Raw genomic sequence first — 137,603 nt, forward strand, 5'->3', positions numbered from 1 at the left:
TCATGGTGATGGGAGGTGAGGTCATGGTGACTGGTGGTGAGGTCATGGTGACTGGAGGCGAGATTATGGTTACTGGTGGTGAGGTCATGCTTACTGGTAGTGAGGTCAGGGTGACTGGTGGTGACGTCATGGTGACAAGTGGTGAGTTCATGGTGACGGGAGGTGAGGTCATGGTTACTGGAGGTGAGGTCCTGGTTACTGGTGGCGAGGTCATGCTAACTGGTAGAGAGGTCATGGTTACTGGTGGTGAGGTCATGGTGACTGGAGGTGAGGTCATGGTGACTGGTGGTGAGGTAATGGTGACAGGTGGTGGTGATGTCATGGTGACTGGTGGTGACGTCTTGGTGACAAGTGGTGAGGTCATGGTGATGGGAGGTGAGGTCATGGTTACTGGAGGTGAGGTCCTGGTTACTGGTGTTGAGGTCATGCTAACTGGTAGAGAGGTCTTGGTGACTGGTGGTGAGGTCATGGTGACTGGAGGTGAGGTCATGGTGACTGGAGGTGAAGTCATGGTGACTGGTGGTGAGGTAATGGTGACAGGTGGTGGTGATGTCATGGTGACTGGTGGTGAGGTCATGGTGACAGGTGGTGAGGTCATGGTGACTGGTGGTGAGGAAATGGTGACTGAGGGTGAGGTCATGGTGACGGGAGGTGAGGTAGTGGTGACTGGTGGTGAGGTCATGATTGGTGGAGATGTCATGTTGACTGGTGGTGAGGTCATGTTGACTTGTGGTGGTGACGTCATATTAATTGGTGGTGATGTTATGGTGTCTGGTGGTGAGGTCATGGTGACTGGTGGTGATGTCATGGTGACTGGATGTGAGGTCATGGTTACTGGTGATGAGCTCATGCTAACTGGTGGTGACGTCATGGTGACTGGTGATGAGGTCATGGTGACTTGTGATGAGGTCATGGTGACTGGTGGTGATGTCATGGTGACTGGATGTGAGGTCATGATGACTTGTGATGAGGTCATGGTTCCAGGTGGTGGTGATGTCATGGTGACTGGTGGTGAGGTCATGGTGACTGGTGGTGAGGTCATAGTGACTGGTGGTGAGGTCATGGTGACTGGTGGTGATGTCATGGTGACTGGATGTGAGGTCATGGTGACTTGTGATGAGGTCATGGTTCCAGGTGGTGGTGATGTCATGGTGACTGGTGGTGACGTCATGGTGACAAGTGGTGAGGTCATGGTGACGGGAGGTGAGGTCATGGTAACTGGAGGTGACGTCATGGTGACTGGTGGTGAGGTCATGGTGACTGGAGGTGAAGTCATGGTGACTGGTGATGAGGTCATTGTTTCAGGTGGTGGTGATGACATGGTGACTGGTGGTGAGGTCTTGGTGACAGGTGGTGAGGACATGGTGACTGGTGGTGAGGTCATGGTGACTAGTGGTGAGGTTATAGTGACTGGTGGTGAGGTCATGGTTTCGGGTGGTGTTGATGTCATGGTGACTGGTGGTGAGGTCTTGGTGACAGGTGGTGAGGACATGGTGACTGGTGGTGAGGTCATGGTGACTAGTGGTGAGGTTATAGTGACTGGTGGTGAGGTCATGGTTTCGGGTGGTGGTGATGTCATGGTCACTGGTGGTGAGGTCATGGTGACTGGTGGTGAGGTCATGGTGACTGGTGGTGAGGTCGTGGTGACTTGTGATGAGGTCATGGTTTCAGGTGGTGGTGATGTAATGGTGACTGGTGGTGAGGTCATGGTGACTGGTGGTGAGGTCATAGTGACTGGTGGTGAGGTCATGGTGACTGGTGGTGATGTCATGGTGACTGGATGTGAGGTCATGGTGACTTGTAATGAGGTCATGGTTCCAGGTGGTGGTGATGTCATGGTGACTGTTGGTGAGGTCATGGTGACGGGAGGTGAGGTCATGGTGACTGGAGGTGAGGTCATGGTGACTGGAGGTGAGGTCATGGTGACTGGTGACGTGGTCATGATAACTGGTAGTGAGGTCTTGGTAACTTGTGGTGAGGTCATGGTGACTGGAGGTGAGGTCATTGTGACTGGTGGTGAGGTCCTGGTTACTGGTGGTGAGGTCATGCTAACTGGTAGAGAGGTCATGGTGACTGGTGGTGAGGTCATGGTGACTGGAGGTGAGGTCATGGTGACTGGAGGTGAGGTCATGGTGACTGGTGGTGAGGTAATGGTGACAGGTGGTGGTGATGTCATGGTGACTGGTGGTGACGTCTTGGTGACAGGTGACGAGGTCATGATTGGTGGAGATGTCATGTTGACTGGTGGTGAGGTCATGTTAACTTGTGGTGGTGACGTCATATTACCTGGTGGTGATGTTATGGTGACTGGTAGTGAGGTCTTGGTGACAGGTGGTGAGGACATGGTGACTGTTGGTGAGGTCATGGTGACGGGAGGTGAGGTCATGGTGACTCGAGGTGAGGTCATGGTGACTGGAGGTGAGGTCATGGTGACTGGTGACGAGGTCACGCTAACTGGTAATGAGGTCTTGGTAACTTGTGGTGAGGTCATGGTGACTGGAGGTGAGGTCATTGTGGCTGGTGGTGAGGTCCTGGTTACTGGTGGTGAGGTCATGCTAACTGGTAGAGAGGTCATGGTGACTGGTGGTGAGGTCATGGTGACTGGAGTTGAGGTCATGGTGACTGGAGGTGAGGTAATGGTGACTGGTGGTGAGGTAATGGTGACAGGTGGTGGTGATGTCATGGTGACTGGTGGTGACGTCTTGGTGACAAGTGGTGAGGTCATGGTGATGGGAGGTGAGGTCATGGTTACTGGAGGTGAGGTCCTTTTTACTGGTGGTGAGGTCATGCTAACTGGTAGAGAGGTCTTGGTGACTGGTGGTGAGGTCATGGTGACTGGAGGCGAGGTCATGGTGACTGGAGGTGAGGTCATGGTGACTGGTGGTGAGGTCATGGTGACAGGTGGTGAGGTCATGGTGACTGGTGGTGAGGAAATGGTGACTGAGGGTGAGGTCATGGTGACGGGAGGTGAGGTAGTGGTGACTGGTGGTGAGGTCATGATTGGTGGAGATGTCATGTTGACTGGTGGTGAGGTCATGTTGACTTGTGGTGGTGACGTCATATTAATTGGTGGTGATGTTATGGTGTCTGGTGGTGAGATCATGGTGACTGGTGGTGATGTCATGGTGACTGGATGTGAGGTCATGGTTACTGGTGATGAGCTCATGCTAACTGGTGGTGAGGTCATGGTGACTGGTGGTGAGGTCGTTGTGACTTGTGATGAGGTCATGGTTTCAGGTGGTGGTGATGTAATGGTGACTGGTGGTGAGGTCATGGTGACTGGTGGTGAGGTCATAGTGACTGGTGGTGAGGTCATGGTGACTGGTGGTGATGTCATGGTGACTGGATGTGAGGTCATGGTGACTTGTGATGAGGTCATGGTTCCAGGTGGTGGTGATGTCATGGTGACTGTTGGTGAGGTCATGGTGACAGGTGGTGGTGATGTCATGGTGACTGGTGGTGACGTCTTGGTGACAAGTGGTGAGGTCATGGTGATGGGAGGTGAGGTCATGGTTACTGGAGGTGAGGTCCTTTTTACTGGTGGTGAGGTCATGCTAACTGGTAGAGAGGTCTTGGTGACTGGTGGTGAGGTCATGGTGACTGGAGGCGAGGTCATGGTGACTGGAGGTGAGGTCATGGTGACTGGTGGTGAGGTAATGGTGACAGGTGGTGAGGTCATGGTGACTGGTGGTGAGGAAATGGTGACTGAGGGTGAGGTCATGGTGACGGGAGGTGAGGTAGTGGTGTCTGGTGGTGAGGTCATGGTGACTGGTGGTGAGGTCATAGTGACTGGTGGTGAGGTCATGGTGACTGGTGGTGATGTCATGGTGACTGGATGTGAGGTCATGGTGACTTGTGATGAGGTCATGGTTCCAGATGGTGGTGATGTCATGGTGACTGTTGGTGAGGTCATGGTGACGGGAGGTGAGGTCATGGTGACTGGAGGTGAGGTCATGGTGACTGGAGGTGAGGTCATGGTGACTGGTGACGTGGTCATGCTAACTGGTAGTGAGGTCTTGGTAACTTGTGGTGAGGTCATGGTGACTGGAGGTGAGGTCATTGTGACTGGTGGTGAGGTCCTGGTTACTGGTGGTGAGGTCATGCTAACTGGTAGAGAGGTCATGGTGACTGGTGGTGAGGTCATGGTGACTGGAGGTGAGGTCATGGTGACTGGAGGTGAGGTCATGGTGACTGGTGGTGAGGTAATGGTGACAGGTGGTGGTGATGTCATGGTGACTGGTGGTGACGTCTTGGTGACAAGTGGTGAGGTCATGGTGATGGGAGGTGAGGTCATGGTTACTGGAGGTGAGGTCCTGGTTACTGGTGGTGAGGTCATGCTAACTGGTAGAGAGGTCTTGGTGACTGGTGGTGAGGTCATGGTGACTGGAGGTGAGTTCATGGTGACTGGTGGTGATGTCATGGTGACTGGTGGTGAGGTCATGGTGACTGGTGGTGAGGAAATGGTGACTGAGGGTGAGGTCATGGTGACGGGAGGTGAGGTAGTGGTGACTGGTGGTGAGGTCATGATTGGTGGAGATGTCATGTTGACTGGTGGTGAGGTCATGTTGACTTGTGGTGGTGACGTCATATTAATTGGTGGTGATGTCATGGTGACTGGTGGTGAGGTCATGGTGACTGGTGGTGAGGTAATGGTGACAGGTGGTGGTGATGTCATGGTGACTGGTGGTGACGTCTTGGTGACAAGTGGTGAGGTCATGGTGATGGGAGGTGAGGTCATGGTTACTGGAGGTGAGGTCCTGGTTACTGGTGGTGAGGTCATGCTAACTGGTAGAGAGGTCTTGGTGACTGGTGGTGAGGTCATGTTGACTTGTGGTGGTGACGTCATATTAATTGGTGGTGATGTCATGGTAACTGGATGTGAGGTCATGGTTACTGGTGATGAGCTCATGCTAACAGGTGGTGAGGTCATGGTGATTGGTGGTGAGGTCATGGTGACTTGTGATGAGGTCATCGTTTCAGGTGGTGGTGATGTAATGGTGACTGGTGGTGAGGTCATGGTGACTGGTGGTGAGGTCAAAGTGACTGGTGTTGAGGTCATGGTGACTGGTGGTGATGTCATGGTGACTGGATGTGAGGTCATGGTGACTTGTGATGAGGTCATGGTTCCAGGTGGTGGTGATGTCATGGTGACTGTTGGTGAGGTCATGGTGACGGGAGGTGAGGTCATGGTGACTGGAGGTGAGGTCATGGTGACTGGTGGTGAGGTCCTGGTTACTGGTGGTGAGGTCATGCTAACTGGTAGAGAGGTCATGGTGACTGGTGGTGAGGTCATGGTGACTGGAGGTGAGGTCATGGTGACTGGAGGTGAGGTCATGGTGACTGGTGGTGAGGTAATGGTGACAGGTGGTGGTGATGTCATGGTGACTGGTGGTGACGTCTTGGTGACAAGTGGTGAGGTCATGGTGATGGGAGGTGAGGTCATGGTTACTGGAGGTGAGGTCCTGGTTACTGGTGGTGAGGTCATGCTAACTGGTAGAGAGGTCTTGGTGACTGGTGGTGAGGTCTTGGTGACTGGAGGTGAGGTCATGGTGACTGGTGGTGAGGTCATGGTGACTGGAGGTGAGGTCATGGTGACTGGTAGAGAGGTCATGGTGACTGGTGGTGAGGTCATGGTGACTGGAGGTGAGGTCATGGTGACTGGAGGTGAGGTCATGGTGACTGGAGGTGAGGTCATGGTGACTGGAGGTGAGGTCATGGTGACTGGTGACGTGGTCATGATAACTGGTAGTGAGGTCTTGGTAACTTGTGGTGAGGTCATGGTGACTGGAGGTGAGGTCATTGTGACTGGTGGTGAGGTCCTGGTTACTGGTGGTGAGGTCATGCTAACTGGTAGAGAGGTCATGGTGACTGGTGGTGAGGTCATGGTGACTGGAGGTGAGGTCATGGTGACTGGAGGTGAGGTCATGGTGACTGGTGGTGAGGTAATGGTGACAGGTGGTGGTGATGTCATGGTGACTGGTGGTGACGTCTTGGTGACAGGTGACGAGGTCATGATTGGTGGAGATGTCATGTTGACTGGTGGTGAGGTCATGTTAACTTGTGGTGGTGACGTCATATTACCTGGTGGTGATGTTATGGTGACTGGTAGTGAGGTCTTGGTGACAGGTGGTGAGGACATGGTGACTGTTGGTGAGGTCATGGTGACGGGAGGTGAGGTCATGGTGACTCGAGGTGAGGTCATGGTGACTGGAGGTGAGGTCATGGTGACTGGTGACGAGGTCACGCTAACTGGTAATGAGGTCTTGGTAACTTGTGGTGAGGTCATGGTGACTGGAGGTGAGGTCATTGTGGCTGGTGGTGAGGTCCTGGTGACTGGTGACGTGGTCATGCTAACTGGTAGTGAGGTCTTGGTAACTTGTGGTGAGGTCATGGTGACTGGAGGTGAGGTCATTGTGACTGGTGGTGAGGTCCTGGTTACTGGTGGTGAGGTCATGCTAACTGGTAGAGAGGTCATGGTGACTGGTGGTGAGGTCATGGTGACTGGAGGTGAGGTCATGGTGACTGGAGGTGAGGTCATGGTGACTGGTGGTGAGGTAATGGTGACAGGTGGTGGTGATGTCATGGTGACTGGTGGTGACGTCATGGTGACGGGAGGTGAGGTCATGGTGACTGGAGGTGAGGTCATGGTGACTGGAGGTGAGGTCATGGTGACTGGTGACGTGGTCATGCTAACTGGTAGTGAGGTCTTGGTAACTTGTGGTGAGGTCATGGTGACTGGAGGTGAGGTCATTGTGACTGGTGGTGAGGTCCTGGTTACTGGTGGTGAGGTCATGCTAACTGGTAGAGAGGTCATGGTGACTGGTGGTGAGGTCATGGTGACTGGAGGTGAGGTCATGGTGACTGGAGGTGAGGTCATGGTGACTGGTGGTGAGGTAATGGTGACAGGTGGTGGTGATGTCATGGTGACTGGTGGTGACGTCTTGGTGAAAAGTGGTGAGGTCATGGTGATGGGAGGTGAGGTCATGGTTACTGGAGGTGAGGTCCTGGTTACTGGTGGTGAGGTCATGCTAACTGGCAGAGAGGTCTTGGTGACTGGTGGTGAGGTCATGGTGACTGGAGGTGAGTTCATGGTGACTGGTGGTGATGTCATGGTGACTGGTGGTGAGGTCATGGTGACTGGTGGTGAGGAAATGGTGACTGAGGGTGAGGTCATGGTGACGGGAGGTGAGGTAGTGGTGACTGGTGGTGAGGTCATGATTGGTGGAGATGTCATGTTGACTGGTGGTGAGGTCATGTTGACTTGTGGTGGTGACGTCATATTAATTGGTGGTGATGTCATGGTGACTGGTGGTGAGGTCATGGTGACTGGTGGTGAGGTAATGGTGACAGGTGGTGGTGATGTCATGGTGACTGGTGGTGACGTCTTGGTGACAAGTGGTGAGGTCATGGTGATGGGAGGTGAGGTCATGGTTACTGGAGGTGAGGTCCTGGTTACTGGTGGTGAGGTCATGCTAACTGGTAGAGAGGTCTTGGTGACTGGTGGTGAGGTCATGTTGACTTGTGGTGGTGACGTCATATTAATTGGTGGTGATGTCATGGTAACTGGATGTGAGGTCATAGTTACTGGTGATGAGCTCATGCTAACAGGTGGTGAGGTCATGGTGACTGGTGGTGAGGTCATGGTGACTTGTGATGAGGTCATCGTTTCAGGTGGTGGTGATGTAATGGTGACTGGTGGTGAGGTCATGCTGACTGGTGGTGAGGTCAAAGTGACTGGTGTTGAGGTCATGGTGACTGGTGGTGATGTCATGGTGACTGGATGTGAGGTCATGGTGACTTGTGATGAGGTCATGGTTCCAGGTGGTGGTGATGTCATGGTGACTGTTGGTGAGGTCATGGTGACGGGAGGTGAGGTCATGGTGACTGGAGGTGAGGTCATGGTGACTGGTGGTGAGGTCCTGGTTACTGGTGGTGAGGTCATGCTAACTGGTAGAGAGGTCATGGTGACTGGTGGTGAGGTCATGGTGACTGGAGGTGAGGTCATGGTGACTGGAGGTGAGGTCATGGTGACTGGTGGTGAGGTAATGGTGACAGGTGGTGGTGATGTCATGGTGACTGGTGGTGACGTCTTGGTGACTGGTGGTGAGGTCTTGGTGACTGGAGGTGAGGTCATGGTGACTGGTGGTGAGGTCATGGTGACTGGAGGTGAGGTCATGGTGACTGGTGGTGAGGTCATGGTGACTGGTGGTGATGTCATGGTGACTTTTGGTGAGGTCACAGTGACAGGTGGTGAGGTCATGGTGATGGGAGGTGAGGTCATGGTGACTGGTGGTGAGGTCATGGTGACTGGTGGTGAGGTCATGGTTACTGGTGGTGAGGTCATGGTGACTGGAGGTGAGGTCATGGTGACTGGTGGTGAGGTTATGGTGACAGTTGGTGGTGATGTCATGGTGACTGGTGGTGACGTCTTGGTGACAAGTGGTGAGGTCATGGTGATGGGAGGTGAGGTCATGGTTACTGGAGGTGAGGTCCTGGTTACTGGTGGTGAGGTCATGCTAACTGGTAGAGAGGTCTTGGTGACTGGTGGTGAGGTCATGGTGACTGGTGGTGAGGTAATGGTGACAGGTGGTGGTGATGTCATGGTGACTGGTGGTGAGGTCATGGTGACAGGTGGTGAGGTCATGGTGACTGGTGGTGAGGAAATGGTGACTGAGGGTGAGGTCATGGTGACGGGAGGTGAGGTAGTGGTGACTGGTGGTGAGGTCATGATTGGTGGAGATGTCATGTTGACTGGTGTTGAGGTCATGGTGACTGGATGTGAGGTCATGGTTACTGGTGATGAGCTCATGCTAACTGGTCGTGACGTCATGGTGACTGGTGGTGAGGTCATGGTGACTTGTGATGAGGTCATGGTGACTGGTGGTGATGTCATGGTGACTGGATGTGAGGTCATGGTGACTTGTGATGAGGTCATGGTTCCAGGTGGTGGTGATGTCATGGTGACTGGTGGTGAGGTCATGGTGACTGGTGGTGAGGTCATAGTGACTGGTGGTGATGTCATGGTGACTGGTGGTGATGTCATGGTGACTGGATGTGAGGTCATGGTGACTTGTGATGAGGTCATGGTTCCAGGTGGTGGTGATGTCATGGTGACTGGTGGTGAGGTCATGGTGACTGGTGGTGAGGTCATAGTGACTGGATGTGAGGTCATGGTTACTGGTGATGAGCTCATGCTAACTGGTCGTGACGTCATGGTGACTGGTGGTGAGGTCATGGTGACTTGTGATGAGGTCATGGTGACTGGTGGTGATGTCATGGTGACTGGCAGTGAGGTCATGGTGACTTGTGATGAGGTCATGGTTCCAGGTGGTGGTGATGTCATGGTGACTGGTGGTGAGGTCATGGTGACTGGTGGTGAGGTCATAGTGACTGGTGGTGATGTCATGGTAACTGGAGGTGACGTCATGGTGACTGGTGGTGAAGTCATGGTGACTGGTGATGAGGTCATTGTTTCAGGTGGTGGTGATGACATGGTGACTGGTGGTGAGGTCTTGGTGACAGGTGGTGAGGACATGGTGACTGGTGGTGAGGTCATGTTGACTAGTGGTGAGGTTATAGTGACTGGTGGTGAGGTCATGGTTTCGGGTGGTGTTGATGTCATGGTGACTGGTGGTGAGGTCTTGGTGACAGGTGGTGAGGACATGGTGACTGGTGGTGAGGTCATGGTGACTAGTGGTGAGGTTATAGTGACTGGTGGTGAGGTCATGGTTTCGGGTGGTGGTGATGTCATGGTGACTGGTGGTGAGGTCATGGTGACTGGTGGTGAGGTAATGGTGACTGATGGTGAGGTAATGGTGACTGGTGGTGAGGTAATGGTGAAAGGTGGTGAGGTCATGATTGGTGGAGATGTCATGTTGACTGGTGGTGACGTCATGGTGACAAGTGGTGAGTTCATGGTGACGGGAGGTGAGGTCATGGTTACTGGAGGTGAGGTCCTGGTTACTGGTGGCGAGGTCATGCTAACTGGTAGAGAGGTCATGGTTACTGGTGGTGAGGTCATGGTGACTGGAGGTGAGGTCATTGTGACTGGTGGTGAGGTCCTGGTTACTGGTGGCGAGGTCATGCTAACTGGTAGAGAGGTCATGGTGACTGGTGGTGAGGTCATGGTGACTGGAGGTGAGGTCATGGTGACTGGAGGTGAGGTCATGGTGACTGGTGGTGAGGTAAGGGTGACAGGTGGTGGTGATGTCATGGTGACTGGTGGTGACGTCTTGGTGACAAGTTGTGAGGTCATGGTGATGGGAGGTGAGGTAATGGTGACTGAGGGTGAGTTCATGGTGACGGGAGGTGAGGTAGTGGTGACTGGTGGTGAGGTCATGATTGGTGGAGATGTCATGTTGACTGGTGGTGAGGTCATGTTGACTTGTGGTGGTGACGTCATATTAATTGGTGGTGATGTTATGGTGTCTGGTGGTGAGGTCATGGTGACTGGTGGTGATGTCATGGTGACTGGATGTGAGGTCATGGTTACTGGTGATGAGCTCATGCTAACTGGTGGTGAGGTCATGGTGACTGGTGGTGAGGTCATGGTGACTTGTGATGAGGTCATGGCTTCAGGTGGTGGTGATGTCATGGTGACTGGTGGTGAGGTCATGGAGACTGGTGGTGAGGTAGTGGTGACTGGTGGTGAGGTCATGATTGGTGGAGATGTCATGTTGACTGGTGGTGAGGTCATGTTGACTTGTGGTGGTGAAGTCATATTAATTGGTGGTGATGTTATGGTGTCTGGTGGTGAGGTCATGGTGACTGGTGGTGATGTCATGGTGACTGGATGTGAGGTCATGGTTACTGGTGATGAGCTCATGCTAACTGGTGGTGAGGTCATGGTGACTGGTGGTGAGGTCATGGTGACTTGTGATGAGGTCATGGTTTCAGGTGGTGGTGATGTCATGGTGACTGGTGGTGAGGTCATGGAGACTGGTGGTGAGGTCATAGTGACTGCTGGTGAGGTCATGGTGACTGGTGGTGATGTCATGGTGACTGGATGTGAGGTCATGGTGACTTGTGATGAGGTCATGGTTCCAGGTGGTGGTGATGTCATGGTGACTGGTGGTGAGGTCATGCTAACTGGTGGTGAGGTCATGGTGACTGGTGGTGAGGTCATGGTGACTTGTGATGAGGTCATGGTTTCAGGTGGTGGTGATGTCAAGGTGACTGGTGGTGAGGTCATGGTGACTGGTGGTGAGGTCATAGTGACTGGAGGTGAGGTCATGGTGACAGGTGGTGAGGTCATGGTGACTGGTGGTGAGGATATGGTGACTGAGGGTGAAGTCATGGTGATGGGAGGTGAGGTAGTGGTGACTGGTGGTGAGGTCATGGTGACGGAAGGTGAGGTCATGGTGATTGGAGGTGAGGTCATGCTATCTGGAAGAGAGGTCATGGTGACTGGTGGTGAGGTCATGGTGACAAGTGGTGAGTTCATGGTGACGGGAGGTGAGGTCATGGTTACTGGAGGTGAGGTCCTGGTTACTGGTGGCGAGGTCATGCTAACTGGTAGAGAGGTCATGGTTACTGGTGGTGAGGTCATTGTGACTGGTGGTGAGGTCCTGGTTACTGGTGGTGAGGTCATGCTAACTGGTAGAGAGGTCATGGTGACTGGTGGTGACGTCTTGGTGACAAGTGGTGAGGTCATGGTGATGGGAGGTGAGGTAATGGTTACTGGAGGTGAGGTCATTGTTTCAGGTGGTGGTGATGACATGGTGACTGGTGGTGAGGTCTTGGTGACAGGTGGTGAGGACATGGTGACTGGTGGTGAGGTCATGGTGACTGAAGGTGTGGTCATGGTGACTGGTGATGAGGTCAATGTTTCAGGTGGTGGTGATGACATGGTGACTGGAGGCGAGATCATGGTTACTGGTGGTGAGGTCATGCTTACTGGTGGTAAGGTCATGGTGACGGAAGGTGAGGTCATGGTGATTAGAGGTGAGGTCATGGTGACTGGTGGTGAGGTCATGGTGACTGGAGGCGAGATCATGGTTACTGGTGGTGAGGTCATGCTTACTGGTAGTGAGGTCATGGTGACTGGTGGTGACGTCATGGTGACAAGTGGTGAGGTCATGGTGACGGGAGGTGAGGTCATGGTAACTGGAGGTGAGGTCATTGTTTCAGGTGGTCGTGATGACATGGTGACTGGTGGTGAGGTCTTGGTGACAGGTGGTGAGGTCATGATGACTGATGGTGAGGTCATTGTGACTGGTGGTGAGGTAATGGTGACAGGTGGTGAGGTCATGATTGGTGGAGATGTCATGTCGACTGGTGGTGAGGTCATGTTGACTTGTGGTGGTGACGTCATATTTACTGGTGGTGATGTTATGGTGACTGGAGAGGATGTATAGGTGACTGGTGGTGAGGTAATGGTGACAGGTGGTGAGGTAATGGTGACAGGTGGTGGTGATGTCATGGTGACTGGTGGTGAGGTCATGGTGACAGGTGGTGAGGTCATGGTGACTGGTGGTAAGGAAATGATGACTGAGGGTGAGGTCATGGTTTCAGGTGGTGGTGATGTCATGGTGACTGGTGGTGACGTCATGGTGACAAGTGGTGAGGTCATGGTGACGGGAGGTGAGGTCATGGTAACTGGAGGTGAGGTCATGGTTACTGGTGGTGAGGTCATGCTAACTGGTAGAGAGGTCATGGTGACTTGTGTTGAGGTCATGTTGACTGGAGGTGAGGTCATGGTGACTGGTGATGAGGTCATTGTTTCAGGTGGTGGTGATGACATGGTGACTGGTAGTGAGGTCTTGGTGACAGGTGGTGAGGACATGGTGACTGGTGGTGAGGTCATGGTGACTAGTGGTGAGGTTATAGTGACTGGTGCAGAGGTCATGGTTTTGGGTGGTGGTGATGTCATGGTGACTGGTGGTGAGGTCATGGTGACAGGTGGTGATGTCATGGTGACTGTAGGTGAGGTCATGGTGACTGGTGGTGAGGTAATGGTGACTGATGGTGAGGTAATGTTGACTGGTGGTGAGGTCATGTTGACTAGAGGTGAGGTCATAGTGACTGGTGGTGAGGTCATGGTTTCGGGTGGTGGTGATGTCATGGTGACTGGTGGTGAGGTCATGGTGACAGGTGGTGATGTCATGGTGACTGTAGGTGAGGTCATGGTGACTGGTGGTGAGGTCATGGTGACTGATGGTGAGGTAATGGTGACTGGTGGTGAGGTAATGGTGACAGGTGGTGAGGTCATGATTGGTGGTGAGGTCATGTTGACTTGTGGTGGTGACGTCATATTACCTGGTGGTGATTTTATGGTGACTGGTGGTGAGGTCTTGGTGACAGGTGTTGAGGACATGGTGACTGTTGGTGAGGTCATGGTGACGGGAGGTGAGGTCATGGTGACTGGAGGTGAGGTCATGGTGACTGGTGACGAGGTCATGCTAACTGGTAGTGAGGTCTTGGTAACTTGTAGTGAGGTCATGGTGACTGGAGGTGAGGTCATTGTGACTGGTGGTGAGGTCCTGGTTACTGGTGGTGAGGTCATGCTAACTGGTAGAGAGGTCATGGTGACTGGTGGTGACGTCTTGGTGACAAGTGGTGAGGTCATGGTGATGGGAGGTGAGGTAATGGTTACTGGAGGTGAGGTCCTGGTTACTGGTGGTGAGGTCATGGTAACTGCTAGAGAGGTCTTGGTGACTGGTGGTGAGGTCATGGTGACTGGAGGTGAGGTCATGGTGATGGGAGGTAAGGTCATGTTGACTGGCGGTGAGGTCATGGTGACTGGTGGTGATGTCATGGTGACTTTTGGTGAGGTCACATTGACAGGTGGTGAGGTCATGGTGATGGGAGGTGAGGTCATGGTGACTGGTGGCGAGGTCATGCTAACTGGTAGAGAGGTCATGGTTACTGGTGGTGAGGTCATGGTGACTGGAGGTGAGGTTATGGTTTCAGTAGGTGGTGATGTCTTGGTGACTGGTGGTATGGTCATGGTGACAGTTGGTGAGGTCATGATGACTGATGGTGAGGTCATTGTGACTGGTGGTGAGGTAATGGTGACAGGTGGTGAGGTCATGGTGACTGGAGGTGAGGTATAGGTGACTGGTGGTGAGGTAATGGTGACAGGTGGTGATGTCATGGTGACTGTAGGTGAGGTCATGGTGATTGGAGGTGAGGTATAGGTGACTGGTGGTGAGGTAATGGTGACAGGTGGTGAGGTAATGGTGACAGGTGGTGGTGATATCATGGTGACTGGTGGTGAGGAAATGGTGACTGAGGGTGAGGTCATGGTTTCAGGTGGTGGTGATGTCATGGTGACTGGTGGTGAGGTCATGCTAACTGGTAGAGAGGTCATGGTGACTGGAGGTGAGGTCATGGTGACTGGTGATGAGGTCATTGTTTCAGGTGGTGGTGATGACATGGTGACTGGTGGTGAGGTCATGGTGACAGGTGGTGAGGTTATAGTGACTGGTGGTGAGGTCATGGTTTCGGGTGGTGGTGATGTCATGGTGACTGGTGGTGAGGTCATGGTGACAGGTGGTGATGTCATGGTGACTGTAGGTGAGGTCATGGTGACTGGTGGTGAGGTAATGGTGACTGATGGTGAGGTAATGTTGACTGGTGGTGAGGTCATGTTGACTAGTGGTGAGGTCATAGTGACTGGTGCTGAGGTCATGGTTTCGGGTGGTGGTGATGTCATGGTGACTGGTGGTGAGGTCATGGTGACAGGTGGTGATGTCATGGTGATTGTAGGTGATGTCATGGTGATTGATGGTGAGGTAATGGTGACTGATGGTGAGGTAATGGTGACTGATGGTGAGGTAATGGTGACAGGTGGTGAGGTCATGATTGGTGGAGATGTCATGTTGACTGGTGGTGAGGTCATGTTGACTTGTGGTGGTGATGTTATGGTGACTGGTGATGAGGTCTTGGTGACAGGTGGGGAGGACATGGTGACTGTTGGTGAGGTCATGGTGACGGGAGGTGAGGTCATGGTGACTGGAGGTGAGGTCATGGTGACTGGAGGTGAGGTCATGGTGACTGGTGACGAGGTCATGCTAACTGGTAGTGAGGTCTTGGTAACTTGTGGTGAGGTCATGGTGACTGGAGGTGAGGTCATTGTGACTGGTGGTGAGGTCCTGGTTACTGGTGGTGAGGTCATGCTAACTGGTAGAGAGGTCATGGTGACTGGTGGTGAGGTCATGGTGACTGGAGGTGAGGTCATGGTGACTGGAGGTGAGGTCATATTCATACCTGTAGAGCCAGTTGGAACATTGGTTGCAGCAGTTGTAGCAACTGTGACATTGGCCGCTGAAGTGATAGGCACAGTTGTAACAGTTGCTGGGCTTGTTGTTGTTGTAGCAATTTCTGTAACAACCAAAAGGATATTGTTATAGTGGTTTCAGGATCTTTTGAAGCAGTACAAAATTGTCTCTACATTGTAAAAGTAAACACGGTGACACTACACATGCGCAAAAATGACACCTTGTATTTCCAATCTTCCCTATATGGGAGGTTTCGTCTTCTTAGCTCTTAGCTTGGTCACCCCTAAAGTTCACCATAAAACATGGTCTTTATCAGAATGCAGTCTATAGGAGAGTTGCATGTAGTGCAGACAAACTCTTCTAAATAGTGGTAATTTTTGTCAAAACCAATTTGTCGTTTTCAAATCATCTAGTTTATCACGTTTCCAGCTGTAATCATCCTCAAGATTGGCCTTTTTCATCAAAAGGAACATGCCAATACAAACTTAGCACAGTTCTTTCAACGAAATATCCATATATCTTTGACAACATGATATTATGCATCTAAGATATCGAGTATATTAACACATTCAAGTAAACAATAATACTTTACACTTCAGAGAAATTGTATACTTTTAGTCAATGTCTGTATTATGTAGTGCTAGCAACAAAACCTACTATACAATGCTTACTTGATACAACAATGCTTGATGTGTTAACTGGAAGGGAGAAGTTGGAACTGTTTGCTGCCTCCACCAGAACATTTGCCACATCAATAGTTTCTGGCACTGAGCTGGTATTTTTGAACAGAAGCTCAACATGTACCACTACTGATCCTGGACTGTAAGAAAAAAAAATCATCATTAGGGTTATTTATGACCAGTTACTGTACTAACATGGGTGATACGTCTCTATTTGCCACTACTGTCGCAAAATATAAATATAAGATTAAAAGGGGCTGCCATCCTATGTTGGTGATGTCATTTGGAGCCTGAGATTGTGAAGTAGTAGTTAACACCCAACCAATACACCCAACCAATCACAAGTCAATATCAGCTGCAAATTATAACCCACGGAATTTTATTTACATAAACAAACTAATTTAAACCAGAATTTTGAGCACTTGATATACATTTTATTTATAAGGATTACCTAAAATGTCCGAAATCCTCTTTGGGAAAAATTGATTTGTCCTTTTTATATTTTTTTGTCCAATATGTTAACATGGAAGGGACAGAGCTTATGACCATTACTGTAGTAAGCCACTAGCATTTGATTCAAATATTTGACATCAATTTTGGTAGCTGTCATGTTGACCTTGATTTAGAGTCACTATTTTTGACAAATACATAAAATCTAAATATACTACAGATATATATTAAAGCCCAAATGTCTAATCAACACCCAATTCCATATGGATAGGGATACATACATTGTTTAAAGGTTTGAGCATAATTACTACAGTTCCATGCAAACAGCTTTAGGGACACACTTACTATCTTCTTCTACAGATGTAAGATGATGTGTTTTGTCATTTACCTGAAAGAGATGATCTTAGCTCCGATGAATCTGTCTCCGTATTGTTCAGAATAGACAGCATCAAGCTGGGGAAAAGAAATTGACAAACAGTAAGAGTAATATCCCAAAACAGGATAAGAGATGAAAACGGTTGCAAATACATAACCACGGTCTCATTTTTGTCACTCATTCTCCATTTTTATTTCAAAGCTGCATCATCTATGTCTCCAATGTCCATTTGTAGGATCATGAGTAATGTATCCAAAAATGTACTGATCTGCCCAAAAAATTTCTAGTCATCCCAGCTTTCTTCCTTTACAACCTACTCATTAGTGTAACAAACTCAGAAGTAGTGCATAAGTGGTTCTTGTTCGAGATCTGCCATAACTTACCTTCCTCTATGAAAATGCATCACCACTGGAACTAATTGAGATCAAAAGTTTTTTTTTTGTGATGGATGAAGCTTTAACAACAGAGTTATGATGTTGAAGGGGCGGTGGGGCGGTGTGGCCTAGGTTGCCGGTTCAAACCCCACTCTCTCCCATCTGCATGCCGAAGTGTACATGGCAAGACACTGAACCCCTAAATGGCCCCTCATAAATGTTGAGTGTACTAATTGTAAGTCGCTTTGGACAAAAGCGTAAGCCAAATGACATGTAATGTAATGAATGTGCCATAATAACATATGCCAAAACATTTATCTTGCTGGGATAAAATCTTGAACTTAAATGTTTTCTTCAATAATTCACAATGATAAAGTACAGTATTTTAGTCATTATGTGTCCAAATGATATAGTCATTTTATTGTACTTACCAATGATGTTTTGTAACTTTCTAATGCCTTGTAATCTTCAGAGGATTTGTTTTTAAGTTGTGGTTTGAAGGGTTGCATCAACGCAAATGTCATCATAAGATTTATTTCTTCCTTTGCTGCAGCTGTTGGGACAGCAGGTTGTGCTGATGTTCCAGATGTAGGCGGGGAGGTTTCATTACCTAGAAATATATTCAATATGCGTTTTAATACTTAACGAATTTATATGCCACATTTTGTAATGATGTTATTTGACAAAAACAAGGTTTCTTGACTGAGAAGCATGAACCTGTAGAAATATTGACAGAGCAAATACCAATACCAGGAGGTGACATAGTGGAGATTGGTGGTGAGGTCATGTTGAATGGTGATGAAGAAAAAAAATATTTTTATTTCCGCGGCTCAGACTTAATCACTCCCCCATATCATTACACAGGAATGATGGGATAGATTAGCAAATACTTGTATTGGATGATTAGAGCAGCGCAGCTCGAGATGGCTGCCTGTACTATCTCGCAGGAGTCCCTCCATATATTTAATCTTAAGATTGTAATGCTATTAATGCTATTAATATTTATCACGAACTTATAATGCTCTCAAAGGATTTCCCATGACAAAGATCCAATGAATGTGCAATCTTTAAAAAATAAAATAATGTTATTTCCATCTCCTTCAGATTGGATACATCATAGTAACCTGATAACAACAAACTTTCAGGATTTTAAATCGTCACCCGTCATGCCTGTTTACGTTACCTGGTGTTTTGTCATTTTGTGCTGATGCTCCCAAAATCCCTGTAGGGAAAATGTCACAAATATGAATATTAATTATATCTATTAAAGACATTATATTATTATATAATATTAAAGATGTACACACATACAGAAAGAGAGAAAGAGAGAGAGAGAGAGAGAGAGAGAGAGAGAGAAGAGAAGAGGATCACTTGTGACTAAATGAACACATACCTGCAAATAGAAGGAGTGTGAGAGGATCCATCACCCCCATTTATTGTTCTTTCCTGTGAAATATAAGTTGGTATAAATACATTTGAATACACTTTAGAATGCAGAGAAGTTTCAACAGACTCCAAATGTTATCATCTTTGATTATGTTGGACTTATTGCAGGACTGTTGTACTAGCTAGACTGACAACTTATAACATAGCAACTCAAATGTGATGAGTAATTTTGACTCCCTTCTGAATTCATGCTTACATCTGAAACAAAACAACTATAAGTGTATGCTTTGGAAATCCTTTGTGTTAATAGTGACCAGTTTGGAAGGCCTACTTTTGTGCAGTCTTTTAAAGATTCGATTCATACGGTTTGTTCAATACTTGGAGAAATGATGGAGAAAATGATCCTTTAACTATTTGACTGGTTCGTACCGGCTTGACCCCAACAAAATGCAGTTTTTGTTGCCTTAATGGGAATCAATTAAAGGACATACAAAAGATAAGCCACCAGCTAAACCTATGTATTCAAATTATTTTTTAAATATATATAAACTGGAATTGGAAGAACATAGTCTGGTGAGTTTCAAGCAGATACCTGATGTGTGATGTCAAGCTGATGAACAGCTCGGTGATGAATAAACGAAATAAAATTTGTTTTTAGGTTGGTTCTTCGGATATTATCAAGACCCAAGAATATTATAAATACATTTTATTCTGTCTTATTTGTATTGCCGCTTGCACTCTGCCACTTCTGTACAACTGCATTTTATTATTACCTTATAATGATTCAGTTATCATGATCACTGATATCAGGCAAAAAGAATCATCCTCAATCCTCCTCGCCCCAAGCAATCCTTTAAACTTTCAGTGAGAGATTCTCAAAAAACTGACATAATAAACTTTTAGCAATATGTAACAGAATGTATATTACCCTATATATTTTCTCCAGTTAGAAGCCTACTTTATATAAAGATTGTTATCAGACAAAACAATGTGCTACAGAACAAGAACATTCACTATACCCAGCTGACAGAGCTATATACGATAATAACTATATTTGCATAGCAAGTTTCAATACTTCACACAGTTCTTTACAACCAACAACATACAATTCACAAACAATCAGAGTAGAGAAATAATAATAATAAAATGTATAAACATCATACAAAAGCTTTTTTGTCGAAGTTTCACTTGAATGAGAGATAAAACAGGTAATCTGGTAGTCTGTTAGTCTAATCTCTTCTGGCAGATTGTTCCAAAGAGTAGGGGCCCTCACCGCAATGGGCTGGATCTCTTTGGTTTTCAGCCTCGACTTTTGAATGGCTAGCAACTCTTTACCAGAGGATCTCAGGCTGCGTCCTTGCTCATAGGGAGGTGAAAGGTCTGAAATATTGTATTAAATTCTAAATCAATACTAAAATAAACTGACAGCCAGTGCCAGGATGCTTTACCAGGGGTTGTATGGCTACATTTTTTCGAAAGCCGAGCAGCAGCATTCTGGAATAATTATAGAGGGTTGACTGATTTCTGGGGAAGACCGCAATACAGGGAGTTACAGTAGTCAAGTCTGGGTAGATGAGGGCCCTGAATGATTTTTTATCTGGTCTGTTTGAGAGATAATAGATTTAACCTTTGCTATGATATCTTGAAAATATGCTCATATAGCAGCCACACACTAACAAGCCAAGCAGTGAAGTCCACCAAATAAGATATATACCGTATTTGTAACAATTACCGTCTTCGCAATAATCTTCATAGCATAATAATACAATGAAAAAAAAAAATTCACTATAAGTAGCACACTTGTAAGAAACAAAGCATAGATTGCAGAAATTATTTTTGGACTCTAATGGAAATCCTTCAAAAATAAAACAACTCAGTTTCCATACAACATTTTCTACATCAAAACCCCATAACCCTATTTTTTTTATGTAAATTGACAGACACAGAGAAGATGAAGGTGATGCAAAAGTGATTTCTAAGGGGTTTTACTTCAAGTACTAAATTTTATGTTCAGTTATTCAGCAATGCTAATAAAGAAATGTGCTCTCTTACCTCCGCAGAGTCCCTAATCCAACCTCTTCTATTTGAGGTTGCTGTTTAGTCGATGGTTTAAGTCGACACTAAGATAGCACCTGCTACTTTCTCTCCTCTGCTTGGAAATGGAAGTGAAAAGGTGACTGAGGTTTTTGTAAACACAAGAAATTCTTGTGACATAAGTTGCAGGACTTGTTTTTGTTCACCCTTTCCATTTAAAAAAGGATGAAGAGCTAAAGGCACAACCTAAAATATGGGGCATGTGTGGGAGGGAATGTCCTTGGTACGTAATGAAAACATTCTAGCTATTGCAGACATATGTAACGTGCTAAAATATAATCTGAGCCACTCGTGTCAATAATCAACTGTGTTTGCATATGGTGCTGAAACTGCTGTTATGAAATATACATCATTGTGAGAAAAATAATTTGAGAATCTAAATTTACTATAAATGATCATATAAAATGTATTTACTGTTCTAAACCTTGATCATAACTCAAAAGGAACACTTTCCTGGTTTATATCCCGTTGGGAGTGTAAATAGCCTGCCACCAATCACTGCACTCTTATCATGATTGATTTACAGGTGTAGTAGGTTGTCTGGTTATTCGTAGGATACACCCAAACAGAAAGGGAAAGATTCCCAATTTCCAAGTTAAACTGGTGTGTATGTTTGCTTTTCCTCCAATTTTCTCGAGGAACAATCGTCCGATCGACTTCAAACTTGGCGGGTCTGTCGCTGAGGATCTGAATAATGATCCGCATGAGCCCTTGATAATTCCTGAATTTGGACTGCCATCTAAGAAGACATAGAATACATACAGCATATGTAACTTTGGAGTTACTTTGGAGGTGTCCATCCTACATTGTACCTCGTTTTCTTAATCCTCCAGTTTCTAAATGATATGACACTTGTTCCAGATGATGATCAAACTCAATTTGATCCAGTTACCCAGCATCTGGTCATCATATTAATCAGTCTTTATCATAATTTAATATTTGATGTTAACTATTGTTCATCCTTTGGTAGCTTAATTGCGCTTGTATAGTTGTCACTGTGTATGTGGTTTCTTAGAAAAAGGAAACAAAATGATAAAGCCTCATCAAAACTATGATCATTATGTGGCAAACTAAATAAACTAATCTATATTGGTATGAAGGCTAACCAAATAATCTAAAAGCAGTACTGCTGCTACTACTACCACTACTAGTACTAGGACTCACTAGTTTACTCTATAGTGGTAAAGACACTTGTGAACCCTCACTGTTCTGCAGTGGTGTAGTTCCTTCCGCTTAGAGGTGATGCAGACATGTGATGCAGATATGTGATGCAGACAAGTGTGTCAGTTGATTTACATCAGTGACACTCGGTTGATAATTAAAAGGCTTGAACAAAGCTCCTCTGTGAATCAGGGAAAATCCATTGGCCAAAGTAAATCAACACAAACCTGCTGACTGGGCTGTTTATCCAAGCAAGTGATATGCTACGCTACACTACACGTTCAGTAGTACCAGTAAAGAAGTAACAAAGTAATCAAGAAATTAATAAATACAAGGCGATATAAAATGAATAGTAATAGTATAGAAAGTATAGAAAGAAAATGTCCGTGGGAACAAGATTGCAACATATAAGATTTATAAGAAATTTAAGACAGATATAGAAACTCCACGGATACTAAATTATTTTGCATATGTAAGTGAAGTTACATGTGAGTGCAGACCTAGACATTGGTGCATTTGGTCTCCTGGGAGTGGTGCTGGTTGTACAACAGCCGGAAAGAATGACTTGTGTTAAAGCTTCTTGAGACACTTTGAGTGAATCAGTTTGTCACAGGAGGAGCTGCCCAGGGCTGTCATAAATACTTTAAAAATATTATCGATGCACCTTACAAATAACATCCAAATTCATGCAAAGAAAATGCTTTTATTCAAAAACAAATATCGATGTTTGGTCTGACGTTAATACAAAACTAACAGTCCTTGTGCCATTTGTCCCTTTTTGTCTCAAAACAGGCATCGCTATGGTCTCAAAGCAGGGTGTTCTGGAGAGGTAGAGTAAGATCCAATGTTAGTTTATTCTATTTGCGCAAACGAAAATCACATATGTGAGAGTTCTACAATCCGTAACATCTTCGAAATCACAACTGAAAAGGGAACACAAGAGAAAAGCCAAGAATGAGCCAAATCTCTCTTCTTGGTCAGACAAACACACAATTCGCATTAGGGATCGCACATAGAGAATATACTTATTCGAAATATTATGTAAATTTTGTATGTATCATTGTCAATATGTGAAGTCAATGTTAATCAATCAAGATGAGGAAGAAACCACAAATTCTTGAATGCATCACTTCTTCTGTATGCGACCCCAGACAATCTTGTGCTCTTCGGTAAGCAGCTGCACATAGTAAAGGGACGTAAGACAAACCATCACTGAATCAGGCTCACCAACATTCTGTAAATGCTAATTTATTTAAAACACCTTCAGGGACATTTGAGCATTCCAAGTTAGGGTTGACTTCGAAGTAGCGTTCTGACTATCACTTATCACCAAATTTATTTTCCATTCCGTAAGCTCAGCAGTTGTCTCATCAAATGCACTGAACCTGTCACACAATATGTTTATGTATGAGTTTAAATAATCAATACTTCTATTTAAGTCAGACAACACATGTTCGAACATTTATTGCAGCATTACCACAGATTTATTGTTTGGCGTCTAGGCTCCAACTTAATCACTTCCCCATATGATTACACAGGAATGATGGGAGTGATGAGAAAATACTTGTAACCCCCCCGTTGGAGCCTACAGGTGGATGCTGGGGTGGTGGAGGGGCTGAAGCAACTCGTGGCAATACTGCAGTAGCAGTGTGGGCGAGAGGAGTCGATGGGAAATGTCTCTCTGGTTAAATAGACCACCAGATAAGGTGGGTGTGTATAGATGGTTGTGGAGAGTGAGGTATGTCACATGATGCATGGCACATGATTGGCACAGCGCAGCTCGATTGCCTGCCAGAACTAGCTCACAGGCGTCGCCACATTTCTGTGGCTATAGGATAAAAAAAAAGCTCTCTAGTCCGTTTGAAGAATCAACCCCCATTTTCTCAATTGTAGTCAATTGTGTCAGTGACAGGTAAATACAACCAATGGTTATATAAAATGACATTGCAAAATGATGTTTACGAGCATTCTAAAACGACTCCTCTTTCAAATTTGAACTAGACCTGCTTAGCAAATATTAAATCACCATCTTTTTGCTTTTAACATTTAGGAAAATAGATATGCAAGCACAACACATACAATACAAATCAATACACAAATACAAAGATTGAAGAGGGTTTATTCAGAGAATAGCCATTTAATACAATGCATATCCATGAAAAATATAAACAGACCAAAAAGTTTCAAAGAGACACTCACTATGTTCTCAGCTGTCACATGGTGACCAAATCGACTGCAGTACAAGTTTGGAGCTAATGCAGATGGATATTCCGAGCATCCGTCTGGTTGACATGAGCTCAATGCTCTAGCGAGGAGGGAATCCCCTGTGTGGCCCTCCTCTTCCCCTAAACCCTCCCCTGTCCCCACGGAAATTTGGTCGATTTCTTTCCCGGCCTCTGTCTCCCCCTCTTCCTGCATTCGGCCCACCTCTTCCGCCTCTGGCTGCTCCGCCACCGCGGTCTGACTTCATCTTGGCAGGGGGAGATTTGGGCCGCAGTCTCTCTATTTCCTCGGTGCATCCAGAAAGGCTTGAATTGGGCAAGCCGAAATGTGAGGCGTAGGCCTCAGAGTTAAAGTTACTATTTGTCAAAGTGGGACCCACTGTCAACCAGCCTAGAGACAGAAGACACCAAGACGAGTTAGCAACAGCAGAAAAATGAACAGAACATACTAATGACAGTGTTAGTGACCTAAATTAAAAACCCTTTTGGGAGAGTGCATGTGTCCATCTCACCTGGTCTGATGGTTGAATCTCGCCCAAACAGGTGCAACCTTCTGCGGCCCAAACAGAAGTGCTCGATGATGTGGAAGATCTCGACAGGCTTCTCTACATTTCCCATCTCAGGCTCCTCAGTGATGATCAAGTCAATGTCCACGTTGGCGTGGATAAAGTCTCCATCAGTGCTCCTGCGCACGGTTCCTTTGATTCCCATCAGGCAGTGTTCCTAGAAGCAATGTGTTGCACATGTCTTTGTTCAGTTCAATATACTGTAGCATCTACACCAGTTTAAGTTTTAACGCATTCTTTGTAGATGGGTCTTGAAAACTTTCATTTGAATATCCAATATCCACAGAGAAAATTAAAGTTCACAGAAAATAAATAAGTATGTATATATAAATATATATACAGTGCATAATATTCACAGTACTATGAACTTGTATTAGGTGGGTATGCGTGTGTGAATATGGTACCTTGGTCCTCTGGAACACTGCTTTTGGGTCCAGTGCCTTGGTCTTTCCTGGTTTGTTCTTATTAGTCTTGATCCAACAGATATCCTCACACCGCCTAAAGCCCCACTTCCTCAAACACTGAAATGGGCGTAATAAAGATAATTGACAGGTTATCACTTCCGCCAAGGAGGTTTTGTTGTTGTCCCTGTCCTTTGTTTTTTTTTAGCTGTTTTGATTGTAAGTAGGATTATGCAAAAACAAGGGTTATATCAAATAGCAAATCATAAATAACGTAAATTATGGGGGGGGGGGTTAAATGATCCGTACTTTTGATAATGGCGTTAGTGTAAAAAAAATCCATAGGAAATTAAAGCAGTCAAACATTTAATCTACTTTTCTACAAATAGCAGACAATGGAAAAAAATGTAACCAGTCAGAGAAAACCTAAATTGTTGTGGAAAAAACAATCATACCAACTCCTGTTTTTTTTAACACCCAGACTTTTAAATTTTGTTAATGACAAGCTCAAAGAGGAGAAACGTCAGAATACCATTTATCAAGAACATAGTACTGTTGGTATGAACAGGAGAGTTTCCGAAGGACTCAAGGAATGCTGTTCTTGTCAACAAGTTGTAAAAATGACACGCACACTTACAATTGTGAAACATAATGACAGCGGTACAGAATATGACGAAAAAGTTTCCTATAACTGAATGTGTGCTTTTAACTTTAATGTGAGCGATCGGATTACCATTCTGCCCAAGTCCAATCCTTCACCAGAGCCGCACCACAGAAAGACGAAAGAGCGCAGAGCCGATATCTCCTCAATTTCAAGTTTCATGATCTACAGCAGCAGGACAGAGGGGAGTGGGTGAAAGTGATGCCAAAAGCATAAACCATACAGAATGAATATACCTTTCACTTATCTCTTCATTTCCCTTGGGCTGAGTGCTTAAGCTGCTTGGTTTGATTACTGTCGGTACATTGGCAGGGTCATGGTGGATGCAACCCCAGTTAGGAGAGTTGAGTTTTCCGTTTATCATATTCAAAACATTATTCAAAACACTTAAAATTCTCATCCTGGGGATCAATATGGTGTTCTCTTGAGGCCAAGAAGGTTTGGGTACCGAACTCTACTTGGAGTTAACCAACATCGCTCTACCAGATACCCGAGTGCCAGTCCTCACTACAAACCAAGATTCATTCATTTGAACTTCTTCTTTATTTCCATATGTTTCTGACACTGACTTCCACTCCTCGCTGTATTTGTCATTGTTACTAACTTTACTTAATTTCTCTTTGTAAATATGAAAAGGGACAGTTCACCCAAAAAACGAAAAATTCACTCACTATCTACTCACTACTTTGGCGATGGAGAAGGAAGTGTTTGAGACCACAAGCCACTTTTTGAGTTTCAGAGGTTTGACTCGTAACGGCATTATTTACACTACGTTTTGAGCCTAAATATCCTCCGTGTTCGTGCTCAGATTACAGAGGACATTAAGGCTTAACACATGATGTAAATGACGTTGTTTCGAGTCCAATTTGAATGTCGGGGCTTACTGACACTTGGATAACACCACAGGAGCAGAATGAAGGCATTTACTGTTTGTTAAAAGTTGTTTTTATGTTTGAAGATTTGGTCACCATTAACTTCAATTTTATTGGATTTGGCTGCAACACTGTTTATCCCTGAGACTCCAAAAGTGTTTTGTGGACTAAAACATGTCACCCAACCCTCCATCCTTATAGTGATGAGTAGATAATGAGCCAGTCACAGCAGTGCTCTGTACCTATTCACATACTTTATCAACATAAATTGCTTAATGCTAAACACTCAAAGATGCATACATACATCATCCCAGTTCCAGCAACGTTCAGTATTGCTGATGCCTGATTCTCTGTAGTATTCCTCCAAGGGAGGTTCAAGCAGAATAACATCGAACTTGCACTGTAAGTCCTGCAGGTCAAAGTGCTCTGGGTCAGCCTGGAGGTACCTGAACATACAGATACACACACACAACTTTAATATGTTTTTTTGTTCTTTTAAACAGTGGATACCAGCATAACATGAGTGTTTTCTTATTGAAAGATATGTGGTCTTCCATTCACACAACCATTGTACATACATAGGAGGGGTGTTAGTGGTGGAGATGAGCTCATCCTTGAGTCTGATCAACTCTCGAAGCTTAGGGTATTCTTCAAATCGATCAGCCAAGCCTTAAGCAGATAGGACATAGAGGTCAGAACCACATATGAGCTTGCACGTGTGCATTAACACAAGTGATAGAAAGCCATTATAAGATAATTGACATCATGATAACACTGTGCAGGGCTCAAAAGGCTGATAAAGAAAACATGTCTGCAGACGCAGCAGCAGATCTCAGTGTCCGATTACTTATGAACATTAAAAAATGTAATCAAAGTATAGATCATAGGTCTCACTGCTCACTCAACTGAAAACCCCAAAAGGTTGACTGCTAATTAACACTCATGTGCAAATACTCACCGACATCTCTGATGAAGTTTTGTGGCCTGTGACCTGTGTCCACAAAGTGCTGACAGTAGTCATTGTGAGGGTTTAAACTCTGAGTTCCCTGAAAATGAACAAATGAATGAGGATTAACAAGATTAGCAGGGTAATCAAGAAAAAATATTTGCATTGAGACATAAATTAGAAATTTAGTATCCATGTATTTTGCACTTTCAATACTTTTCCAGTCTCCAAACAAAAATTCAAACTCTTATGAGGAATAAATTCGGACAAAATCTCGATGTCACATCAACATCGGGAATCCTCCTACTTCAATTAATAAAAACATATAAATATCGCTGATTTTGTAACACTTCACTCATTTTTACATGTTTTACTTCAACTACAATAGAGCATTAGTTTTTTTTGTGAACTTAAAAGCTGAAGCATTCAGTAAGCCAAGGCTATAAATAGTTACACTCAAACACTTTGCTCTTTGTCCTCTTAAACTGGTTCTCACCTGTATTTACAGGCGGTGTTACTAACCAGCTGCACTGACTGATGTCACAGGGTCATGGGAACATGCGTCAAATTGTCTCCATTACTTAAAACAGGAGTGTCTGAAAGTATCTGTATATCTTCTGTATAATAACTGCTGAATTCATATTTATTTTGCTGGTTAAACAGGGCGTAGCTTTGTCTGTAACATTTATGTTTAATATCAGCGCTATGTCATTATCTGTGGGAGGAATGCCTGTCTGCAGGAGTGTGTATGTGTGTGTGTGTGTGTTAAAGTGTAAAGTGAGCGCAGGTCAGAGGGGGAGTGAGGAGGACGCAGACTCCCACAGAGACTCTGACACAACATAACTGGACTTTTAATTAGAGTCTGTCCTAAAGCAACGGTGTTATAATTATTTAACAGTGGAAACCCGCTGTACCAATGAACGTAGCAGAAAACATGAGTCGATTATGTTTTTCTCTCCCTGCATTGGTTCGGTGCTTCGCTCTTCTCATTATCATTGGATGTTCGTGTTAAAACATGGACCGGATGAGTTCTATCGACGTATTTTAAATCTGTATGTTTATCGCCCAGCCCTAAATTACATAATAATAATAATAATTTTGATTGTTACTATTATTATTGTACCATGGCTCGGTTGAATTTCTTATTGTGATGCGTTCTTTAGAACTTGGAAAAACTGTAGACACTGAGTCCACTGGGTGAAAAGGTTCCCACCCCAAATGGAAATAGGTCTGAAAAGTATCAGTAAGTTAAATGATCCGGCCAGTCAGGTCAGACAGGGTCTCCTTCGGTTTGGCTTCTGTTTCAGACAGCTTCTTCAGTGTCCTGAGAAGGCAGGCTGAACAACTCGGTGCTGTAGTAAACTACCTACCAGTGAGATTTATAAGGTTCCTCTTCCATCTGCAATCCTACACATTTCACATATTCCTAGATCTTGATCTGGCACATTGAGGGGATGATTTATCTGAGTGTGTGAATTTGGTGCAGCTTGATAGACTTTAAGGGTATGAGCTCTAATCAGTTCCATTATAGTCATATAAGCAATCTATATAACTCATTGCTATATTATAGATGGCTACTACATTTAATTGGTCTTGGCTAAGAACTTGTAACATATAAACTATGTAAAGTAGAAAATACACGTTGTGTGTGTAAAACCAAAAACAGCAATATACCTTAAGGAAAGTACTGGAATCCTTGTACACCTCCTCGTATGGGTTGCCTTCATCCAGTTGCTGCACTTCCACTTCCTCCTAAAACATACACGCAAACACAAAAACAAACATATCCCTTATCTGCATGTGAGCAACACAATGATTGCAATTAAAAATAACTTTAAACTGAAGAAATTAAAACATGAATGAAATCACAATCAATTGTTTGTAGTTACTAAAGTGACAAACCTATGATAATAACATCTATGGAAATGGAAATAAAAAACCTTGGATGCGCTGCATTATTTGACGTATAAATCAAAAGCACACAGCTTCAGGCTGCTAGAAGTGGTCTGTAGGCAACTCTGCCTGGATGCTTTGTTATTAGAGGAGCAGTTAAGTTGAGAAATATGCGGGATCAATCAAGTGCATTGTGTGTCTTCAAGGGGGGGGGGGGGTATGCGAGATGAAATTATGTCAAAATACAGGATTATCATGCAAAATAAAATAAAATTAAGGTTGTTGCCAAACAGATGACCAAAATACATTGAACCGATATGGAACTAAGATACTACAATTATTATGGTAGTTTTTAAATCCTTATTAATGGAGAAGATTCTATATATGTGGGACTCTCTCGCATCTTGACAATGACTCACAAGGCATTCGGGACAATCTCATGGCCCTCGGTTTTAAATGAGAGTCTGAAAAATCTTCACTTGAACCTTCCACTCCAGGAAGGGGACTCACTGTGCCGACACACGATTGCGCAAAACAGAGGTGCAGGGCTGAGGGGTAGGGAGGAGCTTTTAGTGCCCAGAGGCTCTGGAAAAACCTGCCTGAGAACATGCAGCTTTTTATTTGCATGTTACATGTTTTAAAACACTCCCCCACACGCACTTACACAAGCTGTATATCACTGTAAACTGAGATCAGAAAAGTGCAGTTTACATCAGGTTTACCTACCCTGACATGTAACAGGGCAGAGGCATGTTGAACCAACGCAGATTGATAAGAGTAGCACGTGAATACACTCACCTTCTGTTCTTCCACATCTTCCTCTGTGTCCTCTCCCTCCACTTTCCTCTTAGAGGGTGGCGCTGAACTGTCAAATGAAGCCCTGCACAAATACAAACACCATGATATCATTTCTACATCTGAGTGGGAGTGAAAGGGGGGGGGGGGGGCTATGCAATGTAGAAACGTCAGAAGGGTCATACACATGCTCAGCATATTACAATCAGCCACTGGTTTGCTTTTATTGTTGTACCTTAATAGTACTTTCCCCTCTGCTGGCTGTGGGACTAAACCACCTCTCACCTGCATGTTTCTCTCGTCTCCTCGATCTCCTTGAGTTCGTCTTTACTGTTGAGGACTGCTCCGATGCTATCTGCACTCTCAGCTCCCAGCTGTGGACACACACACACACACACACACAGTCGTTAGTCCATCAGCCTCTGGTATATTCTCTCTCCACTAATCTGAAGCACGAGCCAGTCCTGACTATTTATTCAACCTTACACAGCAGATGCGTTTCATCATGAGTATTTGTCTTTTATGCACATCCTTTGATTACACTTGAACTCATCACTTATCAAATGGGCTAAACCAGCGTCAGCATGGGCAACTCATTCATTTGCATTTACACTGGAGTGATTTGCGTGTACGAGGCTGCACATGGTCCAATCAGCTCCATCAGCTCACTTTCTCTCCATCATTGTCCAGCTTCTCTGTCCTTTCAACCACTGGGTCGGAAGATGCGTTTCCCACTCAGCGCTAACTCTTGCTTGAGTTGTGAGATTAGCTTGCATGCTAACAACATCACCACTGTGTACTTGCCTGTTGAGCTAAAAGCTGCCGCCTAAGCTTCTGTCGCTGGCGAATCTCCTGCAGTCGACTATTCATGTCGCCCCCTTATAAATCTGTGATTAGTTTAAACCCCTGGTCGAGAGATATTACAAAAACCTTCGATACACGTTCAGACGGACTAGCTAAACAACAAGCGACTAATATGTAGCATATATGTTAGCAGCAGCCGCTCAAAAACCAAATGGGTGCACTCGTTTACTACACCGGGGCGGTCAGTATGGATGTACGTCCCTGCTGTGAATGAAGTAAGCTATTAAATTAGAGTTGTGGACACATGACAGCGGCTGTATTACATATGTGACCTGTTACATGTATGATATGTACATCTGTGATTTGTATTATATGTAAATATGTGATGTTTCATGTATAATATGTAAAGATGTGATTTATTACATGTATAATATTTACACATGTGATCTGTTACATGTATGATATTTACACATGTGATCTGTTACATGTATGATATTTACACATGTGATCTATTACATGTATGATATGTTCATATGTGACAATTTAGCAGCCTGATCGGCCCGGAGCGGGTCGTCCCTCACCGCCCATCTCGGCGAGTTTCGGTGTACGCGGTCTTCAAAACAAAGAGGATTGTGTTTTTCGGGACGCTGAGTCATGATGTCACCAAGAAGGGCGCTTGAGTCGGACGTTTACTCATGCCTCGTCCAATCAGAGACCACTATATTGTCGGCACCTATGGTAGACACTAATAGGGCTGTAAATAAAACAAAAAATAATAACAATAATAAGGACATTTTTAAACATGTTTTATAATAATAACAACATTAAAGTCTGTAATAAAACCATCAGGATACAATTTAAACTGACCTTTATTAAAAACAGTTAAAACAAAACTGACTATTATAAAGAACAGTAAAAATAAAACTGACTATTATTAATATCATCAGCTAAAAATAAAACGCGATAATAAGACTAGTGAGAAAATCATCGTCTTCTCTGATGTGGCTCAAAAGGCAGGACTCCGTTACAGTGGTCACCCATAATAATAAACATTTTAAATGAATCCATATACGAACGTGACCAGATTAGATTATATTAGATCAGATTGGATCAGTGTAGATTATACCTCGAAAAATAAGCATGTTGGCTAATTCTCAAAGTTTCTGTACATGAATCATATACATGACTATTTATCAAATAGTAAAACCTCATGGTGGGTTCTGGTCCTCTCTGTATTCATCATATACTTTTACGCGGTTGGCTTTAAACAATAAAAGGGTACTAAGCGCCGTATTGGGAGGTGGGGTGGTGTTGGTGTGTTGTGGTCTGGTGAAGCTCCACGCTGACTCTCATCGATCCGCCTCGGTTTATCCTCACTCTTCGTCCCAACGGTTGTGGGGGCGATGCCGCTGCCTGGTCTCCTCAGCGGATGAGAGGATCGGATGAATCTCCTGCCTTCACCATGAATCTGACGGTCCTGGCTCTCGCTGTGAGAGTCGCGCTTCTGGCTGTGATCTGCGGCTCCAGCAGCGTGCCTTCAATCATCCTGCCGTTCACCAACTGCGTGCGGAGCCGCGGGAAGGACGGCTTCTACCGGGGGGCGATAGACGTCACCGAGTCCGGCAGCCGGTGCATGAACTGGACCGAAGTGGCCGGCTTCAGGGAGCGCTACCCGGGTAAAGGGATCGGAGAGCACAACCACTGCCGCAACCCGGACGGCAGGATCCGACCCTGGTGCTTTTTCCGGAACCAAAGAGGCAGAGTGGACTGGGGTTACTGCGACTGTAAACAAGGTAAACACCCAGGCCCGCGTAGCACACAGGCAATGTTGTGTTTAACAAGGAGCCATCATCATTACATCTGCAGAACATATTATGAACTAGACTGCATGTGGTCTGTTTACAATGAAGTGATCACCAGGGTATACAGGCTTATTAAAATCTATACTAGAAAAGCATCATATAAATACAAAACCATTTACTATTTACCATTTATACTTTGATATTCAAATATTTTTATACAACATCATATGTATCTGTCAAATGTCCAGTCTTGTGTTGCCAATATGAAAACATGGAGTCCAAGTGGGACCCACATCCCTGATGGAAATAGGTACAGGGCAGAGGGAGAGGTGAATAGACTAGAGTATGGGATTTTGATCTGGAACAAGATGGTATCTTGGACAGTATTTATAGTCTTGACTGTGTGTTGGCACGGCATGGGTAGCAGATACATTGAATTGACATTTATTGATCCACTTGTGTAAGATATTAAGAAAACAAAACATGCATTTAAGTGGTGGTGCATCTTTCTTTGTAGAAAAGATAAAAAAGGAATATTTCTTTGAAGCAAGTTCAGCTATGACAACATGAGACAGGTAGCCACACGTGTGTTTGAGTATGTTAGTGTATCAGTGGATGGGCATGCAACCTGACTTTCTCTGTTGCCCTTCAGATAGATACACAGCATGAACTAGGTTCATAACCAGAGGCGATTGAACCTTTGCAGTAGCCGCCCCAAACTTGCAGTACATCTTTCCACTCCATATTAGATCTGCCCCCTCTCTAGCACACTTCAAATCTGTGTTAAAAAACGACTCTCTTCTCTTCGGCCTTCTCTCCTTTTCTATTGTTTTATCTTATTTTATTTCTAGTAGTGATATTCTGATGTAGTGCATTTTGCTGTCTTCTTCTTGTCCGTTTTACTCTGTGAATTACTTTGGACCGCCAAGTTGTTTGAAATGTATACTGTATGAATAAAATTGACATACACAGAAATCCATCAGTTTATCCCGGCAATAATCAAACACAAGCATTCATGGGTCACCAAGTGTCCGTAATCACATCTTTCATAAAAACACGTCAGCCTAATTATCTTGGTTTGGGAAAAACAAACTAGAATGTCTCTCAGTAGAGCACATACTGTACCTCCACGAAGGGAACAGTTCCCTTATATCCAACCAAACAGCACCAAATTACACATGCACTTAGATATATCTCCCTGAATGTGCCTGACTTCATCCGTCAAGATTCATGAATTACTCTCCGGGAAAAAAGTGAAAATGTTGAAAAAACGTCTTATCTCACTATGTTAAAGAAAATGAAAACAGGAAATTCTGGATCTGCCCTATGATCTGGATCAGCACGAAAAAATGTCATGGGTTCAACCTGACCCATAGCACATACCTCCAACAAGTTCTGTGGTTATCTATCCAGTTGTTTTCATGCCTTCCTACTTACAGTAGAAGCAACAAAAACAAATCAACAAACAAAGACCAGGGGTCAACACATAACCCCTTTGGAGGAGGTAATCAAAGTATTAGAATCAATGATAGAATCGCTTGTGTTGCACTTTTGTTATTTTACCCCCCTGACCCTTTCTCCACCCTGTAGGCTCAGCGCGGCTGCAAGGAGGCCGCACCAAGCTCGATGGCAGGGTGGAGGTCTATCTGGGGGGAGTGTGGGGGTCGGTCTGCGCTGATGACTGGGGGGACAAAGACGCTGCAGTCGTCTGCAGACAGCTGGGCAAGGGGTGAGAGAGCACACATGCACACACACACACATGTGCCCCAACACACACAAGTTGCCGCTCTCTATATGTATTCAGACGCAGGTGCAAGTACGATCCAGATCCAGTGTATGGATTGTCAACGTGAAGCTGCCTCAGGCAGATGGCGAGAATGAAATGGAAATTTGTCAAAGTTGTGAAGAAGTTTCACAACGCAACTGATGCACACATTCGTTCATTCATTTATGCCCTTCTCCTCACTGTCTTTGTAGTTCCCATGAGTGACCCTTGCATTCCAACCCCCCATTCCCCAGAGGTATTTAAATATCTTTGGTGCTCGGCTATTTACCTCCTTACCAGCTCTCTCTTCCTGTCTGCCCCTCTCTCTCTCTCTCTCTCTCTCTCTCTCTCTCTCTCTTTCTCTCTCACACACACATACAAGTAACTGTGGTCATGAGATTCTGTCGTGCCACAGCCGCCACCGATTTGCTGCTTCTCAAAGTGTGTATGGGGTTTGCGCTTCAGAGAGTGTTGAGATTTCCCACGAGAACAGAGACCGTCTGTGCACTTACACATGTTGACACTAGCACCAGTGCTGGCACGCACCCTGACATGAACGCACGCCTGTTTGTGCATATTCACACAGGAGTCAATGAAACGCCACAGTGGGAAGGAGAGAGGGCAAATGTCAGCCATATGTCAGCTGGAATCGCTGGTGATGACTTTCACGTGGCCGGTTATTGGAAGCTGTTGCGTGTAGAACCGCTGACCATATTGACCCTGGAAAGGCAGATCATGAAAACACAGATGCCTCAAAGTTTCTGTGACCAAGCTCTGAAATTAGCTGCTCCAGCTCGCTTCGAGGATTTACCTTCAATGATATTAAAAGTGCAGAGCAACAGTAATTAAGAATAGCTTTTAAGGATCTTACCAGCTCTTATCAGATGAGACTGGTCACGTTGTGAGATGTCAAGAAAATAATTCAAATGAGTCACTTGTTTGCTTAATGATGCCGTGGCAGGATCTCAGGTCGTGGACGTGAAGTTGCCCTGTTTCGTCCGAACACGTCCAAACTCCACTGGAGGGCGGTCCATTGTGAGGGGGCGGAGCCAGACCTGCTTCAGTGTCCTAAGACCACCTGGAATGGAGGAGAGTGCTCCATGGCGGCAGCGGTTACCTGCACTCAACAGCAAGGTATAGAGGGCCAGGTGTTTGAGAAATATTGTCTGTGACGGGTGGATAAATGTTTGCATGAATCTACTGAAATCTAATGACTGTTTAAACTGTGCAATTCTACAACCCATGCCAGTCTTCTTTTTTAAAAGCACTTTTTAAAAGCCTACATAGATTCTTTAATTAGATAACTAGTACCTGTATGTATTATTAGTGGTTTGTGTTTCACCAGAGGTGACGCTCCCTATAAGGTTGCTGGGAGGTCGATCGGAGTCGGAGGGCACGGTTGAGGTCTTCCACGCAGGGCAGTGGGGCTCCATATGTGACGACCAATGGGACGACAGTGATGCTGAGGTGGTGTGTCGACAGCTGGGACTGAGGTGAAGGGGAACACGCACGCACACCCGGATATGAATGATTGTGTCCATAATAATTCCTACTAATAATCAGCATAACAGAAATGTATTTGTGAGTATGAGCAAGCGAGCGAAAAGCGTAATAGAACGACAGAGTAGGACGCTGAGATGCGTCACTGTGGGTGTTCAGCTGTCTGTCTCTCTTTTCTCTCTTTCTCCAAAAGTATGACAAGTATTCTTTCCATTCAGACACAGAGAGAGAGGAGCGAGCAGTAAAGACCATCTGGAGGTCACACAGTGAATCAGGCTTATTGTTCCTGCTCTGATTCTAGCACCACAGAGATATGAATATTAAGGAAGGCATTTTTGTTGTGTGCCAACGTGATGTTGGTGTTGCAATGTTTGCATAAGCACAGATGGTCATTGTGAGCAATTTCTCAATGGTAGATCTGACTGTAGGTTTAGTGCATTCAGTTTAAAAATTTAAACAAATTCACACTGCATTCTGTACCCAGGAGACAGTCATTTGTTTCATAACCGGAAAAATAAGTCTTCGTCTCCTCTTTGTCTTTGCAGCGGTGCAGCGAGGGCATGGGGCCAGGCACATTTTGGGAAGGGTTCCGGCCGTGTGTGGCTGGACGAGGTGCGTTGCACAGGCAATGAGCTCTCGCTGGAACAGTGTCCAAAAAGCGCTTGGGGGGAACACAACTGTCTGCACGCTGAGGATGCAGGAGTATCCTGCAACCCTCTTACAGGTAGGCCAACACGTCTCAGCATTAACAATGAATATTCACCAACACTGGTTTAGCTGATATAATAATAATAGTAACATTTAGTTTATCTGGTGCTGGAATTGCCACTTTTTTCATGTTGGCTCACTGGAACGTCCAAAAGGAATGTGTTAGAAATGTATGTGTTATTATTCATGTAGTATGTGACCATTTCTGCGACAAGTTCAAAAGGTCTGCTTTGAGAGGGGTTATGAAAAAGTGCTTTCAAGAGATACAAAAAAGAAGGATGAAAACGGCACCTTCCCCAACAATAGTTTAATCCTGGAGCCAGTGAGGCGCTGGAGGGCAGCTTTTAGAATATCATATCATACCGAGTAGACCAGGCCTGGAAATATGGCCTGGTTGCTCGGCCTGAGCTCCCAACGCGGGACAGGTTTTGTGTAACTTCAGCACACACAGGAGTCAAGGGGGCTGATGTGTAAAGGCAGTCTTAAGTAGTGAACCCTTGCTACAGAAACTGGCTTCTCAGAATCCCCCTGGAGTTTTTTGTCATTGTGATTGTCACAAGGTATTAGAGAATTAGTAATGTTTTTTTCCAGACTTATTGCAAATCAGTCAAAACTTGAATGTCACTCAGTAGCCAAGGCCAAACAGTCCCCTTAAATTCAATCAAGCTGCACCAAGTGTTCAGCAAGATCCATGAATTGTTCCCCAGAAAATCAAGGAGAACGTTCTATTGCTCAATGTTGAAGTAAAATGAAAATGAAAAGAACCTCTTGCATCTGGATTCTTTCTTCGTCCATGTCTATGTCCCATCCTTCTGCCAAGTATCGTAGCTCAGATGGAAACAAACCAACCATTGAAGGAATGGATAGGGGTGAAAAAAAACCTTCTTGTGGGAAAACTTGTTTTGGAATAAGATAATATCTGTCTGTCTGTCTTGATCTCCAGATGGTAGTGTTAGGCTGGTCGGGGGTACAGGGAGCCACGAGGGACGTTTAGAAGTCTTCTACGGTGGACAGTGGGGGACAGTGTGTGATGACGGCTGGGCAGACTCAAACACACACGTAGTCTGTCGACAACTTGGTTACAGGTAACACAAAGCACCAGACCAGCGCACATTCGGGACACATTTCTTAGTATTTGTGTGTTAAAGTGTGTCTGCGCCTCTCTCCCCATGCAGGTTAGGTGAGACGCTGCCCTCTGAAGGACTAGACATCACCCCAGTCCCACGCTTTGGGGTTGGGTCAGGTCCAATTCTTTTGGATGATGTGAGCTGCACAGGGAAAGAACCCAGTCTGTTACTGTGCAACAAGAGGGAGTGGCTCCGTCATGACTGCACACACCATGAAGATGTTAATATCGCCTGCAGCCCAGAGCGCAATGGAGAGAGTCTTCCTACGAGTAAGACAGAATCTTATCTTACTCTAAGATGCACTTAAAGATAACATGGGATCTGAAGACGGGTGAGGCAAACCCTATGCAGCATTTAAAATACTGGTTCTTTATTTGGTTAGATACATGTTACACTACAGGGAGGTTTCTAAGTTAACATACATGTGTGGACAATCTGGACTAAATCTCTCTGGCCAAAGTTTATGGAAATTAGTTGTAGCACAGATATTTCCCCTTTTTAAATAGTGTTGGTGTTTTTTAGTTGGAGTCAGTCATGGCACATATTCAATATGCAGTATCATGTGCAATAGTTTATTTCATTATATTTTAATAATGTGCAATTTTTCAGTTTAAATATCATATGCAATAACCCATATTGACTACTCCGTTATCATTTCATTTTTACTTAGTGCCCCTTTAGTTAAGTACTAGTTTATCTGTCTAATGTAACTTAGCTTATCCTATTCTTATCTCTTTTGATATCTACTAATAGGAATTGGTTTTTCATTACTCGGTAAACACTTTTACACATTTTATTTCATTTACAATTCACTTATACTTGTATTTTTATCATCACTTAAATGATAGACTTTATTTTCTTTCCACTGTATTCTATTCTACTATATACTGTTCTCTACTGTTATCTTGGAGCAAGATGGCACAAGAATTTCCTTCAGGATTAATAGTGTTATTTTTAGCTTTCCACAACTTAAACATCTTAACGCTGGTTACATCACACGTCAGAGGGCAGAGCAGACTTTGATGTCGATTTTTAATCACTTCTATAGCACATATGGGACCAGTTTCAGACCACTAATGACCATTTAAAGCCACATTAGCAGAGTTCCACCTGGCATCCCCCTCCTCTTAGACCTGAAGGTGAAGAGTAAAAACTAACAGGGTTCACCATCTGGGCCCCTCCACTGTAATATGCAATATGTAACTTTTTCTTTTTGTAATGAAGGTAATTAGTATTTGATATCAATGGGATATATGTATATATTCAATTTATAGTAGTAATAACAATTATAATATTATTATCAGTAATAGTAACATTATTTGAATTAAATGCCAGTGACTGAGAAGAAGCCACGCCTTGTATTTTGAGCATAAAGGCATGTGAGGAACAAGTAATCACACGATGAAGTTCCTTCACTTCATAAAACCATTTAATTGTAATATGAGCTGATCTGAAATCTCTTTTAATTACATCTTGGAAAAGTCTTCTCCAAGAGGACGATAAAGGAGGATAACGAAATTCACGCTAACTCCAACAGACGCAGCTGTCGTTTAAATTCTCCTGCCTTAATAACGGGGAGACTTTCAAAGTCATCATGACTATATGGACCTGGGTAACTGGGCAAGACCTCCCTCACACCACTCGTAGTCATCGCTCATGAATACCACTAACCAGTGGGCTGGCCTGTTGGCACACCATCACATAACCCATTACTGGTGTTACTTTAAAACTGCACTTTTATAGGACGAGACTGGGGGTCAGTGGTGTGACTGCTCGCTGAAATAGACAGGAAGTGTTAAATGCTAGCGCCATTAATCAAGCTTAAGTCTAATAGCCTCCAGACGCTAATAAAGACGTGTAAGGACAGAGCTGGACGGTACCAGCTCAGCTTAGATTTCACTTACTGCACAAGTGTGCTCATTATTCGCCGACTGCTCTCATTTAGAAAATATGAGTTTTGCGGCGTCAGGTTCTCATTTCCTAAGTAATGTACGTTGAATATACGTGACTGTTTTGAGCACAGATTTTCAGTTTGAAATAGCTGTTTCATTTGTTTGGTTTGGGTAGATTATATTGTTTGGCAGAAGCCGCAGGGAGACACTTGCCCCACAAACACCCACCAAAGAATTATGTCATTACAACGAAAGCATTTGTGCATGTGTGTATTTGTGTTTGAGGGTTGTGGGTGTGTAAATCCCCCTTAACATGCCACAGGCCGATTGTGTTGTTTTTGGAAAAGGAGAAAAAGCAGTTAAGCCCTGGCTATGCTTTGAACTATCTTTCTCACACTGTTTCATTGTGTTTGCAGAGAACATTACACTAGGCTTGCGTCCTAGCAGTATGTGTGTGTGTATGTGTGTGTGTGTGTGTGTGTGTTGACAGAGTGGAAAAATGTGGTTGTTTATCTAAGTGAGGAGACAAAGATGAGTGTTCCTCAACAAGGAACTAAACATACCCACAATTAAGTCCACTTACCTTAATCGTCTCCTCTGACAATTCTTATGTCACCAAAGAAAGTTAGAGAGTTACTTCGGGATTCACCGAATACCACAGATTTAATTGAGGAATCCTGCTTTCAAAATAATTGTGAAATGTTGCGCATAAACAGCAATAACGAGTTATCAGTGAGTAACTGGAACGGCACTCAGTCGAGCACATACCTCCACCAACAGTCCCCTTATGAAACCACAATTATAATGCTAGATCCAGATGTTTGTTTGGCTCTGCACTACATTAAACACATTCATTGATATCAGTGCCCTTTTTTGAATCAAGATCCATCAATTGTTCTTAGAGAAAAAAAATTCTGTCGAAACCTGTATAATGTCAAAACCTGTATAAACCTGGACCCGCCCCCCTGATACGGATAATTTTCATCTGTTCTTTCTTGCTACATGTCCCATCCTTCCACCAAGTTTTATGGTAATCTGTTCAGTTGTTGTGTAATCTTGCGCACAAACACAAACAAAAAACAAGAAACACCTAGTCAGAGGCCAAAAATGTAACGTCAAATAAATGTTGTAACTCTCAAGACCTTTCTGGTTTTTAGCTGCTGAAGAAAGCTGATTCAAAGGCAAATAAATACTGATTGACCTGCTACTTGGCAAGGGTGTAAACTGATCCAGAGACTGTTCACACATGGAAAAGACATTACGACCCACTTAAACAAGATTAGTGTGTGTGAGTGTGTGAGTGTGTGAGTGTGTGTGTGTGTGTGTGTGTGTTTGAATGCCTGGGCATCAAATGATGATGGACCTAAACCTAAAGCTCAGACTGATTTGATCAACAGTGGGAGCTGAACGCCATTAGAGAGTAAGAGAGAAAGACCAAGAACAGGAGTTTGTTAAAAGCTGGGCCGGTGAAAACACAACGATATTTTATAGTGACAGGAGCCTCACAATTTCCCTTCAAGGAAATACATGCACGAAAACATGCAAATCTTATTGCATATGGCCAATTCAGTAGACAGGTTGGCCTTGAGGAGCAGGTTTGTTTGAGACTGTGTAAATTGCCTAGGGCTGCGAGATTCCTAGACTTCTGGCAACTGCTATCTACTTTATGTGTGTGTGCTCCTCAGATGTCCCGGTGAGGCTTGTGGGAGGAGAGAGCCCAAGAGAAGGCCGGGTGGAGCTCTACCTGTCTGGTCAATGGGGGACTGTGTGTGACGATGGATGGACTGATCGTGATGCGGAGGTCGTGTGCCGACAGTTGGGCTACAGGTATTTGTGTGGGAGTGGCCTCTTTGACAGACTAGCACTCCCGGGTAACATGAACAGGAATTTACCAGATGAAAGACGAGATCTTCAAAGTTGTCTTCATTATGTTGTTCCGGTTGACAGATGCATTCTAGAGCTGCAAATAATTATCATCGACATTTTTAGATGACTAAGGCTGACAACAGAAATCTTAAAAACCTGATATTCAACTTATGCTGTATTTAGTTGATCTTGTAACAGACAAAACACTGAGACAATACATTCATTTGGCTTTGACATAATTCCACTTACTTTTTCCGTTGGCCTACAGCCATCCAACTTCATATCGCAGATTGTTATTGACCTTTTAAAGGCAGCTATGTCCAATAGGGACTTCTCCCCAGCTCTTCTCTTTGTCTGCACAGTTGTGTTCGGTCTTAGACGACACGTTGTACGGGCCTCTCGTTTTTAGAATGCCTTTCCTCACTCAGCTCAACTCAGCTTTGCACCGCACGGTGTTTTGTAATCGTCCTTTCATAAGCTCGACTGCATACTACTGACGCAATCATCCCCAATTTAAATCCTGGATATCAAACATGTTTGATAATTATCAGGGCTATGCTTCTGCGGCCAGTCTAAGAACAGCTCTGTAATCCCTCACACTAACAGATAATCTGAGCCAAGCATCGGTCCAGACGAGGTTCCAGACTAGATTTCTCCTCGGATTCTCAGGGGGAACCCAATTGAGGTTAAATCGGCCTGAAATTCCTGTGGTCTGAGCCGGGCTTTAGAAGATTGAAATGACCTTTTATTGTCCCACTACCAGTCATAACCTATACTCAGTCCACTGTCATGGAATGCTGCTGATATTCAGGTTTCAGTCTGCTACACATCCTTTCTCTCTCATAAGCTTTTCAACACGTCAGGATGTTGAAATAGAGGTGAAATGACGGAGTTGAAAAAAGGCCTGTGACAGTTCAATGTGATCACTCTATTCAATACATTCACTTTTAAGTGGATCCAGACTTCAACCTCTATTCACAAGATCAATCACCTTGTCTCAGACTTGGCATCTGTCTTACACTCCCCCCTTTACTCCGTCTGTTTTTCATCCTTCCATCTTCACAGTCCTTCTCTGTTTCCACTTTACACACCGGTGCACACGTCTTGGGTTTCAGGCTAATATACGGTGGAAAAGCTCCGGTTTGCCTCGAATCTTTTAGAATAGCAATGTTTGATTAATAAATCATGAGCAATCGTCCACTTAAGTTCTTGAGCACGTCTTGGTGTGCAGCCAAATATTTTTCAATTAAGGGTTTTAGCTGTGCCTTTCCTGCAGTGCCAACATAAACATCCAGTTAGAGGGCAGGCCGACTGTGTCAAAGCAACATTCACAGTGACAGACATGTCGTGGTGAAACAAAACTACCTCATCTCAATCTCTGTCTGTCCAATTATCATTTCCTCCGAGACGCTGTTCCGTTTTCCATAACAACGGCCACGAGACGGCGAGGGAGAACCATACCGTAACAAACTGTCTTCATTCCCTTTCTCATCACTCCTCAGCAAGGGAAACTCATCCCGTGTTCGCCCAATTTTCTGGACACATCTGTGTGCAGATGAAAGCCACATCTGGAGAGCATAAGCGTGAGAGAGACAGAGTGAAGCGAAGCGTGATGGAGGCGTAGAAAAGCCGTGTTATGGTCATCGTTCTGTCTCGCTCAGGGTGTGGTGAAAGGTCATTACATACACAGTAGGTCTCCAAGGGTTGGAGGCTGCTCTGGTGATGAGTAAAATAAATATATATATATATATATGCACACACACACACACACACACACATATTGACCTAAATAGATTTTTAGAGGTTTACTCTAACCTTAACCATTGTCACTACACCTTATCCTTAACATGTCTTTACCTTACAATTTAATGATTTACGTTATGGCGATTAGCTTTTGGTTCCCACAATGAAAACAAGTTCCCATAATATGACTGTGTAAATAGATTATGTTAATGCCTGAACTACACAAACAAGCAAGAAGGACCCACATGAATATGGACTCTCTCACTAATAGATACCGAAACCAGCAGTGAGCGCTACAGCACAGCATAGAAAAACAACACAAAAACACAATAGGTAAACAATGTAAAGCTAGTGGACAAAAACAGCCGTAACAAGTGTTTTCTGAATAATGAATAACAGTACGATTGTTTCATACAACATCTTCTAGGTGCTTCAGTTAAAGTGATCCCTTTTTGATGACATATTGAAACAAAGTTTTTTGTCTCAATCACCTGAGATTAAAGTTATGTCAGCATCAGTGCACCATGAGCGAAGTTAAGTCGAGCCTGTAATGTTGGCACACTTGTGTCTCTTTGTTACAGTCAATTTAACTTGGAAGTTTGCCCAACAGGCACATGCAGCTCTATATTCAACGTTGTTGATCTTGGCTGCCTTCTCTACTCCTCCTCCCTCACAATTGTTGAATCTGATCCACCAACAAAAATGTTAAAACATTATTCATAGCTTAAAGGAACATGTTTGGCGTTGATATCTCACTTAAGCTGTGCCTAACCGGAAAAGATTGGGTTGCGTTTTTGCTCTGATGTACAATAACTCTATTGCCACAGAACCATGCAGCCTAGAAGTGTGTGTGCATGCTTAGCGTCACACAGGGAGACACGGACACAACACAAGATGTCTCAATAAGAGACATGAGCTTCCCTGTGGATGAGAAGTGGATACGAGACCCGTCACCCACCAAACCTCGGGGACGCAACATGAGATCCTCACTCTCAGTTATCTATCAATCTTAATTAAAATCACACTTACAACATACAGAGGCACACAGACACAACCACAACCCACGTGTGTCTGTGTGTGTGTGTGTGTGTGTGTGTGTGTGTGTGTGTGTGTGTGTGTGTGTGTGTGTGTGTGTGTGTGTGTCTGTGTCTGTGTCTGTGTGTGCGTGTGTGTGCGTGTGTGTGCGTGTGCGTGTTGAGTGTGTGTGTGTGTTGAGTGTGTGTGTGTGTGTGTGTGTGTAAGCTATTTGCTAATGAAAGTCAGGGCTGAGATAAGTGATATGAATACTGTTGCTATCAGATTGTAACAGGGGGTTTGACCTGGTTTGCCTCACAGCCTGAGAATGTCATAACATAACATCATCACTCATATATGATCACAGCCTATATCTATATCACACACGCACACACACACACACACACACACACACACACACACACACACACACACACACACACACACACACACACACACACACACAGTCGTGACAAGACTTCAGATTTCTGAGACTTTTCACCGTTACCCTAAACTACAATTAAACATTAAAACTTGTTTAGGCTGTTGGGACTTGTCCACATACTGTGACTGTGATTCCCCCACAACACGAGTTATACCTGCATAATCTCACACTGAGTAGTTTAATATTCATATACAACATGTTGCAACTCAACAGAATGATTAAATAAATAGTGCTGTCGACTACCAGTGTAATTACAGACTGAAATCTTATCAATTGTACTCTGACTATACTAAATCTAAGATAATTGGAGCCTGAAGAGTCAGCATCAATTATAACATCTAGTCAAACATGTTGCTCTTTTGGTTATGTGTCATAATGTGCTCACAATTATTTTTTTAATAAACGATTTACCTCATGAGTCATAGCCTTCACAATCAAAAGCTTCTAACAAACACAGACACCATTGCTCTAATGTTGGCTTTTCTCCAAAGATTTCTAGTATGTTTTAAAATTCTGTATAGACTTTTATTAACTTTTTCCCCTTTTTTATTTGTTGCTTATATCTGTTTTCAAACTATATATTGTTGCTCCTGTGCAAGTTGCTATGCTGCCTAACTGATAACCCATGCTTTTATTGTGAATCACTTACATTACATGCACACTGAATAACATGCCGACTCACTTACTTTTCCTCAGTTTGTTTTATTTTCAGCGGCAATATGAACATAACAGTTTTAGAACTGTTGTGGGACAGTGGTTATATAACGTGTGCATCTGTCCTGTGTCTGTCTGTCCTCCAGCGGCATGGCAAAGGCCCGTGTCATGGCGTACTTCGGCGAAGGGACGGGGCCCATCCACGTTGACAATGTGAAGTGCGGCGGCGAGGAGCGCTCATTAGCAGACTGCATCAAACAGGCGCCCGGCACGCACAACTGTCGCCACAGTGAGGACGCCGGGGTCATCTGTGACTACGGTGAATCACAGGCCGGCTACAGAGAGGTCAAAGGTCGGTCAGTTAGTCAGGAGTTTATCCCATGTGTTTATGTTGCTCTGAATGGATGAGCAAACTGTAAATGTGTTTAGCAAACAGTTCCAATATGTCATAAACACTGAGGAATTAATGAGAAACTAATTACAAAACGAAAACTCAAGAGGCAACACTTTGAGAGGGAATCAGTGTGTGTGTGTATCCAGATGGTAAAATGTTGAGAGCTGTGTTATTGCTTCACTCCGTCTGTCACACATCAGGACAGACTCATACAGCCCTATCTGTTACCAGCACATGTGCTGGTAACAGATACTACTATTTCTCAGGTGCACATACAGTGAAAATTAAAACCAGTGTGCACACAATCTGTTATATATATAGTTTTCTTCATTCTCGGCCCACATGCAGTAGTAGAATTTATTACGTTTTCGATCAGTCTAAATATTTAATAAAAGCAGCTTCTGAGTCCAAGTGTATGGTTTAGCAATCATCACCCTCCCACACACACGCTCTCATATACACACCCAATGGTTTCCCTTGTGTCTCTGTCAGATCCTGTCAACTCAATTTGCGGTCTGCGGCTCATACACACTCGCCAGCGCCGGATCATAGGAGGAGAAAACTCTCTGAGGTACGCCAGAGGGGACGGGGCGGGGGGGGGGGGGTGAATAACAGCACAGAGAGAAAGGCTGCCAGCCAGAGACACATACAGTAAAGAATATCGGACGCATTTTCAACTCCACAAGTTTCAGATGGAAAACAGCTGATCTGAAACTACAAGTGAAGAAATATAAAATTTGTCTGTATATTCACGCAAATATTTCTTGCCTTCTCTTCTCTTGTGTGTGTGTGTGTGAGTGTGTGTAGACAGGTTCCCTTAGGTTTACATTTCTTTCAGCAAGCCTATAAACTAACTCAGCTAGATATGCTAAACTTTAATGTCCTCCAAATTACCTCATGAATCATATCTGGATAAAACACGCCCGTTGCATAGTCTGAATAGGAGCCTTCTGCTTTTGTTAAAATGTGTGGGTTTGGTGTTTACATCTTTTGTGCTCTTTTTAATTGCGTGTGTCTGTATCTGTGTGTGTGTGTGTGGTAGGGGTGGCTGGCCATGGCAGGCTGCGATTCGTCTGCGAGGCTCTCGAGGAGATGGGAGGTTGGTGTGTGGAGCCACTCTCATCGACTCCTGCTGGGTGCTGACCTCGGCTCACTGCTTCAAGAGGTATTTATTGACGAGAGGTTGTGTGTGTATTTTGCATACATTTGCTGGCCCGCTTATGCAAAAATGATGTTTTAACTCAACTGCACAACTTCGTCATTGCCAGACTCGGAAAGGCAGAGGAAATCAGAGGCCGGAGAACCTCAGCAGAGCAGCAATCAGTGGTGGTTTAGTTGTGGTGCAGGTGGCAGGGAAGCAGCATGAGTTACTTCATCCCAACTACATCTGGTCTGAGGGGCCTCCGCATGGCGTCACCAACTTCACCTAATTCATACAGCAGAGAAAGCAGCAGAAAGACTCCGTGCAGCAAAAGAGAAAATTAAAACAACGCAGAGCAAATTTGTGAAGCATTGAAAAATGGAGGGTTTTGCACAAACCAGAGCATCTGCATTTGATACTTGCGCAGTTAATTCAAGGTTGTCAGACTCAATTTTTGGGCTCATTACTTCTGGTTATGTTACCAACTATTAGTGCCAGTGTTTGGGTTCGGTAGGAAAAGCAGAACTCTGTGCAGACCCCGCAGCTCCATCGCTATGAATCATGATGTTTCAACATCATTCATAAAACCCCCTCCAGTACCAGTTCTTCAACCAGTCTCAAGCTTTCCCACTTTTACTGGTTATAAAATATCCACTACTCTGCGAAGTGACATCCCCGTTGTCTCCACATCAGAACCACACAAACTATGGCATTCTGCATTCTAGAAGTTTATGGCTGATTAGTGGAAACAGACAAGAATGGTCACACCCAACTAAGTACTACTTACATCAGAAAAATGATTGAATGTCATGTATCACTGTTTCAAGATGTTGGCTTCAGCTATGAAAAGTAATTCCCTGCATGTAAACCATACTACAAAAAAGTGACTTCTGAATCTCTCTCACACTCACACAGACACACACCCACACACACACACCAAATGAAAACTAACGGTTACAAAATTATCTTTTAAACGTCCATTACTTGTTAGTGGGTGAATAATAACTTAACCCAAGGTCAGTGATCACATGTTGTCACATATTAAACCTATTTATACCTTGTGGTTTTACAGCTGGGGCCTTTCCAGCAGTAACATAACTCCAGCAGATTTTTAACCGCTTTTAGCAACAAAAATGTGTGAACAGTCACATTCACGATCTGCCCCACTTGTGAGATGATATGTTAAGCCCAGGATTAAGCCTGTTCTTTTTTCGTGTCTATCTTCATAAGCTTTGTGATTTAGTGCCAAAACACGTGCCGTGTGTAAGTGTGGCTGGTGCGTAGATGGCTGGTCAGCAGCGTCTCCGCTCTTCCAGGAACGCCGTGGCATTCCCGGGTCAGGAGATCTTTCCGGAAACACTCCACCAGTTGTAACCGGACACAAGAGAATTGGCCCGACAGCGAGGCCTCCTTGTCTCACTCCCCTCTTCTCCTCTTCTCCTCGGGTCCCGTCTGTCGCTGCATTACCCTCACTCACCCACTCTATTTCCAAAGGCCCAAATATGTCCAACCAGTAAACAGAACTCACGAAAAACACTTCATCATGGTAACCTGTGAGTCATAGACGCACATAAACACACGCATTGGTGGAGGTAGGGTAACCCTAACCCACTCGGAAAACTAGAAAAGTGTTTCACAAGATAAAGCCTCGTGATTACGTAAAGAGAAAGTCAGAAAGTCTTGGGTAAGCTGTGGTAAACAGTGACCCCATGTAACTTATGCAAAAGAATCTCAAGTGTTTTCTCACAAGAAAAACACCTTGAAGCCTGAAACATATTCTTGTACTACAGGCATCTGGTCCAGATTTAAGGGCTGTGCACAAAGTATAACATGCTTGTGCTTGTCATACTCTAGATGAAGTATTGCTGAGGTAACCCCTGCATGAGCTCGTAATTTTGACTGTTCATGCTGCAGCAGTGGGAGCGCTCATGCACACACGCCCTCTTTCTCCGATGGCCTCCCTCAACTCAACGCTCCATTTCTCCCTGCAGATACGGAAACAGCACCAAGCAGTATAAAGTGAGAGTGGGCGACTATCACTCCCTGGTCCCGGAGGAATACGAAGAGGAGTACGGTGTCGATCGAATCGTCCTCCACCCGAGCTACCACTCCCAGAGCAACGATAACGACCTGGCCTTGGTGCGTCTGTCGCCGGGGGCCGTGGGCCAGTTGCCCGGAGAATGTGTGTCATTCAGCCGTCATGTCCTTCCCGCCTGTCTGCCCATGAGGAAGGAGAGAACGCTCAAACAAGCCAGCAACTGTCACATTACCGGCTGGGGGGACACAGGTGAGGATAAGTTGATATACCTGGCACTCACAACGAAAGTTAAAATCCTACAGATAAGATCCAAACTAGATTAAAAAAAGGTCAAATGAACTACTATAGGGTAGGGCCAGGCAAAACTCTGAGTACCACATCATGATGGATGCACTTACTGATAAGGGGAAAACACAAAGCTATAGATATCCTATAACCTCATTTCACACTGGAAGTAAACTGTGACAATTAAAATATTTTGGACACTTCTCCCTCACAACAGCCACCTTTTTGTAGAAGACAAATTACTGGCATGATTCACGAAAGATCTTCGTGGAGAAAACTAAACTGTCGAACTGACATGGACAAGTGAAGACAGTACAGACACTTATAAAACTCTTGTGACGGGAACTCAAGAGGAAATATGTGAAACCAATCAGGCCGAGGCAGCTCATCACAAAGGTGGCTAAAAAAAGACAAGAACTAAATCCATCATGGATGCAAAGAGACATTTCAAAATAAAACTGAATGGATGTAGAAGTACTTGTTTTAAATTAAAATATAACGGGACAATTGAATTAAAAAGGCTTCACAACTCAAAGTCACTGTCTAATGGTGTGAGGCCTTCATACTTACCATCTTAAAATAAAGGGAAAGCTTAAACTTAAACTGACATTTATAGCATTGATGATTTGTCTATTTATCTATCGATTATTCACAGTTTTTAACCAACCAAACAATCGACTTGCACAAAACGAGAAGTCCATAACTTAAGAATAAGATAATTTCTTTTATTAGAAATATTTTGTCAAAACAAACATTAAGACGTGTAACAATAAATCATGCAGTAGAAAAGTATGGTGATAAAATGAAAGAGTTATACAATCTATTTGTAATAAAGTTAGGAATGCTATGTAGCACATTGTTTTGTCCATGTGACTGACAACACATTTAAATCTGTTCGTGATATTTACAGTGCCTTGCATAAGTATTCACCCCCTTTGGACTTTTCTACATTTTGTCATGGTATAACCACAGATTAAAATTTATTTCATCGTGAGTTTATGTAATGGACCAACACAAAATAGTGCATCATTTGGAAGTGGGGGGAAATATTACATGGATTTCACAATTATTTACAAATAAAAATCTGAAAAGTGTTGAGTGCATATGTATTCACCCCTTTACTGTGAAACCCCTAACAAAGATCTGGTGCGACCAATTGCATTCACAAGTCACATTTGCAAGTCACATAATTAGTAAATAGGGTCCACCTGTCTGCAATTTAATCTCAGTATAAATACACCTGTTCTGTGACGGACTCAGAGTTTGTTGGAGATCATTACTGAACAAACAGCATCATGAAGACCAAGGAGCTCACCAAACAGGTCAGGGATAAAGTTGTGGAGAAATATGAAGCAGGGTTAGGTTATAAAAAAATATCCAGAGCTTTGAACATCTCTCTGAGCACCATAAAATCCATCATAAGAAAATGGAAAGAATATGGCACAACCGCAAACCTACCAAGAGGAGGCCGTCCACCCAAACTGCAGAGTCGGACAAGGAGAAAATGAATCAGAGAAGCAACCAGGAGGCCCATGGTTACTCTGGAGGAGTTGCAGAGATCCACAGCTGAGGTGGGAGAATCTGTCCACAGGACAACTATTAGTCGTCTACTCCACCAATCTGGCCTTTATGGAAGAGTGGCAAGAAGAAAGCCATTGTTGAAAGGGATCCATAAAAAATCCCGTTTGGAGTTTGCCAGAAGCCATGTGGGAGACACAGCAAACATGTGGAAGAAGGTGCTCTGGTCAGATGAGACCAAAATTGAACTTTTTGGCCTCAATGCAAAACGCTATGTGTGGCGAAAACCCAACACTGCCTATCACCCTGAGCACACCATCCCAACAGTGAAACATGGTGGTGGTAGCATCATGCTGTGGGGATGCTTCTCTTCAGCAGGTACAGGGAAACTGGTCAGAATAGAGGGAAAGATGGATGGAGCCAAATACAGGGAAATCCTTGAAGAAAATCTGATGCAGTCTGCAAAAGACTTGAGACTGGGGCGGAGGTTCATCTTCCAGCAGGACAATGACCCTAAACATACAGCCAGAGCTACAAAGGAATGGTTTGGATTAAAGAATGTTAATGTCTTAAAATGGCCCAGTCAAAGCCCAGACCTCAATCCAATAGAGAATCTATGGCAAGACTTGAAGATTGCGGTTCACAGACGGTCTCCATCCAATCTGACTGAGCTTCATCTTTTTTGCCAAGAAGAATGGACAAACCTTTCCATCTCTAGATGTGCAAAGCTGGTAGAGACATACCCCAAAAGACTTGCAGCTGTAATTGCAGCGAAAGGGGGTTCTACCAAGTATTGACACAGGGGGGTGAATACTTATGCACCCAACAGATGTCAACTTTTTTGTTCTCATTATTGTTTGTGTCACAATAACATTTATTTTGCACCTCCAAAGTACTATGCATGTTTTGTTGATCAAATGGGAAAAAGTTTATTTAAGTCTATTTAAATTCCAGTTAGTAACAGTACATAATGGAAAAAGTCCAAGGGGGGTGAATACTTATGCAAGGCACTGTATGTCGATCATGGCAACTTAGTCACGAGGACTACAAAAGGCCACGTTTAACACACATCTAAATACGTGCTCTCTCTATTCTGTTTGTGTGAGTAGGAAAGTGTGTTTTTGATTGCTGTGATGACAACAGTCTATTTACGCAGTGTGTGATTGTTGAGCAGCACTTGGCTGTTAAACCTGAGACTAAATGTCTGCTTTGCACAGCTGCTTACACATGGCTGTATGCCAGCCTGATATCAAACGCACACATTTTACACGTACATTACACTATGAAGCCACCACGGATAGTGAATCATGCTGTGTGGTCACGGTGACAGTTTAGCTTACTGCAGCAGTTCTTTCCAGCTTGGTGGTGCTTTCCAACTAAAACAATTGTAGGTGCACAAGTCAAAGCACCATGGATCGCGTTCTTGTCATCGCTGATTAGCGGTTTTAGCCTCTGCAGACATTTCGGCCACAGGGTGAAACTCAACGCATGTGTGTCAGAGGAAGCAAACAGCCTTCTAAACCGTTTACAGGCCAATATAACAGAGCTAGCTGCAATCAGGTCTGCATGAAGGGACATATATTTTTTATGAAAAGAGACAGAGTGATACCATATTTAAATGAGGACCCATTACATTGATCAATATAGTGGTACCTCTAATGATAAACTTCCCAAAGTTTACAAATCCCCTCATAGACATGAAAATACATTACAATGGGAATATAAAGCCACTTTACGACCTGTCATGCTGGAATTCCGACCTCTTTAGACTGTTCCCTCTCCATACATCTTGTAAGTCGAGTGAGGGAAGTTGTGCCACAAACCTCTGCTCTATATCTTTCCTGGTATGAAAGGAAACCTGCCTCTTTTTAACTCTGCCAGAAACCTTGAGCTCTAAATTAAACTGCTTTTACCTGAAAGACGTTAAACATCTGCAAGAATGGGATAATTTAGCTCAAGTCAACAGCAGCCTGCTGCTCGCTGGCAAAGCAAGGTAAAGCGTCCATGTGGAATGCTGCGAGTTTCATATCCAAAATCAATGATTCCGGCTAGCAACACTGCCTTGTTTTGCATTTGGAGCCAGAGCCCCGTGGTGTGAAGCCTCTGTATCGACGTCCCACCCCTACAATCAATTGCAAGTCAGTCACAGCTGTCAATCATGATGTTTCACCCCATTTTAATAGAAAAATAGTTGCAGCAGTGTCAAGCAAAGGGGATGATGGGAAATTTCTCTCTGCTTAAATCGACCACCTGATAAGGTGGGTGTATATTACAGATAGGTGTGGTCACATGATTAGAGCAGTGCAGGTCGAGGCGGCTGCCTGAACTAGCTCGCCGGCCTCGCTCCATTTGTAGAAACAACCAACACCAACTTAACTATTCATTCTAAAAGTCAGAAGAAGATTAAAATACATTTTTAAGCTTGAACCCTTCTTCTAGTCTTCACTTTCAGAGTCTGACTTTAACACTTACAGACAAAAATGCTCACTCACACACACACACACAAACACACACACACACACACACACACACACACACACACACACACACACACACACACACACACTCTTCCAACCTCCCAGTTTTAACTTCAACCTCTCTTATCTCTCTCAGGCCGGTCATATTCCAAGACCCTGCAGCAGGCCCCGCTCTCAGTGCTTCCCCGCCGCCACTGCCAGCAGCATTTCCAGGGGGCGTTCACGACCCGCATGCTCTGTGCCGGCAGCATCCAGGCGGAGAGGCGTGTGGATAGCTGCCGTGGCGATAGCGGAGGTCCACTGGTGTGTGAGCGTCCAGGGGGGGGCTGGGTAGTTTACGGGGTCACGTCCTGGGGTCACGCCTGCCGGACACAACAGTCCCCCGGGGTCTACACCAAAGTCTCTTCATTCAGCTCCTGGATACGCAAGGTGATTCGACGTGATGAGAAAACGCGTTGAACAGGGAACATGTCGACCCCCCGATCAGAGAGAGGGACTCTATTGATCAGGTGGCAGCAGATTGGACAATATCTAATATGATGTTATAACCTGATAATCCAATAATGTAAGTTATAACCTGACTTTCAAATGCAAAGCACAACGCTGGACTTTCCGCCGCTTTTCAAAACGTTTTTCAGAGGAGGAAGATCTTCCCCCTCATCTACATCATTAGCACTTATTTTAATAATTTGAATACTCTCATGGGCTGCAGGTATTTTTGATGATTTCAAACCTCATTTCAAGAATTTGCCATAACTTAATATCATGTGCGATGTATTTTTGTTTCTAGGAATCATTTCTTGCATTACTATTTTGTTGTAATTTATGTTATTATTATTATGAAAAGGGACCACGTACAAATACAAACAAGCATGCATACAAAGTAAGCAATGGCATGGCATGAATTTGCAGACTTGCACGAAAAACTCTCATTAGGTACTTAACGCATGTTGTTCGGTGCTTTTGTGTCAAGCACAATAGTCATATTGACTTCACAAGTGAATTATTTCTTTAAACTTCAAGTCACTCTGGTTATGAAAAGTTACTCCATCGTACTTCCTGTTTTTTGTGAGAAAGGCAGATTGCTGGTCTTGGTAATTACTCAGGCATTTCTAATTTACATTCAGTCTGTGTTTGTCCTCGTGTCTCCAGCAGTATTTCTAAGTGTTGATTTGTTGTATTGACATTGTCATTTCATGTTCTTTAGTCTTGGTGGGATGGTGAAGTGTTGTCGTGGTTTTTGACTGCACTGAAGGAGGACAATCTGGTACACTTGAAAACAAACACTACACTGCCTTCTCTTTTGGTGTTTACTGACTCTGTTATGTTTTAATACTGTAACATTTCTTCATAAAATAAGATTTTGTAGAAAAACTGGTGTGAGTTTGATCTAATTTTTGTAAATACTTGTGTCACAATCTCTTGCTGTACACTGTTGCTGTATATACCCTTTAAAAGTGGTTACACGTCTCTGTCACTCACACAGACATTTGAAGTTGAGAGCCGTTCGAACAACAGATTTTCTTTTAGCCTTCACTGCAAACTGTTAAAGTGAGCACCACCTTGTCAGACAATGCCTACGCACACACACTCGCACACTGTCTCACTGGTATGTCAAACAATGACAACAGGAGAGGCAGCCACTTTCCTGAGAACTGGGACCAAATACTACTATGAGAAGCTGCATGAAATCTTGGAGAAACATAAGTTGCAGTTAAAGTAGATTCTCCTGGGATTTGATAGTTTTTATGCGTTTTAAACGAAATTGTTCAAAGGTTATTATACATTTTCTGTTTGTTTCAAATGAAATCATGTTATGCATTTGTGGTACTGTTTATCTCCTCATAGAACAAATAAATATAAATATATTTGTATATATATATATATACACACACAATATAAACACACCATTAGCATGCTTATTTTAAATGGTTCTTGTATCTTATAATGACGCATGCATCATCAACCTTATGCCAAGATTTATGTTCAAAGGTTGTTGAGAAATATCATAGAGAGAATGGAGTTGTCAGACTCTGGATGGTCCGTGCATGACGTTTAATTCATCTGCTGTTGTTCACGTTACTTATTGTGAACAGATGCAGATAAATGTGTAAGGTTTGGGATCATATTGTTCGATATTCAATGTTGCTTTAACGCTGTTAATGTTTCATCACTGGATATCCTTGTTCAAAATCATTCCTCATATACAGTTGTTTTGATAAAAAAAAATGATAAACCGGACTCAATACTTCAACACTATTGTAAACAGTGTTTTGCACAAACATTAACCTCCATGTACATTTTTTGTGCAAAATACCTTTACAATAATGTGGAACTATTGAGTCCGGTTGATACAAATAATTAAATGCTGACTGTTTTATGAACTATTGAGACCAGGAGGTACGACATGCTGCATTCAGATGTTTAAATATGCAACAACAAAATTATAATTTATCAGATTTTAGGTTGGATGAATCAATTACCTGGTCTCCAATAATTTAAACCTCCGACATCTTTGTTGTAAGACAGCACCCCCAAGTGGTCATTAGCACACATTAAGAAATAGACATTTATAGGAACATTTATAGAGCGCTATTATTGCATAAACAAAACTTTCCAATATTCAGTGTAAAAAGACATGGTGACCTCATATTTAAAACATTATTAGACACAATATAAAACGGACTTGATCACAGATAATTAAAAATGACACCAATTGTAAACAATTATAAATGAAAGATTGTTAATTCATTTTTTGTGTAGATTGTTGTGTTATTTTAGTTTTTCAAACCTCTATGCTTCCGTTTTATTTTAGTTATTCAGCATGTGGAAATCCTAATAACAACATTCTGCAGAAAACATTTCCCCTTTTAATCTTTCATGGATTTTTTTTCTTTCTTTTTTGCTATTCACATTGAATCTCCATCTATAGATCTCTGCACTAATGAGCCTATATTAGATGTCACCAGAGGTGGTGCAGCACAGAAGGTCTCATTATATACGGATCATTTATTTCCACCCATTTCAGTTTCCATTCCTTAAACTCTGGCAGCACTTGAGGAAAGCAGTGGGGAAAAGATCTGAGGCTAGTGATTAAACCTGAATAAGAGGGATCTCATGCACATCAAATTGGCTGCTATAGGGACTCCCTCATCGACCAGCTGCTTTTGAAAGTCGCTTCAAAAAACACTCGTGCGCTTGAGATGTGTCGTTATTCATATACATCTGTAACACTTGTGTGTACTTCTTTAACCCTTGTGTGGTGTTCATGTTTTGGTCAGCCAGCCAATGTTCGTGGTTCTTGTGGACCCACCGCCTTATTCGGTCTTTCAATCAATACAGCTACAACAATATATGTAAAAATACTTAACAGATGTTAACTTTATCCAAATAACAAGCAATATAAACAGCATATATGGTTAATATTTGTCATTAACCCCTGTTAAATCACATTCATGAATAAAAGTGCTTTTGTGATAAAATGCAATTAAACAAAGAAACATCAATTACAATCAAGATATGATTGGAAAAAACGAATATGAAACAAGGTTTTTCATCAGTATTGATGTTTATTTATTGAACATAATTAGAAATTGAACACACTCATGTCAGTCTATACACGAGCCCCAATGAACAGATACAGTATCTAGAAATGATTTTTGAAGAGAGAAAATCTTTGGAAGACAATGAAGGGGAAGAGTTTAGAGAATATGAAGATCATGTTTCTGTCAATACAGAGTCTGAAAGTGAGTTTGGGTTAGAAGAGGATGAGATTGACCATCAGCCAGCTACGTAAAAATGTAATCTGCAGCCAGTCCCAAATCCAGGTCAGGCCATCAGCAGCCAACATATGGATGACAAAAAAATGATGACAATTTAATGGTCTTTTTGCTCTTTAGCCACCTCGCATGGCTACCAATGTAATAAGGTGCAATCAGGGCCGACACGGATAGCAGTGACTCTTGTGCAGGACGTCAAGCCTTCTTACGAACTTTTCATTACGAAAATCATTCTGGATGGCACTGATTTGGAGGGACAGCATGTTTTCGTAGGAAGCTAGAATGAGATGGATCAAACCCATTTATTTGCATACTTTGGGGTTATTATCCGTGTTGGAGTTTTCAAATCCAAAGGGGAATCAACAGAATCCTTGTGGGATGCAGTAACTGGCAGAGAACTCTTACGTAAATGTGCATGAATGTGGGAGCAGAGGTGATTGAAATATACAATTTAACACTTTATGTACTCCTGGGTCCAGTGGACCTGAACATCACATATATAATATAAATGTGTAGGGGGGGTGTAAAGTGTAAAGTCACTGAATATATGTTCCTTAATATGTTCATCACAGAAAATGAGCCAAGGCCAATGAGTCTCAGGTTGAAAAAAATATTTATCGCATCATTTTTCTTTTAGCAAACATTGAAAACGGGTCCCACAGACCCGAACACCATACAAGGGTTAAGCATGGCTGTTGTTACTCAATAACAAGACCTGGCAAACTGAGCTGAAGAAGCCGCTGTGCAGAGTTTGAATGAAGCATCAAAGTATGAAAGAAATCGAAAAAATATATATATTTAATATATATTTAAAAGCCCATTGTGCAACTTCTGCGCAGAACCCCATTGCGCACATCCTGCGCAGAAGACCATTGCACACATGCTGAGCCGTAAACAAAGAACTCCACTCCTTCAGTGTCAGTCTTCAACGATCAAAGGCATCTTTATGTCTGGCAAAGTTGATGTCTCTTTCTCTCTCTCAGAATTGGAAATTTCCTCAAACCGTGTAAACATTGAGGTGGGGCGAAGGTTCATCCGTCGCCAGAGGAGACGATGTTGTCATAACTCCACTGTGCATTGTCCTATCACCACCAAACTTCTGTCTCATCAGAGTCCAAGCCTGAACAGCTCTATGTGGAAATATTTCCTCAGTCATTATTTATTTTTTTCCAGGCAAAACGATGCAACACTTCAAAATGCATGCGCTCAGGCACGCTCAGTACTGCTTTGCAGTCCTAAAAATGTCAGAATTGTATTTATATTTACTTGATTTTTTAAAATGATTATTAAAAAAACATTTATTTATCCCTCCCTCCCCTGCTGTTTGGTGTTTCGGTAGTAGCTGCTTTCCTCCAGCAGCCCCTCTATGATGCCCTGTGAAGAAACAGTTGAACAGGAAATCGTGACCATGAAGTGGAAATGAAAGGATGTTTACAGAATGATACACAGAAGTGAAACAACCAGTATATTGTCTAAATCACATATTTTAAATATAAGTACTAGTTTAGCAAATTAGCACATGTCCCAAACTGTCCCTTCAATAAATTGGCATAAATGGAATATTATTGAATGACCGGAAAATTACCTGCATCTGCTGATACAGTTGCAATCAGAAATATTCAACCCCCCAAAGATTTTAAGGATTTATCAATTAAAGTTGACAGAATCTTGCTCTTTGAGCAAGATTCTGCTTTGGATGACTTCTTTATGAGTTGAGTGATACACAAAATCAACACGGAAAATACATGATGTATTATTTGTGTGTAGCAGTATATTTTGTTAAGATAGCCATGTCACAATTATTCAACCCCTATATAATATTGTTGTTTTAAAGCTGTCTGACAGTTTTTTTGTCCTAAAGTTGAGTTGAAACATTATTAAGCCTTTGGGAACTCTATACTGATCCTTCATTTGCTTCAGCTGTGATGCATATATAAACCCCACCCATGAAGGTATTCAAGGTGAGTTGCAATCATGGGAAAGACAAAGGAGCTTCCACAAAAGCTGAGAGAGGAGATTATTTCATCACACCTGAAAGGCTTTGGGGATTTTTTTTTTCTTTTTGGGATTTCCCCCAAAAATTATATTTCAAGAGACACAATTGGGAACATTATAAGGAAGTTTAAAACTGATGGAGCAGCTTCAAACCTGCCTGGCCGTGGAAGAAAGCCCAACATTAGGGATGAGCGAGTACAGTATTATCTGTATCTGTATCTGTATCTGTTAACCATATGAATTATCTGTATCCGTATCCGTACTCGGAGTGAGCGGGGCCTAAACCCGGAAGTGGGCTGGATTTAACCCGGAAGTAGGCCGGGTTGTCTTGAAACGGGCGGGGGTTTAACCAGTATGTTATTTTAAGCATGCAATTGATATGGGTTGATCAGAAATTGTTATATTTATTGCTGATTAGAAAACTATTACAGGACAGCATCAGCATTGAGCTTCAGATCAATGATTTTGATCACAATAGCAAAAGAACTATTTACAGAACAAGTTTTGCAACAATGAATACAACACATGCTGTTGCAATAATGAAGTGAAATGTAATAACTAGTGTTTTCATACTCAACATAAGCTTTTAAGTTTTTAATTTTTTTTAAATTTATTTCCACGTCAGGTGTGTGTGTGTGTGTGTGTGTAGCTTAATTTGTCATATTTTTTATACCACTACTACCTAGAAAGTGTCAGACACAGTAAAATAAAACTGGTTAGAGCCAACTGACGGTTTAAAAAAAAAAAAAAACTCCAACGACCGGCAGAGAGAGGGAGAGAGAGAGAGAGAGAGAGAGAGAGTAGCCAGACGCTAGAGAGTAGTCAGACACTCAATGCGTGAAGTAAAAAAAAAAAAACTGTTTAAAAAAAACAAACAACACCACGTCTGAACGAACCCATGTTTAACAGAACTCTACTGGTTAATAAGTAAGTACAAACTGAAATAAAAACAAACTTCAAGCTGAAGAAACCCTAAACGTTAACGGAAAAGACCCGCGAACCTGAGTGACTGAGAGACAGAGAGCTGTTCTGTGAGTGAGTGAGCAGAGCGGTGTGTGAAGGGGAGGAGCGCTGTGACGCTCTGTGAGGATTTTCATTCAGTCCGAGCACAGATATTGACTCGTATTACTCGTATAAAACTATCAAATCCCTTCACATCAGTATCGAAACTCTTCAAAACAGTTCCGAAGCCAAGAGCAATACTATTTCCATGCTGCAAGAGAGAGTTGACCAGTGGGCCTCTGGCCTCAAAGAGGAGCGGGCAAGACACTACAAACTCCAGAGGGATTATGAGGCTGCCCTCTCCCAACAGCAGAGGGACAAAGAAGAGCTGATCCATCTGACTTGTAAGAATCAGCAACTGGCTTTGGAGCAAAAGAGGCCACAAGGTGAACCTAAGGATGACCACAAGAGACAGCATGCTCAAGATAACCAGTTGACCGCGAAATTCAAACAGGAGCAAGGCAAAAACAATAAACTCCAAAAGGATTTGGAAGTTGCCCTCTCCCAGCAGCATAAAGACAAAGAAGAGCTGATGCTTCTGACGTCTAAAAATCAGAAACTGGCTTTGGAGCTAAAGAGGCTCCGAGGTGAACTTAAGGATGACCACAAGAGACAGCGTGCTCAGGATAACCAGTGGACCTTGAAATTCAAACAGGAGGAAGGCAAATACCATAAACTCCAGAACGATTTGGAAGTTGCTCTCTCCCAGCAGCAGAAGGACAGAGAAAAGCTGATGCTTATGCCTTATAAAAATTTGAATCTGCAGAAATTGGAGCAAAAGAGGCTCAGAGGTGACCTTAAGGATGACCCCAAGAGAGAGCTGGCTCAAGATAACCAGTGGACCTTGAAATTCAAACAGGAGCAAGGCAAAAACAATAAACTCCAGAAGGATTTGGAAGTTGCCCTCTCACAGCAGCAAAAGGACAAAGAAGAGCTGATGCTTCCGACTTGTAAAAATCACCAACTGGCTTTGGATAAAAATAGGCTGCAAGGTGAACTGGAAGATGTCCAACTCAAGAGAGAGCTTTCTCTAATCCAGCTCAAGAAGGACCGAGACACTTGCAACATGCTTGAAGAGAAACTCCAGAAGTACAAAACCCGCTTATTGAGAGAAATAAAACAAAACGAGCAGCAAAAGAAAGCCTCAACAGCCACAGAGAGTAAGATGAACGACATGCACACACCAAGGATGGAGAACGAGGACATCATGGCTAAATTTGAGGCTAAGGATCGGTCAGAGAGCGTAACAACACTGGCCCAACTTCAAGATGCCCTGCATAAGGAAACAGTACAAAGGTCAATCTTGGCGGAGAGAACCATTCAGATTGCATCTGCTCTTGAAAGAGAACGGGAGAGAGACAATAACCTGTCCTCTACTCTTGAAAGAGAACGGGAGAAAGCCTATCACTCTTCTTCTGCTCCTGAAAAAGAAAGGGCCACACGCGATAAGTACAAGCAGACGAAAGTTCAACTCCGACAGCCCGATGAGCTCAGGCTGAATGAGCAGCAACGTGCACAACAAAACCCGCAGAGGCAACCCACAGATCTTGGGAGGAAGCATAAACAAATTAATTCTAATTTCCATGAGCTGCTTATACCCCCACCAACCTCCAGAACAACCAAGAGCCGTTCAGCTCTGCAAAAGGGAAGCCCGGCCCACCTCTCAGTCGGTCTCAGCCGAACCCAGAAAGGACAGCACTCATTTTAACCCTCCCCAACCCTTATCCCTGAGCTAAACTTAAACCTAAAGTCTTTTTTGTTGTTACTTCTAATAAATTGTGAGATTATGCAGTTGAGTTTCTTTGCTTTGAAAGGTTTTTGGTGGTTATTATGAGTTTAATCCCTTTGTTTTTGTCTTCAACCCATAACAAATAAACAGATCTCAGAGGGAAAAAGGTGCAAATAAAATCGTATTGTCCGACCTCCCTTTAAATGGCACCTACATCCACACACCAGCATCCAGATGAATCAAGGGCATCCACAAGCCCAATGAAGATGTAGCAGAAAATGAAAAGCTCAGAAAAATGAAGAAAATGTCCCTTAAAGTTTAAATGTATTGAATTTGTCATAAAAACTCCAAAGGTGTCTAGTATATCCAGTTTGGACTACAGTGATAGACATGGCAACTCCTTAGAGAGGACGGGCTCCTGGTGTAAACATAAAGTATTTAAAAATAAAGAGTTCGTAACTTCTCTCTCACAGCTAGTCGGCACATTAGTAGTTCAGTTCCTCCCTCTGTCACCGCTGTCAGCATCAGTCCAGCTTCTACTCCTACACAATTTGCTAAAGTTGTTTTGTTTTCCTCCTTTGTGTGTTGACTAGCTGAGGAGGTTTGAACGCAGCAGCTCAGCAGCACCTGACAAGAGTTTGCAGATGATGCATTTAAGGGACTTGTGTAAACCATGTAAACTACAAATACCCGTAGGTGCTGCATTCAAAGAACATCTGCAACTACTTGAACATAGTCACCTGGACTTCCTTGAGTTTCTTGGTCCTCTCGCACATGACGAACGCAGCAGCAGATTCTCTGCTCAGATGTGTTCACCACACCACTGACATATCTGCAGTGTTCGGGTGAGGGGGTGCTGGTTCTCATTAACATCTGCTTCTGTCTCCTACGGGCATGCCATAACTTTTTCATCCCGATATAATTATTTTCTTTTTGTCTGTTTTCATTTTCTCATCTGTCGCATGTTAGAAACATCATCAACATGCTAACTTACTCATGGTGAGTCCTGTGGTGGATCTCTTGCTGTATTCTCGCATCCGCTCCATCAGTCACTCTGCGGACTTGATCCTCGGGGGCTGGCCAGAGAACGTCAGCAGGAAGTCGGTCTCAGTTGCATATTTTGCATTTACACATCTCTGGAGTTCAGTGAATGACTGATTCAGCAGCAGCTTTGAAGACATCACCTCTCATCCAAAGGGCTCCTTCAGTCTGACTGACTAGTGACAGGTTTCAGAACTCTGTGGGGCGTTGGGTTCCTCTGTGGGTCAAGGTGTGATTGGCCGTTTATACCTGAATGTTGTAGAGTCCCCCCCCCCCCCCCTGCTTTTATGTGAGTCCCGAGGGTCACAGGAGCTTATGCTTTCTATAGCCTTCTACTGGCTAGCCAATAGATCTCAGAAAAAAACAAGTCTTATTTCATCTTAAAATATAATAATACATCACAATTGCTTTAAAGTTTATAAGTAACATGTTTTACCTTTACCAGGCCACCAAAATCTTACCGGTTCATCTCTTGAGTCGAACTGTACTTTTTCTCCTGATTTGAAGATATTCCCTCAAAATGTTTAATATCGTGTTCACAATAATGGGACTGAGGAAAAACCAGGACATGCAACGCCTCCGTTCATTGGCTGTTGCCGGTGCAGAGTCATAAACACAGGAATCTTGAATATGGTTGTTGTTTGAGTGCAACATTATTGTATAGGTTGTTCAAATGCGAATATCTAACAGCCAACTGTCATGCAATCACACATTTAGGCCAAAGATTGTGAGACTAGTGTGCGTGTACAGTGTGTTCATGGAAAAATAAGACAGTGTCAGTCATATCCATTTCTTTAATTTTGGTTTCTGTGTTTGACATTTAGGGAGTTTTTTTGCATTCAAATTGAAGCTTAACAATGTAGGCCACTGGTTTAAAAAAAAAAAGGAAACAGAAGGAGGGTGAGACACTGACAAAACATGAGCTGTTACAGTAGCTACTTAAAGAGTCTTGGAATTAAGTGCCATATCCATTAGGCTCAGTTTGGTCAGGTTGATCCCACAAACTCACGGCTCCTCGGTCCTGAAATCAGCAGCACTCATGCTTCGCTAAATAGACACGGCGTTCTTCTGCTTTGCTTGTCACAGGAAGATAATCAGCAGGCAAATATAACTTGGTTTTAGATAATCATTTCCCAAGGGTGAACAAGGTTACCAGATCTACCAGAAACTAACCAAAAAACCTATGAGAACCTATCATGGGAAGTAACAGCCTGTCACTCACCCTGAGTCTATGCACATTCTCTCTCAATGAGACACAAACAACCTTTAAAAAATAAAACCACATAGGATGCATTTGTTTATCTCGGAGGAAAAGAACTTAGTGCAACATCACCTCTATGGGAACCACACACAGCTGACCAGCGCTGTTCTGGGATCATAAATTAAAGGTTAAAATAAATGAAACAACAAAAAAAAGAGAATAATCAATGTCACTGCAGGTCTGCACAGGAGTTCACCACAGTTCAGGGCAGGGTGTAGGCATCAAAGAATTATCAAAGCCATATGCTCCGTTCTCTTTGCCGTAACATAAGGTATCTCCTCCCAGTCCCGCTTCCTTTAGAGCTGTCTGAGTCACCTGAAACTGTCCATCCATCCATCCATGAATCCATGAATCCATCCATTCATCCATCCGTCCATTCAGAAGTTCAGTTTCAGCACTTCTTCGACGTCTGCTCTCTCTCTCTCCTCCAGCAGCGTCACAGTCACGAGGAGAAACAAGACACCCTGTCCTCGCCGTCACCTCAGGGTTCACTTAAAGGCCACAGACAGTGTGCATCTGAAGGTCAGCTGCTCCTGGTCGCTTCCCGGTCTTCGACCCTTTGACCTTTAACCCCGGCTCATGGATGCAAAGGTTATCTAACCTTAAGTAAGAGGTGGAGAGAGGGAGGGGATTGAGTGGGAATCACAGGTGGGAGGGAAAAGAGAAAGAGGGAGGAAAGTTATTTCATTTCATTTCTGTTAACCAGGACAACCATGAAAATGAAAGAAGAAAACCTGCTGTGAATGGACTGGATGGACTCCCTCTGATTTAGACACCTTGTTTACTCAGTTCATGAATGGGATTTAAAATTTGCTATGACCCTGCCCCTGCTCCCTGTCTCCCCAACCTCACAGTGCGTCCTGCACCCGGGGGCCTTTTTACAGCTACTAAAGGCAAAAGGAACAAGAAGGAGGTGTTTTGATTTTTACCAGAGGGGGACTTAAATGTAACAACGAACTGATTTAAGGGCCTCGAGGGGCCATGTTTTCATGATTCAGTCCAACCAAATCCATCTGAGAAAATCATCTTCAGCAGATTTTCACATTTACATGCATGCAGTGAGATGAGTATGATAGAGTTTAATGCTGCTGACCTTCTGCAGCTCCTCTCTTAGCCAGGAAGGAAGGGGCTGTCCGAGGCGATGCAGCAGCTTTGACAGCTCCACGTTGTGTTCCCTGTAATACCTGGAGAGAAATGCACGAGCCTGCAGAGAGAAGTAGGGGAGACAGGAGGGAGGAAGTGCAAGGATGGGTAAGGGAGTTAGTGAGAGGGAATAAAGGGAGAGAATCAAAGCGGTGGTAAACAGGGAAGTATGGAAGGATGTATAAAAATAGGTCAGAAAGGCAAGGGAAGCATAAACAGAGGAGAAAAAAAAGGATAGAAGTGTAGGGAGTGGAAAGGTTTGAAAGGAGGAAAGTTTAAAAAATAGAAAATAAGAGTAGAGGAAAAAACAAGAAATAGAGAGAGATTAATTATACGTCATCATTTTTTGTTTTGTTTATTTCTCTTTAACAGGGCCACTAAATACGGAGTGGTATGAAATGAAAGGTTATAAACGGAAACGACATGAAGGATGCATGATAACAATTATCTCTCTCCCTACTGTGTGCATCCCCCCTTTCTTTCTCTCTCCTGCCTCGAGTTCTCGCCATCTCCTCCCTCGTCATCTGTCCCCATGCTGGAAACTCAAATGCGGTTTAATTGCAGTGAGGTGCAGCCGTTAGCCACGTGTGAGCGCATGCAGGAGGACAAATTGTAGATTTGTGCGTTCGTCTCTGCGGGAGAGCAACTGAGTGCGTTGTCTACAGGTCTGGTGTCTCTTCAACAGCGAGGGCAAAGAATTATGGATCGGATTTTCCCCGTCTACTGTTGTTTCCCCGTCCTAATCCTCAACATCCTTTCTCTCTCACAGGCGTTCTGTCACTCCTGAGTCCTCGTAATTAGGTTGTAACTTTCTGGCTGGATCTGAATGGCTGACAGTTTCCAACCCTGTACTGACTACTGGGGGAAATGTTGCCTGTGCGATGGAGGGGGAGGTGCGATGCTGCTGTCAGTCACGTTGCCATGTTTTCTTTTATCCCTGAGCATAAATCTGTTTTGATTAAAACGTATAGGTTTACCTCTGGATCCATAGGAGGGTATTTCCTCCCTTTGCTCTTTCCCAAACATTTGGTCTTTCCTCCCTCCAGGAGCTGGCACCAGAAGCCTTTCTGAGGGTCAAACCTGAGAGCAGAGAGAAGCAAAGACGACAGACAGAGGAAGAACGTCAGCGCTGCCACATCGTACATGATATTCAGCAGTGAGCCTTGTTTTGGAAATTAGACCTGAAAAATTGAGCCGTCTGCCTCTCACAAAGCAGACATAAATGTCATGACGCATTGAACACACTCACTGCCTGTCGCTTACTCTTTTGCTGCCGGTGTCTCTCTGACATTCAAGCTGTCTTCATTCATCTCTCTCTATCGTTCTCCCTATCCATGCCCCCCCTCTCTGCTGTGCAACATCTCTCTCTCTCTCTCTCTCTCTCTCTCTCGCTCTCAATGCAGACTCACAATGGCTGCTCACAAGGATATTCTCCTCCGCCCGATGAAGTTCAGTTTTTATCGACGATTGTCTGTCTGTCACCAGGATAACTCGAAAGCTACTGAGCTCTTAAAATGGACTAACACATGAAATAAGGCTTCATTTTATTAACTTACCTCACCTGATTTGAATACCTGGAATTTGGTTATTTATACCAGTGGATGTATATATATTCATCCAGTCGCATATGTTTTTCCTTTATTAATTTGTTCCCCTCCTTGGTGAAAATCGACAGGTGCAGAGGGCGGGTGTGTGACTACTCTTCCATCACATATTTATAGAAACACTTCCACTTTTATTTTATTTTCATCTAAGCATAGACACAAACCCATTTGAACACGATCAAATATGATATACACAGTATGAATTTTTCACAATAAATGAAGGTCATCTGACTGTCATGACCAGTTAAGGAGAGGGATCTTCATTGTCATATAAGAAAATTAGCTTCTCTAAAGTAGTATAAATAATAAAAGACTGTTGTCCCCCAGCAGCATGTTGTTTGACAGACAGCCTACTATATACAAGGACAAGGTGGGAGACTTTCAAAGCCACGCGTCATATATGTGTACATAAAGCATGTACAGTAAAAATAAAAGAATTTAAAGGCTGCATGTCTCTCAACTCCATCTATAATGATTTCTAAAATACATTTCAGTTATTTATTTCTAAAACTATCATGAATATCTGTGAAATATTATAACTGTATAAATGCACCTTGCTTCCGCAGTAGAAGCAAAGAAATTAAGATAATAGATAATTACTGTCATTTTGCCGAGTATGAGGGTTAATGTGCAAGTGACTGAACGATCCAAACATGGTTCTTTATCTGCATGTATCAGTGGGCGAATAAAAGTTAGAATAAAGAAGTTAAGTGGTTCTCCTTCAGTTTGTCTGTGACAGGACAAGAGGACGGAGGGAGAGGGGGGATTAAATAAATAGGCTCCAGTGTTGGGGATCTGTCAGACTGCCGCGATGTCAGAAGAATGAGAAGGAGAAAAGAAAGATTAGGCTTTGGTATAACGGGCTCTCCACCCAAAACACACACACACACAGAGCGTGGTTATTATTCTGTCAAAATGCATCTCTTTACAATTTATTTGTATGCATGTAGGCTTGTGATTCAAGACAGAGGCACTCTCTGTCCCAATCTGAGCTACAAATTCTGATGTCCCTGTCTGGAGATTTGAGGGCTCGCAGGCCCGTTGCATTCTGATGAGTGGGGCTTGAGAAATAAACTCTTTACCACTGTGCCCAAACTTTACGGTCACATGCAGCATTTCTAACTGAGGATGAGATGAAACTGAGTTGAACTGGTTGAATGTTTCTCTCCAAAGAATTTGGTTGACATGCATATAATAGGAATCCCTCCCAACAATGCAGCAAAAAAAATATACTGTATAACTGCAGTGACACTAAGTAGCATAACTCTGCCAGGCCCCAACAGTCCCCTAATGGAAATTTAAAGTCACTATATCCGGATTTTGATTTGGATCTGCACCAAACTGTACAAACTCAGATATCAGTCCCATGTCTGACTTTTTCATCAAGATCAGTGAATCATTCTCGGAGAAATCAATACATATATAATATACAAATATTACATATTAGATATTGATCTCAGATTTTGTTGTTTTGATAGTGAATTTTAAGTATACAAACAGGATATGTTGGTTCAAACATGAGTCACAATTAAACCGATTGTTTATCCTCAGCTCACTTGCCCTTTTCTTATTTACTGTGCAAAACAGCAAATGATAGGTTCAGTTTTTAAATGTCACATTAATAATTTAATTTGGTTCCTGGCACCGGTGTCTTTGCTGTTTTATTTCTTCTGGGTTGACACTGTGCACAGTGCACTAACCTTTTCTTATTGTCAGACAGCTGCCTGAGACACAGACAGGCAGGATGTGTCTGTGAAACCACAGACCTGTTGGGACTTGATCCCAGACCAGCAGCTCAGGACGCTGACACTTCAAGTCAGCGTCTCTTGACAAGAATCAAATTGTTATAGCAAAAAAAAAAAAAAATTCACGTTGTGGTTGCATAATACAAATATCTTTCATAAACTCATGCATGACAAAGTTTTACAAACAATGTTAATATTCTCAATGCGTTTGGAAGCTGTGCCGGAAATGAGAGTGCGAGCCAAATGTAAGAGTGGAATTGATTTGTGACAATCAGAATAAATAAAGATTTTAAGTCATTCCTCAATAAAAAATAAGACATAAGAAACAGTCACTTGCTGTAATCTCTGACACACTAACTTGTTTTGTTTATTTGCCATTGTACTAAACAATTTCTGCCTCCTACATTTACATGTGACAGATTTTAAATAAAATGACGCCTATACTCATTATATTACCATTGCTCTGTTGTGAGCTGTAATTGGTTGATGTTTGGTGCCAGGTGATGTCACAGTTTTTTTTTTTTACTATTCACAGCACCATGGAAGAGGAGCATATTGCCAGTAGATGTCAGGCTTCACACAGATTTGGGTTGAGGTTCTTCTTACTGCTTGAATCTGTACACTGGTTCTTCTGAACCTTAAATTGACAACACTACAGAACAAACGTTCGAGAGGGACAGATGGACAGAGAGGGACATTCTGTGTGAGACACTTACGTAAGAGCCTGGGAGTAGTTGAAATGGGGCGTGACTCCCAGGAACTTCTGCACTTCGTCCATCACTGCTGCAGGGTCGGTTCTCAGCTGGTGACCGTCTATGATCATCACCTACACACAGATATATTCATACTGTAACACTGCCTGCTATTGACTAACGGGTTAATGCATTACAACCTGTTCAGGTAGCGAATACAAATAAATCATTAAGCCCCAAAAACAGAAACAGAGAAAAGAGGCATGTAATTCCTGCCGGCAGTGTGCAGGGAAATGTGGTTCTCATTTAAAAACTAAATTAAAGAAACTATATCCACTCAGTGACTAATTCATTAGGTACACCTGTACTTTCTAATGCAATTCAACCCAACACAAATTCCATCAAATAGTGTTTTTAACTTGATTTTTAATGTGTATAGTGTACTACAGTGACAGCATGAACGGATATTTAAAGGTGCGTTTGTACTGGACTTCTGTGAATTGAGAGGTGTTTTCAATCTTTTGGTGTCCTTTACATTCATCAACTATAACATGAAGGCTCCCGGTTTGAATCTGATTTGGCCAGGGTCTCTCCGTGTGGAGATTGCGCGTTTCTCCCCACGTCTGTGTTGGTTTCCTCCGAGTGCTCTGTCTTCCTCCCGCAATCCAAAGACATGTAGGCTGGAGTTGGGTTAATCGGTATGTCAGCGCTGTGATGCTCTGTCGACCCCGCCTTTCGCCCAATGTCAGCTGGGATGGGCTCCAGCTCCCCCCCCCCCTGCGACCCTCAAGAGGATAAGCGATATAGATAATGGACGGACGGATGGATGGAGCTATGACCTCAGAGCTTAAATCTATAATTCAAATCTATGACAACAAAAACCGAACCCTGCAGGATCAAGACTTGAATTGGATTACATCGGACCGCAGAGGTGAAGCTAATGAAGTGGCCACCATTCCTTCAGATGGGTCCCCTATTGCAATAGATTTCGATGAATTCAGTTAATCTCCATAATCAACGTCGAATCTCACTAAACCAACACACGGCTTTAGCATTAAATATGTATTAAGCGTTGCCTGTGCATGTGTTTGGTAGCCCAGTGTCTGCGTGCGTGCCTGTGCATACCTGGTTAGCAGGGTAGTGCGTGAGCCATCTGTCTAGGTGCGTGGAGTAGAGGCCGGGGATGAGGCAGCGGCTCTGTAGGGATCGCAGCTCGGCCGGTGCTCCCGGTCTTGCGCTGATGACATCATAGAAGGTGAAGCGCAGGGCGGCGTGGTCCTCATGGGCCCTTTGATGCTGGGAAGGTTAACAGATGCAGTCAGACAAGCTTCAAAGGACTCGTCTTGCTTGTACAAATTGCTCAGTCTCTCGAACGTCACGTAATGTATTCACGGCTATTAATATTGTGGACAATAAAACGTGGTTGAGATTCATGTCTCGCGCGTGAAAGATTTCAGGACTGTGTGACATTTAGCCCGCTGAGATTTACACAGATAAAGTGGCCTCATCGACTCAACACTCAGACGGGAACGGGACTACAAACACAATATTGGAAAATAACTCAATTCAAATCAATACAGAGATGAAGCGTGTCATCTGATGAAGAAGGCGGCTGTAGAGAGTTTAAAAAAAGAAAAAAAATACATGTGGGGCCACTGGTATCCAATATATTCTGTGTGTGTCTGTGTTTGAGTGTGTACCTGATACCAGCTGTAGGCCCTGTCAGCAGGGTTGATGAGCAGGGTGATGATCTTGGCCTTGGGCAGCAGGGCAGCACCTCGCCTCGGGGACTCCTCCGAGGGGAAGTAGTTAGCGCTTTTCTCAAACAGAAAGTCCGTGCTCACATTAGAGGGCACGGGGAAAAACTCCATATACCTGCGGCAACAGACACACACAGGAGCGAGAAGAGATATGAATGCGTACACTTACGATGCACATGTGACATCATTGCTGCCAACGCACCCAGAGCGCTTATTTACTAAATACTCCAAATTTTTGTCCAAAGTCACACACAACTTCTAAAGTCAGAAAGTTTGAGCCGTCGTCTGTGTTTAGAGAATGAGCCCAAATAAGCTTGATGATGTAGTTTCCGCTGTGTTTAATGACACATTTTCAGAGTCAAGTCTTTTTTGGATGACTTCAGAGAACACAGCAGCTGTGTCTCTGACAGTTAAGAAAGCCATTTATGGGTCAATTTAGGCAGCCATATGTCTGTTGGCTTCAATTCCCAGGCTGAAAAGATCATTTTAAAGATGCTGTTTGAACTGTTTCAAACCTGCTCAATGCATCATTGACGAGGCGTCTCCAAGACACGTGACAGCCACATAAATAAGGGTTGTTTACAATCTTTTATTTCAACTTAGGGTTTGAGCAAGGAAAATACAAAGAATGAGAGTGTGTGTGTGTGTGTGAGTGTGTGAGTGTGTGTGTGCGCCTCCTCACCAGTCAATTCCTTTGTGGTAGTTGTTGGTGTTGAAGAACTGGACCTCCTCATACGTCTTTGGACTGGGGAAGTTACTGGAGATGGAGGGATGCATGAGTAGGAAGAGATAAAGTGCTGTCGTTCCTGAAAGAAAGGGCATAATTCATAACCGGCTCGTTAATTCAGCTCAGCTGAGAGTAGTCCGTGTGTGTGTGTGTGTGTATGTGTGCATCCGTGTGTGTGTGCGTCCGTCAGTCAGTCACAGACGCAGCTTCCCATTGCTGCACCAGACACATTTTCTTCCCCCATAAAGAATTACAGCCTAAATGTGTCAAACGCTAATTTATGTCTCTTATATTTCCTTATAGTATTAATTATATATCATTTAATAACCTATGTGATTGTCAGAAATAATAAGTCTGGCTCCTGAGCCTGTATGCAGTGGTGGGAAGACTAATGGAGAAATGTTTTCTCAAGTTAAAGTGGCTTACGATGACTCAAAACTACTACGTGAGAAACAAACTCAAGTAAACGTAGCGAAAAGAAAATGATGCTGTTCATACTCAACTCAGCTGACTCAGATCTACAATACAATTTATCACCCACATTTGTTAAGAACATGAAAGTAATTGTAATGAAGTTATAGAGGCATAAGGGCAAATATAGCTAAAATACTTTTTTACCTCTTCTCACTTATGGTCTCTCCTTCAGTGAAGGACCCCAAGACTTTAGACTTTTTATTTAAGATTTAAGAATGACACTGTGTCGACATCTCACTCTTACTTTCTTCATAGCTGCATGTATATTACCTCAGCCAAGGAGGTTGTGTATTTACCCCTGTATATGACACATAATACAAAAATTGCTTTGTAAACTTCTAAATCGTACATTCCCTATAGCTGCATACTTCTATTTATATATGTACAGTATTTACATTGCTTTACCTATTTGATATTTGATATTAAAACCTTGGGTCGGCCTCATAAATAGTCACAGCTGTGCTGGGCAGTTCTGTCAAGGATCATGCAGGAAGTGTAAAGTGTGAAGTGTGTGTGTGTGTGTGTGTGTGTGTGTGTGTGAGTGTGTGTGGTCACACGAGCACGCAAAGATCACAGGCCTCAACCATCAAATGATTCAAAACCATTTGACACCAATCAGCACTGGGGCTTTGGTTGTGCCCTCTGATTCACCCTCAGCAGCTTCCACTGCTCTCTCCACCCCGCTCACTCCACCGTACATTACTCCCATACGTCCTGCTACCCCCCCCCCCCCCCACACACACACACACACATACACACACACACACACACACTCCCAGTCTGTCCCCTATTAGCTTCAACATCTCTGACACGCGAGGCTCAACCTTGAACACGATGAGAGACGTACTGATGGGCTGAGGTCTACTGTTATAGTTGTTGGTCTGCTAATGTTGGTAAATGATCACCTGGTTAATGAGCAGCATGACTGACCTTCCTCACCTCTCACACCCAAACACCAGTAATTAGAATTCCTGGAATAACACTGAGGCAACACTCACATACTGAAAACAGATGAATAGATTAATAACTGTAATAATCTGCTCTTCTCTGTGTACCTCGGACAGAGTTGCAGCAGGAAACAGAAGGAGGCAGAGGGTGGCTGCTCGGTACAGGATCTCCATGCATCTAAAGCAGCTAGTATTTGGGTGGAAGAGAGGCGGTAAGAGCCTCCTCCTTTGTCTCCCTCTGACAGGACCAAAGGAGCGAGAGCCAGGGGGGATTAAATGAATGGGCTCTGAAGTGGAGTATGCAGACACCTGGTTACACAGAGTGAGTTTCTCTGCCGCATGTGGTGTTTGTCTGCAGCTTACCTGTTTTCTGCGGTCCTATGACCATGAACTTGGGTAACCGGTCACAGGTTTTCTCTTTGGACCAGATGTCTTTGTGTCGTTTGTCATCACATGGGTTCTGCGGGATTAGAATTCGGAGCAATGAACAAAAAAGCAATGTGTACAAAGATAAACGTGCATGCGTAGACTAAATGTAAAATCAACAAATTGCATTTTTGTTAGGTCATGCATATCACATTTACCAGCCTGCATGTGATTGCACCACAACGTTGTATAAGACAGTATATTTTTGATAAATAAAACGAAAGAAAAAAAAAACATCCTTTCCAACTGTTAATGATCCAATATTCATATCTTCATTGTGTATTGCCAAATTAATAAATAACCAAGAACAGTCTTGAATAATACTCTGTTCATTGTTTTTCAGAAAAATGAACCAACAATAACACAATGAACTTTTTTTTTTTGACAGTCTGCTTAAAGAGAGCACCTTACTGTATAAAAAGTGCACAAGCCCATGCACGTGGGCAAATACCCACGCAAACACACCTGCCAGAGAGGGTTCCTTTGTTCGGGAAAAAGCTGGAAGTATTTGTGCGCCAGCTGCAAGGGCGGGAGCGTGTGGAGTTTCAGGTTCGTCCACGAGCGGAGAAAAGAGGCCAGGTGGACGAACGTGTAGAGACCCAGTCGATCGTTGCCGTAGTTGGACAGGTGGGTCATGAATATACTGATCTGGAGTTGAGGACAAAATAGAAGGGGGGAGAGAGAAAGGAGAAACATGCTTACTTATTATATTGTGCAAAATTGGGATTGTCAAAAAGTCATTTCCCAAGTTCCGATGTTTGTGAAAAACTCAGCGGCAGAGTAAATCTAATTACTGCCGCAGTGGAAAGCAAACATCTTATTTCTCAGAGTGTGTGTCATGGTTTTCGAATCGCTAACAGAGCAGCGGTCCGCCGAGAATCAACATTTGCTGTCGCTCACTTTTGTGATGTGAGATTGTACATTAACTTTGAGAGGGGATAAAAGAAAAAAAATACAATTTCAAGTATAAAGAGGGAAGGAAAACTACTGAGATAAACCTGAAACTGATGTATTCACCACTTCCAACAGATAAAAGTTGAGGAGGAGGGAGCACAATGCTCCTCGGATGCCAGTGGGAGATGGGAGAGATGCAGCTGCACACAGCGGAGAGGGTTTTCAGAGTGCAGCCGAGTGTGTTCATGATAGTTAATGTGTGTGAGGGAGACGGAGAGACTCAGAAGGATTGGAGGAGCGTTGGTGTGTTGGTCCAGGCTATCTGTCCACGCCTCAGTGCTTTTATAGGCTGATCAAAGAGACAAGCTGAGATAGCTGACACACACACACACACACACACACACACACACACACACACACACACACACACACACACACACACACACGCGCGCTTCTTTTGTGATTGGAGGGAGCTCGGGAACTAGAAGTGTCTGGACGAAATGGTAACATCAGCCATTATGATATCAATTATTTGTTGGACGTGAGCGTGTGTGTGTGTTTTTGTAGGTGCCTGTGTGTCACTATATTCGGGCGAACGCCTGTGACTGTGAAGACACACACAGACACACACGCTGGGTATTTCCTGGTGACAGAGGACTGTCGCTGCTCCTCTTTAATGCTGAAGGTTGCCGTAGATACAAAGCGACACAGTGTCAGGGTTTGATGGATCAGCGTCCGGCCGACCTGTAAAGCTGTTCAGAATATTGATCGCCTCTGAATACTGATGGCAGGATTTGTGTGTGAGTGCATGTCTGTGTGTGTGTGTGTGTGTGTGTGTGTGTTCCACTCTGTGGGTGGGAGAAAGGTTAACAGACATATGTGCTTAAGTGTGCGAGTGTGTGTCTTTGTGACAAAGAAAGCAAACGGGAAAGAGGAGAGAGGAGCGAGCGTGTGCGTGTCACAGTGATATTTTACACAGTGATACGTGAGCGTCTGTGCATGTCAGCGTGATTGTTTACGTGCTTGTGCGTTTGTGCATGCCAGAGCAAATTTGCGAATCTGCCACAGCCTCCTTATCTTGTGCTCGGGCGAAAGCAAACCAGCAGCGCGCCATCCAGCCTCGCCGGCTTCATATCAATCTGGCTGATGCTAGAGCAACAAAGTGGAACCACTGTCAAGGCATCAGCCGGCACTCAGACGCTCGCCAGTTAACAGCAGTTTGCTTGCTCCTCTTGTCCAATGAGTTGTAGTGTCAAAAAAACGACGCTTTTCTTCCAGCGTGAATTGAGAACTTGGAGCACCACTCAAAGCCCTTATAGTGAAGTACAGTGAATGCAGGTGAGTGTGACCTGAATAAATAAAATGCTAAGAGCAATTTCTAGGTGTCTCAGTGTTTAAAAGCAGGCGAGTTCATCAAGAAGTGATTAATGCTCTTTTCAAATAACTCAAAACTACAGAGCGACCGATAAATCAGCTGACCGATAGAGAACTGACACAACCTAAGCCTGATGTTTCCCTGATTACAGGCATGTGCAGTGTAGAGAGTCACAGAGGCAGCCGAACCAACGTGTCCCAACCCGACCCCAACCAGAATATCTAATCCTATTTTTTCATTCAATGATTACTTTCTATATATGTGGTTGTATTTGTTTTCTTTATATTTCTTTATAGTTATTTATAATATATAAAGCCTCAATTACATTTCTTTTTCATAAGGGTTTTGATAACAACAGTTTTTTCCAAACATATGTGTATTTATATGTATATATGTGTGTGTGTTATATAGATACAGATATATAGATACACAGGCTTTTAAATACAAATTTGAGGAGACAGGGTAATGGCTACTGTACATATATGCTGCTGTGTGTGTGTGTGTGTGTGTGTGTGTGTGTGTGTGTGTGTGTGTGTGTGTGTGTTTGTGTGTGTGTCTGTTTGTGTGCGTGTGTGTGTGTGTTTGTTTGTGTGTGTTAAACTGAGAATGACAGAGAAAAGGAAAAGGGGGGGGGGGGATAAAAGAGGATCAGAGTGTTATTGAACATGGAAACATTCATTATGGAGCTATAGCACCGGCTGCCAAATGAAACAAAGGCGGACTTGAAGATGATTTGTGTTTGTAATTGGGAAGTGCAGAAAAAAAAAAGCACAGACAGGGAGGAGTGTGTGTGTGTGTGGGGGGGGGGGGGGGGTAACAAAGGGAGAAAGACGGGGAGAGAAACCTGTGCAGGTGAATCTGAATTACAAAAAAAAACTAAAAGAGGCACTTTTGAGACTGTTAATCTCCAGACACTGTGCGAGCCCCGAACCCTCTGATGGAGGGACTCAGTGTGGCTAAGAATTCAATTAAGTGAACCATGTAAACCTTTTCTCAGCATCTAGCGCCACGTCTCATTTCCTGAATATTGGATTGCTCTGAGTGCCCTTTGTGCCTTTAATAAAGAATATTGCACTAATAATTTAACACCGCATTTGGCCTCAAGTCCAAACCTGGAGCTTGCCTGATAGAGAAGTATAGACATAAGAGAAATCCAGCCCAACCCCACGGCCTCCCTCTTTTTAATCTTTGTCCCTCGTCTTTTCCTCTCACTGCTCCAATGCAGCTTCATTTCCTCCTTCTTCTCTCTTCCCTTTAATGACTTGCTCTCAATCACTCGTCTTCCAAAAGTCACCGCGTTATTTCTCCCCCTCCTCTCTCCGATCTCATATTGACCTAGATGTGCTGATGAAGCATGTCAGTCCAGCAGTGGGGTGATGTTCTTAAAAATCCACACACACACACACACACACACACACACAAACAAACACACACACACACACACACACACACACACACACACAGAGATTCCATGTCTCAGAAGATTACTCAGTCATATATTTGAGTCTGTGACATGTTCCAATCCTCCCTAACATGATTGCATTTTTAAAAAGAAATTACTTGTTTTTCTGTCCTTTTGGTTGCAGATGCATTTTCCCCAAATTTTATTTCCTTCAATCTGTCCATCTACCAGTTTCAATTCTATTATATTTGATTTGTATAGCACCATATATTTTCTAAAGGGCCTTAACATATTAAGGCCAAGACCTTTTAAAAAATAGCACCAAATAGTATAGAAAAACGCAACCGTTCTCAGTTGATTCTTAACAGGACTGTGGGCGATCATCTGCATCCCATCCATCCTTCCATCTATCCTTTCCAAGAGTTCCTTTTCAGCACTTCCTCGACTTCTCTCTCTCTTCTTCCATCCATCCACTACTTATCTATCTATCTATCTATCCTTTCCAAGAGTTCTATTTCAGCACTTCCTTGACTTCTTCTCTCTCTCTCTCTCCATCCATCCAATCCATTACTTATCTATCTATCTATCTATCTATCTATCTATCTATCTATCTATCTATCTATCTATCCATCTATCCATCCATCTATCCATCCATCCCTCATCCACCCCTGTCTCCTCTGCTGCCCTCTCTCTCTTCTTTAATGTGTAGCTGTATCAGTTGGTTTCCCATTACAGACCACTTAGTTCCACATACATTTCTCCCTGATTGAATTGTTATTGCTACTAAAAAGAAGTCTGCACCCCCCCCCCCTCCGTTTTCACTCTCCCTCCCCCACTGTCATTGTCCTCTTCCCCTCCTCGCTCTTTTTCTCTCTTTCGTTCTCACAGTCCATCTCGCTGCCTCCGTCTCATCAGTGGATAATTGAATGCTGAACGTCGATACTGAAAATGATGTCGATTCAATTATTTTGTCTGCTCCAGTCAGCCTCTACCAGCCCCGCCAACTCCACCGGCACTTTTTTTCCTATATTTTTCTTGCTTTGCTCTTACTTTGTAATTTGTCCACCAGTTTGGATTGTGGCTCAGCTTGTGTGTGAGGGTGTATGTGTGTGTGTCTGTGTGTGTGTATGTGTGTGTGAGTCTTTCGGTAGCAATCAGCAGTGGCTCCGGAGAGATGCAATGAAGGAGCAGAAATTAAACCAAAAAGAGGAGTTGAGAGATTCAAACGTGCGAGTGTAGACAACGTGCACAGGTCGAAAATGAGACCGGCCGCAGTAAAGTGACCGTCAGAGCTGTGCACAGGGGAGGAAGGGTGAGGGATGTGAGGGCGTGCACTGGGTGAGACTGAAGGATCGGAAAGGAAAGAGATTGTGCTGATATTTGTTGTTTGGCTAATAAGCTTTGTGGCAGAGCTACGCGCTAAATGTCAGCCCTGATATATGTCTACAGCTCTGCTTATGTCAGCTAAACACACATTTATACAAATATACACACGCACACATGCGCAGATGCTGGGACGCTGACACACAAACATGCACTCGTGTGTGTTTGTGTGTGTGTGTGCATCACTTCCTCTCTGTATGTGTCTGGATTCTCAAGTGACACAAGATGCCGTGACCTGAAAATTAAATCTCAATCTGTCTGCCACCTTCTCACCCAGCTCTCCACGTCTCTCCCCCAACCCCCCCCCCCCCCCCCCCCTCCTCTCCCTCCCTCACCATTTATTGGAGAATGACTTGTGCCCTATTGGATGTTTGCAGAGTCTAGGTCGTCCAATCGATTGTTGAGCTTATGAGAGACAGGGGGCTCAATGACTGCTGATGCAACTGTGAATGATGCAAAAGTATCCAATCGTGCACACGCACACACACACACGTTTAGCACATTCACACGCATGACACACACTGGATGGAATATGTTAGATGTTACCAGTGGTAAGCTGCCACCACAGGCCAGATGTGATTTAAAGTCATTGAAAGGGAAGTGACAATGTTACCAGTGTGCAGCTCATCAAACAATAGGAAATCCCCGGGGGACTAAAGCAGTGAGCTACGGAACACTATTGATTACACACACAAAGTGCACACACACTAATGAAAGCTTGTGTGTCTGCAAGTAGAGCAGGGAGAGGAGAAAATGAATCATCACTCTGCATGTATGTGGGAGCATGTGTGTGTGTGTGTGTTGTGTGTGTGTGTGTCTGTCATGGCAGATAGCTCTCATTTAGTGTTTAAATTGCTTTTATGTTTAATAGGTCTCTTCATTAAGAGATACAACACGAGGAGGGTTTCATCTTTTATTACGCGGAATAATAAAGGGACGGCCGGGGAGAAAGAGAGAGAGAGAGACAGAGGGAAAAATGTAATTCGCCTCCGCGTTTCTGGCTTTCAAGGAGAATCTCAAAGCCTCTATGTAATATGAGTGCACTTGTGTGTGTGTGTGTGTGTGTGTGTGTGTGTGTGTGTGTGTGTGCATGTCTGTGTGTTTGTTTGATGTGTATTCAACAGTCGACCTCTCAGTCACATCAACAGGTGATATTCTCGAGTGCCATATGTAGAGTTGAGCAATGAATCAGGCTGTAATGAAACTGATTCTTTTCATTTATTCCAATTACAGCCAAGAGTTGACCTGCAGGTGTTAAAGAGTGTTAAAGTCAATTCTCAGTTCTCCCTCTAAACCTATTAGTGTAGATGCCGTCACATTAGGCTCACTCAGTGGTCGTTTTTTTTTTTTCACACTCCTTCCACAGTGTTAATGTTTGTAACCCCAGATAGGCTTTCAGACTGTACATGTACAGACCCACTTCCACTGGTCTAAAAACACACTCACACCCACTGACATCTGGCTTTCGTCTGGTGCTTAAACAGCCAGGGACATTTTTTTTTTTTACATCTTCAGATCAACGTGCAACAGTGATTTTTTCCCTACGTATTGCGCATTATGCAACACTGGCAAGACAGCGAGGTGAGAGAGCTTCTCAGTTTACATTACACCAATATCTGGCTTTAGTCTGCAGTGGGAATGGATACAATCGTGATTCACTTTCGCGTCAAATTCTGCAGCAGACGCTGGTTTTTAAATCGGCTCTATAGCTCTGATCGTCAGTGAAGGAAAATGACACCCAGGTGAATGCACTGATTTATTTTTTGTGTTTATTTTGGAATGCTATTTGCTGAGCATTTGTGTAGCTTGGTGTCGTAGAAATGAGTCGACTGCTTTTTTTTGTGTTTAAAAATATAGCATCAAGCTTCACTCTGTATTAAATCTATCACATACAATTTAGAAACACTGCTCCAACGGTCCAAGACTCAGGGAGTCAGAGGTCTGCTGAAGAAGTCTTGAGGTCTCGGGTTCAATTATTAAAATGCTCTCTAAATTTTTAAATGTGGAATGTGGATAGTATGAGCTTCACTACAGACAGAATGAACTCCAGCCTTTCAAACACTGTGCGGTGAACTACGCTCATTTGTCTGGTGCAATGTCCCCACTGACTCTGTGTATTCACACAATAAGTCTCACTTAGTGTAACGAAACAACAAGCAATTCAGGCCCAAAAATCCCATCATCCGTTAGACAGGTAATGGTAAATTACATTGCCTCTAATTTTTAACTCCGTACCATCCACATAGGCCTTTGCCTGTTATTAGAAAACCACTTCTGCTGCTATGGGAAATTTAAAACATACTTTTTTGTCGGATCTAAATGAGTCCAGACTTGTAAGTTGGGATTTCACGTTTGAATTTAGAGACGTACTTACCCCCTGAGGTCATCACCCACATGGGCTGCGTCTACCTATACTTTATTCATCTGACATCGGAGACTTGTCAATGCATCGTGTAGTAGTCTTTCCGATTATTCACGATTAAACCAGTTGATTTCATTGATTTCTTTGCCACTAAAGTATTATTACGGTCTTACAACCAGCAACACCAACTTCAGGTGCAGTGCTGGACACTATTTCAAATGTACCAAATGAACGTTCTCGCCATTCAAACATCTGAATGAGGCAGGTTTCACAGCTTTGGACTAAACTGAGGAGTCAGCCAGTCCACACCAAATAAGGAAGGTGTGAAAGCTCCCTTAGAGAAGTTAGGGACAGTGAAACAGAGCAGTTATTAGATAATATTGTTAGTTTTAACTGGATATAGAACTATTCCAATTTGGTTAGATCAGTGGTCGTACCAGCATTTAATTTTCTTCAATGCAAATGTCACATATTAAACAAAGAAACGCTGACAGAGATACAGAAGATAGAAAGAATGAAAGAGACAAAAAATATATAAATTACTAAAACAGCAAGGAATTGTAGAAAGTGGCGAAGAAATGAAAAGCAAAGGGGAAAAAAAACAAAGAAAGAAAAGATTTCAGAAGAAAGAGATGAATGAATGAAAAAGAATGAGAAAAAGAGAGACAGACGGAGACAAAGCGGTGCAGGGGGAGAAGAAAGGAGGAGATTGGGTTGTTGTGCCGCGCTGCACTCGACTCTGTGATGTTGCCTGAGTTCTGACAGCTCCTCTAGTTCAGCACTCCCCTACCTGACACTTCAATGAAGCCTACCGCTGCTGCACCACCATCCACATGTGTGCGAGTGTGTGTTGTGGAGGATGGTCGGACTCTGAGAGAGATTGTTGGATATTTTCCTGTGAATGTCAATGCCTACCTTTAACTGTGGGCGTGCACGTGCTCACGAGCATCTTAAATGCCACCAAAACCTAATTCTGTTCCTTAATTCAAAGCAGAATCAAGTTGAGCTGACGTACGCAGCAGGGGTTAGTGCGAGGGGGAGGGTGTGTTGTGTGTGTGTGTGTCCACGTGTGTGTGTGTGTGTGTGTGTGTGTGTGTGTGTGTGTGTGTGTGTGACAGCAAACCCCCTGTGGTGAGACCTAATTTAAAGTGGGTAGATGAACACAACTTCACAGTGAGACACAGGCCCTGACAGAAAAAAAAGACACACACACGCACACACATGCACGCACCACGAAAAAGAGTCAACCAGACAGAGAGGAAGTTACCTCTACAGTGAGACAGTGGGAAAACCCAGTTGCTTCCTCTTCAAGGTGCACAAAACAAAACAGAGACTAAAGTAACAGTCCTCTCGGCTTCACACTCCGTGTTTCCGTTTGCATGTGTTAGAGCGTGTGCGTGTCTCATTGTGTGTGCGGTTGCTCTGACTCACTGGGTTGAGAAGCAACGTGAGAAAAAGCTCTCCCCCGTGGATGCTTTTGTCCAGTTCTTTAGGTCCGCCGGGATATTCCTTATAGTAGATGGTGTGAGTAAACAGGCCGCACGTCTGTCGAGGCAGCACCTACACACAGACACACACACACAAACACACACACACACACACACACAAACACACACACACACACATACACAGAGAGAAAAAATGCAAAAAAGGGAGCCGTTGTTAATATCCTTCATATCTGTGCAACTGCAAATGAACTGATGGCTTAGTCAAGTCTGAGAAAATAGAGCCTCTATGGAAGGAAATGAGATTTTTCAAGGACCCATCAACGTGTACTCCACAGATTGTCTCCTGTACTCATGGAACAGGGGGACGTTTTCATCAGGCTTCCCTCAGCTCCCGCTGGAGCCCCAAAAGTCCTTTATGCAACCTTTTGCACATGTGCATTAGCACTCCCAGAGACCTGTAAACACACTTTAATATGTACAATCAGCTGAGTTTTCCCTTTGAGGGCATGTGGAATCACCCTGTAATGATTTTGAAATTAAAAAGAAAACTGAAACAGCTGTTGTGGCGCGAAGTTACCGATTCCGAGGGCCGCGGTGCAAACAAACCAGCCACAAGGAAGAACAGCCAGGAGCAGAAAACATGACAGATGTAAAGCCATATAGAGACAAGTTTTTTTTCTTCTACACAGCAGTTTCTAAATATGAGAAGTGGGCAGCAAAGCAGGTCAGGGTTATTCTGATGTGTCGTGTCGTCCTGCCTCTGGGAATGTTAATTAACGCAGAGAAGAAGAACAGATAGAGGTCTACAGATGGTTCGAGTCATGTTCCCGCAGAGTGTAACAAACCGTTTTTCTGATATCGTGACGTGTCGTCGGTTAAAAAAGCACACGCATCATTAATAACAGGAACGATGGCTCCGTTCCATTTCGGTGCTCCAGTTCCAGGACTCTGCTGTGTTGTGCACGGCTCGCGCAGGGCTCACTGACACACCTCGCTGGGACACTTCTTGTAAAAAAACGGGTCGTAATTAAATGCTATTTCTTCCCCTCTGACGTATGCGGTGGGGGGGGGGAAGAGTCAAATTAGGGTTGTCAAAGGCCACAGCGATTAGGGCCTCCTGTGTGTTTGGGCTGTGAGGAGCTGCTCAGCTGAGATTCCCATCACTCCGGCAGCAGAGACCCTGTTTTCATGCAGGTGCACAGGACACGGTCCTTTGACGCGCACAAGCAGGTGAAGTTCATCTTCCCGGGGCACTGTTGGTTTCTTTTCTCCACTACACCTGTTTGGTATTTTGGTTACTCTCTGTTTACCGAAGCAGGACGAGATAATAATGGATTACTTTTAAGCCCACCTCGAACAGGTGCACCATGCACCCCCGGGCCTGAAAGTACTACAACCAGCCCACTGCCACAACTTCCGTGTGAGTTACACACAGTGTATTGATGGGCCTTGACTGACGAAAGGCAGGTTACAGATGTCAATTTCTCTGATTCTCTATATCGCAAAAATGTTTATGGCTGTATTAGTGAAAGCAGCAATTGATTCAACATCAGTAACATTGTTTTATAATCTGCAATCCAAGATCAGAGTTGTCAGAAAATCTTTATAGCTCGCCTCAACTGTATGGAAGAATGCGCCAAACCAGAAAAAAAATGTATTTCGTTCAAAATGAATAGATATTTTAATAATTTTAGGTTATGCTTTAGGAGAAGAGCGGAGAAGAGAAGAGAAGAGCGGAGAGGAGAAGAAAAGAGAAGAGAGGAGAAGAGAAGAGAAGAGAAGGGAAGAGAAGGAGGTCTTTATTGTGAACTCCTTGTGGAGCACTTCCCTGTGTGAAATAAAGAGTAAAGGCTGGAAGCATAGATATTGGTTTATCTATAAAACACTGCAGACTGATTCACACTCACAAGATAGAGATAGAGAGAGAGAGAGAGAGAGAGAGAGAGAGACAGAGAGAGAGAAACAAAGAAAGAGAGAGAGAGCGAGAAGGCCACCACAGCCACAGACACTCAGCACTATTTCACCAAACCAATTATCCACAGAGCTATAGCTCAAAGTGATATAGTACATTTTAAAAAGAAATACACACACACAAGTATGCATGTTTGCACGGGTGCATGCGCCCACACACACACACACACACACACACACACACACACACACAGTCCCATATCTCAGTGTGATTTGTTCTGATACTGTGGGTCCAGTGGGTGGCTCTCAATCTGCTGACAGAGACACACAAACACCAATTTTACAGCCTTCAGACAACGTCCTGTCCTCCTCCGAGCAAACAAAGACGGAGAGAGAGAGGCAGAGGAGACAGAGATTAATAGACAGAAATTGCACAAAAAAATGGAGGTGAAAAAATAAAAAAAATAAAAAGGGGAAAGGTATAGAAAATGGGTCGGGTTGTGAAAGATGCCCCGGAGTAACTTGACGAGAGGGGTCAGGAGACGAGATGACTTATCACTGATTTATAAAACTCAAATTCTGCATGGACGGAGGGGTACTTACACACACACACACACACACACACACACACACACACAAACACTAATACAAACTGCCTCTTAGAAAAAGGTTCCGCCTGCATGAGCTAAGTTTTTGAGTTAGTCTTTTTCTTTTTTCCTATAGCCTCCTTTTGCTGTTTAGTCAGTGCAGCATGCAATGTCTTAGAGCAAGAACAGCAGACCTTTCTTTATTTTCCTTCACTGCTTTCACATTGCGGCACAGTTTTAAATATTTAATGGTGGCTACGTCTGAATATGTCCGGGCATGTTAAATGGGCTGGGGGGGGGGGGGGGACGCTATCCCACAGGAAGATATAAAATAAGCGAACTTATTTTATAAAGTTACTAGAACTTAAACTTTATGTCCAATCACTTAATGCAGAGGTTTGACTTGAAATAAGACACAATATTAAGTTGATGAAATTATCAAAATTTTTATTTCATTATAACTCAACAAAATAATGTTTCAAACTTAGAAGGTTTATCTTAATCAATATATTAGATGTTTTTGTCTTGCTGCCATGCATCTAATTAAGTTGTGGTAACAGGTCACACATTTGTCTATTTCTACAGCTTTGTAAATAATATTTCACAGAAGCGGTGAGACCTCAAGGTCAAGTAGCTGTTGTTGTTGTGGCTTTTACGAACGTATCACATATCATGTTGTCAGCAGATGCCGACCGTTTGGCCGTTATGGAATTGCAGCTTTTTAAATGTAAGATATTTGATTATGAAGATTTTGGGGACATTATTGAAAGTTCAATCTCGACCTTAGATACAGCTGTTCACCAAATAAACTCATTTATTAGCTCTTCTAGAACGTTTCTTCATGCAACACAATCTAGATTTGCTGATGATAAAATTAAATATTAATATCTACAAATCCGTGACAGCTGAACAAACCCCACATGCTGATAAAGATAATGGGATATAATGAAAAAGCTGCTGGTGGTTGTGAACTGTGTTTTTTCATTCGATCACTGTGGATTCTTATTCGTATTTCTTATAGTAAATAACATGATCAAAAAGTCAAGTACTGTATTAAATATGAAATCCTACTCCTCACTAAATCCCTCTTTGCCCTCGCCCCCTAGTAGATGCCTGACCCCCCCCCCCCCATACTCCATCCTGGAACCTCAGATGCAGGTCTGCTCACCATCCCTGTTTCCAGCCTGAGCACCTATATGTTGACAGGATATTCCACAATGCCCCGTACCTGGACACTAAACACTCCTTATAAACCTCCTTTATACCTGACTATAATTTCTTATATTATTTTCTCTCCTTATTTTTTTTCATTCGTAGTCTTAATTTCCCTCAAGCTGCCTCAGGTTCCTTGAAAGGTTCTATCCAAGTTATCATGACCTTCGTCAAGGAGGTTGTGTTTTCATCTGCATTTGTTTGATGGTGAGCAGGATTATGCAAAAACTACTACTACTGATTTCGATGAAATTTGACAGAGGGGTGGGTTGGATCCGGAAATATCTTTTCACTTTCTTTAACAGTGCGAGAAAGAGTGAGTTTCAACCTTTTCCTTGATTTCTTGATATTGAGTGTGTGCAGCATGGCGCAGATCCAAATAACTGTTGGGCCTTGCACTCCACATCCTAGTTACTGTTATTATCCTGCGGCTTGACACATTTGTTGAAGATTTAATTTAACTCCAGTCACTTGCTCTATAATTTCTTTCAAACGTAACTTTCTCCCCGGTGGAAATTCAAATATCTTTTTTGGTCCTTCATGTTCTGTCGTTCTTTGTGATATGTGCTACAGTGTTGAATACAGTGTGTGATTTTGTTTAATGGCTTGTTATTTAATTCAGTGAATCACTGGTGTTTCACAATACCTCAGAATGGTCCATGTTTAATATCACATTATGGCCTGTCAAACTGTCAGGTTTGCATTGTGTTGAAAGGAAGCTGGATTAAGTGGCTTTTCTTTTATGTCGCTGTGATGAGATGACAAGAAATAAAAGCGGACTTTGGGGACTGATTAGGGAATTGACATCGCTGTCTGTGCAAATTGTTTGCTCACAACCCGAACACAGCAGAACAACATGGCCCGGTAATTTTGGTGTCAGATGTGATTGGTTCTTTTCGTCAATAAGCGAGCAGTTGTGCACGCTAACAAAGAGCCTGATTGACAAGTGAACAAAGAGGAGGAGCTGGGACAGAAAGAGGGAGGGATGGAGACAATGTGCTTATAGGTGAAAGGGGTGAAAGGAGTGACAGTCGCAAACAGCAACTGATGAAGCATTTATTGAAGCATTTAGGGGTGAAAATGTCATTACTTGATTCGTATTCTGTTTTGTATAAAGTACAGAGACACACACACATACACAGAGAAAAACCCATCCGTTCAGCCACATTGGGAATCCATTAAATATTAAACCGACGTGGGGCTGAGCATGCTGTGGTGAGACGAGGTCAAAGAATTCATATCACACACAGACACACACAAGCGCACGTTTGCATTCACACGCTGTACACGGAGGTTACACACCACACACAGCGTCATTGATTTTTTGTTTAAGACCGCAAAAAAACAATCAGCACACAATTTACTACTCGGCAAACACTTAGTTGCACGAAGAGGCAGCAGATAAAAACACTTTTTCAGAGTGAGATAAAAACGAAAGCGAGCAGCGAAGCCACGTACCCCCGACGCTCTCCTGTGACTAAATGATTCCGCGTTTAGGCTCGCTTTGATTTTCATTCCTTGAGCAATTTATAATTCATTGTTTTAATTTCAGTCGGATGAATTAAGCAAATCATTTTCTCCTCCTGGCGGACAAGGAGACTGCGTAACGTGCTCTGAGGGTTGGGTTTTGATTTATGTACGCTGCATGATCAATGGGGTTATGTTAGAGAAACACATATGATAACTTCAAAAACAGATTTATCAAGTCTTTCTGCACAAGCAACTCAGCTCTTTTTGTCAGAAATCACGAAACACGGATGTCCTGTCTGCCAGGGCTGAAATATCACACAGCACCAACACTGGCTTGTATCTATAGGGATGATCACAATTAAAAGCTGTGGAAAAACAAGCTTAATGAGCATAACCTCTAGTCCTACAGAGAACGAAAGAGTAAAGGAGGGAGAATATGGAATAATCACAAATATTTATTTCCTGTAAAATATGTTTTAAATGACACGCAAGTTTTTTCAGCAGCATGACAGACAGCATTTTCTATCATGTGGATTGAATATTAGTTATAGTCTGTAATCGACTTTCATGTACCTGTAAAGACGTGAGAGTCGATCAAAGCGGTTCATGGACATGAATGGGAATCAGCACATTTGCATGTGTGCACGTGCTGTGATGCGTTGTCTCCTCACCATGATGCTGTTGTGGACGAAGCCCTTGCGGTAGCGGGCGGGCTTGAGGTGCGGGTACTCCTCGGTGCTGGTGACCCGGATGTTCCACACGCGTCTCCAGGCCTCGTAGAGCTGCAGGTGCACCGGGTACACGCCTGAGTGGTGAGGGGCCACGGCGTAGCCCATGTCCACCGGGATGTTGTGGTCCTGGAGAGGGGACACGGACACATACATGAGGGTTGTATACATGAAACAAAAAACGGCTATGGTACATTTACAACTCTTGCAAAGGGGATGACAAACACACACAGCCAGACAGTGTGACCTTGTCCAAGAAGCACACCGTCTGTGTTGTGTTTGTTACGATGTCGGCCTTCAGGTTTGAAATTAAAAAAAATATATAGTTTGTGAGCACGTGTGTGAGTGTGTGAGGGTGGATGGTTGCTGGGTGCATCTCGCAGACTGATGGTGTTGTCCTTGGCTCTGACACACACCTACACACACTGTCAAAGCTGAGCATCAGCGGCCAGCGGGATGAGGGAGTGGCGTACGTATGTGTGTTTACAATAGAGGTTAGGGATCACACTTTATGAGCACGTTCACCTTCAACAACATGAACCAACAGCCCCCCCCCCCCCCCCCCGTGCTTTATTGTATGTGTGCGACAGGACATGGTGATAAAATTCATTGACACACACACACACACACACACACACATAGACACATGTCAGAGCCAAGCAGAGCAGAACAACAAAATCTCTCGACCTTGTGGACTTCAGATTAAAAGGGGCTCAGATATGTCCCTGTCAAAATAAGCCCATCATCCCCCACTGAGATACTTGACAATTTATGTTTTACAAAATGAAAACATAACAAAACAGAAACTCTCCCATATGCTATCTCGTGGGTGAACTGCAGCATCTAAACTCATCCGTCATATCAAACAAAAAGGAATTTCTGACAGATATTTGCCGAGAAGATATATTGAAAATTATGATAAAACGCAAGGACATTTTTCTGAGGCATTATGGATCCAAACGTGTCCCTTTCGAACTTTTTTTCCATAAATGAGAGCAGGCATATGTCACTTCCGTGTCGCCTGGGGAACTTCAACCCATTTTGGGTGATAAACTGCTGAAATTGAAAACCCTCCCGGCACTATTCCTAAACGCTGCTGCGCTACATTTTGTACATTAAATAATAATAATAAAAAACGGTTTATTGTTTTTCCTTGCTGCCATTAAAGACAAAAGGACGACAAAGGAAGAGATGTGAGGTCTGTGAGCTGCGGTAAACTGTAGGAACCAACCAGTCAATAAATGTTCAACATCTTAACATAGTAAATATTGATTCAAGGGAAGGGCGGTACGGAGAAGAAATAAAGGAGACCCTAATTTAATGATATCCTCTAGAGCTAATGTTAGCTCACCCGGACTACCTGCAGTATGTCAACATATGACACCTCTGGCCACTGAGTGGAGTCATTCGTCTACTTTGCTGGAAGCCGAGTAAAGGACACTGGGCAAACTATATTTCTTTAACTTTAAGTTAAGACGCACACGATGACATAATGTAATTTTGCCTGACTAACCATATAGGACATTGATTCTTAATGTGAGAAATATACTTTTCTCATTATACGCTGTAAAACTGGCAAAGACCTCATCATTAGAGTTTTCCCACCAGTCAAATCAGCGGGTATGTTTTCACCCAAAAAGGGGGCGGGGCCATGACACAAAGTCTGATGTGAGCTGCTCTCATCAATGCAGCTAATTTACATTTACAAAACATGCAATCTAAATAATAGGGCCATGCTCATAACCAACATGGGACGTGAATTCCCAGCATTCACATGAACATCATGTCTGTAATCTGCCGTGACAAAGAAAAGCAGCAATAACGATTGCAAAACAGCAACAGACGTCCTTGAAGAAAAATGCAGCCGTGGGAAGTGAACTTGATTAAAGGGACACACGAGGAGAAAGCAGCAACCGAGCAGACAGCTGCGGGAGTTGTGCGTACATGCGAGTGTGCGTGTGAGCATCCATCTCACCAGAGCGAATTCCTTGTTGAGCACCATCTGCTCCAGCAGGGACGACTCGTTGTGGAAGAGGTGAGGCTGCATGTGGCTCCACATGTGGGGGAACCACCAGAACTCGTCCACATACTTCAGCAGCAAATCGTCTCCTTCATCCTCCTCCACCGTGCCTGCACACGCACACACACAGAAAAACACACGCACGCACACGAAAGGACAAAGAGTGAAACATGTAAAAACGTTTGCATCATGTAGATCCACACAGTCACACACAGCTCCAGCACATCATCGAGCGACTGGGTTTTCTCAGGTCGTCTTGCTAAATAAGGTGCTAGTCGGATACCATGGTGATGAGAAGCGATGCCATGGCAATAACAGATGCTCAGATGATAATTAGTTCTATTCGATATCAGACTTCTTCTAATTATAATCATGTTCAGTCTCACCTCTATTGTTTTTTTCCCCAGTGTATATCACTGCTTTGTTCTCTCGCTGCAGATTTAGACACTTAAACTAAAATCAATAGAATCTGTCCTTGGAACCGCGAGAGAGCTGAGAACGTAGAGCAGCATGTCACAGCCGAACAAACACACCTGTATATTCCACTCAAAGTGTAGAGATAGTACGACACTGAAACCAACGTTTTTTTATGATAATAAAGAGGAATATGTATTATACACTCTTTATGCTTTAGAACTGTGTAGGGATGACTTCTCCCACAAAGACCACTGTGCTGTTAATTATATCTGGTCATTTATTTGTTGCTGCCTTTAAGAGTAATACTCCATATGTAATTTATATAAATATATTTTATACTTTAATTAGATTTACTGCAATGATTATATCTGAATTAAAAACCAATCAATTAAAGTCTCTGTTACTCATTTGATATCACAGTGTGAAGAGTGGGACGAGAGATGCTTGCTTACTCTGCACGACACATGAGATGCATGATGGGAATCTTCACTCAGTCAACATAATGACTTCATATCAAACCTTAAACATCTTTGTTTAACTGCTTATGGCTATATGTATAAGTGTTTACACATAACACACGATAGCTATTCTAAAAACAATTAACAGAGGACTGTTTTTCACACTTACAAATGACTTATTGACTCGGACTGACGTTAAGAGAAATCCATTCGATGGGTATGAACATTAATTTTTCTTTTGATTAATTGTGCTAACTGCTAACAAATGTCCACATGAAAATGACCATATGTAAAAATGTGTTTCATCCTGAACCTTCATCACCATTACAACAAATAGCAGCTGAGAATGTTTAGGTCTGTTCACAATCTTTCATTCTGCTGTAAAGTTAAATGTGACAATAGACATGAAACTATCATATACAACATGTTATGATTGGTTTCATGAAGTTATATATTTAACTTAACTTGAAACGAACTAGCGGGGGGGCTAATAACGTCATGTCTCAACCACACCTCTAATCACGTGTCAAACTTCATCCTCTTCTCCCTCCTTCCCTCATTTCTTCATCCTCCATTCCCTACTTCTCTCATCCCTTCCCTCCTTCCCTCATCCCTACCCATATCCCTTCATCCTCTTCTTCCTCCTTCCCTTATCCTTTCCTCCGTTTGCCCTCCATCCCTCCGTTCCTCATCCCTACCGATATTCCTTCATCCTCTTCTTCCTCCTCCCCTTATCCTTTCCTCCTTTTTCCCTCCATCCCTCATCCCTACCCACATCACTTCATCCTAATCTCCCTCCTTCCCTCATCTCTTCATCCTCTTCTTCATCCCTCCTGTCGGTGCATACCTAGGTACTGACTTGGGGGCCCATAATAAGCTCGGTTGGAAGGATGTCTGAGACAGAGACCTCGCACACAGAGTCCTGTGCTCTCCTGGACACGCCTACATGAAATCTTTCACCTCTAGTATTTGGGAGAGTAGTCTGCAATAAACCCAGATGAATTGAATGAGGAAAGGCCGGAATCCTTCAGTTTACATTATAAAACAATAAAGGTTTATGGTGAGGATTTAGTTTGGTAGTCATAGGGGTTTACAGGTGTATAAACAGTACTCACCTGTGTGGTAGAACTTCCCAGAGAAGCCAAGGTTGAAGGTAAAGTTGGAGATTTGAGCACGAAGCTGTTTCTGAATATCAAGGAGAGCCTGTAGATATAGATAGAAAGAAAGATAGAGACTTTAGTGACAGAATCACATTAACCTCCCTGCAGACAGTAGATCAGCTTCATCTCTCCCCAGCCTACACTTACACTTGCAGATAAATGCCCGACCTGTCTGATTCACATCTAATGTCTCTCTGTTGTATATTTAAGTGAACTCTTACTCCCCTGAGAACTATCAGATGAACTATACATCCGACAGCGATGTATGTTTGTGTGTGTGTGTGTGTGGGTGTGTGTGTGTGTGTGTCATCTCTGCTTGTCCTGGCTTGACAATGGCAGCCAGTCACCTGCGTGCTATAGCTACAGTGTGCATCACAGTATTTCTCTTTTTCTTTTTCCCCCAGCGTTCCCACCCTTATCGTTCCCCTCGCTCGCTGGTTTCAATACTTGAATCAGGATTTTCTCCACTTATTTAATGACTTCATTAGTTTACTGGCCTTTAAACAAAGACTCTGTAATGAGTGTTAACTAAAGAGAGTTGCACAGTCGCACACAGTCACACACACCGACAGTAATGCCAGTTAATGAAGGTCAGTGCATTAGTAGCCTCTGGAGGGTGGACTAACAACCCCCCCGACACACACACACAACCACACACACACATTCCTCCCTCCTCATCATTCTCTCCATCCATCCCTAACATTACCGAGTGACACCCCCCACCCCACCCCATTCTCTCTCCCTCTTCCACCTTTTCAGATTCGCCCTCTACACTTCCATCTTTCCACTTCTGAGAACATTGCAGTCGCCCCCCCCTCCACATTTGTCTTCCACCCCTCCCTCCATCCCTGCCTCTGTCTCTCTCTCTCTCTGAACCTCCATCTCTCTCCGCTCTTGCTCCGTGAAAATGTCACATTCTCAGGAGACGGGGCTGCTCTAATTTGAAAGGAAGGCTGAAGCAGCATGGAGGAGAGATCGCTCTCTCTTTTTCTTTCTCTACATATCTTTTCTCCCCGTGCTCTTCCTCTCACCCCCCCCCCCCCCCCCCCCCCCCCCCCGCCTCCTATTGCTATTTTCCCTGTTTGCTCCTGTACAAACAGCTTTGTTATTTGTGAAAGTCTCATATTGTCTGCCCGTCTCAAACTGCCGGGTGGTTCTGATGAGCTACATGTCAAATCTCTGTTACCACTCTTTGTCACGCTGCTTTAAATCAATTCCCAAAGAACCTTCCCTGATCTACTAGACCTGAGCAGCTGATGTCAGAGCAGGGAGTCACTTCCAGGCTGTGTGTCGCTTCCTGTGTGTGTGTTTGTGTATGTGTGTGTATGTGTGTGGTGTGTGTGTGTGTGTGTGTGTGTGTGTGTGTGTGTGTCTCCCAAACTAACAAATATACAGACACATGCACGGAGCGTCTTCATTATCTCCTAATCTAATGGTGTTGAAGATGGCTGGATGCTGACAGATGTGCACGGCTCCCTAATCTGATCCCCTGTCTCCTCTCTTATGACATCCTCTACATCTTACACACACACACACATACACATACCACACACACACACACAGAAACACACACACACACAAACACATTTGCCCAGCCACACAAATATGGGAATACAAAGACGTAGGAATTGAAATTAAGTTTGTAGCTCAGTGCTTTGCATTATAACTCAATATACACTCCCCGATGCACTTGGTCGAAATGCTGGTCGAAATGCATTATTAACGTGTGCGTCGCTATCTGCGAGCGTTGGCACAGGTGTGTGTCCAAGTGTGCAGTATATTAGCTTAAACACCTCATTTGTATTTCTGCTGCCTAACATCAATAGCAGAAAACACAATGCCTGACTGTTCTGTTTTCAGCTGTGATAACACCGAGCTGCTTTTAATTACAACAGTCAACATTTTATGACCTCTAATGCCACTATAACCAATAACTATTTGGAACTTCATTTCGTTGCTGCATTAAAATTTTCTGTAAATATTCTTCTGAAAAGGGATGTTTATTGGAAATTCAAAACCTGCCCAACAAAAAAGTTTAAGAAAAGTTGTTTACCAAGGTCGTTCCTCGCGTCAAGAAGTTCAAATCGAACGCATCAGAGATCAACAAGGAGAGCGACCATTTCTGATTTTGAACTCCAACCGGTCTGTTAGTGTTTTTAAACCATAACCTGCAGACTGACTTATAGCATAAAGTGGGTGTTTAAGTTAGATTGCTGGTTTTAGAAATTAATAAAATTATCAAATGAATCTGGCAAACCTGAGATTAAGTATAAGGTATAAAGCCGAGCCGTTCCTCGCGTCAAAGAGGTTTTTCTGCAGCTGTTTCTCAAATCGAACGCATCAGAGATCAACAAGGAGAGGGACCAGGAGTGTTTATGAGTGTGTCCCAGTGCAAAGATTCTCCAGAAAATTATGATAATGGGTACTGAGTAGAATGCATACCTACAGGCACCTTTAATTCAATCAAACTGCACCAAATCTCACACACCTCATAGATATCAGTTCCCTAAAATGCCAGAATGGCTCCTTTCCTGGCCCATGTCCCATCTTCCACCGGGTTTGTTGAAATCTATTGATTCGTTTTTGCGTAATCCTGCCGATAAACAAACAAACCAACGGACGGGCTAAAACACAACCTCATAACCTTGGCGGAGAACATCAATTATTAACATCTGACTGAACCAAACACTGCGCAGGGGAAATTGAAGCAGTGTGCTGTCATCAAACTGGAAGGCCTGAGCTCTGAGACCACCACCACCACCACCACCGTGGATCCTCACGAGGAGGAAGCACTGCAGGTAAAATCAATGCCCAGCAATAAAAAGGGAGTAGACATCTCGCAGGAAAACATGTGTTATAACCACGACTCTGAGGGGGCAAGGAAGTCCCTGTGCTGTGTTTTCAGAGAGTAGCGCAGCAGATCTGGGGGAACGGAGTGAGTGTGTGGTGTGGGGGGGGGGGGGGGGGGGGGGTTTAAGCAATGTGGGTCCAATCCGTCCATTGGATACTGAGCCCAGAGCTGAAGACAGTTTTAACCACAGAGATACGTCCTAAGAACGAATAGGGGGGGGGAGGGAGGATTTGGATTAGCGGGGAGGTGGGACTATGTAGCATGTGAGAGATCTTGACTATCCCGACGATGAAGGTAAACACACACTGGGATTAGCCGTTAGTGATAGCCCTCATTTCTCTGCCAATCCTACAGCTGCCTGGTGTCAGAAGCACTGCCAGTTTGTGTCTGTGTGTGTGCACGCTTGCATATGTGTGTGTGTGTTTGTGTGTATGTCCTTGCATGTGTAGAAGTGGAAGAGGTGCCAGCTAGATGTTGGGGTTCAAACAGATGGGAGACAGGCATCTGGACAGCTGGCATTCACTGCCTTTCACAAACCCTTTACAGCAACCAGCTCTCCTCCATATCCCCATTCTGTCACTCTGCGCACGGTTTGTTTTCCTTTTCTTCTCGCAGCATTAAGCCTGGCTGGGAGACCTAAATAACAAAAAGTAATTATAAAAGAACTTATTTGCGCTCGGGATTTTGACTTGAAAACAGATCGGAGGGCAGGTTGAGGCGAACGAGAAAATAATGGGAGGTCGGCAGGGTTTAAAGTCTCGTAGAAAAAGCAGGTTAAAGTTCTAGATTTTCTCTGCATGAGTGCATGTGTTTGTTTCTACGTGTGCATGTAACATGAACACCAGGCCAGCAAATTTAACTGGGTCAGGCATCTCTATTTGATGAGCAGGAGAAGCAGTTTGCCCGTTAATGCCAGTCTCCCTTTTGCTTACTCTCTCCCTCTCTGTCTCACTTCCATTCTCGCCTGTCAGGTTCCAGGCAGCATGGCTTTACAAAAATTATTTATATACAAATATGTTTCGGGGAATTTCACAAATTCATCTATTCACTTGCATTTACGGATCCAAGGTACTTGTGATTGCTTTGGCATTGCTACACTTAACACTAAATTCTACTTGGCAGCCCCTCAAGGCTTTTGAGTTTCAGTGATTGCTGTGACCGCAGAAAAAAAAAACCTGCCTCAGAGAAGCGTGGCGCGCTGCCACGTTCTCCGAATTAATTTCGAGTAAAAACAAGAGCGCTGACAAAAGTTATTAGGATCATTTTCTTTCTGACGGATGCTTTCTTTAGAGTGTTCATTACGATGGACGCTGCAGTGATTGTCTTTTTTGTAGTGTATGTTAATTTCATTGTTTTTCTTTCTAATAGTGTAACTGTGGGACTTCTTCTCCCCTGCAGGCTCACTGTGATCATCCCACTTGTTCACATCAGAGGAGGTGAATGGTCGCAGAGTACCCAGCTGTCCTCTGTTGTATTACATGGCGTCTATTTGCTCTTTTTCGTTTTAAAGACCACCGGGGCAGAGCATGTGGAGCGTGACCTTTGGTGATGTCACAGTGATGTCATCAAAAGGGCTGCGTCTCAGCTCAGAAAGCTGTGGTTACCATGCAAAGGAGCTGAGTAGAGTTTACACTTTGAAACGATGGGGGAAAAAAAGGTGGAATCTCTGACTGTCAATTCTCCTCACTACCACCCATCCAGAAAAAAACCTTCTGTCCTTGTTTGAAGTCCACAAGATGAGTGGTTGTTGAGAAAATCTAAATAAGATACAGAGACAGAGATTAGATCTAATTCCTTATCAGAGGTGCCGGCCTCTGCCATGTATTAAATGAATGCAGCGTCTCCTTTTCTCCCTTTTCATCTCCCCTTTGGTTTTCAACTATTTTCTCAACTATCTTTTCTTCATTACTTCTGTAATTGCATTTGGCAAAGTAATAAACGGATGTGGAAGGAGCTCAGTTGCACTGACTTAATATGCATCACACTAAATTAGGTCTAAAGATTAACTCTAAGTAGGTCTGCACAATAAATTACTGACTGCTAAGCTGAAAACCTTCAGTGACGTCAGAACTTTTCCCATATTGTGTAATGCCATTTTTTCCTTTCAATTCTAGGTCATTTCCAGACCAAGTGATCATCAGCACATGAAGAAACACTTGAGCCTTTGCTCCTCATTTGAAACGTCCCCACTCTATTAGCTGTTAAAGTCACTCATAATCCTACATTCTGCAGTGCAGTGAAGACTCTGTATGTAAAATCACTACCTTCCCACTGGATAAGATGTTAAACAGGCTTTTCCGTTCTCTCCTTGGGGGCGAAATTGGACTTTATGGCTTATTAGGCCACATGAAAGTTGTAATTATTACTTGGCAAATTAAACAAAGTCATGAATTTGCACAAAAAAATAGCCCAACTGCCTCTGCGGAGCATGTTTTCCACAGACGCAGCAATTATCCCTTTGCGGGTAGAGAAGGGGATGGATCACCACAATGTAAAATAGGCAAAATTGACAAAAAATCGTCATTGGCTGATCTAAACTAATCCACCGAAACAATAGGAGAAATGCACATTGCACAAAAATATCCTGGGGTTATATGAAGTATACACTGAGCTTCTATAGATTCCTTTTAAAAGGAGAATAAGTGAAAAGAGATGTTGGTTTGCTTCCACATGCACATTTCCACTGGTCAAAATTCCCAGGGAATATATTAAATCTCTGGCGGTAACAGGGGTGAATGTGCATAAGCATGTTATTATGAGAAGTGTAAATGAAACAGGAGGGAGAAGTATAGAATGTGGTGGTTCGCCATTGATAATTAATGGGAAACTGGCTTTTGACTCTGCAGTAGAAACATTGTTTTATCATCTTCGGGTCTGATTGTCAGCGATGGAAACATGTCCCCCACTAAACAGGCCAATCTCCCTTCTTTTTTTTAGCAGTCTAGACGATGACGCTGCACCTTTTCCAGCATGACGTGATGATGCATATTGATTGATGACATAATTTGTTTACCTTGCAATGTGCGACACCGATTTGTTCATTTGTATTGTGCAAGATGCCACAAGACAGCGAGGGGAGAGAGCTTCTCACTTTTGAAGACTCATCGGGGGAAAGAAAAAAGGAAACCCCTCTATTGGAGAGGAGTTAATTTCCTGTATTTACCTGAGTTCAAAATACGTGTGTGTGTGTGTGTATACCTGCTGATTTTGGCGTAAAGGGGTATATCTGTGTGGCCCCTCAACTCAGACGACACGGCTTCAGAAAGCACAGAGGGGAAGGAAAACAGGGAGGACGACTTGAGAGACAGGGTTTAGGAAGGAATACAAATAGGCCGGAGATAGTGATCAATGACTCAGCCGAGGAGGGGGTGAGGAGGAAGGTGAGCGGAGGAGGAGGAGGAGGAGAGGGAGAAAGGGGGAGGTGATAAAGAGGGATCTGAAGATGAGAATCAGACACCCGCCTAATGACCACTCCAAGGCAGAGGAGAGGAGCGAGCCCTACACGCATGAATTAAAAAACACAGGCGGCGACACGGTGCGCGTCAGTGATGGGAGTTTTTGACTGGCATCATCCCTCATTTTGAGAAATGTCATCGGCGGGGTGCCTCCCTGTGAATCATTTTAATAGAGGAAATACAGCTGTGTGTGAGCGCGCGTGAGTGTGTGCGCCGACAGGAGGGGGGTGTAGGTATTGTTTGTCACCAGATGAACTCGTGGGGTGAGTCTAATGAAGAGTGCAGAGAGGAGGAGGGTGGCATTTTAATTGGCCTCTCTCTCTCTCTTTCTATCTTCTCTTTCCCTCTGTGTCATACCCCTTCTCTCTTCTTCTCTCTGGGAGAACAGGAGATTGAATGTTGGCTTCACAGAGGTAAGAAGGGATTTATAACAGTGGCACTGCAAACGCCTTGTCCTACTAATTGGTCAATAACACATCCTGTTACATACTTTGATGCCGCGTTCCACATAAGCTGCTCCTGGAGCACGAGAGGATGAGAGGAGGATTTACATTTTCACATAGTTTGTGTGTCATTCATAATTACGCTTTGCGCTCTGTGCAACTGTGCATAAGAGACAGTTTTTTCTGCAGAGCGGGAATATTTAGAGTAATACAGAGAATATTCAGACCTTGATTTTTACTGATTTTACTGTTTTCATTTTGTTGTCTATCTGGTAGTTAGCTAGTTAGTTAGCAGGATTACGTAAAAGGTAAAAGATGGATTCCCATGAAACTTGGTGGAGGGATGTGGTACCGGTCAGGAAATAACCCATAACAGTTTGGCGCAGATTCAATTTGAAGGGGTGGATCCAGGAATTTTGTTTCACGATCTCTGCAGTGTGTTATTTCAGGGCCTGATACTTGAGTGCGTGCAATTGGATGCAAATCCAAATAAAAATCTGGATCTAGTGTATTTACATGTGGTTTCATGAGGGGACTGTTGGGTTCTCTTCCCTTGGGCTTCGTCCAGCACCTCAACTAAAATGCATGGGAATCGGTTGAGTACCTTTGTTTAATCCTGCAAATTAACAAACAAACGCAGATGAACACATAACCCACAACTCCTCACATCAAAAGTTAAGTTAAGTTTTACTTGTTTGACTCCATTACGATCATCAGCGCCCGACAGATTTAACAGCTTCAATTTGTCTCGGTGGAAACATCATTCTTTCATGATTAATAACTCTTTGAATTCTCACAAGCAATCATCTTTTTAACGACAGGACGATCCATCTTTTCAGCTTCCACCTTCACCCGAGCTAGATGTATATTTGACGCCTGGTCATCATGAGTCATCCTTTCAACAGCTTTTCAATGACATCTTGCCAGAGGGTGAGATACGTCCATTTATGGGCCCTTCTGAAAACGACCTGACGTGATTTACTAATCAAACAGCCCTCTGCGTCGCGGCAAAGATAAAAGACTTTAAGGAGAGATCACAGTGGAAAAAGCTGGTTGATGCACATGATCGTGTATCTACACGTGCGTGCACACTCGTCACTCTCGGTAAGCCTTGTTTAAAGTGTAAGCTGACAACTCCACCTGAGGCTCCTCGTCTCTGAGGGGACGGCAGCTACAAATCACCATATTCCTGCTCCTGCAGCTCCCGTCCTCCACCCCCCCCCTCACCCCGTTTCCCTCCAGCATTTAGTTTCTCAGAAATCTCAAAGTTGGCTGCTGGCTCTTCTCCCCCCCCACTCAGCGCCACGATCCACCTTCTCCTCCCTTCTCTTCACCCTCCAACTTCTTTCCTTCCTGTTCTTTTTCTTTTGCTAGATCTTCCTCTCTGTGATTGCCAACTATCCTGGAGCAGAGAACGCAGCGAACGAGTAGAAATGTGGAAGGAGCGTGAGCATGTCAAATGGCATCACTCTCTCTTTTTTCTGCCCCTCTCTCCATCTCTCTCTCTCTCTCTCTCTCTCCTCTCTCTCTCTCTCTCTCTCTCTCTCTCTCTCTCTCCTCTCTCTCCCTCTCACTCTCTCACTTGCTGCTTCCTCCATCCTCATCTCCCTGTCCTTCTGTTATGGCACTGGTTCATCCTCATGTATATTTATGCTACAAAGCTGAAGAGTCAGACAGACTTAAAATGAAAACTCAAACTAGAGAGAGTGCGCGTGTGTGTGCATTTTTGTGAATCTGTTCGTGCACGAGTGTGAATATAGACTCCTTCATCTTTTTTGGATACGAACCCCCTTTTTTATATTCAGGGGTGGAATTCCTCTCCACTTGACCACTCGCTGCACTCCTGTTCTCTCAGCTTCGCCATTTCTCTCATCCCCCTCCTCGAGTTTCACAGACAGGTGCCTCATCTTTTTTTTCCCACCAGCGTCTGATGGGACGGGTGTCAGCCACTGACGGAAAGTGACAATCTAATCTAAAGTACTGATTCAAAAAACACCCACTCACAAACACACACTTGCACACACACAGACACACCCACACGTATATATAACACACACTTTCCTATCATGTACATCCAGTGAGCCCGGCAGATGCCTCAAGTCTTCGCGCACGCACATCACCGCAGAGCAGCATAGATCTCACCTGTCTTATAGTCCTACCACACACACACACACACACACACAAACACAAACACACACACACACACACACACACACACACACACACACACACACACACACACACACACACAAAAACCCACCAAACCTAATTTGTTTCCCTTGAATGGCTCAGAGTAAGTGGGAGAATGTGATCACAGATTTCGAACTAAACCCTACCAGTCACGTTTTATCCCTCCTGCAAAACTGAGTTTTTTTCTTTCTTTTAAAAAACATCACTAAACCACAGAGATTACGTTTTTCCTCTTTCTCTATGTATGTGTGTGTAGGTGCACGTCTGTCTGCATGTGTGCGTGTGTGTGTGTGTTTGCCCGATGCAAGTGTGCGTTGAAACAATGGACGTCTTGAGAGGCGGCCTGCGGGGCTGACTCTCCTTTAGTTTCCCTAAGAGGGGGAACGTGGGAAAAGAGGAATAAGTGCCATTCATCTTTTCACTGGCTCATTCACCACCTCTCTCTTTCTCTCGTGCCCCTCCTCTTGCTCTCTTTCACTGCACTTCTTTGCCCCCCTTAAACGGCCTCTTTACTTCTGGCTTAAGCTCCATTCGAGGTAAATGCCCTCTCGCTGTATCCTCAACACATATGCACTTAGTAAACCGCGCGGAGACGTTAAACATACTCGCGCACACATGAGCTTTTACAAAAACCCCTTCAGTCAACACATGCCTGGGCTGAAATCTATTTAAATACACAACGTTTAAAGTCTTTCCTCTCTGCAGACTTACAGTGCAGTAAGTCAACACTGCTTATCTTCCTCACTACACAGCCAATAAGACGTAGTGTTGTCAGGATAACAAAATTATAATTATAATAATTATAACTGTGATGACAACTAAAGGACAAAAACCTAAAACATCAAGAAGAGTAACGGAATAATAGATTGTATACGATTTGTTCATGCACTTACGACTTTCAGTAAATTTCATTCATGTTATTTCCAGGTTCAATATTTTAAAGTATTATAGTTTAGTTAACTGTTTTACATACTGACAATGGGTTAAAACATTCAGAACATACAAAAATCGGATTGTTGTTATTATATTTTACAATGTAAATTGAAGCTTTTCTGTGGTATAATGACACCTGGTGTCCCCTTTACCTTATGTGTGCAACCCTATTTCACAGCATTTAATAAGACTCAATACTCTGTTGTTTATCGGGAGTAGTTTCTCACAATATAAATAATCATTTTCAGAAATGATGATGTCACGATTATCATAGCGAGCACTGGTTGAGCACAAATTGATTATTTCTAACTGGTGTTGTTGAAGCACATACTTGTGAACGCCTGCTTTTTAGCAGATTGCAAGTTATGGAAAAGTGAAAATTACCAATGTGATGGTTGCATTTGAATATAGACACGTTCGCTAAATCAAAATCACCCTCGACTACCTCGTCCAACTAATGTCATCTTCTGCTTCTTGAGTTGGTTTTGTAGACAAGTCGTGGGTGTTATTAGCAGCTAAGGCTCTGGGTCTGTGATGCTGAAAGCTAAAAACATGTCCATTATGCCGAAAGGAAGTGGAGGCAGAGCAATGCCCACGCACACACACACGCATGCACGTGCACACACACACGCACGCACACGCACATGCACACGCACACACTACGGATTTCTTACAGGTATAAGTTATAGGTGAATATACCCTTCAATATAACCCTCAGAGACAGTTTTACATGTTGATAGCAGAGTGACATCTCTGATCTAACACCACTGACCCTACACTATCCCACCCTCTCTCTAATGCACATTATCTCACACCCAATGCTCCAAATACCTTCACGTCCTTGGCGTTCATGCGCGTCCCTTCCTTCCCGACGAAAATGTCATCTATATCCACCAGTACGTGCCGGTCCAGACCCAAAGTGAGCTTCCTGTCTGTGAGGTAGGAGATGGCATCCACCAGGATGAGTCTGTGGAGCCAGTAGCCCAGTCCCTGGCCAAACAGAACCCTCCTCACGCCATCATACAGTCCCATGTCCTGTACCACCGTGGCCTGGAGGCCTAAACTATGGCCTGGCCCTGGGTTATCACCGCTGCCTGCCCCTGCTCCCTCCTTGGCCCGTGCGTGCAGCACAGCCTGGTATGTGGAGTGATTTGAGGAGAAGGAGGTCCAGTCCTCCCCAGGTAAGGCCCCTCGGTCGGAGCCAGGTTTGGTCAGGTGGAGGAGGGGGGAGCTAGACACCACGCAACAGTCCCAAAGTGCCTGGTTGGTCCTTAACACCAGCGGGAAGCCTCTGAGTTTGAGGAGAGGAGGGGAGTTCTCGTTGGAGCGGTAGAAGCCGATGATGCCCACTCTGAACTCAGTGCAGTATTGATGCAACAGCTGTCTGTTCCATGTGTCGGAATGTGCATACTTTAACAGGTTCTCATAAATGATGAGCGAATATCGTCCACGGCCCTTTTCCGTCAGCGGCGGCAGGTCGCCCTTCCCTGAGGCAATCTCCATGCGGAACTGGAAGTGTGCCGACTCCAATATAGCCACAATGTCCTGGCCCAGCTGGGAGTACTGGGACTCCACCAGCACCAGCACCACTGGGTCAGTGTGTACATGCGTGTGAGGTGGGTTGGGAGGGTACGGATTTGGGAGCTGGCGGTACGGAGACATAGAGAGGGGCTGGGAGCAGGCCGGTTCGGGAGATTGTCCGAGCTGCATGGAAGGAGAGGAGTTGGTAAAGAGAAAGTAAGCCGAGAGGAGGAGGGAGAGGAGACAGCAGGAGGCCAGCAGGAGCAGGAGCCGACGTAAGTGGCGACGGAATCGCACGGCCACCGTCATCGCAAACTGGGAAAGGTGTTGTGCGTGGGCGGAGGAGATATCTTTTTTAGTTTGATAGAGACTTGAGAGAGGTGGTTGACGAGCCCGAGAGATTGTCTGTGTGTGTCTGAGGAAGCAGCCGAGCCACTCAGGAGTGCGTCATGTCACCATGGCAGATGGAGAAGGGGGCTGCGCCGGATGTCGGGGAACAAAGGTCGTCATCGAGGGAAACGCGGTCGACGACAAACTCGTCTTCGATCCTCACGGAGGAATCCCTCGCAGATATGGAGTGAGTGATGATGACTGTCTGCAGAGAAAGAGGACAAGGAGAAAAGAAGAAAGAGTGAATGTGTTGGGCAAGGTTGAAGATTGTGCATTAGTTCTCTGCCTGCCTGTGTGTGTCTGCGTGTGTGTGTTTGTGTGTGTGTGTGTGTGTGTGTGTGTGTGTGTGTGTGTGTGTGTCTAGGTTGTACCACCCTGGGGACTGTGAGGGCACAGCTGGTAACTACAGAGCTGATTGAAAACAACTTGCATCCTTGGGGCTTATCCAACCACTGGCACACACACACACACACACACACACACACACACACACACACAAAAGTGACATCACAGTTAAAAGCACAAACACAACACAAAAGTCAATCCTCGCAAATAAACAACAGCTGGTTGTGCGTTAACATGGCCGTGTGGCGAGCTGGATGGGAGCTCAACTAATCAGTCCCATAAAGCTCCACGGAGAATTCCTCTAATTGCGCCAAACCCTCTGCACTTCTGTCCTATTTCTGAACCTAATCATCTGAAATACCACAAAATTAGAGTTGGAATCCTTTTGCCGGGAGCGCTAATCTGGGGGGGAGCCCGTGACAGTACAGAGGAAATGGCAAGCGGGAGAGAAAACTACAAGAATAAGAGAGACGGAGAGAGAAGAGCAGGGAGAAGAGGAACAAAACGCAATGAATTATAGAAAGAGACAAAAAAGACCAGGATTAGCATCTTAATGTATGTGCCGCGAGCCAGGGAGAAGAAAAGATCTCAGAGCATCTTTTTCTCTCCGTGTCTCACTCTCCCCTTCTCTCTATCTTCTTGCACACTTCTTTCTCCCTTTCTGTCTGCTCGAATATCAATCGTCTTCCCTCATATCCCCCCCCCCCCCCCCATCCTTCTCTGCTCGTTCCTCGCACGCTCAGAGAAGGTCACAGAGAAGGGACTCCAGTCCTCACAGACCTGAAATGGGATACTAAAAAAAATGAAGTAAAAGAACTCTTAAGGAATTTTGTTTGTACCTTTTCCAACTCATTTACTTCACTAAGAATACAAACTGCATTCTTATCGGTTTTTATTAGTTTTATTTCACAAACTACTATCTCATGTGCCAAGAAGACTTACTCAATCTTAAAATGGGCTTAGATGATTTCATTCAAACTTATGTTTTAAATTTTCAAAGCCGGTGAAAACTATATCTGACACAAGGTGAGTCCTGGGTGAGCCCGTTACTATATAAAGTCTCTGACTGTTCTGAGCCACAAGAGGGCGCTGCAATTGAATTACCACATGGAAGTTTTGGTTTATTTGAAGAAATGGCCTTCAACTCTAAATTATATCATAAATCATGCAAAATTCAAAAAGCTTATTATTCATTGTCTGTAAATCGTGTGTAAGCAGAGCAAGATCCAAAAGTTTTTCAAGCATTCTCAAATTAAGATCTAAATGAGACAATGGGAAATCTAAATGTTTTCCCTAATAACGTTAATTGTTGACTTTACCTGCAATACTTCCTTTATAAAATATATATATTTCTTACATGGATAAACATTGAGGTGTGGAGGTGTGGAGCTCGTGATGAAAACACTTCAAACTGCAGGAAAACTCACAGTTTACAGTGTGTTTGATTCGTTAAGTCTCAGATGAAAACACAAACTGACGAGTTCGTCCATCCTCGCTCGTCTCCCTGCAGCCGAACCGAAGTTTCCGTGGAGAAACAAACACCGACTCGTCCTCTTACCTTTAGCCGAGGCTGAGGCGGTGCCGTGCGGGCTGCAGGCGTGACGGCGGCGGGGTGGACGCGACGCTGCCTCGGTTGGGCTCCGGGTCTCCGGTCTCGGTGGCGCACCACTCCCGTGTGTTTTGGATGCTGAAGCGTTGTGCCATCTCTTCCCCCCCACACACACTCTTTCTCTCTCCTCTCCCTTGCCCCCTCCCTCTCTCCTCACCCTCCACTAGAGCAGCAGGGGCGGCCAGGCGGAATGATCCGCTCTCCTCCCCCCTTTCACCATTCTTCTCCTTCCCTCTTTACTCCACTCTCCCCCCGCTGTCTCTCCTCTCCTCTCTCTGGCTGCGCCCACTCGTCCCTTTTATCCCTGCGCTCCGAGGTGGAGATCAGGCGGCGAGGAGGAGACGGAGGAGCACCGGTGTGGGGCTCGCGCGTGAACGTCTGAGCGCCGCGCGTAAACGCTCCGGTTTAAAGAGTGCCTACACAAGTGGAGGCGACCGAGGGAGGGAGAGAGGAGAGGGGAGAGATAGGAGGGGAGGCGTCTCGGTTTGATTGACACAAACAGCCTCTTTCTCGGGCATCAGCGATCACGGGGCCCCGGTAAGAGCTCACGGCCCGTTAGGTGGTGTTAGCCGGATGAGGGATGTCACACGCGGATACTCACCGGTGGAAGTTAACGGCGCGCATGGCTGATTCTCTCCAGCTCCGTGCGCATAAAAAGAAGAAGCAGCAGCAGCAGCAGCCTCAGGGAGGGGGAACATGCACCGAGCACATTGTCACACACACATTTCATGACCAAGTATTCCACATACACTTGTTCATGCGGGATCCCTCACATGGATCAGGCCCCGTGCACATGGGTGTCACTCACCCGAGCACAGCCTGTCAATCATACAGTGTTTTAACTTGATTAGCTGTTCCCCTTTTCCCCTCGCTACTAGTTCATCAATCTCCCTAACCCATTTGCACTGACACACACTCACTCACACACATCTCAATGGAGCTGGTGGGCCCCTCATTCACATTGTAATGGCTTTACAATAGAGCTGATTCAGTGTGTGTGTGTCTGCGTGTGTGTGTGCGTGTTCATGTGAGAGAGAAAAGGAGCCACAAGTTTGAAGAAAATGTCTGATTTCTCGATAATAGACCAACAGGTTCATTGAGAGTGTTGTTGAGGCTACATCCAACTTTAAAGAGATATTGCTCCTTCAATGTGATTTTACAGCTATAAACTAAACAACATCACTGGTTTTTGATTAAAACATAAATATAGTTATTACCAAATTTAGAAAAAGATACATATATGGGTTGAACATGGCTGACAACGCCATGCCTAATGTTTTAAAAGGACTTGGAACTTATAGGGCTGAGGCTTATGCTGAGTTCACCATTTGGGATGTCTCTATATGTCAAGATATTTATATATATATATATGGAAAAGTTAACCGTCTATTCAAAGATGGATGGCCCTCTGCCGCAGGTGACCATTTGTAAGTCGAAATCTTGAATCCCTGCCTAAACCACCAAATCTTACAGATATGCTCCTCATCTTCTCCTGCCCCTTCATGTCCTCCGACATGGCTGCTTCATACTGAGCTGTCTCTTTCACACACAAACACACATACTACACACATACACACACACACACACACCATGGTTTGGTCAGAAGGAAACTCCGGAGGGCGAGATGTTCTATTCTTCATATACACATTTCTGTCGTAAAGGTGTGTGTGCTGCTACTTGAGTGGTCACTCTTAGCTAGACAACCTAGATACCTTAGCTTTAGCAAGCTATGATATGTCGTTTGTGTTTGTGTTTGTTTTTTGAAGTCTGTTGCTGTGTCTCAGTTCAGGGGCTACATCCTTCGGAGGCTGATATTAAAGACTGAATGTGTCGGAGACTCCCGCAAATGTGGCCAAAAAATCTGTCGGAAATGGAAACGAAGGCTCCAATCTGTGGATTCTTCCTGGGCCAACATGTCCCAGAATTCATTACACTTCAACTCAACTGAACAGCTGACAATGTACTAGAGAGAGATGTGGGCACGAAGTAGGATTGGCTTCAAAATATGTTTTTTTAAATTTCCAGGAAGCGACACTTCAGCCAAAATTTAAAGGTTATTTTCACCTTGAGCAGAGCACATGGGTCCAATATAAACACAAACATGTGCACTCACACACACAAACACACACACACACACACACACACACACACACACACACACACAATTCACTTAAAGAATACAGAGCACTGGAAAAACAATACATTTTCATACTGGTGCAGTCTTTTTTACTTCATCTCCTCTTAATTGGAGTAATTTAGACATTCTCGGGTCATATTCATCTCTGGGAATGTCTCTATTTGTGTCTCTCAGTGAGTGTAATGACTTAGCGGTGGTGCCTCCACAACAAAGCTTGAATGAAATAGAACAGCCAGAATATCGTGCCCTACAGAATGGAATCCAGAGATAATGAAGGTTCGGATTGGAGTGCGATTGTGTTTGTATGTAAATTAGTGTCAGTGGGTGAAGTGTAATTAGAGAGGCTGTTCACCCATTTCCTCCAAATTACAAGCTAAGAACCACTTCGGCTATGGAGCTAGCTGGAGACAATAAGCCAGAGATGAAAACTAGACAGCTGTACATGGGCTACAGTGCAGGCTGCAGAGAGTCTGTGTTTGTGCTAATTGTAAAAGATAATTACGGAGTCTCTTGTAGCTGCAAACAACAAAACAATAGCCCCTGAGAAAGCTGAAGGACCGAATGCATGCGTGTTGCACGCACATGTATGAGTGTGTTCACGTGCGTGTACATGCACACACACAATATACAAACCTATGCACTGACACACAGGCCTTGGTGCAAGAACACAGAGCACCAACCCAGCAGGAGACACAAGCAGGCCTGTGGTAGACACTACAATGCACGCACAGATGTTCACACACTCACATGTGAGCACGCACAACAAAGGACAGGAGATGTGAAAAGTGTCAGAGCTGCCATGTTCAACTAGCTGCCTGTCTGTTAAACAGAGGAGAGCGAGAGACGAATGAGAGAGGGAGCACGTGAGAGAGACCGAGGGAGACGCTTGTTGTCTTCATCAGAGGCTTTTGTTAAGTGAGAGATAAGAGAGGAGTAGCAACTGATTCCCCCCCCCCCCCCCTCTCCTCTCTCCCCGCTGAGAGCTAAATGGTGGCTCTGCGATTTTTAGAGGCCTGAAGAGAGCAAATGGAGCGCGGGTGTAAAAAACAGGGAAAGGCATCATCACCACGAAGCGCTGTATCATCCCAGGAGACAACCCCCCCCCCCCCCCCCCCCCCCAAACTCCCACCCCTAATTAAAAACAAAACAAAAACATTGGACAGATTGTTGCATATACTTGTGCTGAACACATATACTAGACCCTGAGCCCTCGCACTGGTCATGATACTCTCCTGTGCTGGCTGCTGCTCCCACTGAGGACAGGATCTATTGCTCAAACTCGCAGCTCTCGCAGATGCATCAGCTCTCTGCCTCCCACAGTGTAAACAACAACAGGCTCGAGCTCCGCTGAGGTGTGCTGGCTGCTTGATGCTGTTGCTATTTTAATGATTCCTGCTCCTACCCACTCCTGACCCCTCCCCGTGCCTGGAAACGGTGATAGATAGATGTTCGTCCTAAGAGCTCGGAGGCTAAGTGAAAGCTGTCGCCCCCCCACCTCCCCTCCTCCCTGCCATTCCTCATCCGCGAGCACATTAGAGGAAATATCTTTTGGCCAATCAATACAGACCTTACAGATTGATAAGGCTAAAGATACACATGCACGGCCGCACACACGTGCTCACACACACATAGAGAGAGGAGGACGATATATTTGTCCTCCATCTCTGAGTGTAGTGTATAGAATAACCAGACCAAAAATCAATCTGTGACTGGAACGCTGCCAGTAGCAGGATTACCATAGCAATGCACACCAGCAGACGATAGGTTGATGTCAACTGTGTTCTTCATTTAACAATCCTGGATAAACTTCTGACTTTACTGTAATCCATCCCTCTGTACAGTCCCATAATGGCAGACCCACAATGCATTGCTTTGATAGAAATAAATAAAAGTATTTAAGTTGGCGGCACCAAATTTATGAAATTGTTGTGTTTAGCACTTTCGCCTCTTAGGAATAAGATTACAATGTTTCTTAGCAAAGTTTGCATGTCCCCCCCCCCCCCCGGGACCTGTCCAAGGTGTACCCTGCCCCTCGCACAATTTCAACTGGGATTGGCTGTGGCTAATCCCCCTCGACCCTGGAAGGATAAGCAGTATAGATAAGGAATGGATGGAGTATTGGACTGTGTACACATGTAAAGCTCCCAAAAAAAAGTAATTGGAATACATTTTTATAGGCTCTGAATCATTTTTATTTGAAATATCCTTTCACGATGTCTATGGATCGTTGATTCAACCAGGGAAGTTAGGTTTGTTGGCTTGTTTTATAAGCAAGACATCACAGACGCTACTCAAGGGATTAACGCAAAACTTGCTGAACGGATGTGGTAGTGGTCAGGGTCAATTTAGCTGCAATCGGGATCAGGGGGCGGATTCAGCAATATTTTAACACTTTGTATGACATTTTCCACATTATCTTAATTTTCCACATTATCTTAATTTTCCACATTATATTAATTTTCCACATTATCTTAATTTTCTTCTTAATTATCTTAACTTGTTTTTTTTACATAAGGGGACTTTTCTACTGAGTACCATTCAGGTCAGATGTGTTAATGTAATAGAATGAAGAGCATTTAGTCAAGAGTTACAAAACAGTTGTTGGTCGGGAAAAAAAACAGTTCAATCAGACATATGTGTGTTGGGATCGTAGTAGTGTGTTTTGGTACGTGTGTGTTTTTCTGTGAGACTCATTGAAAGACAGGATGTGGTTCACCACCAAGAACAACGTTTTTTGACATATCCAGGAACACTACTGCCTCCACACAAACAGAAACACACATAAATGTGAACACAGACCCACAAGATCATGCTTAATGCTCGCACGCCTCGGTAAACAACCCAACACCCCCACACTTTTACAAGCCACAAAACACCGTCGGGCTCGTTGTAGTGACAGAGCGCACCTTGATCTCATATCATATTAACACTCTGTCTCAGGCCATGACAACATGTGAGGATGCTTCTGACATGAAAAAAAAAATGTCACAGTGAAATGGGAAGGTTAACAAACAGTGTGTCTGTGTCGGATGGAATCAGCATCTAATTGAGAATTTGGAAAAGAGAGGACAGGACTGAGCGGGGGACAGGGAGGACTGAGGAGGATGTCAGGAAGCACAACAGTGATCAGATCACACAGCACTCAGGGGAGGGAGGGGGAAAGTGATCCATCTGTGTCTCTCTCTGACCTTGTTCACTCTCGCCAAAAACCTGACTTACAACCCCAAACTAAATATGATACCTTCTCTCTCTGACTCCCCCTTTCTCCTCCCTCAGCCTCCCTCCCTCCCTCTCTCCCTTCTCTCTCTCTCTCTCTTTCTGGTAATAAATCGTGCTGTAATTACCAGGCAGGATCGATAACGGTCACATCACTCCTCTCCTCTGCCCGTCTCCCTCGTCTGCAACTGACACTAACGTGTTCATCCCTAGCTGTGCGCCACTCTCATGGATCTGTGAGTGATAGATCACATCCTGTTTGGTCTGTGTGCACTAACATGCGTGGAAAAACACAGGTACACACTCAGAAACTGCACAAACAGAGGGATGAACTCCATACACACAGACACACACACACACACACACACACACACACACACACACATGGTGATAACCACAGGTAAGGAAGCTGGATGGCAACAGAAAGAGGCCATAAGGTCTAATTTGCCGTTAGAGACATTTCCTCAGCTGAGCGACCGACCAAGTTACCGTTCGCTCCCAGAATAGCTCACACGGCCCCTTGTCTAATTAAATGGAGGACAAGGATGAGCATCACATGGGCAGTCACGCAGTGTGAACATGGTGAGTTTGTCTTTCACAGAGAGAGACACTGCATATATATAGATACACGTGTTCATGTGTGTTTCAGTGCACAAGTGTGTGGATGCACGTGCATGGGTTGGGTGTCCGAGCATGATAATGTGAGTAGTGATGGGAAATTTAAAATATCCTGGTGAGCAAAAAAAAGATTTCACACTTTGAAATATTGCTGACTTGGAATATTCCACCAATCCAACACTTCCATGGTTGTGTGTGTGTATGTGCGTGTGTGTGTGCGTGTGGGTGTGTGTGTGTGTGTGTGTGTGTGTGTGTGTGTGTGAGAAAGAAAGAAAGAGAGACAGGGGAAGAATATATGTCTTCATCAGCATGTAATATCATATCAGGATAGGGGTTTGACTTGTGCTTTATCTGCAGCCTTCAGTGTAACACGAGACTCGGATCAGAAGGTGTTTTGGAATATGTCGCTGTTGTGGTTTCTCCAAACCCTCCTCCATTCATGTTTTCCTAATTGACCAAACTCTTTTCATAGCTGTAAAGAAAATATAACTTTAAAATTCTCAGAGCCTTTTTGTTAGTGTTGAACTAATTAAACGCAGGTTTTTGCAAGATCTACAGTTTAGTATTTGATAGGGCGTTTTTCAACATTTTCTCTTTTCTCAGATGATAATTAATGGGTCTAGATGACAAAGACTGATATCTATGAGTGTGTGAAATTTGGACTGATCTGGCAGTGCCATTTTAGTTATTACAAATGTTCACTGTTAAATCATTACTGTAAAGTTTGAAACTCAGCAATGTGAAGGAAACCAGGCTGGTGACAGACGGTAAATGTGATGTTGGAAGTAGGAACAGGTAAAACCTGCATCCAGCACTGCATGTGAGGGATGCGTGTGCAGTGCTGTGACTGCTGGTCGGGCTGTGAGGCAGATGTGGTGGGCAGTGTTCAGACAAGTGACGGCTCCAGGGACAAACCTGCTCCTGAATCTCAATCTGCGGACAAAGATGAGGAAGCAGGAGTGGGCCGGGTGTGTGGAAATGTTTATTGCCGCAGAAACTCTGTGTCTGTCCTTGATGTCTGGAGGCTTCGATCTCAGGATACCCCGGGTGAGATACTTATTTCATCTGATAAATGCAGTATATGTAACCATTCAAAGCAATATAAGCAAAGGCAAAATCCAAAAGAAACTCTTGTACCCGAAGAATTATGTTCATGTTGGATGATTGTGCACCATATGATGTATTTTCAGAGCCAAAGCAGAGTGAAAGTGAAAGAGGCAGAGAACAAAGCTGCTGAGGTGAAGGTGGTTGACATGCATGCACCGTCTTTAACAAAACTGAGGTTGCCTAAAGAAGCAAAAGAGAGTTGCAAGCTTTGCTCTTTATTTTGATCCTTTCACTTTCCACTTGGTTGGAAATTGGATGTTTAATCTTTGTTCCACTTTCATGAATTGTTTGCTGCAGCTGTGTATTAATGTAGAATGCGCCTCTGTTGTCAGAAGCTCATGAACTTTTGTGTTTGGTTTTGGTCTCCTTACATTAAAACATAATCAATATAATCAATATGTCTTTAATTTCTATTAGTGTCCTCAATATGTGTAACAACAAAAAAACAACAACGCCAACCAAAAAAATAAAAAAATAATAATAATGCATTTTAAAGCACATTTAATACATGAAATACAGCTCAAAGTGCTTGACAACAATGAAGCAATTTGTGTTGCAGTATAGCACTGCACATGGTTTTACACCGAGCTCTGAGTTGAACGAATACTCGTGACTTGTCAGGTTGCGTTTGTCCTGGCTGACAGCGCCAATCAAGTCCACTTAAAACTGAGCCGGATCCTGGAAGCGTCACATTTCTCACCACATTTGTAGCTTCACGCATCAAAATCAAGCATAAGCCCACAGTGCGTTCACACTTCACTGGCTCAGATGTTTCCCAAGTCCGAGGCTGATTCGACTAAACTGCAGGCTTGCTCACAACTTGGCTGTCTTCTCTGAGGACCTCTCACCAGCTCCGAAGGTGACAACGTGTGGAAAGTTACAGGCTTCCTCTCAACGCAGGTATCCTCTGTGGATCGTTGTGATCAAAGAAGCAGAAATCCACTGCAGCAGACGCACATTAGCATCTCTGTCACAAAACGGCTGCCGGAGTTCAAGACACTGAGCTTCTGATTATGGAGACACTCCACTGATATTGCAGATTTGGATCAGTTTACTCATCATGGGCAGGATGATTCAGTCAGTGAAAAACAGCCGTACAATAATCTCAGTGGCTTATCTCAGCGGGGCTCTGGAGACTATGAATTCATATCATAAAGCCTCTGTTGTAAAGCTTGGGCAGGAAATTGAAAGATGGGAGAGTTTGGGAAGGGGAACATGAAAAAAAATTGTGTTAACAAGTTGACTCATGAGAAGTGTAACCTTCACCATCTTCTACAGGGACTAGAAATCAGGAAACACAGTCCATGGAGTTTGACAGTTCTTTCTTTTGTTTTCTTATCTCCACCAAGGAGTAATGATTTCAGCCCTGTCTGTTAGTTTGTAAGCAGGACTAAGCAAAAAGTACATCAAAGATTACCACGCAATTTGTTAGAAAAATGCAGTATGTTTGGTCAGGGAAGAACTTTTTTAAATATTGGTGCAAATCAGTGTCAGTGATGATAACATTTAAGAGCAGTGTTGGGCCTTGGCGGAGGAGTGAATGCTACTGTGCGCTTCTCTAATTTTTTCCCGCAAGTTCTTCCAACTTTACAAAATGTAAATTTCGTAATTTTGGATTATTTTTTAATTTAAGATGTGTCACGTTACAACTGTCTTTGCTAAATAGCTGGTTATATATGTGCTTAGCTCAAACACATTTTAGGAAGTAGAATTATAGAGGCAATAGCTCCAACCAAAAAGTGTATAATAGAACATTATACAGTGATATTAAAGTCACGCACTGGGACTTTAATATCAAATACTTTTTTTTTATTTCATGAACTTGTTTGTGTTTTTATTACTCTCCAGGGAAAGATAAGACAGACGAAGGGCAGGCACAAAAAGAGTTGAAAAAAGTGAAAAATGCAGGTGGAAAAGATAGATCCTCTGTCTGCCTGAAAATGAAGGTGTACATCTGGACACACGCGTGCACAGACACACACACATGCACATGCGCACACATAGGATGCGACCTGCAGAGAGTGTATGATTAACTGTTCTGTCAGAAGTGAGAACTCTCTGGGGCGGGAAGGGCAGAGGAGGGGGAGGAACGAACAGAGGAGAGGATGAATTGGAAAGGGATGGAGGAGCATTAGGAGGGAGGCTGAGGTCTCTGGGGTCTCCAGAAGGAGGTCTCGTGGGTTTGGGGAGGCAGAGCCCGAGCCAACTGTTGCTGCCTGAAGGACTTGTGTGTGTGTATTGTGTTTCAGGGTACGTGTGTGTGTGTTTTCTTGTGTGCTTTCTTGTCCCGTGACAATTCTACAGAACCCACCTTGCAGACAATCTTCCTGGCAATCTATATGCAGAGTCCAATGCCCACTGCAGACTGGAATGCAATTGCTGATTAGTTGAATGATTATGTGTGTGTGTCTCTGTGTGTGTGTGTGTGTGTGTGTGTGTGTGTGTGTGTGTGTGTGTGTGTGTGTGTGTGTGTGTGTGTGTGTGTGTGTGTGTGTGTGTGTGGCCCTTATCACAATTCTGCAGCGCAATAGAGTCAGAATGGTTGACTGAATGTCCCTTTTTCTCAACAAATCAGGATTGCACACACACACAAACACACACACAGACACACAAACAGAGAGCGACGCCTCTATTTTCTCCCATTCGTCACAGGGCTTGTTGTTCTAATACCACAGATAGGTCTGAGTTCAGGGTCCCCCAGCTTGGCGGGTCTGCTCATGACAGGCGTCTCACTAAGAGGGGATAGGCTGAGAGAGGAAGTGAGAGGGTGACGGAGAAAACAGTTTGAAAACACCCTCATGCAGATGCAGCTTGTTATCAGAGCTGCAAGGATAGCTCAGTTACCATGTGTTTATGTGTTTTTTACATGGTGGAGGGAAGAGCCTTAAGGTGCTCAACACAGCTTTAAGCTCAGAGGGAGAAGGGGAGATAATCTCTGGGAGCCTTCAAACCTGCAACCAGCAGAGAGGAGAGCCTAGAGATTATTTACAATACCAACCCAATCCCCAAACACACACACACACACACACACACACACACACACACATACACACACACCAAACGAGGCTTGGTGAAGAATACAAAATCCAAACAAGATCATTGGACTCACTTTAGCCATTTTTAGACAATAAGGGCGGGACTTTCACCAGAGTTTGTCTTTCACATATGAGGAGAATGTCCATCTTTGCATGACAGAAATGTCATTAATACGCCCACTCGCTGAACTTCGGTGAACTCTACAGATAATATCCTGCCGAATTCTCACATGGGCTCACTTTGACAGTCTCTGGCATTTCAACAAGGGGGCTGGCAGGAAATACATCCAGAAAATTTCAGGAATATATCTAGAGCTCGATGCACGTCTGAAAGAAGCTTTTGTAAAAGAAAGAGTGAAAAACTAAATTTTATATTTGTTCCAAAATATAGCTTTACAGCTAAAATGACACAAAAGTCTCCACACTTTTCAATAATTATCTATTTCGTTGTGTGTCTTTATCTCTTTCCCTCTGTCTCCCTTCCTCCTCTCTGCTGAGGTGTCTTCTTGCACATAAACACCGACTTCCAAGACACTTCACCTCTCTTTAGAGCCATGAACAGCACCGTCCTACACGGCTCCTCTGGTTGTTGAATGTTGCTTATGAAAGGGTATTGTTTGCCCACTTCAGCTGATATTGCCCCGGAGCTGTAAATCACCGGTTACTACTTAGCTTACTAACACTCCATTCAGGAGCTGGACACAATAGATCCACAACACATTCATTCATCCGCTCTCCCACTCCCACCCCTCTGCTATTCAACTTTACTCTCCTCCCGCGTTCGCCCTTTCACTTTCTTCTCCCTCCTGCTACGCTAAGCTGTTTTCTCTCCTTCCCCTTCTTTCTTCTATATTTCTCACCCCCCCCTCAATTCCGCCACTCCAGTTCCTGATGTGGTTTTGTCTGTTGCAGGGGCCAACTGTTTCCCATGCACCTGCCTGGTCGTAGATATGTCGAAAATGGTCACACAGCCATGCTTGCATGTGCACACACACACACACACACACATACACACGCACACACACACCCACACATTCAGATTTTATTTCACCTGAAAGTTCAAAGAATTTCCTCATGTTATGGATGAATTATCAGCTAGTAGATTCCATTTGTGATGAGTGCGAGTATGCACCGTTGTGTTTGAAGTTGAGACACACATATTTGTAATTATATCTTAGTGAGGACACTCACTGACATAATACATCCCCTAGCCCCTAACCCTTACTTTAACCATCCGAACTAAATGCATAACCAGAACCCTTACCATAACCCTAATCCTAACCTTAACCTAATATTAACCCTAACCCCTGAAACCGAGTCCTAACACTCCAACTGAAAAGGTGAGTATAAAATGTCCTCACTTTCCGAAAAGGGTCTATAATTAAAATGGTCATCGTAAAGATATAAGTATAGGAACACACACACACACACACACACACACACACACACACACACACACACACACACACATACACGCACATATGTTAACAATGACTAATTCATATCTTATCCCTGACCTTCACCAGGATCTTAGAAATTAGGTTCTGCCTCACAAGGACCGGATTTGGTCCCCACAAGGTCCACTGGTCCTAACAAGGCCGGTGTTTATCCTAGGAAATGTCCTCAAGGGTTAGAGAAAACAAGTACATACACACACACACTGATCCTCGGAGAGGAGCATCACTTCTGATTGGTCTTGACATTTTAGCAATCTTTTCTCATTGGCTGTGGCACTTCCAGAGTATGCAGTTTCACTCCCTATCTGTTGGGGGGTTACAGCAGTGATAACCACACACACACTCACACATGCGCACACACACCTGGATGCAAAGAACACCAGCATCGACTGTCAGGCGCAATCACCTCAAAGTATGCTATACGTTCCATATAGGCAGGAAAGAGCAAGGAAGGAAGGAGGGGAGAGGAAAAAGGAGGGAGAGAGAGAGAGAGAGAGAGAGAGAGAGAGAGAGAGAGAGAGAGAGAGAGAGAGAGAGAGAGAGAGAGAGAGATGCCAAGCAGTGATTTATGGCCTGAAAAGACAGATTAACTCCACTGGCTGCCTAACTGGCCCTGAAACAAGCTGAATTACAGCCCAGACCAGGAGGAGAGGAGAGGTAGAGAGATGGAGGGAGAATGAAACTGAAAGGTCAGTCATATGGCAGGATGGAGAGAAAGTGTAGACGACAAGATGGAAGAGCAGATTGGTATGGAGGTAGTGAAAAATGAAAAGGTCAGAGGTAAAGAGGAAAAGATAGATTGAGTACTGCAGGGGGAAATAGAGATGGAGAGGGGCGGGTATCGCCCCCCCCCCCCCCCCCAAAAAAAAGTGAGACACTGGATCAGGTGGATTTTGTGGCTCTCAGGTTTGTGTGATCTGATGAACCCTATCAAGTCATGTGAATCATATCAGATTCCATTTCCTTTGCATTCCGCAAAAAGCCAGGGTTAAGGTCAACTGCATTTCACCTGCTTCTGTTCAGAGAAGAAAAGAAAGCAGAGCGATATTTAAGTGGGATTTGTTACCGATCAAGGTTTGTTTGGATTTTAGTCAAACTAAATTAGTCTAACACTCCTGGGACAACTCGTAAGGCTTGTTCACGCCTATTTAAGATGGCACAGTGAAGTTATAACTCACCAGCGAGTCACGTAAGCAGTCAACGGGTCACTCGAGCTGCTGTAACCAAACGTTACTGTCTGTTGTCATCAGGTTCCCATTGCTCTGTAATGCTGGAAATGGTAAAAGCAGCAGATATAAGAGACATACAGAAGTTTCTGTCACATTTTTGTATTTCACTCAAGTGTCTGTGCACTTCAGTGACAGCTCCCTATCAGCAATAATATCTGTCATTTCTAAAGGCTCATCTATGGTCAACATTAGAACTTGTTAAGGAGAGACTTTGACGAGGTGAAACCATTACTGACAGTAAGGGCTATCAACGCTCTGCATGCACCACCAAGTTGAGTTGTGTCTGATAAGTACAAACCAGGAAGTGAATGCAGGTGACTGCATCTTTGTTTCCTGTCTCGGTTTCTCCTCGTTCATATTAAAACCCAGCCCCATACTTTTCAGTAGCAGCGTTTCTTTCAAGAGCGTTTTCAGAATCTTTGTGAGTGTGGACGGCAGCTGTAAGTGTACAAACAGTGATGCATGTTAAACATAGTTGTGTGGATGTGGTCGTATGATATAGAGAGGTAAGAAAGTACAGGTACCTATGTTACTTCACCCGGGTACTGGGACAAACAACCTCCTCCACCACTGTTTTGTTTGTTGTTGTCCGAAACACTCGGCAAGGCGCTCCCATCTTTTTTGGTACGTGAAGGCAGCAGATAAGAGCCTCAAGACTGACAAACACACTAAACCTTTAGTCAAAGCAGCACAGACTGGCTTCATTACTTATTAATCTGACTGTCTGCAGTGACCACGTCTGCAAAGCACAGCAGCAAATGTCTTCGGCCCAATGTGTTTTTATGGGGCTGGTTATCTGTCACGACCACAGGCAATCATGATGAGGATTAAGAAAAGTATTAGATTAAGCTCAGACAACTAGTAATCCTGTGATACACGAGAAATTCAATTAGACTGGTGGACAGCCGTTGGAGAGCAGCTTGTTGGCTCCTGAGAAATGTCCAGTGAAGACGTTTGCAGTCTCGGGTGTTGGCTGCGTGACACCCGTGCCGAGGTAAACAGTACTTGCAACAGTGATGAATTACGCTGGCAATATTCAGAAAATGTCCGAGATGTAATTCATCTCCAAACGGCACTCCAAGGCTCGGAGAACCATTCCTCGTGCCGCTTCCATTCCGGGAAAAAAAAAAGCAGCGACATTGACAAACTGCATTTATATTGAGTGCATTGATTCCGCCGGGTCAAACACAAACCTCAGATGTCACCCTGCCAAAGGTGAGGTGGTGCTTTCCCTTACGTTTGATCATGGAGCTGTAAAGGTCAAGTCAGTGGCTTCGATACAAGATACTTGCTTAGATACGGTTCTCTATAAATAAAAGTCAGCAAAAATATTTCTTTCTCCTCTTTGGCCTTTTCCACCTCACCCCTCTCTCTCTCTCTCTCTCTCTCTCTCTCTCTCATGTTAACTAAACTAGCACAAAAAAAACGGCAGAGACGAGGCCATAAATACAGGCAGCTACCTCTCGCAAAGCATTCAATAGGAGCTGTTGACAAATGAAGTAGCTGTTCACCAATCGCCCCAGGTCCTGTTAATGTCTCTCAAGTTTATTAACTTACTGTTTTTATGGTTATCCTCTGCTGTATTTCTGCGCGCACTCACACACACACACACACACGGTGACACGTCTTGTTCCATTAGGCGTGAATGTGTTTATGTGTGCCTGTGTGTGAGTTATGTGACCAGTCGCTAATTGCAGACAAATCGCTTTGCCGCACACAATCATTCCTGTTTTTTTGATGTTTAATTTCACCAGTTGATTACCGGCGGAGTTTAGCACCGCCATTCCTCTTCCTCCGCCACCAGGACGACTCATCCGTCTTCTTGCGCTTTCACCGTTATGCATACATAATGAGCTCGCTTTGACGAACAGAGGGATGGATTTCATAAATCATGCTCTTGTTTGTAACAGCTTTTCTCTCTCTTTCCCTGTCTCTCTTTCCCTTTCAATTAAAGGAGCAGGGCTCATTCTAAATGTTGAGTGCCCTGAGACATACAGTCCAAGTAAATTATTTCCTGTATAGCTTTTCGATTTGTAGCAATTTTGCCGCCCCTCTCCCAGTATCCTCCTCGCCCCGCACCTGCCAAATGACACTCCAAAACAGTAACAGGGCTTTTCCAACTCACACTGAGTCTCTGTGTGTTTGTTCACTTTCCAATAACAAGCACCATAAAGATAGTGAAGTATAGACACAGCATAATAGGACAGCAGTGGGCCGGGGATGGGGCGTAGAATTTTCTGTGTTGTTAAATAGTAGGCGTTTACTGTGTATTGGTTATGACACTGTACATCTGGTGAATAGAAACACACACACACACACACAAATGTTGCGGCTGCTGACGAAGGCAACTGTCTTGCACAAATATATTCACACACACACACACACACGAATGCAATGCACGTAAATGAAAAATGCAAGCAGAGCTTAGCATTGGTGTGTGATACAGTTTTTATTACTCACTGCTCTCTGTGATCGGAAAATAAATCCGGCAACTAAATTGATTTATTTGTTTTTATCACCTTCTCGGTTGCTCACCCCCTCCTCGTCACAGATTGGATCCTCATATAAACCCGGGAGATACACATTTTTACAACCCAATTTAAAGACATGTTCAGAAATGGCAGGGGCTGTGGGGTGGGCCCGTGTGTTAGTGTGCTCTATTAAGGCTTAATTTTATTTTGTAGCACGGTGTCCTTGCTCCTCACACTCTGTGACCTCTTTAAAAGAGCCTTCCTGGGTTAAGGAGAGAGCCAGTTCTCTGGGGGTGTTAGCGTCTCTCCCTCACAGCCCCTCCACTAACAGGTTCACTCTCATCAGCTAAATAAATAGCACCTTTCACCGTTCCTATTCAACAAGCCCCCAGGCCACAGAGGTTCACTTACCCAGTTTGTTTGTGCGCATGTGTGCATGACACACTGTGCTTCAGAGTGGCTGTGCTTGTGTGCAGGCATGCACCTTTACTCTCAGGTTCCAAATGATGTGGTTAGCTCGCCCTTGGCGTGGAGGAAATTGGTGTTCGATCCTTTGCAAGGCCAGCATGCCTTCAGGCTAGCTATTAGCAATGTGCTAAGCTAAAAACAATGCAAATGAAGGCCCAGGGTCAAGCAGGGGATCATTAACAGGCACTCAGCCTCTTCAATTATACAACAGGTGATGCATGGCGACACTGAGGGGATGCTTACATCCATTGTTCCACAATAAAGCTCCAGTGACACTCACTTACCAAAGAGGGGTCAAGAGAAGTGCACTAACACATGAGGAAATGTTGAGATGAGGCCCTGACACAGTTATTGTAAGGCTGAATTCAGCGTGTGATGTGTCACTGCCATTCGAGAGACACTGATGAGAGGAGGACAGTCGGCTGTTTCAAGAGGATGAGGGAGCGCTACACTGTTCAGGGCTGTTATAGGCTTGAATATATGGTGCTCTCACTTTGATCATGGTTTCCTGGGAGAACACATGGACACATGTCACCAGAGGCCACGGCGAAGAAAGCTATATTCAGCTTTTACTCCAGGGCCTCTATCCATCATGACCGAGGTAGGTATTGACCAGCTTCTCCTACTAAGACTTTCTTTCTTTCTTTCTTTCTTTTTCCTCTCTCTTTTTCCCTTAATTTACCCCCCCCCCCCCCCCCCCCCCCCCCCAACACACACACTCTAACACAAACAAGAAAAGAGCCTGTGACAAATAAGTGCGTGTGCGGTGTCGATGCTTGTGGCCACTGATGTTAATTCATCCAGACTGTGTGCATTGTGAACACTAATAGACTCTGGCTGTGAGTGTGTACTGTACACTCAGTGTGTGGCTGTGGCTCTCAGTGAGTCTCCGATAGCTTTTTACACATTAACATACCACCATCGCCCTATTTTATCAACCCTACTATGTGTGTGGGTCTGTGTGAGAACGTGCACGAGCACGAAAGTGTGTGTGTGTGTCTGCGCACATGTGCAGCAGAGCTGGTTGTTCCAGTGATTCCCTTTTTGCTGACAGGAATGAACACGCTATTGGGCTGGGAGTGCGGTGAGCCGAGACGGTAGAGGAGGAGAGCGGAAGAGAGGGAGAGGAAGAACGACAGGAGAGGAGAAGCACATCGGACACCACCTATTTATCACCCTGACTCCTTCTGTCCACTGCCAAGGAGAGAGGGAGAGAGAGAGAGAGAGAGAGACAGAGAGAGAGAGAGAGAGAGAGAGAGAGAGAGAGAGAGGTGGGGCAGATTAAGACAGCAGGGCTATAGAGCGATAGAAATAAAAAGATGGGTAAAAAGTAGAAGGGGAAAATAAACAAGGAATGGACTTGTATCTCAACTTTAAGGCCTCTCTCTTTATGCCTGTGCTGTTCGCCATGGTTCATGCTTCTCCCCATAACCCTGCAGCCCACCCCTGCGCTCCCTAAAGCCCTCGCCCCCAGCTGATTTGGTACAGCAGCAGAGGATGAAAAGAATAGGAGGGGTTTTGGGGGGGGGTGTGGGAGGGTTGGTGGTAAGGGGCTCCCCACAGAGAAAGCTGCTGTTACCAAGGAGAGAGCGAAGGAATGTCTATTTCAACAGGAAAAAAAAGAAAAAATCATCGAGTGGAACAAAATATCAAGAGAGAGATTTTTACCTCCAATAAAAGCTTGATGATGAAAAGGTCGATATCCAGCAAAATGTTGTGATCTCCAGCAGCAGAATTATACGTTTAACTTCCGTATCCAAAGTCACTCTTCACACCATTTTCTTTGTGCGTGAATGTCTCAGTGTGTGAGGCTTCCACAGGGCATACACGATAACGTTGTTTTTACGCTCACAAAGCAATTTAGGCCCTGAAATGAGATCCAAAGCAGCGACTCACCACGCTCCCATAATTAATTGAAAAGAACTAAAATAATGATATCTGAGCAGAGATATTGATAGCCGTGGTTTATTCCTGACAGCTGGCTCATGCCGAGCCCCGAAACACTTTTTTTTATTATTAAGTCAGAGAGAACAAAAGATTCAGAATCTCCATGGATGCTCAGCATGCCATGACTTTCTTCCTTTTCTTTATTTTTTTCTCTTGTTAGAATATATTTGCTGCCATTGTCGGTGTATGGATAATGAGAGTTAGAGAGAGAGAGGAGCAGGGAGAAAAGAGCAAGGTAACACAGAGGTGATGTTGAACATAGCATCATATATTTTTAAGCTTTACTTTGACATTATTTGACGTTTGCTTGTTTTCGTTGCTTTATATATATATATATATATATAGAAAGAGAGAGGGAGAGAGAGGGGAATTGTTCTATGGACATTTGGACTCAGGCAAAGGTCTCAACCACCAGTGGGGTGATAAATTGCATGGTAAAGAAGAAGGGACACCTGTCAGCTACCACCTAACCAGACCAACACTACAAACGAGGAGAACCACACACACACACACACAAACGCTCAGACACACATTCACACAACAAACACAAATCCTGTACGCGGAGCTCACGTCACACAACGCAATGCTGGATTGATTGGAGGGAGCCGTCACCTTGAACTGTCAATTCTTTCATCTACAGCATGTACTGAGCTGTCAGAGCGCAAATGAAGTGTGTGTAACTCTCCTAAAAGTGTGTGTGTGTGTGTGTGTGTGTGTGTGTGTGTGTGTGTGTGTGTGTGTGTGTGGGCGCATGTGTCTATGTGTGCCTGCATGGCTTAGTGTTTGTCTGTGTGTGTTTATGAGAATCTGAGCGTGCAAGCCACTTTTCAATGAGCCGTCAAAGGTGGTGACAAGCAGGAAAAGATTGGTGCAGAACCCCGGTGGCAGTCGGTGGTTGTCTGTGAATCAGCTAATGATGGTCTTTATGTGATGCACACAGGTAAAGTACATGCACGCACAATCTGTGAGCACATCTGTGGAAATGAGTAGAGACTTGCATCAGTTTTGGAAAATCCGAGCATGAGAGAGTTGATTAGTCTGTTGTATAGAGCAGGAAAAATACAAGTTTGTTTATGTGCACATAGATCTTATTTGAATTAATGAGTTACACAAAAGGTCTGTTAACAGATAACTGTCATTTAAATAAAATTTGCGTCAACCAGCCCAAGAAATGTAACTGTAAAGAAAAAGTTAAAGTTGTGCACATCACAGTTGATAAAAAAAAAGTGCTTGTTTGCAGTAATAACAATTTAGAACTGAAAATAGAAATGGCGAAACAAATTGCCATTAACTCCCAGGTCAAATAAATGAAGTAGACACAGGTTTTATCGGCAAGGGAAACCTGACACCTGAGTGAAAGCCTTTACTTTCTTCTTCTTGGCAGTCTGGACCTTTTTCTGAAACGGCTTACTGACGTACATTGAACTTCTGGGCGTTAGCACGTAAATAGCTGTGTAGGTTTGTGTAAAGGACTAAGCAAGGCCCAGATGAACTACTCAGACAACTGGTCTCAGGGAATTAGAGTGTAAATGAGTCGTTTTGTCAGACTGATTGTCGGTGACTGGTGTCTGGAGTCTCTGGTGTGGTGCGCAGCGTGGTGTGGATGTGCAGGGTGGCATCTGCAGGAAATGACGCCCGGAAGACTTCCACAGGGTGATCGGCAGGAGACAGGAAACAGGATACAGACTTCAGACTGTACATCGGCGCCGATGTACGAACAGATCATGCTGGTGACGGGCAGACAGGATTCAGGCAGTCAAACTAATCGGCTGGTGGACCAGCCTCTAGGACAGGCAGAGACACAGAGCAGGCACACACTGGTGATGCACAGGGAATCAGTGATGACCAGGAAGTTACACTAACGATTCTACCGGGTATTAGAACTGAAGACCAGTGTTTTTATACTGGAGCAGGTGATGAGTGGTGATCAGCTGCAGGGGCATCAGGGATCAAACCAATCACACACACATGTCAGACCAATCAGAACTCATTCTCACTCACACACATACACACTCACACAGAAGGGAGGGGCGGCCATGGTGCAGATCATGACAGTTTGTATACTTATAGTTTTGTTTCCTGGGAAACATACTTGGAACAGTGATTTTTTTCTTTGTATTATGCAAGATGCAACAGTGGTAATACAAAAAAAGAAAAGAAAAAGAAAGAGAAAGGAATTTAAAAGCCCATACAACTCCAAAAATGGTGTGGTTGACAAAAACAAATAAAGGCCAGACCCAAAATACAGGCCAGACAAAGAACAATGCTAGATAAACAGGGTGGAGGATCATTTATACTTATCAAACAGGTGGAATTAGAAGTAAAACCCTCGCCCCTTTTACAACCTTCCCTCAGATGAAAAACCATTAGCTTCAGCTGAGGTGAATAGAGGCCCCAGCTGCGTTTTTGGGGAAATACAGAATGAATAAAGCTCACATCAGGGGCCAGAACAAAGTCCACAAAGTCAGTATTTAGAATAATGCTAATGTGTCATCTGTAACGAGCTGCCTAAGACAAGAGGATTTGAGAAAAGTGGGATCAAAATATGTGTTTCTTCTTGAAAAATGTGGATATTTCACAAAGAAAACAACACAATTTTAACGTGTGATAATGCTTTTATAATTACTTTGAAGGGAGCCGATCCTCTTCTCCACTGTTTGTGTACCATGAACTACAAACCAATTAACTCCACACACTAATTGGCCTTTGGGGGAGCGGTGATGTGCACGTCTCAGCAGAGGAAATAAATCCATTGTTCACTTGTCATCTCTTCTTTAGTCCCAGGGAAAATAAAGCAAGTGAAGACTTTTACCATAAGATGAATCTGCAGAGCTGGTTGGCTATTCCTTGCCTGTGAAAATGCAGACCTGTGACTCTTGACATTTATATACATATCCTACGTTTTAAGACAGCAACACATTTATAACACACATGCCCATGAACGAGTGATTCACCCACATCTTAACGTCGTGTAATGTAATGATGTCATCAGCCTTGATGCTGGAGATTGTTGTTTCCTATATTTATCTTGGTTGGTTGGGAGGAAATTAGTTCTTGTTGATTGTGTGACGGCAGTCTCCATTCATTAAGTCCTCTGCGCACCCACACAGATGTTTTTTTTTAATCACTCTCCCTGATTGGACTGGGTCAGGCTTTAAATGAGTGGAGCCATGGCGGGAATTTATGATGGCGCAGAACTCGGAGCTCACATAATAACAGATCAGCGTGTCCTCCTGCCCTGACAGGTGGAGACGAGGTGTGAGAAGATGTCCAGTGAGGAAGGACTGTGGGTGCAGAGGCTGTACCTGCTACATATTAGAATACTTTCACTTCTTCATAAGATAAATCGCTTTGTGCAAATTCCACATATGCTGGATATTTAAAATCTTGAGTTGCTTCCCTCTTTCTTCCATTTTGCCTCCAGGAGCTTGTGACGATTTAGGTCTGTGTGTCATGGTGGAGTTATATGGCCAAATACTCAGACACACAGGAACTTGGGTTTCCTGGTTGAACAGCTACTACATACATGAAGCTCGTCACATGTGAGTCGAGTTCAACAGATGAGTTCAGTCCATGGGACTAATCAACCAACCTGAGAGAACCACGGCGCCCCCCCCCCCAGGTGAGGCTGCCAGGAGCAGTCCACAAACTGTTACAGGCTGATGATAAAGCAACGGGCCAATCCAACTGCGTCTGTGTGTTGCTGCTATACATGAACGTGGCGCCATACTGGAAGGGGCAGGGTGGCTGGGGGGTTTCAGATATTTTGGGACACTATAGTCTTTATGGATTGGACAGAGTTTAGGTGTCAAATGGGGAGAGAGAGCAGGGAAAGTCATGCAGCAGAGGGCAGGCAAAAAGGTTGAGAGAAGGCATGGAAGTGACCCGCGGTAAATGGTCGAGCCACCTGGGAATCAGACGGGCGCACTGCTCACAATATTTGCACCCATGTGATACGCACTGTAACAATTCAGCTAGCAGGTAACATCCCGTGCTTTCAAAATGAAAAGTGCAACCTGGTCAAAATGTCTCAACCAATTAGACATCCATATACAGTAGACATTTCTGCATGCATTAGTAGGAATAGCATTAAATATGAAAGCTGTCGCCGTATGTACAGGAAAATGTTCCGCATACATTAAAGCTGCATAATATTACAGAAACAGTGGTTGAATTATGCATGTAAATGTTGAACAAGTGCTTCCGATTGCCGGTTGTTTTAATAAAGCCTGAGATTTGAAGAAAGCTGCAGTCAAACTGTATTTCTTTATATCCCTTATTTATGATCTCAACAATAATCATGTGAAATTCCTTCTAAGAATTCAACAGCTCAGCTTATGATGCCTGACAGACGATTTCCCTTCGTTCATGTACCGTGCAGGAATCCTAACGGAATTCTTATGAAACCTTTCCACATGGTCCATTCCGTTTTATCCAGCAAATCCATGCTGCAGGATCCTTTTGGATTAGGGATTTGAAACTATGTAGGCACATTTAAAGGAAAACACCATTTAAAAGATAAGAAAGGGATCATTTTCATTGGTTGAAACTTTAAGCACATTCAGAGCCTGTGCCGAACGCACAACACAAACTGTGTATGTGTGCAGCATTTGTGAAGTTTAAGAGGGCGAGAGAAAGGATGTAAAGTTAGCACGTTTTCTTGGTATACATTAAATATGTTTGAATTGAATTCAGCAGTTAATAAAGAAAAAGAGAATGAAGTCATGACTGCATTTATACATTAAGAGTCAGGTATCACCTATTGCTGTGAGGCAGAATGTATGAACGAAGGACCCTCTGTATTCCACCTCCACACGCATTCACACACATCAAATTAACAATAAATGCCCTTTGCGACGTTCAGCGTCTCCAACAGCAGCCGGGTTTCAAAACTGCTGCTGCAAGACGACTCGCTTAATACCATTAACAGCAGGACGCCGCTGACAAATTAAGTGTCCTCTCACTGACGCACACACAACTCCGCGTGACGGCTGGGATGCTGCCGCCGTATGCAGCAAAAACAATTAAGCGAAATGTGTTTGAAGAGGATGCTTGAACCACAAACTCTTTCTGCATCATCAACTTCACATATGTCGAAGAATTGTTATCGACAACATTCAGTTCATTTACAGGCACATACTGTACAGCCCAGAGGCAGCAGTTCACACACACACACACGCATTCCCCCCTGTTCACTCTTGTTCTCCCCGTCTGGATCAGAGAGCGAGCACCAGATTCAATGTGTGTAATCTAGAATATAACAAAACTAAAATATGATTCATCTGCAAATGTGTTACATTATTACCAATCAATTGCATGACTAGAGGAAAAAATTGCGTGAGCATGAGGTGAAGTGAAATTTCTTTCAATGGTTCGTCCATGTGATTTTTTTTTCCAGATTTGTGTGAATGGACGAGCTTGTTCTTCATTTGTTCTCCAGATTACCTGCGTGTGCCCTTAACCTAAACGCTCGGTACAAATGAGGAGGTGGGAGAGATAAAAGTAGAACAGAGGCGGTTCAACAAACACAAAACGGCGTCACCAGCTTTTGAATTATGAACGTCGGCTCCTCGTTCTGGAACTCATTTATAGATGAAGAGCATTTTAAATAAAACCTGCTCGTGTGGGTTTCAAATGAGGGCGGGCTGTCGGTGCTTGTGTTCTCCTCCGTCACCTGCTTCTCTTCCTGCAGCAGCAGCAGACAGGCCCGACAGAGTGATCCATGTAGAGGATGTACATATAGGCGCACTGTTGACTTATACACCATAATATGACACCGCAGACACATGTTTAGGCAGCGGTATAAATAGCCTTCTATAGATAACCAAGCAGACGCGGGAAGAGCTGAAGGATGCATGCAGGCGTATGGCAGGCACAGCTTTCCCATGCTTTATTCAAGCTGTGTTTTCATGCTCTTGGTCCTATACGACCTTCATTTAGTGTGTACTCAACTGTTTGATTAATAATTAGACTCGATAGAAGCCTTTAAAAGTTCCATATTACCCAGTTTTGATAAAATGTCATGGTGTGTCACTTCTCATTGTGATGCTGCTATTTCAACCTGATTCTATTTAGATCTCACAGAGCCTCAATGCTATTATTACCAAGCCGATGGCGATAGAGGAAGAAACTCGAACGAAGCACACACTCCAGAAAAAAGTAAATTAGCGAATGGCTTCGGGGCATGCTTGTGTGACGCCATGATGAATGTTGACAGCTGTGTTGAACATACGGCAGGTTATCAGCCTCTTGTTATTAATCGGGTCTGATCGTCAATTACCGAACTGGATAAACACAGGAAAACGATATGCAAAAATAAAGCAACTGTGGATTTATATTAGACCAGACCGTCAACACGCTGTGTTTTCTGTCTGGCGTTCGTCACTGAGGGTGTCAGCCGCCGCGCTCCGTCATCCTCCCCTGCTTCCTCTCACACCTCCCCCCCCCCCCCCCCCCCCCCCCCCACCTCTCTCGCTGTTTGCTGCATGGGCTCCTCACGCTTTCTCCTCCTCAAACTCTGCTTTAGGATCTTAGTTCCTTAGTGCATCATTAGCCGTCTGATAATATTACCCCGGATGCTCTCAGACCGTTTGACCTCAGGAGAAAGAGAGGAAATCGGAGCCGAGGCTGACTGTTACTTTTTGTTGGACTGTTGTCTTGGTAACACGGAAGAAACATGGAAAACTACAGTTTTTGCTAATGAACAGCACTTACATTACAAAATACACAAAATATATTTCTTTTTGCTGTGGCAACAAACATAGCACCGCCCACACATGAAATTCACACGGTATCCACTAATATGAGGTGACCTCCATTTGCAATCTCCAGATTTCTGAAGGTAACTTTTCTTATCGTACTCTCCGTCCCCCCCCCCCTCCCCCCCGCTGCCCCCTGTATCCGCCTCCCTCCCTTTCGATCTCTTTCACGCAATAAGAAGTTTCTTGACTTTCATTTTGTCTTGACCCATTTTTTAAGCGACAACTGTCGAGTAGTGGAGATTTGTGAGTTGTCTGTGCATATGCAAGAACAATCTTGTTTGTGTGTGTGTTTGTGGGCTGTTGTGTATTTGTGGCGTGTGTGTGTGGTTGTGTATTGGTGGCGTGTGTGTGCAGCGCCTTGCAGAGACGGATATTCTTGTCATTGGTAGTTGAATTATCTTGATTAATAATTCAGAAGATAACATCCCCAGCTTTTCCCCCCTCTCCTTCTCTTTTGCACTTTATGTTTATTTGTTTCCCTTCTGACTGAATGCAGAGAAAGGCAGACAGGGGAGACTCTGCAGGTCATTTACCTTTTTAACGATTGTACATATTTAATAATAAAACCTTTCTTCAGTTAGATCAGATAGATATAGCCGTGTTTTAATGAAACAGATAGAGTCTTAGACGGTGAAGTCGCACAATGGTGTTTAAGCGCATCTGTGCTCTGCGGTTATGGGCCCGATTGCCTCCTCATGAATATTATATGAGCGAATGACGGATAGATGGGATCAATATGGCAGCCATATTGAATGACTTTAATGCCTCATAATGACTGCTTATCATGGCTTAGTGTCTCATAAATGTTGAGACAGACAATGCATAAAGCTTATTTGTAAATTAAACACGTGCAAAAACATTCTCATTCATCCACATTTGCAAAGATTAGCTGCTCCCCTGAGTGAATGACACTGTTCGCTTCTCAGTGTGTGTGTGAAGTGACTGGGGGTAAAGTGAGATGTTAAATGATCTCATTTACTTTAATGTTGGGTTCATTTTACTTTTAGATGGTTTTCTCCTGAGTCAGTTGTTTTTGGAGTCGTATTTTATCAGATTCAGCATCTTAAGTTTTTTTCATTAATTCAGAATTTGTTTGGGATTGTGATGCAAGTTTCCATCTGAGGTATGTTCAACAAACAAAACCGGGCCTCAAAGTCCGTCTCAGAGCAAACATGAAGCCTCCAGTTTCCTACTTAGGGAGAGAACAGTGTTTTCCTCTATGTCTACCTTTCAACCCTTCATGTTGTCATGCCAACATCTCTTCTCAGACAGACAGGAAATGATTGCACCCCAACAACACACACACACGCACACACACATACACACACACACACACCTGTATATCCTGTGTGAGTGAAAGCAAACATCCAAACCCCGATACCTCAAATGTTCAGATATACAACCACAAATGAGTGCAATATAGGTATTCAATGAATTAAATGTTTACACACGTTTGAAATGTAACATTACAAGGAAAAGCTAATGTTTCTTTTTTAACTTTGGAAACAACAACTTAAGAAAGTAAAGAGCTCTCAGAGGGTCTGTCGTACGGGTTCTGAAGAACCTCAGTGACGACGGAGCTACTCCCTCTGAGGATGATTCACAACATGTAGTTGGACCTTGTTCTGAGGTTTTGTTAATTATTTCTTTTTACACCGCCCCGCTGCCAGCCAGTGGCCGGACACATTCATGTTTTCTGTTAGTCTGTCCGTCTCATTCTTATGAACAAGATATCTCAAGACTGCCTTCAGGGAATTAATTCCCATTTGGTACAATTGTTAAATGGGACTAAAGGATGAACTGATGTCAAGGGTCAAAGTGGCGTCAAAAAAATGTTTTTGGCATCGTGAACATGATATCTCAAGTCTGCCCTTTGGGATTTTCTTCAATTTTTGACCACTGATCAGAATTCAGGGGACAAAGGTCATTGTGACTTAATACGAGTCTGGAACAAATATGTGTGTGGACTGAAGCTGCAATGGTTGATTTAGGCAAACAACCAAAGGCTGGTAATTTTCTTCTAAAAGTAGAAAACGCTTTTAATACCTTCTCTGCAAATCAGCAGCAGAAAATGTGAATTAATGTTAATCCATTCACTGATATTAACATTAAGAGATGGTTCAGTTTGTGATTTCTTGAAATCATTGCAGAAGATAGGCAGCAGAGAGAGAATAATAACTAACACTTCCATCCATTTCAAAATTACTTTATATCAACGTTGCAACTGTTTTGTGACCAGAAGTCAGTAGTTTGAAGGAGTAGATTGAAACTTGTTGGTTGAACAGCTGAAATGTGGCCTTTATGTTACAACAGGATCCACCATGAATGGGCACATGCATGTATCTAACTAGATGATGCAGCCTGGTTCAACAAAAGTTGAACTAGAAGCACAGAGATGAACCGAGTCTCAGAATCCTGAAATAGATGCAGCTTCAAAAGATTGACATAAAGTTTGATATCAGCTCTGACATTAAACTGAGAATGGTATGAGGTAAGGAGCAGTAACATGCACTGCTTGTGTAACATGATGAGGCAGACGGTGAGGTGAGCCTTCAATGGCAGCTCCAGGATGTGCCAAAACCCCCGACTAGACTTTATTTGATATAGGGAGGAAGTGGGAATGTATTGATGTGTCTCGGGAGAATGATGGGACTTGGTGGCTCAGGAGAAGCGAGCAAACTGAAATGGACAGATGCTTGTCGTACGCCCAAACAGGAAGCATGACAACAGCAGAACAGGATGATTTGACGTGGCAGATTTTTGTAGTTTTATTTACAAAAAAGCTTTGAAGATACAAGTAAAAAAGTGTAATCTTAACCCCCTTGTCGTCCAGAAAGTTCTCTCAGGTTAATGAAGGGGGAAGAAATGAACATGGAGAGTCATAAACCGGAAAATCATCATTATTGCTATAGACCTTTTTTTGATTACTTATCACAATTAAAATGTTAAATACAGTAATAACACATATCAGTCCTATTCATAGACGTATAGGGATATCAATCGATCATTCTTAAAATCCAAAATGGTAAATTTTGTGTTTCGCCACATGCCAAATTGTCAATTGTAAGATACATTTTTAATATCAACCATAAAGTGTATATAAAGATAGAGGACATGATAGCTCCCAAAAAGTGAGGCCAGTATAGATGTATAAGCCCCAACTCATCCATGTTAGTGGATGGGATATGGGAGGTTTTGCTCAAATATAGCTTCTGTTATTTTAGGTATTAGTTGGTTTTAATTAGTTGTATGATGACATAAATAAACATTGCGATATAGGGCAATTTTCAGGATTTCAGGGAATAATTGTTTTTGTCGAAGAAAAACGTTATACTACTCACCAACACCAGTGTCGCTGATCTCCCTCGGCTTTATCCACAGACCAGGATATATACGGTCTTCAATTATCAATATGTATTTACAACAGAGATGTCACAACCACTCCACTAAGCTTGTAACAGGAGCAATTCCATATACAATACGTGTGTGAGAGAGTGGGAATAAAGTGTGGGTTTATATGCGGTTCTGTAGTAAAATGTCCAGACTCCTCATTCTTCATGACTTATAGTGCATCAGGCTGGGATCTACTTGGTAACGTCCCAATAGTTGACTCATCACAAAGGCCCTTCTCTCCCCTCTCTCTCTCTTCCTCTCTCTCTCTCCCTCTCGCACACACACATTCACATTATCATGAATCAGCTGATGGTTAAAAGCAAAAATTATATTTACGACTGTATACACATCATTCCAAAACTCATTATTCTAAGGCCTGTCTTGGCAGGATTAATATAGGGCCCTGGTAGTGTGTGTGTGTGTGTGTGTGTGTGTGTGTGTGTGTGTGTCCTGCAGTGGCTTGGACTTTGTGGAGTTATGGAAGCCAGATTGATTTGATAAAAATGAAAGCCATTGATTCTGTCATGAATTTACAGTACCTCATTTACATAATTCAGAAAGCTGAGTTGCATCTTAGTACTGACATTAATGGAAACAGCGCTGTCTGCAGTATACCCCCATCTCACACACACACACGCACGCACACACACACACACACAGTTGTTATTCTCCTGACAATTGTGTTGGTCAGCTCCATAGACGGCCAGCGTATGTTGTTTAAATAATCGAATACACTCGTGCCTGAGCACCCATGGGTGTGTTGGTCTCAAGATGAAGTGTTGTCAGGTGCATTTATGGTGCATTGGATTCTTGAAGCAGCAGAAAGCGAGAGTGCTTTTGACCAACAAAAATAAGTCTTTGGCAAAGTAACTCACTGTTGTTTTCATGGTGCACAGTCAAGATGGAAATAGGTGGTTGCAAAATGAATGCACGCGAATTGACACTCACACAGACAATCTGATCAAATCATTCTGATTGGTTTATTGTGGTTACACCCAAACCACACCCATGATTAATTAAGAAAATGCGTCCAGTCATTTTACCAACGTTAAACTAGATGAGTTCATTTTGAGCTGGCCTGAATGCAGCCACACCATAACGTTTAGACCAATGCTGAAATAGCGCCCCTATATTTCAGCACAGTAGCTGCATGTGTGTAAAGTAAAACCATAAAAACAATGGAAGTTTTAGCTTTTTCAGATAATTAAAGTTGCATTTAATAAACTATTACTACAATGACAGAGAGAATCAGCAAAATGATGCATGAATGATGAATGAAATCATAGAAACCACGCTTTTCTGTAAATGATTTTTTCAGGCTTTAAATGGAATAAGTGGGAATTTCCCAGAAAATTACAGATTATGGTATGTGATGGAACCGCTTATGTAAATATATCAGGTTGGCTTCACTGGGGCTGTTTTTGTTATTGATGACATCATTACTTCTGCTTCCTAATTCATTTTCCCATACGGTCAATGTTTACCCTGGTGATGTGACTAACCCTAATGGATGCTGTGGTTATGGCCCTCAAACAGGTTTGTTCTTCCAAGAGGTGCAGGCTGAGGTGTGACATTTGGCGGTGGGGCACTCTCCTGTTTGGTGGTGATAGTGTAGCCGTCCTGGAAGGGAGCAGCTCCTCCGCTGCCAAACGAGACACCCTGTAGCTGCCATGTCTGCACTGCTGCTCACCAGTAGGTCGTGGATTTGCCACTGGGTCTCTGCTACAATATGCACTATGGATCATGTACACCATCAAACCTGCAATCGGCTGCTTCTAATTGATTAATAAAGTGTTTACCTTGGAGTTGTGCATCTGCAAGTCCTTTATCGCTGGCTTAAAAAAGGTCCTGATATAGATTTGTTGTTTTTTTTATTTTAATAGCCGGAAAATATTTTCATGATATATACATCTCGATTTGCTCTTTGTGCTGTAAACGATGTACGTTTTTATATATTTTGTTTCGGAAATAATAGTTTGTAGTTTTGAAAGTTCCAGAAAAAGCAAATAAGTGGACCTTAAGTTCAGATTTGTTTTTTTAAACCAGTAAAGATATGTTTATTAAATGCAAGGTTATAATTAAAAACAGAGTTTTTTTTTAGTGATCCCAAATAATTTACAATTTTTCAGTTTATGTGACTCTTTTATTTATTCATTTTTCTTCTCTCTTAATACAAATATGAATAATGTATGTTAGTTTTTATTTTTGTGTATTTATTCATCTTCTAAAGGCCAATAGACGAAACTCACTATATATATATTATTACTGCGAGATCTTAATTAACTCTGTTTGTAAGATACCATTTTGCCATAGTGTTTAACATACAATTTATAGTAATAACCATACAATTTCTCATTGTTTATATTGTGTTTTACAAAAGCTTCAGTAAAAATGGGGGGCTCAAATACAAATTTAAACATTTTAGCGAGAGCATAACTACACAAAGAAGACACTGTCTAGTTAAATCAACATCTTGATATCATGCCAAGTGGAACATATTCACAACATGAGGTATAAAAGGAAGAGAGATAATACCAGAAGTGAAAGTTTGAGCTCACCACCAGTGTTACCAACCAGGCATCCACCTGCAGCGAAGAGAGAGAGAATGACAGAGGGGGGAGAGAGAGAGTGAGAGAGATGGGGAATGAGTGACAGATGAATGAGTGACGCTGTGCAGCTCTCTGTGTTGCTTTAATTGGATTTGAATGGGCTGTCATTGTGTGCAAAAACACTGTAGGGAGAGAGAGAGAGAGAGAGAGAGAGAGAGAGAGAGAGAGAGAGAGACAGAGAGAGAGAGAGAAACTTGGCCACTTGCTAAATTCTTGCAACAGGAACAAAATGTTGAGTTCCAGAAGACTCATATAAAACACGAGCATATGTTAATAGAGCTCATACTGCGAGTCAATACACTCTTTGTTCTGAATTGTGCAGCAAAAAAAAAATGGCTCTGAAATTTGACTCAAAAATATTTTACTGTTTTGATGGATAATTTGCTTCTCAGGGGAAATCTTATTCCAGAAACCTCCGTCTCTCTGACTGTATGTGGAGGACATATCTCAAGAACTGTTAATGCTATCAGCTTCCCACTTGGCATGTGTACTGTTAAGGTCCTGAGGAAGTGCAGTGTCTGGTTTGGTGGGATTTGGTTACGAGGTAGGTTGACTATGAATAAACTTTGAATTAACAGGCGAGCAGCTCCTTGTGCAGCGGCGGTGGGGAAGCTTCGGCTCTGTGGAGCGGAGCAGTCGGTCTTTACTGGCTGCTGCTCAGGTACAGCCGGTCACTGTTACAGTTTCAGAACTGCAACCAGCATCACCACAGGTCAAACAAACTGCCCATTCCAAACAGGCAGGTGTAAAACTGCACTGGTTTGAGCAAAACCCTTCAACAACCTCGAAATGTGATCATCAACCATTGTTTCCCCTATTAAGACAATGTTATGACTCTACTTTCTCACTACTTTCTTCTATTTTCATATTGACTTCATTGTGCGTAATGACTTAATAGTCTCAATCCATGATTTTATGACTCACGTTTCCCAAACCTTCAACAGTTAGCACTAACTCAGAGCCTCCAGTCTGTCATTTCTATCTCTGCTGTGGCA

The 137,603-nt window shown here is 43.7% G+C and overlaps 3 protein-coding genes across 4 annotated transcripts; 1 reads left to right on the forward strand and 2 right to left on the reverse strand.

Annotated features, from left to right (window-relative positions):
• Nucleotides 1-23,845: 23,845 nt before the first annotated feature.
• mettl14 (methyltransferase 14, N6-adenosine-methyltransferase subun) lies at nucleotides 23,846-31,132 on the reverse strand. The gene is made up of 11 exons (XM_053418435.1): nucleotides 30,903-31,132; nucleotides 30,384-30,472; nucleotides 30,102-30,183; nucleotides 29,085-29,162; nucleotides 27,423-27,510; nucleotides 27,043-27,133; nucleotides 26,769-26,910; nucleotides 25,665-25,757; nucleotides 24,935-25,051; nucleotides 24,477-24,687; nucleotides 23,846-24,355 (listed from the first exon to the last, which is right to left on the reverse strand). Exons 1-11 carry the CDS (start codon nucleotides 30,966-30,968, stop codon nucleotides 24,048-24,050), a joined length of 1,365 nt encoding a protein of 454 aa, XP_053274410.1. The 5' UTR covers nucleotides 30,969-31,132; the 3' UTR covers nucleotides 23,846-24,047.
• Nucleotides 31,133-32,194: 1,062 nt separating this feature from the next.
• prss12 (serine protease 12) lies at nucleotides 32,195-54,639 on the forward strand. Its single transcript, XM_053419690.1, has 13 exons — nucleotides 32,195-32,695; nucleotides 34,295-34,433; nucleotides 35,431-35,603; nucleotides 35,815-35,962; nucleotides 36,515-36,693; nucleotides 37,621-37,762; nucleotides 37,853-38,073; nucleotides 41,382-41,523; nucleotides 45,565-45,770; nucleotides 46,305-46,383; nucleotides 46,855-46,977; nucleotides 48,945-49,240; nucleotides 53,408-54,639. Exons 1-13 carry the CDS (start codon nucleotides 32,332-32,334, stop codon nucleotides 53,728-53,730), a joined length of 2,535 nt encoding a protein of 844 aa, XP_053275665.1. The 5' UTR covers nucleotides 32,195-32,331; the 3' UTR covers nucleotides 53,731-54,639.
• Nucleotides 54,640-63,593: 8,954 nt separating this feature from the next.
• On the reverse strand, nucleotides 63,594-106,163 carry ndst3 (N-deacetylase/N-sulfotransferase (heparan glucosaminyl) 3). Of its 2 annotated transcripts, none has more exons than XM_053419321.1 (15): nucleotides 106,110-106,163; nucleotides 103,127-104,411; nucleotides 92,379-92,466; nucleotides 90,344-90,498; nucleotides 88,312-88,497; nucleotides 82,444-82,572; nucleotides 74,062-74,244; nucleotides 73,534-73,630; nucleotides 71,705-71,828; nucleotides 70,963-71,137; nucleotides 70,388-70,558; nucleotides 69,287-69,396; nucleotides 66,199-66,301; nucleotides 65,172-65,282; nucleotides 63,594-64,674 (listed from the first exon to the last, which is right to left on the reverse strand). In XM_053419321.1, exons 2-15 carry the CDS (start codon nucleotides 104,123-104,125, stop codon nucleotides 64,645-64,647), a joined length of 2,661 nt encoding a protein of 886 aa, XP_053275296.1. In that variant the 5' UTR covers nucleotides 104,126-104,411; nucleotides 106,110-106,163; the 3' UTR covers nucleotides 63,594-64,644. The 2 variants fall into 2 exon arrangements, with proteins under 2 accessions (XP_053275296.1, XP_053275297.1); XM_053419322.1 differs by having other exon boundaries at nucleotides 63,594-64,679.
• Between the last annotated feature and the right edge of the window lie 31,440 nt (nucleotides 106,164-137,603).

Source organism: Pleuronectes platessa, chromosome 3, assembly GCF_947347685.1.
Source record: "Pleuronectes platessa chromosome 3, fPlePla1.1, whole genome shotgun sequence".
Taxonomy (NCBI): Eukaryota; Metazoa; Chordata; class Actinopteri; order Pleuronectiformes; family Pleuronectidae; genus Pleuronectes; species Pleuronectes platessa.

Coding starts and splice junctions, on each gene's coding strand:
- prss12 (XM_053419690.1), top strand. CDS start 32,332: ATGAGAGGATCGGATGAATCTCCTGCCTTCACCATGAATCTGACGGTC. Junction 35,963..36,514: donor TGTCGACAGCTGGGACTGAG/GTGAAGGGGAAC, acceptor TTGTCTTTGCAG/CGGTGCAGCGAGGGCATGGG. Junction 49,241..53,407: donor TACCGGCTGGGGGGACACAG/GTGAGGATAAGT, acceptor TATCTCTCTCAG/GCCGGTCATATTCCAAGACC.
- mettl14 (XM_053418435.1), bottom strand. CDS start 30,968: ATGAATAGTCGACTGCAGGAGATTCGCCAGCGACAGAAGCTTAGGCGG. Junction 27,134..27,422: donor AAACTTCATCAGAGATGTCG/GTGAGTATTTGC, acceptor TATCTGCTTAAG/GCTTGGCTGATCGATTTGAA. Junction 25,052..25,664: donor GATTGGACTTGGGCAGAATG/GTAATCCGATCG, acceptor CGCCCATTTCAG/TGTTTGAGGAAGTGGGGCTT.
- ndst3 (XM_053419321.1), bottom strand. CDS start 104,125: ATGACGGTGGCCGTGCGATTCCGTCGCCACTTACGTCGGCTCCTGCTC. Junction 92,467..103,126: donor TGAACGCCAAGGACGTGAAG/GTATTTGGAGCA, acceptor CTATATCTACAG/GCTCTCCTTGATATTCAGAA. Junction 82,573..88,311: donor TCGTCCACAACAGCATCATG/GTGAGGAGACAA, acceptor GTCTGTGTGTAG/GTGCTGCCTCGACAGACGTG.